Source organism: Pinus tabuliformis, chromosome J (genome assembly GCF_031772625.1).
Source record: "Pinus tabuliformis cultivar Carrire ecotype Pingquan chromosome J, CPIR1, whole genome shotgun sequence".
NCBI lineage: Eukaryota > Viridiplantae > Streptophyta > Pinopsida > Pinales > Pinaceae > Pinus > Pinus tabuliformis.
Window position 1 is genome coordinate 1,280,765,577 of NC_142295.1, and position 144,179 is coordinate 1,280,909,755.

Below are 144,179 nucleotides of genomic sequence, written 5' to 3' on the forward strand. Positions count from 1 at the left end.
GCTATGCCAACTATTTGGAAGACTGAGGAGAGCAAGACTCACCATGTCATCATCGGCAGTTGTTATTCCTACACTACCAAGATCATCTCTGCAGGTGGTGATCTTGTTCAGATATGTAGAAATAGTGTCGCCCTTTTCACACTTGATTTTCTGAAGCTTGTCCTTGAGCGCCAGTTTCCTCTGGTTGCTAATGTTCTAATATAAGTCCTTCAATGTATTCCACATTGAATACGAAGTCTCCTTCCCATGGAGACTCCAAACAATATGGTCTCAAACTCCCTCTAGAAGAATCTTCCTTGCCTTCACCACACACTTCTTCCATTCAGCCAATTCCTAGGCATTAGCTGTTGTTGGCTTGGGGATTTCTTGATCAATGAAATCCTTCAAACCATCGTCTTCTAATACCGCTTCCATGCAATCCTTCCATGTTATGTAATTCAAGTTGCCATCCAGAGCATACTCGAGTCTCAAACCATTGAACGCCATTTGTGAACTTTGAGGTGTGATAAGAATTCAATTTTGTACCTGCAATCAAGAACTTCAAACTTCGAATTTTCCCTTCACAATATATTGTTCACTGCTTTGATCACCTTTGCTATGATACCATGTAGAAATTCTCACCGTAGATCAAACTGATAATGCAATGTAACTAAAGAAAAATACATGATCTACTTCTAAAATCAAACTTTGCGGAAGCTTAATCAATTTGAGCAAGATCAATCGGAACACATATAACAAAGAAGAAGAAATCATACACATGAAACACAGAAGAATACTTTAGGGAAAGCCTCAGCTAAAAACCCCGTTATCTGTGTTATCATACAAGTGGAAATATCTCAGGATTACACACAACTTTAGCTCTCACAGCTATCCAGTTCTCAGTACAATCCCTCATTGCTGCTCAAAGACATAATAGACAACTCATATGCCTTTCCTTTGCCCTCCAAGCCTCCTATTTCCTTGTGCAGTTTTCCCTGGGTGCTCCAACTGTAACCTTGTGTGACATTGGTCTGACATACTGCTCCAACATATTGTAAAACTGCACAAATCTCAAGGAATGAATTCCATCTGCATGCAAGAGATTTTCTTATAGGAAAATTCTTGCAACTGATAGTACATTGTCCCTACCTTTAATCTCAATCGGGTCTTTGTCTGTACTGACATGCATGAGCTATTTATGAGAGAATATTCAGTTATCTGGAGTACACTAGTTTCATGCATGCATGCATTAACTAACTGAACTCACAATCAGTTCCACAAACTGTTTGGAACTAATCTAACTGGACTTAACTCAGTTAACTGAGCTAACTAATTACAACTCATACTTATCTCCTTAATTAAGGGATAACTTCTTCAATCAAAGGGATAACTGTTGCATGACTTCACAAAGACTTCATGTTTGAATTTCTCCAGCTAATTAACTCAAGATGAATTAATTAATTATTTTTCAAACAGCTGGTGAGACTAAATTCGAATTTTAATTCAAGGACAAATTAAAATTGGACTATTCTTGTTGCCACATTTCAACACGTGGAATGAGATTTCACCCTCGGGATACAATGTTCGCAGATAACGACAGCTGCTAGGTTTATAGACGTCGGAACACGTCTCTAGTTTAGACCTCTAAATGTTTGTGTTAAGTTCCAAATACTCCTTAGGTTAATTGAGTAGATTTTAACATTTATCTTGAATTATGTTTCAATTTTGGGCTCAAAACGATGTCACCTAAATCTCTAAGATGCAACTATATGAGAAAAGTAAAACTTTTCACTTCGATGAAAGCTAAACTAATCAAGGGAAGAAATTTCAATCAATAATGCATCAAACAACATGCCTTCCACTAACTTTCACTTTCGCTTTCCAAATGCAATGCTCAAATGTAAAAAAAAAAAAAAAAAAACTCTTCACTTTTCAGTATCCTAAATGCAACGTTTCGAAGGCAAAATGATTTTCACTTTTACTAAGATGAACTTATATAAATGATGTTTTTTCTTTGATTTTTGAATACTCTAATGCAACTAAAGCAAAATGAAAATTTGATTCAAATGCTCTAATGCAACTAATGCATCAACCAAAGCAACACCAAATCCAATTCAAAAGCACCTAAATGAAAATAACTTTCATTTTTTCCTTTTGAACAAATAAACGATGCACTCCTTTCAGCTTGAAAATCAAACAATGTAATCTATGCTTGATAAAAAAAATGATGATTTCCAAATGCAAATGACCTAATGTAACTTGAAAAGAAACTTTATGAAAGACAAACTAAAACAAATTCAAACTGATGTTTTCGATGATCTCCACAGAAAACAAGACTCAATCAATCAACAAATCAGTATCTCAGCGACACAATAAGCAACAAGTGATGGATAATTGACCTAGAAACCTTAGAACTCAATCAAATTCTCACTTCAAGCACTTCAAAGTCAAAGAGACTAATTCGGAAATTAAACAAGACAATCAGACAAAAAGACTGGCAAATCTAGACCCAAAGGACAGGAAAATATCTTCAGAGGCCAGGACACATTAGATCCTAGGGTAGAAACCCTATTTTTTCTTAAATTTTTGAGATCGGCATGGCTATCATAGCCAAAAACATGTTGAAAGTGGCTTCAACGTGACTGTTTCAAGTAAAAACGCACTAGCAACACGACTATTAAGGTCAAAAACACGTTGGGCGATAAAGTTGGGAAAAAATAAAAAGAATTTCAACAAAGAGTCCAGACCTAACACTCTAAAGCAATGATCATTCAATGTGCAGACCTATACAAACCCAGACTAACTGATAATTTAATGGTCGGTCAAAGTGATCAAAAGACCAAATCAAGAAAAGAGATTGAAGAGGTTATAACTTCCCTAGTGGAGTCACCATTTTGTTGTGAAGATAAATCCCCTTTGCAGACAGAGGCAGTCTCTCTAGCCCAATGAGTGGATCTAGCAACAAACTGAACAAACTAATGCATACTTTCCTAGCTTATGTTTAAAAATGCAAAGAGAGAGAAAAACCTACCTCGCTCTGATGCTAATCGCTCAATCCTTTGATGATGACTTTAATCCCTTAGCTTCCAGGCTCACTCCTTGCTTGTTTTTTTACGTCTAAGTACTTGCATGAAAGATCAAAGGAAAATATAAGATACAAGAGCATACATAGTATATATCAAACATAAACTAATTGATAGATCAAGGAGTATCAAGCTAAATGCATAAATATTTAGACATTTATGGAAAGTGAACATCAGATGTATATATTAATGAATCAAAAAGGGAAGCATACAACCATTTCCTTGATGTTGGAGACCTCCTTTTGGTGGATGTCCAAGTCCAAGCCAAGACTCTTCAAGCACTCCTTCTCCAAGTTAGATGGGCAACATTTAGGCATAATCTCAGCATAGGAATGTAGGCAATCAATGACCAACCATTTGGGGATGGAGGAGATTTGATTTATAGGAAGGGAGAGGGAGTTAGGGATCCACAAAAGAGGCAGGAAGGTACACATCTCAAGGGGAAGGCCCTTAAAATTAGGATCAAGAGCGATAAATGGGAGAACTCAACCATATCTCTATCCAACAACATCTAACTCATTATTTCTCGAAGTTTCCAGTATACAAAGCTTCTCCTCCATTTTGAGAAAACATGCTAGAAGAGGTTCAGCATGGGTTTTCATATCAAAACTCGCTTTGGCAACGCTAGGTCAAAGAACTACATCTTGCCATCAGCATGAGCAAGTAGTGGAGCAAAGAGCATGGTCTTGAAATGTAGGGTTTCAGTCAACCTTCTCTAGAATTGACTCAAGGTCGTTTTTCTTCCATTCTTTGGGGACTTTTCAGTATGTGTTTCATGATGAATACACTTTACAATTGTCAACATTTTGGCACTTTGGGATGTGGACCAGGAAGTGAAAAGGAGGTGCAAACCTGAAAGTATAAACATATAGGACATGGCCTATTTTTACAGTGCCTTAATGAATATGGGGCAACAAAGTGGAGGTGGTTTGTCCTTTTTTCTCTTTATAGCTCACTGTTATTAGGCTAAATTTGGTTTAGGCTGAGGGACCTACGATTAGGCAAAACTCTTAACCTGCAATTATTTATTGGTGTTTTCCTTAGAGAAGGGATGCACCCAGATTCAAGTTTTTGGTGAATCCATGCTCACTATTAACTAGTTGAATAAAACTCAAGCTTGAAGGAATATTATTCTAATGCCTATTCTAGAGGAAATCATGTGAACTATTGACGTCTTCTCCTTTTTCTCTTGAAATCATATTTACAAGGAAAGGAATATGATAATAAACAACCTCTCAAAAGAAGGCCTAAATGTGGACAAAGTCTTGTGGGGTATTATAGAATAGATAGGTGGACAAGTCTGTGAGTTTTTTCACCGGCCATACATGGATCTTCCTCTTGGATCAACAATAAATTAAACGTTCAAACATCCAAATAGTTTCTGGTTTTTTTGAGTGTGTTTTCTACTATCACATCCTACTAATTGCACTCTTTTTTTTCTTTTTCTTTTGACATATTTCATACGTTGTAACCATTAGTCTCAGTTTCATGGTTCCCAACATAAAAGTGTTGTTTACATTGTAAAGGGGCACTTATTCATAGGAGCTCTTTCTCCTCCCATGAGCTCTCGCTGCTATTTTAGGTTTTTATTTTTATTATTTATTATTTGGTTTTTTCTTGTTGTTGTTGTTTTTGTTTTTGTTTTATTTTTGTTTTTGTTTTTTTTTCTTTTGTTTTTTTTTGCATAAAAGGAATACAAATAGGATGAGTATATGAAGAATGCAATTTTCAATTATTTCTATGAATGCAATTATGGTTTTTTTTCCCGACGAAATAAATTGCTATAAATATTGGTAGAACTTTGATATTTACATTATTCCATGCCAAAAAACACTTTACATGAATGCCCTAGGGCATACAATTATGGTGAGTCTTGTATGGTACTAAGGGTTGTGTCTATAAACTTTATGATTTGATGAATCCTTGCTATGTTATTACAATTATTTTGTAAAGGTTAATTTATGTTCAAAGATCAAGAAAATTTGATAAAATAAGAGAATGTTCAATCTGGTTTGTCGTTAGGAAACCAGACTATGTACAAAATTGAAGCTTAGATATAAACCAATCACTAACAGTAAGCAAACTGACTAGAAGACTAACAACTAATTACATGCCATTGAGGCCAAAAACATATTGCAAAATTGGAGATTGAGGACAGAAAAGCATAACAATAAACATACAAAGAACGATCATTTGGACTTAGCAGAGTTTATAGTTTCAACTACAACATGTTTGTTGTTGATTCTAGGAGAGAAGCCAGAGTCAGGGGTTTCCAAGGTGAGCTTCCACATAGATGAGGCTTCAATCAAAGGGTTGTAAATCTGCATCTCATCCAACACCAAGAGAACGTCCTCTTTGGCTTTATTTCTATCCAATAGAACTTTTCTCAATAATAGTTTAAGTTGCCAATAAATGTTCACAATATGCATATACTAGATGTACTTGCCACGAGTGTGGCCTATGTTAAGTACATAGTCACCCACATCTATTAAAATAATGCTCAAATGAAATCGACATTCTCTAGTTTTTCTTATTCAGCTTGTTGGATTTCAGCTTGAAGGGGAAAGGAGGTGTACTCTCTATAGTGTTGGGTGGAGTTTGCAGCTTGAGATTGGGCTTGCGAACTCTCCTCTGAATGTTGAGAGGAAGTCCCCTTGTTACCTTTGTTTATTAGCAAGGAATAAATGATGAGAGGACGAAACAAGCTGCATGGGGAAGCAGAGCCTGAGAATAGATTGTGGAGAGGAGCAGAGTTGGAAAACGAAGGCAAGAGGGCTAGCACAGATGAGAGGGGGGTGACAGATAGAAAAATAATGGGGATGAGAAACCATAAAGGATGGTGCATAGGAGGAGATAGTTACAAGAAAAGGTCGAAAAGCATTGAAAGACTACCAAAAGCAGCCAAGAAAAAATGGAGTAGAAGATGAAGGAGCTAGGAAAGGCCATATACAATGAAGGGAAAAATGATAAAGGACCTTTAATGAAAGTAATTGAACACAGCAAGATTGTGGAAATTTGAACTGGGATTTTTATTATATGGATGCAGATATTACATAAGAGAAATCTCCTTACAGAGATTGACTGTCTACGCGTTTACCGGACTTTATACCGTCCCCAAGGAACAAGTGTCACCGGAGGCTACCTGGCAATAGACAAACTCTGCCTCAGAGATTACAGACAAACTCTCAGACTTTCCTATTGGTTCAACCACTTTAGGTTCTCACCAGTGCCAAGCACACTGGTGCGCAGGCTTCCAAACCAGACTCTAAGACTTATCAAACTCTTCGTGATGCAAGCAGATCAGACACAAATGTCCGCAGATGCAAAGCAGGAAAAGTTTTTGACTCTAAACTCTCTCGACCCGAATGAGTCTTACTTCGCAGCTAGCTCTTATTTATAAGCTGGAAGGGAACAAACATTCATGAGTGCGCTATGTACAGACTGATGACTCAAAAACACAAGTACTCAGACAGATCTGAGTGGATCGCTCAAAGCAAGATTCGGGCATAGGACAATATCGTCCTATGTTATCTCGTCCCTACTCTTTATCAGAGAGCCCGAGGCATGTGGGGACCGAATCTTAGTACCAACAGACTATTTACACAGAGGAAATTCATAAGTGAACCCTCGAAAGACTAAAATGACATAAATATGAGATTTGCAAATCTTATGGTTTGTACAAAGTGGAGATTCCAGAGCGAGGGAATCCACGAAAGCTCGTCCGGCACCATAGTCGGCCAGAAAGACGTCACTCAATCCATAGTATAGTATTCTATCTAAGGATGTGTATAATGTTGATATCTGAATCTTTCGATCAGAGAATTATTAAAGTATTACACTCTTATTTCTTTCTCTGATTCCCACATTTGTGAAATATTTTGGTTGGGTGGTTCCAAAAAGTTGATAGGTTGGAAAGGATTTGATGTGATATCAACCTGATGGTGGAAATCTTCATAATTAGTACTATGGGATATCATCCTTGCCTTGTACTGATTTGTTACAAACCATCTGATATGACCACAGCGTCGGATTGCTTGTAGAAAAGATATATCACTGATGTCGGCAACATTTTCAACATCTTTGTAAACAATTCCATTCATATGGGAAAATGGTTCACTGAAACCAGGGATTTTAAGCATATGGAGTGTATACGGCTTGATGATTAGAGCTGAAAGGCCATATATCTGCCACCACTCAATGAACCATTCTAGTGTAGGATCTTCTTGTTCCAAGGCTTCTGCTGTCATGCCTTCAAATAAAAATGACGACTGTATAGAATAAAATAAATGGGCTGAGCAATTTTGGAGATTCATAGCTGTATAGAAACATTCTTTTTTCCTGTCAGGGTCATAGTTTTCTCTATGAAGAGGGTTATCAAACCTTCTCAGTGTGATGTGGCAGCTTGTCATCCGATCATCATCCTCATCATCTCTCTCAAGAGTATAGTGTATGCTGTCAATATATTCCAAATATTCCAGAGCATCCACTGCTTCTTGATTCATTTCATCTTGCATTGTTTCTATCCATAGATAAGGAATATCTTCTCAATGTCTAATTTCTTTGATTGGGTACCAATCTACATCATGGATAAGTACTGGAGTTTCAAGCATATAACTTACCCATCCATTTGGTGTTTCTATTTCAACAGTACTTTCCCTTCTCCTGATATAATTGCAATGTAGACTTAAAATTGAATGTTCTGACAGAAATTCTCTACTCAGCATATCTGCAAAATTGTTCTTATCACCTTTAACAAATTCAACATCAAAATTGTACTGGCTTAACTGCATGATCCACCTGACCATAGCAGCATCCTCAAAATCACATTTATGAATTGCAAATTTCAATGCCTGGCAGTCTGTCTTAACAGTAAATTTGGTGTAGATAACAAAATCCCTGAATTTTTCTATTCCTAAGCAAACTGCTCTGAGTTCTTTCTTCAAACTCGACCAATTCAATTGATTTTTTGCCCATAATCCAGATGCATATTGGCAGATTTCAATCTCACTTTTGCTGCTGGGATTCTTCTGACATAAAACTGCTCCCCATCCTTCATAACTGGCATCTGTCATAATGATTTTCTCCCATTCTTCTCTGATAGGGGAGAGTGGCTGAATATTTCTGACTTTTTCTTTTATCGCCTTGACTGCTCGTGTGCAATCATTATTCCATGGAATTGGATCCTTTTGAAGCCTTTTGTTCAATAATTTCCTCTCTTGTGCACAATGCTTCAGAAACTTAGAAATGTAATTCAAACTTCCCAAAAACCTTTGCAGTTGAGTTTTATCCTTGATTTCATCAGGAAAGTGATCAACAAAATTTAAACTTCTTTGGATTACAGTATAGGATCCGTATTGTATATTGTAACCCAAAAAGTCTATCATTGGCCGGAATAGTTTCATCTTGGATTCTGATAATACTATACCCATTTCTTTGACCCTGCTAAGAAAGATTTTCAAATGTTTAACATGGTCAGCAATATTATCAGAATGAATCAATAAATCATCAATATATTTTTTCAGGAATTCTTCCATTCCTTCAAAAGTTTCATCCATTATTCTCTGAAAAGCCGAAGGAGCATTGATCAAACCAAATGGCATGATATTCCACTCATAATGCCCCCCAGGTACAGAGAATGCAGTCTTCCATTTGTCTTCTTCCTTGATCCCTACTTGCCAAAAACCAGATTTGAGATCAAATTTAGAGAATATCTTGGATCTTGATATCTGGGCGAGTATGGAGGATGGTTTTGGCAAAGGATATGCATCATAATCCATAATATTATTCAGAGGTTTATAATTTACAACCAACCTTGGTTTTCCTCTGGCTATTTCAGCATGTTTATTAACATAGAATGCAAAAAATGCTATGGGGCTCTTACTCTTCCTGATAAGCTCTTTCTTCAAAAGATCTTTAATTTCTTCTCTGCAGAGTTTCATCTGTTCTTCATTCATTGCCACTGCTTTAGACCTTCTTAATTTTCCACTGAAGTCTTTCTTGAGAGGAAGTTCTACCTCTTGTTTCTTAATATGCCAAAAGGCATTTGGATCATCTGAACAACATTCTTTGAACTGGGAAGTGAGCTTTGCTATCTCAGAAGCATACTTTCCGTTATCCAGATGTTCTTCTGTTTTCAATACTTCCCTTTTTACTTCCATCTTTGCCAAAAGATTTTCCATCCTTTCAATTCTCTTGATCCTCATTGGAGAATTAGAATTGATAAATGGGAAAAAGACTTCCTTATTATCAAAATTAATAAAATATCCATACCTCTGGGATTTTTCATCAAATTTTGCTCCATGCATGCTAAAATTCTGAAAGAATGGTGTCCCGAGGTACATTGCACAATCCAGTCCTGGAACAACAGGACAAACTAGATGAACTCCAATTTTTTCTGTAAGCAGAACATCAATTTCTGCTTCATGCTTTGTAGGGATGTCACCACTTGCAGTGATTACCCTTGGACATGTTGTTGGTCTTCTATGATGCATGCCAACCACTGTATCACTTACAATATTTAGCCTGGAACCAGTATCCATAAGAACTTTCCAGAACTCATACTGGTGTCCAATCTTTACCTTCATTTTGACACAATACATGACATCTCTATTCATGCTATTGCATCCAAAATCTGTTCTTGCTACCTCTTCTTCTTCTTCTTCTTCTTTGTTATACTGCTGTTGAACTGGCCCTGTATGATAGGTCCAGTTTTCTGTCTTCCCTGAAATAGGATCTTGTGATGAAGAAGCAAAAGGATCTTGTGCATTTAACATCTTTAGGCTTAACTCATTGTGCCTTTCAACACACAATTTTCTATTCTCTTTGATTGTTTTTCTTAATTATTTTATTGCCTAATGCACTGCAGGTAAAGTCTGTGGCAAGTCTTCTCCAAAATCTTCATTCTTAAACTGTCTGGTTAAGGCTTCAACAGAAAAAAGAGTAGCAGGAGGCACATACCCTTTATTTGAATAATTCTTTGAAGTAGAGGGTGCTTTCTTCAAATGTTCTGTCAGCAAAGATCTGTACATTTCTTTCATTTGCGGATCTGTAGCAGCCATCATTTGTGCAAAAATATTCTTACTGATTTCATCATAATCAGTCTTCATCATCCTGATTGCATTGCATGTACAAATATCAGGATCATCACAATCACAGTATTTACATTCTATACAATGGGGATCATTACATAATTCTTCATCACATGATTCATCTGAATCAACAAAATTAAATTCATTTTCAGATTCTGAATCAGAAGATACCAATTCATCACAACTACTAGGAAGATAGAATGAATTTATCTTTCCTTTCTTATTTCTATAATGGACTTTCTTTTTAGAAGAGTCTTTCTTTTTATTTGGACAATTTGGAGCTGTGTGACCTTTTTTGTTACAGTTGTAACAAATTATTTCTCTATCCTTAGAAAACATCTTTGTATGCTTGTAAGGTTTTGCTTTGTAATGTTTTCTTTTTGGCTTATCTTGGGAGATCTGGGAATTCTTCTTGAAATGTCTCTTTCTCCTCTTATTCCCCTCAGAATTTCCAGCTTTACCAAGATGCCATTGTTTGCAGAGCTGTTGATATCCATGTGGCTTTTTAGGGTTGGTTGCTGCTCTTGCAATTTTCATTTGTGAGCACAATTCTACAATGATTGCTTTTACAGCTTGTCTGATTATGCCAAATTTATAGTCCCCAACCTTCCCTGGTAATTTATTGACAATAGCTGAAGAGACCCATTGGGGAAGGGATGCAACAAAAATTTCTTTCCATTTTGGCTCAAGAATGAGATCTGGAGTCAATGTACGTAGTCTGTGAAGGAATTCATTAAAATATTCATCAAAATGTTGCATATTATGCAACTTCATGGCCAGCAAAGTAATGGTTGTAATATCATTGGTTATCTGAGGAAAACCAATGAAATTGACTGTAATAGCATAAAGAAGCTTTCCTATCATATTGCTGACAGGCAAACTAGTGACAGGATCTATGTGAGTAGATCCATCTTCATTTTGGACGACTGCTTGTTCCCATCCTGCAAGGAGACTAGGATCTTTTAATGTCTCAGCTTTTAGCCAAGAATCCAATGTTCCTTCAAATCCTCCTATTATCCTCCTTGTTGCATTAATAGGTCCAATATCATCAGCAAGATAAGTCCTATAACATACAAGCATGGAATGTAAAACAGACATAATTTCAGCCTCTGTGCAATTATCAATATTCCATGAGTAGGTAGAATTTGCAGACCAATCCTTATGGTATTCAGATTTCATAAGATCTCTTCTATCAGGAGCAGGGTTCCAAGTAGTAGCATTGACTTGATCCTCATTATCAGGTTGCTCCTGGTCTTGATCTGTCAAAGATAAGTTATTGATACATGTTTCAAGCTCTTCAATTTGAGGTTCTGCTTCTATCTTGTGAAGAGTCATATCCCTGAAAGATGTTTCTGTCTTATGGAAACTTGTATCAAAACTTTCTTCTTCTTCTCTAGTGTAAGAATCTTCAGACATGAAATTAGAAGATTCCGGTTTGTTGGATCCTTCAGTTTCTTTGGATTGCTTTATGGCAGGATGTGGACTAAAGAAACTGGGATTTGCAAACAGAGAATATGGATGAGAGGAAGTCGGCGGTGGAAAGGTTATAGAGCTGGGTGTTCTAATAAGGCTTTCCACAGAAGGAGTAATAGAATATGGAACAGAAGTCTTGGGTTCTGAAAATATAGTTGCAGATTTATAGGCCTCAACCCTAGGCTTCTTTTTCAAGGATTCTATTCCTTGAGTTACTTCCCATACTTGCTTTTTTACAATATCCAAAGAATTGCTAATCTTTACAATTTCTTTTCTATGAGCAGTGGTAGCATCATGGGTTTTCTTATCTATTTGTCCTGTTTGTAAAGATAGTCTGTCAAGACTCTTGGCTAGAGCCTTATCATTTTCTGCTAAAGTTGTAACACTGCTGTTCAAACATACTGTATTGTAATCTCGTTTTCTAAGAATACTTTCCAGCATGGTCTTCATCTCAGAATTAGCAGTTTCAATATTTTCAAATTTAGAGCTGACAAATTTCTCAAGGTTGGATAAAGCTAAATTTGTCCAATTAGTAGCAGCCACAACATCTATTGCTACTAGGTTAGAATCATCAACATGAGATGGAAGTAACTTGTACAATTTTCCATCTTGGTTTCTTATCACAAAATTTTTCCAAGGAGGAAACTCTGTGTCTGTTTCTAAAAGGCTCCCATCAAGGAGTTCCCACTTGTGCTTATTTGGGGTCCCAGTCCTCATCATGTTTACTTGGAACTGAGAACAAATCTTTCTTAGTAGTTTTTCTCCTTCAATTTGAACAGCAATCAGAGATCTGGGAATATTTGGCTTATTTAGCATACTCTGAATTTTTGGCTGGAAAACATGTGCTTTCAAGGGAGGAGGAATTACTACTGGATTTTCTTTCATCTTTTCTTCTACAAATTTTTCTGGATCCTTGATTCTTTTCTGTTTAGCCTGGTTCCTGAATTGTTTCATCAAGGAATGTTCTATTATATTTGCAGAAGGATAATACCATTCATAGAATGATATCCATTGATTTTCTGCCTTCATCCATTCTTTCCATTTCCCAACATTTTGTCTATTGAAGACAGGACGATCATCTTTTGGAAGAAGCATTACTTCTTCAAAATACAAATGTTCTTTTTCATGTGTAAACATATCCCAATTGAACATTTTCTTTTTCCATTGATCATCAGGATCATATGGACTGATTCCTTTAAAAATCTTTAGAAAGGCAATTATCTCTGAATCAGAAGGAATTTCTACATGTCTTGGAATCTTATCAATGGGATTTCTTTTGTATTCAGGAATAGGTGAAGAATCAACATAACCTAAACCATAGGTAGAAGAACTGGATACAGTATGTACAAGTAGTTCTTCTTGTGGATTAAAAAATATAACCTTTTTGTAATTTTCTTCAGATGAGTCAGATGAAGGAGTGAATCTGATCATGTTTATTCTATGACGGTCTGATGACTCCCCATGTGGAGTTGGTGGTTCTAAGGAAAATTGACAGAAGGTCTTGGAGCAGTGTGGATGGTCACAGACTGAGCTAAAAGGCTGAGATGAGCTTGGCTGTGAAAACATTCTTCTGATAGAATCATACACTGCTTGGTCTATTACAAACTGTGGGGGTGCAGGAGACTGTCCAGGATGTAATTGACTGATTGTAGTAGGAATTGCAGAAACAAAAGTAGAGGTTCCTTCATTCTGAAATGTGTTAACTCTGGGAAATCTTGTGGTAACCTTTCCATCTATCTCTGTTATTATTGATTGTGCAGCAGCAACAGGTTTCTTCGTGGGTTTTCCCCAATTAGTTACCCAATCATCAGGCGGACATAAGTCATTTCTGGAGACATAGACCGGTGCTACTGGGTTACAAGATGAATCATACTGGATAAGAGTGACTCGGCCTTCATCTTTATCAGGGGTATGCAAAACAGCAGGGATTGTTGTATTATAAAATCTAACACAGGTAATATAAAAAATGGCCAAATTTTTTGATTTTGCTTTGAAGTTTTGATACCCGGCAGTCTGGATACCTAAGGTTAGGCATTGCAGGACATTTGGGTCGTCGAGTGCAACAGAGAAATCTGGAAAAACATCATACTGAACAGGGCCTTCAGCAAGGCTTGTTTCAATGCCACCTATCATGGTCTGGGTGAATGTGGTCCATCGATTATCAAATAGGGCTGAAAACACATAAGCTTTTTGTCCTTTTCTATGTAATGCATTCAGTCCTATCCTCACCATCCCCAGATGGACATACTGGTAACCAGCTTTGAGAGCGGATTTGATATGTTTGGCTTCCAGGAGAGATATAGTTAACATAGCATTCAAAGTTAAATCTGCTTTGATGGATTTTTCTTTGATTTTGATCTGACTAAGGGCACGGAAATTAAAAGAGGATAAATTTCTGTATACATCATGTGGAGACACTGTTGGAAGTTTTCAATTAACAGAGGGATCTGTTTCTTCTTGTTCTATGATAGCAGAATTACCAGAAGTGGATTCAGATCTACATAGCCCTTCTAATGCAGATTTTGATTTTTCTTCATCTTTCATAGTTCTAAAGTGCTTAGTTCCAAAAATAGAGTTAGAAGATCCGGCTGAAGAATGTCTAGGAGCATCCATTTTAGAATAGATAAATACCCGATCAAAAGCCTTGCAGAAAATGATGAGAAGAATTGTGGTCTTCTTCTGAAGGAGAAATTGCGGCAAATTCTCGTCCAACGTCTTCAACGCTCTCCAACGCCAACACCGGCAACAACGAGCTCGAACGATATTCAGGACTCAAGCGAATTTTTTCACTCAAACAATATCTCACAGCAAAATATCAACTCAAACAATACTTGGCTCCGATACCATCTCAATGGTGTCCCGAGGTACATTGCACAATCCAGTCCTGGAACAACAGGACAAACTAGATGAACTCCAATTTTTTCTGTAAGCAGAACATCAATTTCTGCTTCATGCTTTGTAGGGATGTCACCACTTGCAGTGATTACCCTTGGACATTTGAGCTAAAAGGCTGAGATGAGCTTGGCTGTGAAAACATTCTTCTGATAGAATCATACACTGCTTGGTCTATTACAAACTGTGGGGGTGCAGGAGACTGTCCAGGATGTAATTGACTGATTGTAGTAGGAATTGCAGAGACAGAAGTAGAGGTTCCTTCATTCTGAAATGTGTTAACTCTAGGAAATCTTGTGGTAACCTTTCCATCTATCTCTGTTATTATTGATTGTGCAGCAGCAACAGGTTTCTTCGTGGGTTTAGACTGTTGTATAACCCCCATGTTGAACTAGAATAAAAGAGAATGAAAAGCTTATGAGAAAGCAAACTATATAGAAAATAGGAGCGGATACCTCTCAGGATACATTATTTCCAGAGAGTTGTTATGCCATGAAGAGCCATAATGTCATCAAAAGGGTAGCATTTATTACGAGAAGATTGTAGCCTGTGTGCCAGTTGATACCATAAAACAAGTTAATTACCATTTTCCACATGAAATGACATTCCTTCATTCTCTGTGCACCTAGGACAAGGACATCCAATGGCTATGGATCATTGATAGATCTCCACTTGAACTAAATGTTTACATTATAATGTGAAATGAAATGACCATCTGAAAACTCTAATGACTATTCATTGTTAAGGGTGGTGAGGTGTTAATGTTTCTTGGGGGTGGGGAGGTGCATAATTCCATGTCCCATCCATTAATGCATGGTGGGGTAGTGGCAATACACACCCCCACCTCCCTAACTTGTCTACTAACAAGCACCCAACCTAGGGATGCCATCATTATTATGATCTCTTCATGTATTTTGATTTGTTTAAAGTATAATAAAATTTCTTGACACATACATTAAGAGTATTTTCTTTGCAATTTATTTAAACTTATATATATATATATATAATTTGTTTATATTTTTTAAATTTTATGTAGAAATTTTACACCTATCAATATAATCAAATTGATTTCTCTAGTCATTTCAAAGAGAGAGAATTGACATGCTTCTTACATTTTTATCACCATATTTTTGACACTGAAATAAATGTATATAAAAGAGGAAAGGCTAAGAGAAGCAAATTTTTTTAACCAAAGAAGCAAAATAAAACTCTAAGGATTTCTAGAAGTGTTAAGGAGCACAACTTATTAAAGCATTTGGTTTGAATTCGGTCAATTTCATAAATATAGAGTTGCGATGCAAAGATGGATTTAGACATAATGGATCTTGTTTTGTGTGATGATGATATAGAACGTCTCCCCATTCCATATTGTAGCATTTGGGGATAGAATTAGTATCACACGAATCCTCATAGGGTGAGTCTAGAAAAGGAAGTAGATGACTCAAAACCCAAAACATTGAGAAAGGTCCCAAGCTCTCCATTTGAGGTAGTAACATTGATAACGGTTCATTCATGCCAAAAGTGTAGCCCTCATATGAATGTTATTATGATTAGAAACCTCTAATGGGGATGAAGAGGCTACATGAATAATACAACTTAGACCTATGTAGACTAACAATGATTTCAATTTTATCGAAAGAATCTCGTTGATTAGTTTTATCAAAGCCTCCACCAATGTCCATCCATTCAATTGACCATAAATACATTTGAGATAAATAAGGAAAAACAAGTAATCCCATATTTATGCGGGTCCCTATATAAATAAGACAACCATAAAAAAAAAAACACATCTCTAAAAACAAAAATATAAATAATCACAATTGTATTAGTCGACGTGTTTCAAACCAACCAGTGTGGTTCATCGCCGGGACAAGTTGAATGAATCAACTTGTCTTGACAATGAACCACACTGGTTGGTTCGAAACGCGTCGACTAAGCATCCAGATGTGATTTTCGCCAAAGAATCTTCTCTTAAACTTGATATGGATCACAGAAACCTAAATTCAATAATCACAATTATAATTATAAAAATAAAATAATTAAAAAAATAAAAAATAAACCTAATATCTTATATTTAAAAGTGAAAAAAAGACAAAAAAAAAAAAAAATATATATATATATATATATTATTTCATTATAAATAAATATTAATTACATCCAACCGACATTTAAATATCCACTTAAATAAAATTAATAAAATAATTTAGTTGTGTAATCTTAAATAAGGTTTGAGACCATACTTTTTGGTCAAGGTTGGTCCATAACCCAATAAGATTCCCAAATATGATAAATCCTGTAAGAGAAACCCTTATCCATGAAAGGAACAAGCCTTTTTATGCTTTATGTCTATTCATTAGCTAAGTAAAATAGAAAGAGACATTTGTTTTATGTTACAACTTATTAACTAAGAATAAAGTTTATTTAAAATATAAGAAGATGATAATGACATTTTTGGCTAAAATTTAAGATTATGGTAATTTTGGAAAAATGTTTATTTATATAAATTATTAGTGATAATTTTCAAACATATTCAAATTTTTGTCATAGAGTGTATTTAAAAAAATAGAACCTAAATGGAGAGAAAATTAAATGTGTTGGGTACCAATCAAACTATTATCCATTAACATATAACAATAACTCTTAACTAATAATTATTAATAATAATTAACTCTAATATTAATTATTAACCCTAATAATAATTATTAATTTTATTATTAATAATATCAAGTATTAAGTTGAGCTAACACAATACATAAGATAAAATGATCTAATTTATTAATTTTTCTATTAATTATTTACTTTAGAAATTAATTTTTAAGGTTGGTTGGTTAACTCTATCTCATTTCATGTCTTTCTATTTCATATTTATTTTCATAATTCTCACTTTTTCTATAGACTTGTCTTGAAAATGAGTCTTGTTATAGACTCGAAACATAAAGACACAAAAATAACTAATATAAAAATAATTCTAGATACTCAAACTATTGAATAATAAATAATAAAGAAAATAATCCATCGCAAACTAATAATTTCACATTACAATACAAAACAAAACAAAACAAAACAAAACATTCTCCAAATATCTTAATTTATTCACCTATTAATTTATTCCTTTATCCCATTAACTACTAACTCCTTGTAACTTCATTATTAAATTTAACCAATATAAATTTTCATCATAAATGAACTAAATTAAAAAAAAAAAACATAAATGAACTAAATTAAAAAAATAAATATTATAGTTAATTAGATCAATTTAACCAAAAAAATAATCCAAACTTTTATATTTAATCATTAGAAAATACTGTCACAACGTCACCACTTTAATATCCACGCTCTACTTTTTATGTTAGGACAAACTTTAAGAACAAGATATAGCTATCAAAGATATTAGAGAAAACTCGATAATTTTTTATTGAAAAACAAATTACATTAAAGTTTTGGGACAAATATCAAGATTCTAGAAAGCTGTGTATTTGTAAACTTTTATCAAGTTTTCTTTTAAAAGGCTGTCTTTAAATTAAGAAGGCTAAAGCATATATATATTTTTATAGTTAAATTGACGCGTAGAATAAGTATCTAGTTTCACAAATAAATAAATAGTTTTATTAAAATTAAATTATTTAATATAAATGATTATTTATCTATTTAAAAAACGATATAAATAAATTATTAATTTGTTTGTAAGATAAACAAGCTAATTTTATAATTAAACAAATTATACAAAATCTGCAATATTACTAGTGAAGAAACCTAATCAATAATATTGGAATAAGTTATAATATTGGAAAAAGTCATTTGTTCATAGAGTCTAAATTAAATTTTGTATTATAGAAAAATTGAAAAATTTTCTTGTAAATGGAAATGTGTAAGAGACGATAAAACTAAGATACCTATGTAAAATAAATAAAGTATCTAACAGCTTAGTTATGCAAAGATTAGTTTAAGGTTTCAAAATCAACATTAGACATTGATATGTGGTGCTTTTGTTGAGTTACATTATGTTGATGAATAGGAACCTATCAAGTTGAAATTGGTAAACTTGAAATAACATTTTTGAGTTGTAGTTGGACTTCATCAAGTTGCAACAAAATCTCTTTCTTGGTTTCATCACAATTCTTCTGAATATTCCCGACAACCATTTTTAAAAGCCAATAAAGATCCACTATTTTCCAATATTTTGTATCACTAGCCCTTGAGCTTATAGTGTTTGGGATCCAATTTACTAACTCTGCATCAATATCCAAATCCAAAATAGTATCCCTCCTCTATCAAATTTTGTACTCCAAATTCTCAAGTTTCTCATGGATGTGAAGTATAGTATGTTTCCAATGTTTGTTTGTAGTGGCTTGAGCTTGTTGTGAACCTCAGTGCTAGAGATACTAGCCTGAGCACCAAGGGAGTGAGACGGGCTAGGCCAGTCCCTTTGGCCACGATGAGAAGCTCTAATGTGAGTCATATCGAATATCACAATATCATAGCTTAACAGTAAAGTTTTACAACAAATTTCAGATAGGAAGGAGCATGAGCTATAAAGACTAAATAAATACTTACACTTTATAGAGTCTAACCTCTTATAATATGGATAACTCATGGCATTGTTGAGAACCCATGAAGAAAAAATATGTAATTTCCACAAGTCACTCATGTAGTGCCATGAAGTTGAGAACTTGTGCAGGGAACCCACATATTTGCTCCATGCAAGCAAATGATTGTGGCAACCATTGTAAGAAGAAGGCACTACACCAATCCAATATGAAGATGGATATGACAAGTTGCTATAGTAGTTGGATACTAAGTGTGATTTGCCCAAAAACATACATCAAAACTTGTCATGGAGACGACATTCGAGAGAGAGATTCCCTTTGTCCAATCATAATCACAATAAAAAGGAGATGGCAATCACTGATGATGGTTATGACTAGGGATATGCACTCCTTCTCACCTCAACTGGAAAATAGTAAGGATTATTGTTATTAGTGATTATTTATGAATATGGGTTGCTTCATCACTATTATTTAATAGAAATCATAAATTTTAAAATGATTTCGGAATGATTGTATTGGATTGAACTTTTATTTTTACAATTTTTTAATTTTAAAATATTGATTTATTTCGTTAAAACTTACAAAAAGATATATATATATATATATAAACAAAATAAAAAATTCAAATCCCACTCACTCCAAAATTATAAGGCAATTTAAACCTTTATCATATATAAGAAAATCAATATTCCTTTTAGTCATTGCAAAAATTACTTTAAACAATGTCGCAAATTTTTCATTAACAAAAATTAGCTTAAACAATATCATATACTTTTCCTTCACATTAATAAAAAAAAATTGTCAATCAAAGGCTTCTATTAAGTTGTTAAAAGATTACAGAGTGCTTGTCCCAAAATTAGTGTTCTTCCGACCTCACTATGGTTAAATTTGTTGGCCAAAAGAACAACACAAAAATTGTTTCCAAAATGCCAAAACCTTCTTAAAAATGAGAACCAAAAAGACCAACGTGCCTAAAAAATCCTTAAGATATACACATAACACACAAATATCATTGAAAAGGAAGAGGACCCAGATCATTACCCAAAGGATCCTGGACACCCGACTTACCCATGGACTTGAAACTCTACAAGTGCCAGGCACCCTCAAGTTGTTCCATGTGCTCAGCTAGTCCTCTTTGGCCTCTTCAAAGTGACACTAGTTGATCCTACATATTCCATTGACTATGTTGAAGATTTTAAGTATGGGGGATTTACGCAGTGCATTATATTAGATATCATTTTTGGGATTCAACTGCGTTAAGTAAGTCATTCAAACGTATGACCATTTCCATGAGAGGTAGTCGTAACTGACTAATTTCTCATGATTTTTGAATAGTTCACTTAGCACTCATTGCATCGGGTGATGCTCACAGGGGTGAAGAAGTGGGATTGAAACTAGTGAAATGTGGAGAACGAATCACATAGCATCAATCATCACTTCCGGGGCTTGCACCCGGTAACCAGGACTTCCCAGGAGGTCACCCATCCCAGAACTCCTCTGGCTCAAGCGCGCTTAACTGTGGAGTTTTTCCCCACAATCAAGCCCACTTAGCTTGCTACCCCATTTGCAAAACCTTAGCAAGTATTGTGCCTCATGAACCATTCAAGTAGAGATCCCTTGACTCTTTTTGAATTTAAGTATGGGGAATTTGTTCATGAAATTAATTATTTAATTATGATCCCCATGTTTGTCTTGATTCGATTGCTCCAGGAGTGCAATCACTTGTCGCAATTATGCTTCCAAGGTGTTGAGAGAGGCAAGAAGGACAAAGTGACTGATCAAGATTATGGGCCACCACCTCATTAAGCTTTACATCTTGGATATCTCGTCCCTCCACTACCGCAACTTCTCTTCTATGCTTCACCCCCTGCCGTTGCAGTCTTGTCCCTCTCCTTGCTATGCCCCTTTGCCTAATCATCTTCACTGCGCCTCCAGTCCATTGTTACTAACCACAAGCTTCCTTTGCTGTACCACGAGCCTAAGAGTTCACCAACACCCAATGACCAACTACAACATTCCAAGGCTTTGAGAGCCACTCTGCTTTAGTAGGTGACCATCTCCAACAAGGGTTGTCTCCAATAGCCCCAACAAGTTGGCTCCTAAACCAAAGACGTGGTTCGTGGAACCCTTGAGACACCTCATGGGTCAATTTGCCATGACCAAAATGGAAGACCTTATATGCCAGCCTAATTTTGTGCGAATCCTCTCCCACAAGCAACCCTTGAACAAAGATGCTCCACCAGAAGGAATTTGGGAGCACCACACCAACTATCTCGCCCCTCGCTATCACTTGATTGAACTAAATGATCTTGGAAACCCAAGCTAACCTCCCACATGAAAGTCACTGACCCTGAATTCCAAACAAATGCAACTAACCCACAAACTTCATGACAATAGGCTTAGTATGCTCAAAAGCCCGAGCTTTGTTTAGCTAGAAATTATAAGTCCCACAGGTCAGCTCGACTATTAATCACCCTCTTTCAAAGACAATGTACAATCACACTATAGAGATCGAGAAATCCATTTTGTGGACTTACTTGGGTGACTAGAGCCAAGCATTAGAACAATATCTCCGCTCTCATAAACCAATTATATGAGCTCCTCGCATTCTTCTCGCTAACCCTACCACAACAGAGTTTCCAACTACAATCCTCTCCATGGTCCCAGATCAAATGTTAATAACCTTGAGCAGAGCTCCAAGAACAATCTTGCTCACAAATATCCACTTGTATCCTTGAAAGACATAATTAAAAAAGTTTGCATAAATTAACAACCTACACACACGTTTCATTCCCTCTACTCGCTAACAATTTCTCTCCACCTACCCTCATACATATAAATTTTACGCTAATCATAACAAAAACATCCACACTATCCACAATGTGGTCACATGCATCACATAAAACATCCACACTGTGGTCACATGCCATTTTTACCTTGATTGAGTTCTTGAGAAAAAGATGAAACGTGCCTTCATGCCCCTCATAATGCTCATTCACAATAATATTATACACTTTTCATTAACATTTTAATTTCATGTAAAAAACCAAATGCCAGTTTAATCACAATTAATATCATATACTTTTCTTTAACCAAATACCACTGTAATTACAATTTAACGTACCATTCAAACACAAACACCAAATTTACTTTACTTGCAATCTACGTATATTTATAGATTTCCTTATTTAGAATTTATTTATATTTGTTTCTTTTCCGGCGGAAAGGCACCTGCCAATACAACTAAAACAGTTTTTCAAGTCTTCACGAAGAGAAAGGATTGGCCTGCCTTTGACATTTTTTTTACCATATCCAAGGCAGATTCTCGCCGGCAGAAATTCACAGAGAGGAAGAAGGGCCAACAGAATCAAAATCCGCTAAGGAGGGAAGCCAAATAAAATTCCACGGATTTCCAGAAGCGTGAGGGGGCCGCGGGAGTGTTTGGTTTGAATTCGGCTGATTTCTGTAAATCCAGAGCTCTGATGCGTAGATCGGTTCAGCCATAATGAATCGTATGTCGTGTGCCGAGGATGGAGACACTCTCCCCATTCTACAGATTAGCAGTTGGGGTCAGGCGCCTCTGGAACTTTCGGAGTTTAAAGAGGCTTCAATTTCCCCCGCGAGGGACATTTTGCTTTTAATTTCGCACCAGCGTCAGGCCCTGCTCCTTCCTCTTGCGGCTGATTCTACAGAACAGGTAATCCCTGATACGTATTTTCCTCCATCGCAGCCTGCTTCTCCTAATGACAATATACAGTATGCATTTGAGCAAAAATTCTTCACACCTTTAGCCTCCAGACAAAAGATTCCTTCAATCCCGCGTTCTGCATCAAAGTCTGCTTATAATGGCGCAGATAGTCCGCCAGACACGCCATTTTATACTCCTTTCTCGACACCTTTAAGGAATTCCAGTCCGTTATACGAAACTCCGTCGTATGAATCTCCGTCCGGGAATGGCGAGGGTTCTTTTTGTTTTCCTGCCATTCCTGATGCGAGGTCTTTGGCCTGGGGATGTTTTGGGGATGAATGCGGATATGCTAAAGATGCCGGAGTTTTTAAACAGCTGCTATTTGTGTCAGGCGAGCGTGGGGTCACTGTTCATGCTTTCTGTAGGAAACAGATGACGGATGTAAGGCAGGACGCCCCTAGCGAAGCGGATGGAGGGAAGCATCCTAAGACGAGGAACGAAGTGGGAAGATTCGTGAATTGGGGACCTGACGGGGTCTCATTGGAGGGTTGCTTTGCAGATGTTGCCCATGCCGTCGCAGGTAGCTTTCGCGAAGAAGTCGGTTCGACAGGCGGAGTTGGAGAAAGAGATGATGGATTTTATGGGGGAAGGGTGGGTAGCACAGTTCCAAATATGAGCTCCACGTCGCAGAAATGGCTGCGCTCTTTTTTGGTAGATATTGAGTTGGAAGAATCTGGAGGCAACCTTATTGCTATGTTTCCAGCAAAGTCTTCTATCCCTTCTTCGGCTGAGGTGGTGTCTTTTTGTTTTTCTTGCAATTCCCCAGCATTTCTGCGTTTTATTCGCTCCAAAGGACAAGTGACTTCTCATGACAAGGATGATTCTAAGGTCACCTCGGCATCAATCAGGCAGGATAAGTTATTGGCCACTGAGTCAGTCCAACCTGATTCTTGTCTTGGTTCGGAGAATTTTTTATTACCTAACCAACTTGAACAGGATAGCTGTAATGGTGTGAAATCACCTTATGAATGCTCCAAGCTCTTCTCCAGTCCCTCACATAGATTGGTTGGCATGGTTCTCACAAGACAGTTTTGCGTCTCCGAGGCAGCTGAAGAAGAGCTTTCCAAAAGTGAACTTGAACTTTTTGTGGTGGTTGCAGTGTTGCATGTCTCAGGAATAAGTTGGGTAAGCACTGTGGATCTTCAAAATTTGGCTTCCAGTCGATTGCCAAGGGATGCCTGGGTAGAATTTCAGTTAGCTGATGAAGTTCTTTTTGGTCTGAAAGAATCTGGTATTATCTTCACGTGGGCTGCATTGACTGGAAAATTAATGGGATGCATTGATGTCTTGTATCACTGTGGATTGGAGTTGGACCTGCATACTTTTGAGGAAGAACGGATTGAGCAACCAAAAAGAGTGCAAGAGGATGAAATGGAATACACTGTAACCAGTGGAGTAAAAAGAGAATCGACTTCTGAAGGGGTTGGGAAATTGCAGAATGTGCAAATGAGTAGGAAGACTTCACCTGTACATGGCTTCAGAGGATTGCTGGTGACGGCAAATGCATTATTGATTGCTGTCACTGACAAGCATGGATCTGTGCATGTAATCTCTACAGATGAATATTTTGCAGGCTTTCAAAGTTTACGTGAAAAGTCTGCATCACTTTCAGAATGTTTTAATTGTTCTGATCTTAACATATTATCAAGCTGGGAGGTAGCAGGTTCTGACATTGCGGGCCAAAAGCCCAGTAGTGACATTCCAAACCGTCACTGGTTCAAGTCTTTTGCTGATGAAAAGGAATTACTAGGTGGTGGTAATATTGAAGAGAGGACTTTGAATAATAATCAAGTTGTAAAGACTATGCCTGGTGCTACTCGAGGATCTTCCAATTCCAGTGGTTTTGTGAGCAGTTCATGCAGAAGGGATGGAATATCCGAGGTAAAAAGGGTACAGCCCATGCGCAGGGTTTTCCTTCCATCAGAACGATATGAATCAGGGGCTATTATTTCTTTGAGTCCATATGGAATCACAAAGCTTGTTCGTCCAGTTAATTTAATGTCAGCTCTGAAGGAGTTCAAAATTGTTCAGACTCCATTACATCTACCTGACATCATTCTTGAGGACAGAGGTTTGGATTCCAGTCATAAGTTCACATGGCGTGGATATACACAAAAGGAAAAAAAAATTGTAGGAGAAGTTATTGGTTTTTGTGATCAAGGTTTTCTCTATTTGGTTTCGAAATTGGCACTTCATGTTGTCCTACCTCCACTTTCACTTTCTTCAAGTACGACGTGGTCTGAATCTCAAGGACGATGGTGGTTTACTTCCACTTATGCGACGGATGTTTTTGCGCAGTATGAAAGTGTACCTTCTATAGATAGAAAGGAAGCACAATGTCAACAATGGCAAATTGAAGTACTGGACAGGGCTCTTGTCTATGATGGTCTCAAAGAAGCTGAGCACCTATCTTCAGAGAACGGTGAGTGTGATTTTGGAAATTACTACTTAAACAAGCTACAATCTGATGATTCTTTTTTCTTTTTAATACCTAGTTTTAGAAGTTGTAGTATCTTTTCATTTGGTGTATATAAACATCATCAGTTCTAACATATGTTGTAAATTCATGTAGCTTGTTTCTTGAGTTACATTTCGTTATAAGACAGGAAATACCCTCTAGGCAGGAGCATGATAGCCTTGCTGCCCTGTATCTTAACGTGTTGATTTAACTATTTGGCTATTACATCTGTTGATGGCCAAATTTCCATAAAATGACAGATGAGAGCTGATTTTGTTGAAAATAGTAGCGAGAAATGAATTCCTTGATTTGTGTCTTAATTCAAGGAGTCAAATCGAGTTTCTTTTTTGGCATGTTCTATTTCCTAAAGAATAGGAGATTTCCTAAAAATTAGGACGAGCTATGTAGTAGTTAACTAATGTGTTAAAGTGGAAGGCCAAAATCACTGTCTTCTAGTGTGAGATAATTGGGGGAAATAACTAGTGTTTGAGTCTCAAGTTTTAGAACTGAGATAGGACGAGTTGCATGGGTAGTTAACTCCGTTAACTCAATCAATCACAAAAGCAACTTACCTCAATTAGAAATTTGCTAGCTTTAGCCATTCGAATTGCTTTAAAAGGAGGAATGAAGGCACTCATTGTATCATAATTGAGCACGGGTTTGTGTGAGCTTGTGAGAGAAAGGTGCCAAGAGTTCTTGTGCGAATTGTTGGAGAAGAAAGCAATTCCTTGAAGAAGTGCGCGTAGAAATAGGAGGATTTCCTATTTAATAGGGGCTACTAGTGCGCATGAAAATTGGAGGCAGGATCAGGGATCAAGCAGGTGTTTCAAGCCTAGTCTAAGGTAGTGAGAACCATTGTATTCTCTAGTGAAACAAAGATTGTTTGTAAGAGATATATTTCTCATTCTTCTTCAATAATACTCTCAATCAAGCAGAGGGTTTTCCTAGTTGGACTCCCTAGAAAATTTGTGTTCAAATCTGTGAAGTGTGTATTTATTTCTGTTCCTATTCCACTGCAATTTGGTAGAGAAATTCTATGTCTATATGAAAAGAAACTTGTTTTCAGATTGTTCATATTAGCAGTTGCAAAATTTCGTGGATTTTCTACAGAGTTGAGAAGGTCTTCAATATAGTCAGCTAGAAGATATTGTTTTAAGGACTATAATTGGAGTTTCTTTTGGCTGGAAGATTCTATTTTCCTTGGATATTGGGTGGTGTAAGAGGGAACTCCTTGTTGAAATATGTAACTAGGTTCGGTCTTCATAATGACATATGTAATCATGATTTTATGTATTTAACATAAAGAGAAAAATAAAATTATTATTGTTATTCTTGAGGCATGGGTTTCATGCTCAAGGTTATTTGATTTATAGGTCAAGCACCCATTGAGAGCTTCTAGGGCTTGTATTTGAGTCAACAAGTCATAAGAGTCATTGTCATGTATGGAAGACCCTTTTGGGCATGTTACATATTGTAAAGAAAATTTATTTGAGTCAAAATTAGAGTCAAAGACCCTCCAAAACCTTGTCAATGGGAAAACAAGTCGGCCTACATGGAAGAAGATCAAGTCGGCCTCATGGAGGAAATTCGTACCCCTAGAAAGCCTATATATAGGAAGGAACTCGACCTCATTTGTACACTCAACAAGCAAGTTTGATCTACTCAAGGAAGAAGTTGGAAAAAAGGACGAAACTCAAGGATAAGAGGAAGAAGAGCAAGATCAAAGTTTTGGACCTCTCTCTCTCTTATGTTAGGGTTTCTATAGTTACTGGGCAAGATGAACTTCTGAAGCTGCATTGAAGTTGCTAGGTCGAAATTCTGAAGCTGCATCGAAGCTGTGAAGCTACTTCTAGGTCGAAGCTGTGACGCTACTTCTAGGTCGACGCTGTGAAGCTGCTTTTAGGTCGAAGCTGTGAAGCCACTTGTAGCTCGAAACTGCATCTAGGTCGAAGCTGTGAATTTGCTAGGTCGAAGTCACTGAAGCTACTAGGTCGAAGTTACAAAAACTGTTGCTGGGGGTCGAAGTTGTTGAAGGAGTTGCTGGAAGGTCGAAGTTTGTTGTTAGAAGCTGTGTAAGGAAAGCTCATCAAGAAGGTTGACTTGGTCTTGGAGGAGTCTTGGTCAAGGGTCATAGGTCTTGGAATTCGTCAATTGAAGTTCTATAAGAAGAGAAGAGTTCTTGCTGGTTTTTCCTCTCAAAAGGAGAGGTTTTGGCTCTAACTGATAGCCTATATCTTTTGTCCTCTTGTCTCATTGTTCTTTATTGTTTGGTAGCTGTTTGATGATAAAAACACAATAATAATCAAGTTGAAGAAGAAGCTAATCAAGATACGTAAAAGGATATCACACGCAGTTATCAATTTAAGAGAAATCACTTAATCTAGCTGCCCTTAGATTTCTCAACACTCCTAAATTAGATTGCTATTGCATTGATGAGAATAGACTTGTATAACATACAAGAGCGACGTTTGGTTTCATCTTCCAAGGTTGGTTCCTATTCTAACTATTCATATTTCTTTTTATTTACATATTTACAACATATTCACCCAATCCTTGAGGATTAGGTCTAACATCCACCCCTCCAATCCGAAGGGGTGTTTGTGAGTCCAAGCATCTTTTGAAGTTTTCAAACTTTTATCTTCCAAGTGCTTTGGTGAAGATGTCTGCAATTTGCTCATTTGTGGAATAATGTCTTAGATGAATAGTATTGGCCTTTACATGATATTGAATCAAATGATACTTTGTGTTGATATTTTTGGTTCGATCATGGAATTTGGGATTCTTGGCCAACTTAATTGCAGAAGTATTGTCAATCAGAAAGGGAGTAGAGTTCATTTGTTTCTCTTGCAAGTCTTCATTTTTTTTTTTGAGTCACACAATCACCTTTGTTGCTTCTGCAATTGCTACATATTCTGCCTTTGTCGTGGAATTTGTTGGAAATGACTATTTGTGTGACCTCCAAGAGACAACTCTTGATCCAAGACTCATAAGATAGTCTAAAGTAGACACTCCATTTTCCTTATCTTTGTCAAAGTATGAATTAGAATATCCAATCAAGCTGAAGTCATCCACCTGTGAATATTTGAGTCCAAAGTCTTGAGTTCCTTTCAAGTACTTTAGAACTCTTTTTGCAACAAACCAATGTCCTTCACAAGGCTTTTGCATAAATATGAAAGAATTGTAACAACAAATGAATTATATGGTGAGGTAGATAAAACTTCCCACAATATTTCGATGCTTAGTTGCATCATCAAGTTCATTCCCTTCTTTAGATGTGAGCTTTAGATTTTGTTCCATCGGAGTAGACAAAGGATTGCATTCAACTATTCCAAACTTGTTCAACAATTCTCCAATGTACTTTTGAGAAAGGAATATATATATCTTGGATGTTGGGCTACTTCAATGCTCAAGTGGTAGTGAAGGTGTCCCAAATTTGTCATCTCAAATCCTTTTTTCAACTATTTCTTTATGGATGCAGTTCTCATTGTTCCCTGTTATCAACAAATCATCTACATATACCACAATATAGAGTCCAAATGGTGGTCTATTTTGCCGTGGGGGCAAAGATATTTTCATAATCGACACTTTCTTTCTATGCAAATCCTTTTGCCATGAGCCTTGAAATGGACTTCAGTTGATCATTAGCTTGCAGGGATTCAAGATAATTAGAGTATGTAGATAGATGGCCTTGACAAAATCTGTGGGAGGAATGTCCATTTTAATTCCAATGGCATCTACATCATGCATGATGGCTCTAATCTCTTAGGCTATGGCCAAAGGGTCATCGTCCTTCAACTTAAGGTTGAAGAATTTGACCATTACTTGAATAACTTCTAGTTCTAAGTGTGAGTCATATAAATCCTTCAACTTTTTCAGTGCGCAATAAGAACTTGTAATTGAAACTATATGATGATTCACCTCTTCACTTACAAAAGTAGCAATCAAGGCATAAGATTTGTTGTCCTCGTGCTCCCAAATAGCTAGCTCTTTGTTTGATGTGGGCTTGGTAGGTGCAGTGTCCTTCTCTCTTCACAGATGGCTTTCCACAAGTTGTTAAAAATGAGGGTGTGCGTGATCTTTCAGGACCATTCTAAGTAGTTCTCTTTTCTAGTTAGCACCATGCCTACAATAGAGATAAGTGAGTGCATTCTCGCAATACCTTTCTATTGCTCTGTATTGATAGTTTTCTTAGTATGCTAGAGCAGCGCAACCCTTAATGGCCTCCAGTCTTTATGGATGTTAGCTTGGCTAAGTTAAGTGACGATAACTGACTTTTGATTGTTGGCTTATAGTGACAGAAGACTTGCGAGAAATAAACGTATTAGTATAATGCTAGGCAAGGCAAATTTACATTTTCATTATCGTTCAAGAAACTATAAAAAACTATATGTTAAATTTCCAATATCAACCGAAATATATTTAATATTTATACCTCAACAATTATTTGTTCCAAAAAAATTGTTTGATTACTTCAAATAAAATTATGATTTGTTAGAAAATAATATCATTGGTATTTAACTTTTGAAAAAATAATTTGCAGTAGAAAAAATAAGAATAGAGAATCAATCACATCACAATAATAAGTATACACCCATAACAATTTTCTTTCATTAAAATTCTCGAGAAAATCTGGGCCAAGTCCCATAGAAAAAATGCATTGTTGGAATGTGTAACTTGGCCCCACTAGGAAAATCAACCCACCAAAATATCGACCTCTCAAAGAATTCAACCCACTAGAAAATCAACTTCTTGAAGAATTTGACCTATAGAATCTCGACCTTTGACACCAACAAATCAACCCTCTCATTTCCTCCTCGTGTGACCCATGCGCACTCAAGGAAATCAACCCATTGGATAAATCTGCCTTTGTGCTTCAACTACTTCGCCTCTTGATTTCTTGAACTCGACCTCCTAGACTTACTTTGGAAATTTCCCTACACTCTTCCTCCCTTCTCTTCAGTGTAGCTAAGCCTCTCGCTTTGGAGAAAATCACCCCCCCAAATGAGAAAATTTCTCTCCTAATGCTGTATAGCCATGTTATGTCTTCACCTCTCGATTAGGCTTCTTTTATAACTTCATTAAGCCAAATCCCTAACCGTAATCTCCTAAGTGATTGATTGTCGAGGTTAGATCTGCCCTCACTTGAGATCAATGGTTGATATCATACCTAAGTTACTTAAATAACTAAATTATTTATCCTTAGTACTTTGGCTTAATAGTTCACATAATTAATTGACTTTAATTATTGTACTTTTCCTAAGTTAGACTTAGGAAAGAAGTCATAAATCATCTACTCCCCCAAGCAAGCACCTAATGAGGCAATCACCCATCTTCTACATGTTAAGACACTAAGCTCATGTAGAAGACCTTTTGAAGCTACCAAGAACTTCAACACTCCCTCCTAGCAAGGAAGAGATTCTTCACCACCCCCAACTTGTCCCTGTAAAACATGAACTTCCCTTTCACTAGAGGCTTGGTGAGAATATCTGCTACCTACTTCTCTGTGAAAATGTACTGCAATCTCATAACACCTCTTTGGACACTGTATTTGATGAAGTGATATATGATCTCTATATGTTTGGATCTGTCATGAAACACAAGATTTCTAGAGAGCTTAATGCAACTTTGATCATCATAGTGAATCATCACGAGCCCTAACTCAAGACCAAATAACTTTGTGAGCATCTTGCAAATCCATATGGCCTCACAATTTGCAATGTTCATTGCCATGTACTCTGTCTCTCCTGATCAAAGTATTGCTGCTTTTTGCTACACCATGAGATCATGGCTGATCCCATGTTGCAACAACACCCAGACGTGGATTTTCTGTCCACAATATTCCTTGCCCGATCAGAGTTTGCGTACCCTTGCAATACCAACTCGAACATATCTTAGTCTAAAGTCCACTGTACCTCGCAATTATCTCAACACATGCTTTGCTCCCACCCAATGAACCTGTCTTGACTCCACCATGAATTGGTTAAGTGTGTTTTACCCACCAAAATGGGTAACCCTGTAGGAGAAATTTTTTCTCCTATCCTCTACAACCGGTTGGTCAATCACATAGTCAACAACCATTGGCAACTACCACTAGCTGATGATATGCTATTATATCTCCACCACTTGCATCAACCATATACTTCTCATTTGTTCGACATGAGCACATGGTCGAAGGTGGGCTTCCTCTCAAAAGGTATTTAATCATTTTGCAATCGAGTGCTTATGCTTGTTTGTTTTTGGGCATTTGATATGGACTATGGTGTGATTTGGAAGAAGGATGGGTTTTGATCGTGGTCTAGTTCTCTCACCTTAAATGGGGGGTTAGTCTTCGATCCTAGTCTAGTGGGACCTCCCCTAATTGTCCGATGGGTATAGGAAGGACACTACTTGGGAACCCTGATTGAGATAACGTAGTTCCATCTATCCCTATGTCATACTTAACACTTCCCATCACACATTACAAGCACTTATCTCACCTCCATTCTTCGGGTTCAACTGACTCTTGGTTATTTGGGATTTCACACCCATATCTCCACTAACTTGTGTAGGGCCCAAAAACTTTGCTTTGGGAGGTTGATGCAGCTAAATGAAACATGAAAAAGCATATCATGGCCACAACAAAACTAAAATAAAGAATATCATAATGCAAACTATGGCCAAGGACATACAAATTAGCCTGTCGGCAAAAGCCTAGCATGAACTCTACCTCCCTCATTATGGCCATCACCTGGTTCTTGACCACATGTTGCTCCTTTACATCATAAGAAAGAACCCTTACATGTCCCAAATCTGATGAGCAATAAGTTGACTCATCATTAAGGGGTAACCCAACTGCTATATTCAAAGCAAGCTCTAATCCTTGAGCTATCAGCAATAATACAAAGAAAAATCAAGAAAAAGTAAAAGGTGCACGAGAGCGGTGGAAAGGCTGAGTTGGTAACGCATGCATCCACGATGTAATAGTCTAGGGTAATTTTACCCTAGGGTTTGCTGTTCCCTTTTCTAGTATAACTGATTGAGTTAATACAATTGCTAAACGCGTTTCCTTACATTACGGTAATTTGGCAGTCCAACACAATACGAATAATCTTGACAAGGAAAAATATATTTCAGTCATGTATTGATTTCATTAAATTAATAATGAATTGTCCACAGTAACCATGCAAATGTAATTCAACAACCTTTGATGAAACCATTATAAACTATTGATCACATGTTCGAACTTGGCAAGTGAAATTACCCTAACTAGCGACTATGACTGCAAACGTCTACTCAAGTTCTGACAAATTAAAACCTTTGGACCTGTATCATAATATAGCTCAATCACTATGCCAGTTTCAGTCTTCCGTCTGTACAGGAGGTCACACTCTCGTTTTTCCTTTGGATATAGGGACACGCTTTAGGAGGACAACTTCAACTCGTAATCTATTTTAGGATCCCAACTGCAAAGGGGATTAGGCAGATGCTTCCCACAATGGTTTTAGGGCTTCGACCCTCATTCCAAATCTTTCTAAACAGATGCAAATTGTAGAGGAGATATGGTGTGTGCAAAGATAGTACTCCTCAAGTCTGAACTTGGGTGGCCCAAAAAATCACAGTAACAAGAATATTAAATCCCATAACAGAATCACCATTTGTTGGCAGGGGCATCTGAAACCCACAATATGATCTGATTCCTCAGAAAGTCGACTTCCAATTACAAGATTCCTTGTGATGGTTTCTCTATGCACTAAATTCGTTCCAAACTGGGAGGAATATCCATCGAGATCCTATACCAACCTCCAAAGTTTAAACTGAAATTGTGATAGAGCCCTCACGAATTTCACTGTCTTTATTGGGTGACTTATTGTAGCTAGAACGAAGATTAAACAAGGAAATCACTGTCTGAAGTTGAGCGTTCCTACGGCCATTTGAGACCAAACAAGGAAACTTTGCTGTCTTTCAGAGATCATCTTGTGCTCAAACAAGAATCCAAATCAACAAGAATTTCACTATTTTCCCAAGATGTTTTTCCTGTGCCAGAATAGAGTGAAGAAAGATAGAAGGTGTCAACTAGGGTGGAATCTTTGACCACCGAAATTGACAAGAGGAAAGGTGTCTTAAACCCTCAAAGCTAATGCTCAAGAAACGAAGGAAATGATCCACACTTGATGCTCCAAAATGAATTCAACCCTCTTAGGTTTAGAGATTTCCCAGAGGGGTCTCTTCTTAATTAATTAGGTAAATTTTAGTCCAAATCCCAATTTTGGGCTTCTTTGCTCAACTGCCCCAAAACTCGCTCGTAAAACTCGCTCGTAATTGGATATTTTGGGGTTTTCCCCTTTTCAGAGGACTGTCACCTATGGGGATTGATAGGCTGTTTAGTCCTTTATTCATCCTCAATTTGTAGAGGACATTACACACGAATGCTTCCTTCTCACATCTATACATTCAGGATGTGAATCCCCCCATTAGCTGGTCCCTTTAACCATGGCACTTGGCTTTGAAGCCCGATCCCTGTTGTACAATCATTATTATTCACTAACACCTATCAAATGAAGGGTGGACTGAGGAAATGTTACTTCCCCTTAGGGGTTGGAAACACCTAATATGGTTGTCCTTTAGCCTCTCCAACCTAGGGAGAAAACACCATTGTGAGTTCAAGACCCTGGTCTTGGAAGGGGATCCTTGTATGAAGTATTAAATAGCCTATAACACTCGAGCTTGGTTCACTTACATGTAATAATGATTTTTGTCCCTAATGACTGGTTGCTTTCACTAGAATCTATGTTGTGATTGTCAGGTGGTTCAATAACCCATGTCTTGGGCACCTTTCCACAGGTACCTAGACCATTAGAGAAGCATATTGGCACAAAAAGTTGAAGCGTTGAGACTCTTGGGCCTCCTAGCAACAAACATTTGACACAAGTACCTGGGCACCTCTTGCACCCAGGACATTGTACCACTTTGAATTGGGTTTGATGATTCTTCAGGCTATAATACACTTGGACCCAACATACCCCTAGGCCGACCTTAGCATCAATTGATGGGTGGCAGTTGATCCAGGGCTCAGATGAGGATGCTCTCACCGTCAGAAGCTAGGGAGGTCTAGTTGCACCTGGAAAGCCCTCAACTCTGGAGCAAAGATGGACAATTTGTGTTGTTGATCCATGGAGACTGCTTTGTGGTGCCCCAGCTAGATCTTGGGACCACAGAGAGCCACTGAGGTGAATTTGAGGGACAACCCTCAAATCTTGATTTTTACATGCTTCTACATCACATTGGACCAATGTTGCATAAAGCGGGGACGTTTTTTTCGAAGTGAAGTATAAAAAACGTCATGTTCCAAAAATACTTGGAAGCGAAGCATCCTGGAAGCATATATATATCATTGCATTTATATTAAAAAAACATCCAAAGTGCCAAATTAGTTGCAAAATATATCAAAGAATGCATATTGTACACAAATCAAAATAGAAATGGCATCCATAGTACATTAATGATTAATTATTGAAGCATCAATGATCTAGAATCTAGATTCCTCTCCTCTTTTCTAACCTTTGCCTCTGCTTCGATTCTCTAGGGATATTAGTCAACATTGCCCAATTTTGATCAAACTGCCTAATCTAAGCCTTATAATATGGTAGAAAAAGCTTAATATGCATGATCAATGATTTTGACCCGAGTGAACGGAACATTTTTGCTAAGTCCATGACAAAGGAGTTTAAGAATCAACACCACCAACACTAGGGTACATATAGGGCTTGTTGCTCTTGATTGAACGCTGATCACATACTCTTGTACATGATATAATCTAATGAAATTCCACAATCCCATTGATCCTAAAATCTTGAAAACTGTTAAGTCTATTGAATTTTGAATGAGATACAAAATTCTATTTTATCCATATGTAGTCCAATGAGGTTGGAACCACTCGCAAACATCTTGAGTCATTTCATGGTAATGTTAAAAATTACGTAAAAGGATGAAAACGAAAGATAAAGGAGAATGCCACTTTTACTTTAAGAATTTAACATTACCATTAGGGAGCATTTAGGACGTGTTTAGGGAGCATCAAGGAAGCACCTTGAGAGTGTTTGGGAAGCATGGTTCCTCACATAGTGGTTCGAAAATTCTTTAAAAAAAAATGCCCCTTGGAACCGTGCGAGTGGTTTTCGGAACCGTGGTAGAACCGCGATTTAGAATTGTCATAGTTCCGAATGTCCAGGAAGCACGAATTTCAGGTGGAATCGAGGTTTCGCCTGCGGTTCGGCTGCGGATCCGCACGAGACACGAATCTACCTTCATTACTGGGGGGAACAATTCCTGCAACATTGCATTGGGCACCTTATACCACTTGGACATGGAATTTGGAGGCTATTTATGTATGATGTTAGCCCTAGAAGCCTAGCGGCTCACACATGTACTCTGGTTATAAGGCATCCCATCTTCCCTTATCCTGCTTTGCTCCACTAGAAGACCCCTTCTTGATCTTCTTTGTCCTCTTGCCCTTTGCTGCAAGAGCAACATTCTCCTCATCATCTCCCCCACCACTCTTGCTGCCACTGCACATGCTTCACCTGATCTCTTCTTGAAGGAAATCATCCCACATCCTCCTCCATCCAGGAAAATGCTCTCTAGCCACCAAGCTGTGGATAAAGCTATCCCAGTTCTTGGTGAACCCCTCTAAAGCAATGCAAACCAACTGTTCCTCTGGAATTGTCTCTCCAATAGCAGTCAACTCATCTTTCACTTGTGAGACTCTAGTGAGGAAAGATGTAACATTATCAGTCCTAGTCATCTTGGTGTTGCGTAATTTTTGTCTCAACACCATTTTCCTGTTCTCATTAGAACTCTGGTGCAAAGAGAATAAGGACTCCCACATTTGATATGCATATGTCATTCCTGAAAATGTCTACAATCTTAATTATAACAAGCTTAGATTAATATTTCACTGGTAATAAATTGAGAATGTTAGGTTTTTTTATTATGTTAAATTATATATTTTTTATAGAGGGAAACAACCCGATGCACTGAAACCTGGAAAATGATGATCTTGCTTTAGCATTTTTGTTAGTGAAGGTAACGTTGTTGGTACTAAGCTAGCACAAATTACAAATTAATTTTCGGCAAGGTACATCAATGAATAGCATAGAATCCAAGATGATGCCTGTTTCAGCTACATCTTATAAGGCATGTTTCAAAACAAATCCATCCAAGCTACAAAATACAACTGGTAGACCACATGAAGGGGAGGAGCATGCTAGCTAGGATTTGAACTTGCGTTTCTATGTAGCAATTGCTCCAAGTTGCCGCTAGAGCACAGTCCAATGTACTTCTAAAGGAGAAATATGGGGGTGGGCTGTGATCCACCTACGTCTGCACGAGTCAACAAAACCATTTAATATAATCTCTTTGGGTGCAACTACACATTCCAACAATTCCTCAACGTGGCCCCATGGGTCTTAGGAAAAAGTGTCACAGTGATTGAACCTTACCCTATGGTTTGATTTTTTTCTAACCAAGACCTTGTGGGGAAACCCAATGGATGCTTCCCCACATTCATGGACACACACACACACACACTGCTGCACCAGTTATTCTAAATATTGATCTTGTGATGCACATTTTGAGTACTCCAGCAATGTCAACCATGTGGCTCGTAGATCTCTGTGACCCATGCCTTAACAAGAGACTCGAGAGAAGCTCGTCCCACAAAATATTCAAGGGTCTTTTGAAAGGAAGATGAGTATCAGATTTGTCTTTTTACTTGTAGTTGTAAACACAAAATAATCAATCAATTTCTTTATAAATTCACACATGGATTTTTGAATTTAGTTCCAAGGTGAAGAATAATTTGATACTTGTGTTGGGTACATTACATGCTCTGAATGCAGGTTGATCTTATAGTTTGAAGCTAAATCTGTAAAGACATTATTTATAACCAACACTATCATTCCAAGAGTAATTTCGATCACACTTTGTTGCCATCAAGGGTATATTACTAAAAATGGTGTTATTGAAACTTCTCTTCTTTTGGAGGTTAGCTAGTTTAAAAGGATAACATGCGATAGATGGTCTACTTCTGAATCTTGTTTCCTCTGTAGTCTTAGAGGGAATGCTTTAATCTCCTTCTACATGCTACAGATCTTAAAATACAACTTCGTTGCTTGTTGAGACTTATAGTTCTGCACCTAAGTCAAAAGACACGTCCCTCAAGGTCTCGTGTCCCGTATTTCACGCGTCAGACACAAAACATGCCCTAAAACGTGTCAAAAACGTTTTATTTCGTGTCCTCCAATTGAGACACGTGTTTTAGACGTGGTGAAAATGTGCCCCAACGTTTTTGGCTCTTATGACACGTGTCCCACGAAAAGTGACATTTAAAACCTGCGACATTGTTCATTTTTGGGTTTTTTTGTCATTGTTCGCCGCCTAAGTCGAGTTTGCTCGCCGCCTAAGTCGAGTTTGCTCGCCGCCAAAATCGAATTTGTTGTGCAGTGTGAGGAATTCCGCTGGATTTGAGCGCAGTGCTCACAACTTCACATTGAGAGTGTAGTTCACAAGCTCTTCTAAATCTCTAGTTTTATTTTATCAATCATGATATTTCTAAATTTCTAGTTTGTAGTTTTTTATGTGCTTGTACAATTGTTAATAACATGAACAATGAACATCATTGATGTAGTAAATTAATAAACTAACTAGTAAATTACGAAATAGTAAATACTAAATAGTTATCATCATGATTCATATATGTAGATGTTCTAATTTCTATATTTCAATATTTTTTTAATATATATATATATATATATAAAACATGTCCCTCGTGTCATGTTTTCGAGGTCGTTGCATCTCATGTCGAATACTCGTATTTACGTGTTCTCCATGTCTCGTGTCCTCGTGTCATGTGACTTAGTTCTATACAAGTCTAATAGCCGAGGACCATGTTTTTGTCAGATATACGTGGCTCACAATAAGAGAGTTTAGGTGATTGTGCTTAGTCAATTATATGTTAGCATGTTAAACTGTTGTTCATTGTTCAAATTGAATTTGATGCATGCCTCGTCTTTTCAAATTGAATTGTAGGAAATTAATGATCTACACCCAAACCTCAGTTTACAATTTTGCAAGTGTTTATTTCACCCAACCCACATGTTTTGTCATGTTGATATAATTTTCAGTGTGTGTTCATTGTAAACATTTAATGAGTGCTTCTACTATTTAACACATTCCCTATCAGCGGAAATTAAAGCTAAATTTAGGCAAGCATTTCATGAGAGACTTATTTTTGGTCAAGGTGACCCAAGAAAAACACCACAACCTTTTGGGGAAAATCGGTCTTCAAAGGATGATTTTATTACTTGAGAAAATTAGTCTAAGTACATAAAATTAATCACAGTACTTATCTCCTTCAGCTGAAGCATTTAATTCAATTTCTGGAAATTTGTGCCCAGAAATGTTGCCTTGATATCAGTGCCAAATCTGCTTGGAAAACAATGCAAACTCAACCTTGAAATTTGTGTTGTAAATGCCGCGAATTTTGTGGCTGAAGGTGCCTCGATTTCTGTGCTGGAGGTGACTGTTGTTCCTCGATTTTCGTGCCAAGAAGCTACCTTGAAATTAGTGCTGCTTGTAGCAGCAAACTCGAGATTTTTGCCTCGAAATTTGGGCCCAAAAAATGGAGGAACAGTCCTTGAATTTTGTGCACAACAACATTGAAACTTGTGCCTCTACCCTCGATTTCTGTGCTTGCCTCCTCCTAGAAATATGTGCTTCCTTTCTCTCACTGCAACCGCTCCTTGAAGATCTCCTTTTCTCCTCTCCTCTAGCTCTCTCAATAATCTCATGAGTGAATAATGAAGAATGAGCTCTCCCTTTTCCTTTTATCTCTTAGAAAAAATTGAATCCCTAAACCTATGATTCAATGGTTGAGATTTAATCTCCAAATTTCAAGATGTGTGGTTGAGATCACTTTTCCCAAATGACCCCCCTCATACATTGGCCCCATTACTTAAAAGACTCCTAGTACCTTTTTCAAGTTGTATACCTTTTTTTAATTTTCTCATAAAGTGATTTTCCCAACTCACTTTAATATTAGAAAAGTGAACTTGGTACTTTACACATTAAGTCACTCTATAAAGTGCAGGTGACTTTACTATTAGAAAAATATACTTAGTACTTTATACATAAAGTCACTTTATAAAGTGCAAGTGACTTTAATATTAGAAAAATACACTTAGTACTTTACACATAAATTCACTTTATAAAGTGCAAGTGACTTTAATATTAGAAAAGTACACTATACACCACTTTTAAGTATATTTTCCATCCATGACATTAATATAACTCATAAATGTAACCAAGATAAAAGTCATTAATGTGTCTACTAGGCTAAAAGGGATAAATGCCTAGTAAGACCTCTCCTTAGTATTATTTTTCAACATCCCTCTTACCGAGGAAGGTGTTGCTCACCTCTCCCATCCTGTCTCTAAAAAAGACATGCTTGCCTCTTCGCAAAGACTTGGTGAGAATGTCTGCTACCTGCTTATCAGTAGATATATACTCAAGATTCACAGCCCCTCGCTGAATACAATCTCTGATGAAGTGGTATCTGATTTCAATATGCTTTGACGGATTGTAAAATACTGGATTCTCAGAGAGTTTAATACAACTCTGATTGTCACAGTCAATCGTAGTTGGTCTCAACATCTGACCAAATAGTCCATGAAGCATCTTGCGAAGCCATAATGCCTCACATCCTTCCTGACTAGCTGCCATGTACTCTGCCTCTGTGCTGCTCAACGCCACTGATTTCTGTTTCCTACTGAACCAAGACACATCTGCTGAGCCTAATGAGAAACAACATTTGGAAGTGCTCTTTTGGTCATTGACACTGCCAACCCAATCTGAGTCTGTGCAACCAATCAATCTGACCCCATCACATCTGACATAGTCCAACCCATAATCCATTGTACCCTGCAAGTATCTCAACACATGTTTTGCAGCCACCCAGTGTACTCTCCTAGGCTCCATCATATACTGACTCAATGTATTGACTGCAAAACAAATATTCAGTCTAGTGTTGACCAGATACATCAATGAACCGATCAACTGATGATACAAGGTGGGATCCACCAACTCGGAATCAACATCATGCAACTTCTTCCAGTTGGTGATCATAGGAGTAGCCATAGGCCTGCAACCATCCATATGGAATCTCCTCAAGATATCTCCTGCATACCTGCCCTGACCCACAAAGATGTGCCCATCCTCTTGCCAAACCTCCATCCCCAAGTAGTAATGCATCAACCCCATATCAGTCATATCAAACTCTGAAGCAAGATCTCTCTTGCAATGCTGGATGAGACTGTCCTCCCCTGTAATAAACAAGTCATCCACATACAATACCAGAATGAGTGGATCGTCACCTACCAAAATAAAGTATAGGTTTGGATTTGCATCACTCTTCTGGAAACCCAGCTGCTGCAAGTAGGCATCTATCCTCTCGTACCATGCCCTCAGTGCCTGCTTCAATCCATACAAGGCTTTCTTTAGCCTACATACATGAGAATCACTCCCATGCAACTCAAAGCCCTCAGGTTGCTCAATGTACACCTCCTCTTGTATAACACCATTGAGAAAGGCGGTCTTCACATCCATCTGGTGAATCCGCCATCCCATCTCAATTGCTATAGATATAACTGCTCTAATGGAAGTATAACGAGCAACCGGTGCAAAGGTCTCCTCATAGTCAACTCCCTCTACTCGTGAGAACCCCTGCGCCACAAACCGAGCTTTGAACTTCTCAACGTTGCCATCTACAACATGCTTGATCTTGTAGAGCCACCTGGAAGTCACAATTGACTTCCCATCAGGATGTGGCACTACCTCCCAGACATCATTCTTCATGATAGAAGAATATTCCTCCATCATGGCATCCCTCTAGATCTGTTGTCTAGCGGCCTCCTCAAAACAAACTGGCTTTGTCTACAACATCTGCCATGAAGCCACCCAACCTCTCTGGTGGTCTTCTCTCCCTCACTGACACTTTGGGTCTCCCCACTGCCTCCTGAGCCTCCTTCAAGTTCTCTCGAAGCCATATTGGCTTCCTCTTCCTTGTAGTAGTCTCATGTGGAGGTATGGGAAAAACCTCATCTAGTGCCTCTCCTTCTGGTGAGGAAGGTTGTGTACTAACCAAAGGAGATCCTGAAATCTGAGATACTGTGCCTGATGAACCTGCACCAAGTGATCCGGTACCTGACAAAGCTATGCTCTGTGAACTTGTCACCCTTGAAGAAGGTGAACCTCTTGAGCCTGGTGTACCACTTTATGCTCTTGAAACCTGTGGTGTGGCCCCATGCTGAGGAGCCTGTCGCTCTACCTGATCAATCTCTGTAAAGTTTTGTAGATGTTCTATGCTAAGAGCAATTTCACTTTTCTCACAGCAATCATACAAGTAGATAAGCAAAATGCAGATAGAACATATAAGCAGATCTTACAGAAGACAAATCAGAAACAAGAAAAATGTATGTGTTCGTTTCGGCGGTCAACAGGATGCTTCAACCAGCAAAGTCTCCTTTGGTCAGCCAGCCCAGCATGTGTCACAACAACCCTCCAACCAATAGATGAGTCAACCCAAGTTGACCAAAGTCAACGATGGTCAAACTTCTGCGAAACCCTAGCAGCAGAAACCCTAGTAGCAGAAAAATCCTCTTCGTCCTTCCCACGTGTGGCTGAAATTCGTCCTCCAGGTAGCTCGTACTTTTGGGATGAGAGAGGAAGATGTGAGTTGTGTTGTTTTTAAATTCTCTCCAACTTTTCCTGTATATATATCCATCAATGAGGGTGTGTGACACATCTGTTGGGCATGTGAGCCTACATTACAAAACTGGCTGACCTTGCACATATAATTTATTAAGAATAATAAATTCAAAATATAAGTTCTGCTCATTGGATTAAGACTATTTTTATATGGATTTTACACCTCTCAGAAAGAGGAATCCAACAAAAATATTAGCCTCTTAATCTGAGCATCAGAACATGGAGTTTGGACCTAGTTGTCCAAATTTAACACTCCCTCTCAACTAGGGAGAACTCCATCTATTAGTGCAATTAACATCGTGAGTCATCCCGCTGAAACTTGCTTTGCTGGCTTCTTTATTTCAGAACAGAAGTGGGTCAGTCACAAAGACATCATTCCCTGACTGACATAATCAGTCCAGAGGTCCCAGACCTCACAAATCTTGATCCCAGATCAAGTGGTTGGACCATGCCATCCTAGATAAAGAGTACGGCAATCTCTGATGCGTCCATCAGTCTTTGCTAATAGTCTCTAGCTTTTCCACACCTCATTGGCCAAATGAGAGGTACTTCCCATGAGCCCTGAACTCAATGGGTAGGATGCATACGGGGCACAGATTAAATGAGTGGCGAACCAGCTCAATAATCACAAGGGTGGGGCAGAAGCATTATGAGTGCTTATAGCTCCGAGAAGCTATCCCCAAAGCCCCCCAGAGCTCCCAGAGCTCATCGTCCAACAGGACCCACATCATAGGGTCTTTCCACGACACCAAGACTCTCACGGAAGGTTAGGAACTTGACCTTCCCCAGGGGCTTAGTGAGAATATCCGCGACCTGCTCATCAGTTCCTATATGATCGAGCCTTACGGCGCCTCGCTGTACCATATCTCGGATAAAGTGGTACCTGATATCAATATGCTTGGATCGGTCGTGGAACACAGGATTCTCAGTCATACGAATCCCACTCTGATTATCACAGAGTATTACAGTGGTATCTAGCACATGTTGGAACAGCTCACTAAAGAGCTTCCTCAACCAAACTGCTTCACAACAGGCCATACTAGCAGCAATGTATTCGGCCTCCGCGGTGCTCAAAGCCACCGACTTCTGCTTCCTGCTCATCCATGAGATCGAAGCAGAACCAAGATTGAAACAACATCCAGATGTGCTCTTACGATCCACCACACTGCCAGCCCAATCGGCATCAGTATATCCCCGGAGTATCACACTCCCGGCAGTGTATCTCAGCCCATGGTTTATCGTGCCCCGAAGATATCTCAAAAGATTCTTGGCACCAACCCAGTGAAAATGATGAGGCTCAACCATCTGTTGACTCAAAGTATTCACTGCAAAACATATGTCCGGACGGGTGTTCACTAAGAACATCAAAGCTCCTATGAGTTGACGATACTCAGTAGGATTGGCCAAGATAGGCCCTGCAGCGCTGCCACTCAACTTCTTAAAGTTGAGTTCCATTGGTGTCGACACGGACTTACAGTCCACCATCCCAAATCTTTCCAGAAGCTTCACAATATACTTTCCTTGAGAAAGGAAAATCTCTCCAGGTCTCTGCCAGACCTCCAGGCCTAGGAAATAGTGCATTAGTCCTAGGTCTTTCATCTCGAACTCAGCAGCAAGCTCCCTCTTACATTGATGAATGAGAGGGTCATCACCTGTCAGGAAGAGGTCGTCCACATACAGCACTAGAATGAGAGGCTTTCCTTCCTCAACCTTAAAGTAAAGGTTTGGATCAGCATTGCTTCGAGTGAAGCCCAGCTTCATCAAGTAACTATCCATCCTCTCATACCAAGCTCTGGGTGCTTGCTTTAACCCATAGAGGGCTTTCTTCAACCTGCAGACATAAGTGTCTTGATCTTGAACTTCAAATCCCAGAGGTTGTTCTACATACACCTCTTCCTTTATTGCACCATGCAGAAAAGCGGTCTTGACATCCATCTGATGAAGACTCCATCCTTGCGTAGCAGCAAGGGCTATGATGGATCGGATGGTGGTATATCGAGCCACAGGTGCAAATATATCGTCATAGTCAATTCCTTTCTTTTGAGAGAAGCCACGGGCAACAAATCTTGCCTTAAACTTTTCAGCACTCCCATCAGATCCATGTTTAATCTTATAGAGCCATTTAGCGGTGACAACAGATTTGTCCTTCGGTCTCGGGACCACATCCCAGACATCATTCTTCATAATAGCCTCATATTCTTCATGCATAGCATCCTTCCAGACTTGATGCTTGATGGCTTCCTCAAAAGATCCAGGTTCAGATTGTATAATAGTACTCATGGCAGCTAGATACCCTTGGTTTCTACACGGCTTCTTGCTTTCTCGGAATGTTCCCCTTGGGGCAGCATGACCCTCAGCATCTTCGAGGGTGTCCCTGAGCCATGATGGCCTCTTTCCTAGAGAGAGAGAGAGAGATAGTACAATTACAACAGAAGTCAAGACTTTAACTTGTCTAGATCTAAGCATAGATCATCTTCTATAACAATGAGATCAGTTGAAGACATTCTGCTTCAACTGATTCTCTAAGGTGACTCATTCACCTATCATCATGCTGCATCTGGTTCTCTTGCTGTACCACTCATACTGCACCATACTTCACTAATCACATTGCTCATGTCCATGATCTTATCCATCATCATGCTGCCCTTCATTTCCATGATCTCATGTTGCCCATGTCCATGATCTCATCATGCTTCATGCTGCCCATGCCTGCATTCATCATGATGCTGACCATGGTTCATGCAACATTGTGCTGTCCATGATGCAAATATCATTTACCTTTGACAACTGTCTTTATGTCTGCGTATATCATGTATAGTATCCATGCTTCTGAAGCTTATATCAGTACGTTACACATACATCATGTATAGATAATTTGCTTATGACAGAGTATATGTTAGACAGCGTATATATTATGCATACATTCCATGACTGTGATATGACATCGTTACCCTTACTGCGGCTTTGACAACCTGACTGTGGCTTCACTATCTTGCATGCAGCTTCATTCCCTTGGCTGATTATTATAGTGGACGGACATTCATCCAATAACTGCTCTCCAAACAAATCAGGAGTATCCGAGACTGTGTCGCTTCATTTCCAGATATGTCGAGACTGCGTCCTCTTGTCATGCATATGTTAAACCTGCGGCTCTATACCTATGCGATATACATTCAAAGATCGGTCCTTTATGTGCCAATACTTTCTCCATAGGTGTCTATTTCTAGAACCGATGGTTGCTTACATCTAAATATCGAACTTTCCTATATGATCATCCATGAACTTGATGCGCATCATTGCCTAAGATCAAATCATAGTTGTATCATATGGATTCTTTCATGTGCTCCATGTGCTATCAGATTGGTCGGCTCTCCATGTTTTATATGAATGCCATTCGATGGCCATGGTCATAGAGCCGTTGGCTGATATATCTCAGAACCAATGTCGCTGATATCTCAATAAGGCTAAAGCAATCTTTTAACCACTCCTGTCAGTTCCAATCTCTGAAATATTTGGATCTGAACTTGACGTGAGACCAAATCTCGACGTCCACCCAAATCGTGGAGACCATTTTGCTGGACTCACATCAGCTCCTCAGGCCCCGCGTCGAACCCGAGATACCTTCATAACTAGATCAAGTCTATGCTCAGAACAATTCCTTCAGTCGTATTATTACGGTCACGCCTTATTATGTTCAATCCTTCACAGTACAGGCAGAACATTAACTCAGACATCGTTGTCTTACGGCTGCTTAAAACAACGAATCAGTTCATGACTGTGTTGTGTATATACCAGACTGTTCAGCGTTGACTGCCCAGCGTATGACTGCTCAACGCATGACTGCCCAGCGTATATTCTCCTTGATGAACGGCGTATGTGATCCTCTATGTACGACAATATAAAGGCATCCATTGACTTTGATTAGGGCGGCTTAGAACCGCATATTAGTTCATGACTGCGTTCTCCATGAATGCACATAGGGTCTTACTGTGGCTTCATTAACTGTGTATAAAGGTTTCCATGGACAACGTAATGCTGTGCGTATTGCCTTCATTATAGTGTATGGACAGTGTAATGTTGTGCGTATATATAAATGAGGATTTCGGAGAGCGTATTATATGTCTACGTGCTACAGCATAAACCACGCTGCCAGATCTAGGGCTTGCGTGATATATATGTGTCTACGCATCTTTGCCTCCATCCTGACTGCGTTCCAATAAATATCTTCATTCCCCGTATTATATGATGACAGCGTTCCAAGTGCGTGGTCTCCACATGTTTCTTCAGAACGTATTTCAGCGTATATGAATATATATATGTGACATGACCTGTGCATTAGAGTTGTGACCGGCATATTAGCTTCAGCGTATACGTGACCTTCATTGACTGCGTGTAATTCTTTTTAGTTGTTCTATATACCAGACTGCGGCTGGGCTTCATATACGTTGGATCTCTTCGGCCCACTGATCTATGACTCTACTGCGGCTGTTCTTTGTTCCTATGAGACTGCGGCTTACTGCAGTTGTTCTTTGTTCCTTTGAGATCTAATAACATCTTCCAGGCATGGAAGTCATCACTTCCAGTCAGCTTGTCATTCTCCCTGAATTCAAGCTTAGAGGAATCCATTTCCTTCGATGATGATTGCTATAGATAGAGTTTGTCTTCACCTCAGCTCGGATACCATGTAAAGTTTTGTAGATGTTCTATGCTAAGAGCAATTTCACTTTTCTCACAGCAATCATACAAGTAGATAAGCAAAATGCAGATAGAACATATAAGCAGATCTTACAGAAGACAAATCAGAAACAAGAAAAATGTATGTGTTCGTTTCGGCGGTCAACAGGATGCTTCAACCAGCAAAGTCTCCTTTGGTCAGCCAGCCCAGCATGTGTCACAACAACCCTCCAACCAGTAGATGAGTCAACCCAAGTTGACCAAAGTCAACGCTGGTCAAACTTCTGCGAAACCCTAGCAGCAGAAACCCTAGCAGCAGAAAAATCCTCTTCGTCCTTCCCATGTGTGGCTGAAATTCGTCCTCCAGGTAGCTCGTACTTTTGGGATGAGAGAGGAAGATGTGAGTTGTGTTGTTTTTAAATTCTCTCCAACTTTTCCTGTATATATATCCATCAATGAGGGTGTGTGACACATCTGTTGGGCATGTGAGCCTACATTACAAAACTGGCTGACCTTGCACATATAATTTATTAAGAATAATAAATTCAAAATATAAGTTCTGCTCATTGGATTAAGACTATTTTTATATGGATTTTACACCTCTCAGAAAGAGGAATCCAACAAAAATATTAGCCTCTTAATCTGAGCATCAGAACATGGAGTTTGGACCTAGTTGTCCAAATTTAACAATCTCCTAAGACCTCCTCAAAGCTCTCTCCTCCTCAAGTCTCACATCTCGCCTTAAGACAATCTTCCTCTGTGCAGGAAGGTATATGCGGTAGGCTTTGTTGGTCTCGCTGTAACCCATCAGTATACCTCTCTCTGTTGTGGGTTCCAGCTTCGTCCTCTTCTCCTCAGGGACGTGTGAATATGTAAGGCACCCAAAAATCCTCATGTGCCAAACTTTCGGCTTCTTGTCGGTATATATCTCCTCAGGAGTCTTGTTCCCCAAGACTATATGTGGGCTCCGGTTCTACAAATAAACAACAGTGTTAATGACCTCGACCCACAAGAAGAAAGGTAAACTTTGATCATGTAGCATCGCTCTAGCTGCACCCACAATGGTCTCGTTCTTCCTCTCTGCTACCCCATTCTGCTGAGGGTTATAAGGCACCCCATCTTCCCTTATCCTGCTTTGCTCCACTAGAAGACCCCTTCTTGATCTTCTTTGTCCTCTTGCCCTTTGCCGCAAGAGAAACATTCTCCTCTTCACCTCCCCCACCACTCTTGCTGCCACTGCACATGCTTCTCCTGATCTCCTCCTGAAGGAAATCATCCCACATCCTCCTCCATCCAGGAAAATGCTCTCTAGCCACCAAGCTGTGGATAAAACTATCCCACTTCTCGGTGAACCCCTCTAAAGCAATGCGAACCAACTGTTCCTCTGGAATAGTCTCTCCAATAGCAATCAACTCATCTTTCACTTGTGAGACTCTGGTGAGGAAAGATGTAACATTATCAGTCTTGGTCATCTTGGTGTTGTGTAATTTTTGTCTCAACACCATCTTCTTGTTCTCATTAGAACTCTGGTGCAAAGAGACTAAGGACTCCCACATTTGATATGCATATGTCATTCCTGAAACATGAGGGAACAGATGATCCTTGATGGCATCTAGAAGGATCCTCTTTGCCTTCACATTTTTCTTAGTAAATTCTACCAATAGAGTTGGATCAGTGGGTGGTTGTACAACTGCTTGTACAATATCCCACACTTCCACCTCCTCCAGTAAAAGCATGATCCTCTCCTTCCATGGGCCAAAATTTTCAGCCCCCACCAATCTGTCCTCTACTCTCAACCTAGTAGCCATGACCCCACAACCAACCAAATGAAGCAAAACTGGAAGCTAGAACCACTCTCCCTCTGAACTGCTGAAATATTTGGGTTTCTGGCAAAGTTTCAAAGGTATGGTTCACTATTTGAAGACTTTGGTAGCTTGCTGCCCTCTTTATCAGCTGACTGAAAATGTAGATCTGAGCCTCAACTTGGCTCAACTAAGCTCTGATACCATGTAGAAAATTAATGATTTGCACCCCAACCCCAGTTTACAATTTTGCAAGTGTTTATTTGATCCAACCCACATGTTTTGTCATGCTGATATAATTTTCAGTATGCATTCATTGTAAACATTTAATGAGTGCTTCTACTATTTAACACATTTCCTATCAGCTGAAATTAAAGCTAAATTTAGGCAAGCATTTCAAGCATGAGAGACACTTATTTTTGGTAAAGGTGACCCCAGAAAAACCCCACAGCCTTTTGGAGAAAACGGTCTTCAAAGGATGATTTTATTGCTTGAGAAAATTAGTCTAAGTACATAAATTAATCACAGTACTTATCTCCTTCAGCTGAAGCATTTAATTCAATTTTTGGAAATTTGTGCCCACTGAAATATACAAATTTCATGCCCAGAAATGCTACCTTGATATCAGAGCCAAATCTGCCTCGAAAACATTGCAAACTCAGCTTTGAAATCTGTGCTGTAAATGCCTCGAAATTTGTGCCTGAAGGTGCCTTGGTTTCTATGCTAGAGGTGACTGCTGTCACTTGATTTTCGTGCCAAGAAACTGCCTTGAAATTTGGGCCCAAACAATGGAGGAACAGTCCTCGAATTCTGTGCACAGCAGCATTGAAATTTGTGCCTCTGCCCTTGATTTCTGTGCTGCTGCTTCCTCAAACTGCGTGCTGAGTGTCCCCTTGATTTCTGTGCTTTCCTCCTTGAAAATCATGCTTCTCAATGGCTGCTTCCTCCGAGAAATACGTCCTTCCTTTCTCTAGCTGCAAACCCTCCTTGATGAGCTCCTTTTCTCCTCTCCTCTTGCTCTCTCAGTAATCTCATGAGTGAATAATGAAGAATGAACTCTCCCTTTTCCTTTATTTCTTACAAAAGATTGAATCACTAAACTTAGGATTCAGTCGTTGAGATTTAATCTCGAAATCTCAAGATGTGTGGTTGAGATCACTTTTCCCAAATGACTCCCCTCATACATTGGCCCCATTACTTAAAAGCCTCCTAGTACCTTTTTCAAGTTGTATAGATTTTACTAATTTCTTTCTTTCTTTCATAAAGTCACTTTATAAAGTGCAAGTGACTTTAATATTAGAAAAATACATTTAGTACTTTACACATAAAGTCACTTTATAAAGTGCAAGTGACTTTAATATTAGAAAAGTACACTTAGGACTTTACACATAAAGTCACTTTATAAAGTGCAAGTGACTTTAATATTAGAAATGTACATGATACACCACTTTTAAGTATCTCTTCCATCCATGACATTAATATAACTCATAAATGTCACCAAGATAAAAGTCATTAATGTGTCTCCATCCATTACATTAATATAACTCATAAATGTCATGAAGATAAAAGTCATTAATGTGTCTACTAGGCTAAAAGGGACCTCTCCTTGGTATTATTTCTCAACATTTTTGTCAGATATACGTGGCTCACAATAAGAGAGTTTAGGTGATTGTGCTTAATCAATTATACGTTAGCATGTTAAACTACTGTTCATTGTTCAAATTGAATTTGATGCATGCTTTTTCTTTTCGAAAGAATTTTTTGAGGAATATTTATTTGCATAAGATTCATTTAAATGTAGACATAAACTATTGGAGGGATGCATATTACTTTTTCTAAAGTGAATATGTAGAAACAATGGTTGAGTAGGGTCACTGGTGTGGCCTCCATGGGCTAGGGGTATGAGTGTGACAGAAACAATTGAAGGTGTTGTAGAGGTCACAATGTGCAATACAGATCAGGTAAGGATAGTCGTGAAAGATATAACAAGATAGAGATCAATTCAATGGAAATTACAATGATGATTTAGGCATAAAAGTGTAATGCCAGTAGCAAGACAAGAATGCTTCCCAGGGTCAAGAACAAGAGTGATTCTCAATATTGTTTTATGTTGTTTTGGGTCTTTATACTGACCTTATTGTTATTTTATTTGAAAAATTGACTTGCCATGTGCACCTTTCCAGGATGGAGCATAAAGAGGACAAGGTTACGTTGGCTTCAATTGGCTTTGGATTATTTACGATTTGACGATGTTGAACAGTAAGTGTGTTTAGTTGTTTCCTTATTTCTAGTTGATTCATAATATGCAATATATTTTGCATTTACTATACATAAATTCAACTTAAGTATTCATATGAAATTTAACAATACTAAGAAATTTCTTTAGGAAACCAATATTAAAACACATGGATTGATTTGCCAAGCATGCTAGATGGCTAGATTTATGGTGGTTCTTTGCATTATTGTATATCTGGGATCTTTTTAATCTTTTCTGAGAAGGGTGTTTTACATTGTTATAATACACATGCTTATTTATTGTTATCTGTTATGTTGGAAAGCCAGTGATAGATTTTATGAGCTTCTTCATTTCGACTGACGCAACTTATAAACGCATTCATTTGTTCTCTTGAAATGGCGGATGAAATAAGAGAGCAGCAGGGGTGGGGTTCATGTTTAATGGGGCACACACGGTTAGATTCAGCTGGGCACAGTTAGATTTAGAATTTTTTTTTTTTTTTGGTTTGGTTTTATTATTGTCTTTTTTTTTTTCTTCTTTAAACTGTGGGTGAGGCCAAGGGATGGTCGAACTGTACCCTAATTGTTCCCTTTTTTTTGTGAGGGGCGGATTGGGAACAGAGTAGAAGTCCCTTCATACCCATTGACATCTCTGGAATTTTCCCAGGCCATTTCTATGTCCCCAGAACTCTGGATTGCAGGGAACAAGGTTTTTTATTTTGGGGATTGGTGGGGTGGGGCATAGATATTTACCCTTTGAAGACCATTCACAACACAAAACTCATTATATGACACTGCATTATCTCTGAAATCGGTCCAGTAGGGACCTGGAATATGCTGGAAGGAGAACTTCAGCTCTTTCTTTCAGAGCAACTAAAGTACAAGGTTCAATCTCCAATCCCTCCTCTGTGAAGGTGGCTACCTGCACATTCAATTCCTGTATACATGGGAGATTTTCTTTTTTGATGAAAATCTTTTCCAACTACTTTAGCTTGGTGGCACCACAAATTAATGAGCTGGGACCATGCGAGCTTCGGCTATATACGAATGGCAAAATGTCGCAGCTGCTGACAATGTGAGTTTTAGTTGCTTGTGGTCATACTGTATCTAATATCCAGTCTTGCTGCTGACCATGTGAGTTTTAGTTGCATGGGACGTTTGATGATAGTCATACTGTATCTGATTTCCAGTCTTTCTAGGTATTCAGTGGTAAAGGATGATTCCCTTCTTACCAGTAGAGTCTGAGTAGGATGGTTTTACATTGCATTGCCTTCCAACATCTCTTATTTTATCTATATATCCATCTTTATATCTTGAGAACAAATTGGTTGATTGGAGAGTCACCAGATGGACAATGTGTATGTGTGTGGATCTGATGATTGAAAGCTTGCTTAGAAGTAAATGACTATTAAGAACAGAAGAGAAAACAATTGTCCACTTACTTCCCCAGCTATCCCTGATTGTAACTTCAGAATGCTGTAAATTTGTAATGATTAATCATTTTATATAATAGTTGTGAAGAAAGAAAACCTGTAGGTGAGCTGAACTGCTGCAGACTGTCTCTCTTTCAGGAGAATTTGGTGTGTTACTAATTCTGTGAATTGATGAAATCCATTTTCCATTTACTTGTTTAATGCATGCTGTGGCTCCTATCAATTATTTTCTGTTTATAGTTATTTTCTGAATGTACAACCAATATGAATACAAAGTGGGAATGTCAACACAACTCCTAGAAAATACCGAAAATAGTACAAAGAAAGAAACCAACCATAACATTAGAACATATGTGTAAACCATGACAAAGGTACTGTGATACAAAACATCAAGTGAGTTTTTCTAAAACTGGAAAGGTCGACAACCCAACCCAAGAACCTGTCAAGAGAGAGAAAGTGAGAGAGGGAGATCAGACAATGAGGCTGATGATGTCAAGGTCTCCTGAGCCTGATGGGTGAGGGTGAGGGGGGCGAACTAGGCATTGACTTGTTGTTGGAGTCTTTTGGAACCATCGAGGAGCCCAGCTGCACGATCTATGGGATGGGGGGGATGTATGAGTGAGGGACACTCCTAACATCCAAGGTCAAAAGAAGGAAACTCTGGATGGATCTGTGGTTGCTCCTCTGGATTAGAGCTCACGAACTAGGCATTGAGTTGTTGTTGGAGTCTTTTGGAACCATCGAGGAGCCCAGCTGCAAGATCCATGGGATGGGGGGGGATGTATGAGTTAGGGATACTCCTAACATCCAAGGTCAAAAGAAGGAAACTCCAGATGGATCTGTGGTTGCTCCTCTGGATTAGAGCTCAGGATTATACCAAAATTGTTAGAATTTACCCGAACCCAACACCTGGTATTTAATTCCTAGCAATTAATTACTGAAGAAATACATGGTTAAGTTCCTAACACATAAAAATTCAGCGAAAGCAAAGTACGATTTGAATCACATAATCATCAATAGATTTGTGCCCAACAAATCAATTATTCATTAATTAAAATCAGAACTTACTTGGGCTCCTATATTGGGATAATGGGCTAACTGAGAAAATACAGATTACAAAACTCTGGGTTTGATCCAGTAGATCTGCTCACTCTTGCAGATCTGGATTTCTGACCCCTCTTCACTCTCTCAGAGACTCAGACCCATCACATGCTCACTGAGATACTTCTCTCAACCTTGTGCTGCTGTTATGTCTTTGCCCTAACCATTAGGCTCAGTTTTTAACTTTTCTAAGCTAAGATCAACTACCAAAATTAGCTTGTCAAGTTAATTGAAGATAAGTTAGCTAATTTTAGTTAACTTTCTTATCTTTAGCTTTCTTTACTTTAACTCAAGTATTAGTTATAAATTTAGCTTGCATTACATGCATGTCTATGCCAGTCACATTCTACTCATTCGCATGCATGCATGATTGCATTCAACATGCAAACATCGCATGTAGCATACAACTCACATGCATGGCTTGCATGTTGCATGAATGAACATGCAAAATCCGCATGTTGGATGCAAGCTCGTAAGAGGTAAAACAAGGCCCTTCTAGTCAAGACAAACGACTAGAAGTACTTGCTCGAGCTACAAAAATCAACACCTTCTCATAGCAATGGAGGTACTTTTGGAAGAATCTCCTCCACCTGGGTCTGTCTCCAACACCACATCATCCGCTGCTCTTTGCGAACTAGAAAAATTCTCTGCTACCTGCTTCAGAATATAAACTGAAGACCTTTTCATTGCAAACTTGTTCCTAGGATCTTTGTAACACCCCTATGTTCTACTTTTTAGACATTGACTATTTTTAGACTTTTGAACTGTTATTGGATTGAATGGCTATGGAGGCTAGAATGGGATTATGTGATGATGAAATATTTTATTATTAATAGAGATAATAAATAAATTGTTTGGAATATTCAGGAAAGAGCACTAGAGTTTTGAAGACTTCTTGCCAACTTATGACGAGTTGTTGGTGGTTAAAGTCCACATGTTGGACCTTCCCTAAAGTCTCCTAAAAATCCCTAGGAGAAAATAATCTAAAAATATTAACATAATGGGAAAGAAAGATTATGTTAATCACTTCGTTGGAGAGAAACCAAGTGGGTTAAAAGTGGAATAAAGCACAACGATATAGAAATGTGTGCTTTAACGAAAAAGAAAAACTATTTTCGAAAAAAAACTAAAACAAAAAGTCCTAGGCAAAAGGCTGGCAGACATTAAAGTAGGATGCTGTTAAAAATCTGTTGGAAAGAAATTTATAAAATAAACCATCTAGGAACCAAAGAGGTTGTTGATCCCTGAAGGCAAGCTCTTAGCTTGGGGGGAAGCATTGGAGATAGTTCACGGTTGGGTGGAACGTGCTCTGTTCCTGAATATTCCCCAAGCATTTGGTTTACAGCTAGATGAAATTCTGTTCCTACTCTATGGTTAATACTGAGTTATTTATTGTTGTGTATTGATAGAATAGAAATGAGTGGTTATTGTTATGATTTGATTGAATAGAAAAGACTTTTGCAACGTGCATGGAGAACCTTACTGTATATATCTATGCTATTGCATTATTATATTAATTGGCTGTGCAGATGCATAAGAATATTCTAATGATCTAATAAGTTTTGCAGATATAATGATTTGTTTATCTAGAAGTTGTGATTTCCATATGCAGTTATCATCTGTACAAATAATAGATGAAATTATTAACCAAGGAACCGTAGATAAATGGTGTGCAGATGGAATGATATAAGCAATACTTGCATGCAAGTCTTGACCCCTGAATATGCCAATTGAAGTTGTTAGTAATATATATATATATATATTGACCATTAATTTCAATTGCATGCATGTACATTGTATACGTGATGGCTTAATGAAATACTCTTAGATATAAACCAATTGAAATACTAGAGGTTAAGAAATAGACAAATTATCTGTATGAGAACACATTCCTTGATTATATTCTTTTATCTGATGTAACCAACAAGTATGATTTAACAAGACCGGAATTATATTCAAGATTTATGAGTAAGACGTGGATAGAGATAGAAACTAAGTCCTTGTCATTAGAGAACCGAGAGATATTAAGTGGTTTCTATCCATACATGAATTATAAACTTTTGTTTGTAAGTCTATCTAGGGGTTTGATTATCCACAAAATATTAGAACCAAAATGTTCTGTTCTGGTTATGAAGGTGGCTAAGGCGAATTAAATCAAAATCTAATCTTACTGTAATCCTGAATATCAAGTATCAACGTATGATATGTTTGCAAGATTAAAAGTGTGATAACCATGATTGTATAGGGAGAGCAATTTGAAGGTAAACTGTAAGTTAGTAATAAAGGAATATTAATATGAACAACAGGAGATAAATAAACACTTAGTGAAAGTGAGACATCCCTTAATGAATATAAAGTAAGGGAGAATCAATGATTACTAAAATAATAAAAGTATGTTTACAGATACTATGCTTGCCTATTATTATACTTGAACTCACATGAAGGAGCTCGTAGTTTCTGGAGAAACTGTGTATTTGTGTAATGAACATGTTAGGGTCCTATAATTATAGGAAATCTGATGATTCAGATATTATTTGTTGCTCTCATGATGAAGATTTTGGCTTGCTGACTCGCTGTGCTTCCTCTCCATTTTGCGTCATCCTTTACTTAGCTTCTTGCTTTATCACCCACTTTCCTTGTTAATTCCTCTGAATATTACCCCAACATAAGCCGAATACCTGCTTTCAAATCATTAAGAATAGGTTTGTGTGACAAAAAGGTTATATATTGCAGAGCTTCTGGTTTTAAAGCCTTGGATTTTATTGAAATTTACATAAAAAATAAGCTTGAAAGCTTAGCTCCCGCTCCATCTCCATGCGACCTGCATTCACAAGACCTAAGCCTAGCACACCTAACACCAAGCACAAGTGGGTAGCCTTGGGCTTATTTTGTCGAAACACAATGTAACTATGAGCTTATATAAATAGTCATGAAGAATGTTCCCTTGTGAATGTGGGATAAATCCCATAAAGTAAAATATATATATATATATATATATAATCCCTCTTTTTACCCCTTACTTCACAAAACCCTATTAATATAAAGTTTTGGACTTTATATTAATTTCTCCCCGCAAGACTATACTACCTCTTCCCCTTGCAAAGTCAACGAATGGCCCATCCCGCACTAACAATTAAACCCCCTTCATTTTTATTTTTCCTCGAGATTCGTAGAAATAAATGAATGGTTAAAATTATGTTTCGCATCCCAACTTATCCAACACTTAACACTCAAAAAGTATGCGAGATAAGTTGTTTTCCCTGCCCGCCTTTTTGCTATGTGGCAGCCCCACGTTATATCGCATCCTCCAAAATAATACCACATACTACTTGCCCCCCATGCGAAAACCATTAACTGTTTTGGTTTTGAATCTTATAAATGTTACGAGAATATAGGGTGGATTAATTTCAAGTGAAATACAGAGATATGAGAATGCGGTAATATTTCAGAGCTATGGGTGAAACCATACTTGAGGTAAAATTATATAGCTACAAGCAATATGAGACTAAGGTTGTGGAATGAGATTCAAAGGTAAAATTGTTTTACAACGACACATGAAATAAAATTCACGGATGCCATGAATTTATCAGAGAAAATAAAAGAGAAAATTTCACATGAAATTAATGTACAAGTGAGCAAAGATAGCATTCATGTAAATGCATTTCACGATAGAAGATTAAGGTGAAATCGATTTACAGGCATGGTGAAATCAATTTACAGGTGTTAAATCATGTTGCAGGTGAAAGTAAAAGAGTAAAGTGAATACTCTTTCAACCATACAAATCAACACATGGTTTTGCAAAACTATCCAGGTAATCTACAAGGGTAAAAGGAATTTACATACAGATAAAATGAATTTATAGAGGAAGGAGTAATAGAAACAAAACTACACATGGTTTTGTGAATTCATGGAAAGAGAAAACAAAACCACGCATTGGAAACAATACATGGTTTTGTAGAAATTTAATTATAAATTTCATTTAAAATATTTTGGAAATATTATTCAAATATATATATTATTATATATTTTCCAAAATATTTTGTGACACTAATGGATGATAAAATAGCAGGGCAGTCACAGGATCAGCCATCAGTGAGGGAAGTCTTAGATTATCAAGTCAGAGGATCAACAAGTAGTTGAGTGAATTACTAAGAAAAAGAGAAATACATCTGCATATTTTGTGACACTAATGGATAAAACAACAGGGCAGTCATAGGATCAGCGATCAGTGAGGGAAGTCTAAGATTATCAAGTCAAAGGATCAACAAGCAGTTGAATGAATTACTAAGAAAAAGAGAGATACATCTGCATATGCTAGTTCATCTGCCAGCACAACCACAAATTTGGGTCCACATCCTACCTGCTCCCACTTCCACAACAACAACATTTGCACAACACATTCCACCAAAACTATTAATCTGCAACAGTTAGAGCTTTTTAGTTCATCTATAGTCTAAAAATGTCTTGTCTGTTAGACACTAACATTTATTTTAAACAATTTGCAAATTTTGTATAAATACTTCTGCTTTTGAAGTATTAGAGGTGGATTGTTTGAGATTAGAAATATTAGTGATCTGTTGGAGCATTGCATTTTTTTTTAAAGCACTGGAGCATCAATAGTAAGCAGACCATTCATAGGATTCTTGTGGCTTAAATACTGGTGATGTTTTTCTCATGTTAAAGTGTTTCACTGTCACCTCTTCATTGTAATCATCTAAATTCCAATTGCAAAAAAGAAATGTGATGAATAGGATTTACTTTTGAGTACCTTATTCTGGCTACTTTTGCAATCTGTATGTTTTCTATTGAAGGCCACACTAAAGAATTCTTGACTGCTCTTTAGTTCTGCCTGATTGACTGAATGCCACACTAAAGAATTCTTAATTGCTCTTTAGTTCTGCTGAAGGTTTTCATTGTTTTGCCATCATCCACTTATTATTCTGAAAGATCCAGTAAATATTCCTAACTTGCCCCGAGTTTACTCTGTGAAAAATTGATGCAACCATCCAGTTTACCTTTTGACTCCATTGCCCAATAGATGCTAATTAAATTGAATACAACCAGTCTTCCAAAACCCAAATCAAAATCAAAAACCCAAGTACAATCATAACTAGTCTAAGAATTTCAAGCAACAAAAATAAATTTTACATAGAGAGCCCTCTCTGGGATTGGAAGGGCTAGATTCCCATCCCGAAGTTGGTTTGATGTTACATTCTTGTGATTTGTCCTACAACCTTCAAATTACAGGGTGCTAACATAGTGGCGACTCCACTGGGGAAAGAACGTTTTATCTTCCTCAGAAAAGTGCATCAAAGTTCAGATCTGATTGTTGATGGTGAACAACGATTAGACACCAGAAGGTTGTACCTTTCACCTGGTGACTCCATTGTTCAAGATCTAGAGCTTCAAAGTTCAGAGCGATTCCATAACCAAAGAATCCATATTCCAAAGCATTAATGGTGATACAGGATGACAGGGTTTGTGGCAAACCTTTCATTTCATGAAATTTTAAATGAATTCAGGGATGAGTTATCAGAATTTCAGCTTGATGAAGATTTTTTAAGAGCTGTGTTTCTTATTTTCAAATCAAGAAAATTTTCTCCTGAAGTTAAAATATGTGTTCTTGAGTTAGTTGCTGAAAAATATGAAAATGGAATTAAACTTTTGCATTCTCAAATTCAGTCATATAATTTTCGAGATCCTAAAGAATTCTTGGAAAATCTTCCTTCTCCAAAGCAAGAGGAAATTGTACTACCTTTTGACTGGAAGATTGAGGATGATTATGCTTTCAAGTACAAGATTGAAGAAGTAGTTTCAGGGTTTAATATTGAGGATACAACTGATTAATTAGTCATTGAAGGCCTAGAAGCAAATATCATACATTATGCTTTTGTTGATCCTATAGCAGATTACATGGAGGTTCTTTTCAACTCAAGTTTTCAAACATGTTTTCTCTACAAGGACCAAATACGTCAGCAGTTGCCATTATATATCACAACTTTGATTATGTGGATCAAATTATACCTCTGAGTTTATTGACAATCAGTCAAGCAACCCATTTGTTTTCGCAGTTGCTTGACTGGCTTCATTGGCATTTCTGTATTATTTAAGTCAGCGTGATTTTCAACAATATAGGGTAGGTAGTAGGGTGCAAATAAGCTCAGGACTCTGAGCCTTTTTTTAGTTTCAAATCCAATTTTCTTCTCAACTTTCAGTTCAGTGTGTAGTTCAATGTTCAGTATGCAGAGTGGTTTTGATTTCAGTTTGAGAGTTGGCAGAACAGGTTGCAAATTTGGGAACAACCTGTTAGAGTCGGTCTAGTAGCCTTCCATCAACGATCAAAGCTCTTTGCATTTGCATAAGTAGGTGTCTCATCAGTGTCTTGCATTCCATTAGGCATGCCATAACCCTGATGGAGGAGCGGGTGTCTTTATTCCCCTCTTGGCACTGCTGGATCAAGTTGTTTCAGTCATTAAACTTTTTCAAGGTTACTTGTTTTGTCTTGAGGTCAAAATTTCTAGGTCTAGGGTTTAGGTCAAATTTGTCTTCAAGGTCATGTCTCTGAAGGTCAATAAGTGCCCAGCAAGCCAGAGGGATGCTTTTCAAAGTCTTTCTTCGAAAGATTCTATCTTGTGCAGCTAATTTTCACCTTGGATTTAAAAACCTTGTTTTTAAAGCCAAGGTCCTTTCACAAAATTTTGTAAAACTTGTAAAAATTCAAAATGATTCAAAGGACAACATACAACCCTGGCTCCCTTGCCAAGACCCCTCAGAAGCTATCCCTGCAAAAATTATCAAGGAAAAACATCAAATCAATCAATTTCAGGACAAAAGGAAACCAAAAAGACAACAACATTCAAAGTTTAAAAAGTGTCATGGAAAAACATTAGAAAGTGGGTTGTGACATGAAATTTATTCAAAGCCAGGCTATAAAGGCTCTATTTCCCTCCATCAAGCTCCATTGTGCATCCAAGTGATAGAGAAATCAGTTGCAAGAGCGTTTGAGTGAATTCGGTGAGTTTGGGAGGCGCGCGACCCGTTGAGACTGGCGCGCGACCAGTTGAAGGCGCGTGACCCGTCAGGGCACCTCCAGCAGTGTAAAAATTACACAGGCGCGACCCGTTGAGGGCGCGCGACCCGTTGGGCAGTGCGCGCGACCCATCAGGGTTTCCTCTACAGAAAATTACCAGCAAGCTGCCAAGCGACCACAAATTGTTCAAGCTTGTCCGGGAGGCCTTCAATCATATAAATTATGGTTTGCTAAAACTTGAGAAAATCATGATAATATTTTAAAAGCCTTCATTTGCAAGTAAAGACTCCATGTGCTTTTGCTTGAAAATATCAAAGTTGCCCAAATGCCCATCTATGTCACTATCCAGCTGAGTCTATCATCATTCATAGGGTTTTCATTATCATCTCAGTGTCTAATGAGTCATTTTACACCTTGTTCATGCTTCAGTTGCACCTAGGCAAGGTCATTTCCCTCTCCTAGGGTTTTGAAAGCTAATTTCTCTTGGACGGTCAAATCATCGGCAAAACTTGTATCCTGATGTTCATACGCCTTCCCCTATCCTTAAAGTACCTTATCAAACACTTCACATACCTTAGATCCGCCAAATTCCTCATTTTTGCACAAACTCTAGTTTCTAGCTACAACTTGGCAATTTTCTAGGTTTGGCATGTGTTTTGCCCTTTTGGACCCCTTCCCCTCGCTCAATCTCTGCGATTCCACTTTCCCCTGCTTCCTAACATCCCTCCCCACTCCCAAAAATTTCCCCAAGAATTTAGAAGCCCCCTATCCCCTTCATTTCGCTTCATTTCCACGAAATTCCTTGCTTCACACATCGGGATCAGTCTCACTCAAAAGCCGTTTTAGAGCAATCAAAAATGAATTTTGGAAAACTGAGAGAGGTTTTTGTCCACAACAGGCCAAGGAAGAAAAACCTCCTTCACTTTTTGCACAGGTGTCATGGTTTTAGAGAAATGTCAAAATTACAATCGCTAGATCCAAGGAGGTTGGCCAGGGCACTAAAACGACGGAAAAGGCCCGATCCACTCCAAATTTTGGCCAAAGCCTCTTTGACTGAGCATGGCACTAAATAGCTCAGCCACAACACAAATACCAAGAAATTTTGAACATTTTGGGTCAATTTTGGTTTTTTTCAGGCAATTTACAGGTTTTGTCCATTAACGGGTCTCACCCCCCGTGCGACCCTTCATCTTGGCAACTCCATTTTGCAAAAGCTCAGCATTTCCAGATTTGTCATGAGAAGTTACATATGCTCATCCATGGCCAAGAGATTTTATGAAGTTTTGGGCCTCCAGAAAGTCAAAAAACAAGCAAAAAATGACTTTCTGCCACATTTTTGAGACACAGAAAGCAGTCTTGGGAGATTGCAATTTTGGAGGGGCAAATGACCACCAAATTCAGAAATTCCAGTTGGGTTGGAAAGTAGACTCACAGACCTTTCCAACAAGCCTACTCTTGCTCAATTTGGCCACCTGGAAGTGCCCCAAAAGTGCCCTCAAAGGCGCGCGACCCGTCAGGCAGAGGCGCGCGACCTATCAGACAATTTTCTCAAAATTTCATTGTACAGCTCAGAAAAACGCAGATTTGACCATGTTTGACTTTTTGGAGTGGATTGTTATCCTCCTTGATGTAAATAATGTAATTTCTTGATACTTTTACACTTATGTATCTCTTCTAGAAGATTCATTCATGAAATAGGTGAAAATTAAATGAATGAATTGGTTTCCTAGCTTATAGAGGCAAGTTGTTTTGACTGCCTAGTTTTCAGTGCTTAGTTTAGAAGTGGTTGAAACAGCTCCTAGGATAGTGAGCTCGACCCCTAGAGGCAGGGAAAGATGTTAGATGATCTATATTATGTACTTTCTTGCTCATTTTCATGGTTGGACTCTTGAGGGAGAAACTATCATTGTATTATTCACTGTATCTCTGCAATTTTTGGCTAAGGAAAACCAGGGTTTTGCAGTCCTTTTTGGGATTCTTGTGGTTACATGTATTGATGGTGTGTTTCTCAATGTACTTGTAAGTGTGATATGTGAATCATTTCCTTTCTTTTCCTTCTGCACATTAAGCAAACGAAGTGTTAAAGTAAGAATTCATGACTGTCATGCTCTGCTTTTAAGTTTGTTTAATTTCAATGTTTTCTACTGTTTAAGGAGATTTCAAAGTTATTGTTTGCTCTCCTTAGCTCCTCACCTGTCATTCCTGACCATTCACCTCAATCAAAGGCATCAACAGTGTCTCCTACCTCGCCCCAAAGAACCCCCTGCAGAAACTGTGTCCAATCCCCGCACCCAAAATTGCCATCCCCTCAATTTGCCACCGAAAACCCTAAAAAACCCAAATCAACCTTTTTGATCAGTTTACTAGCCTAAAATCAGTGTTACCCTATTGGTCATCTCATCCATTGAAGATCTCACCGAGATAGACCGGAGAGAGCCCTCTCCCGCCCCGTAGGGCTAGCTACGAGGTGAAGTGGTTTGATGTTGCCTTGAGGTTTACCTTTCTCAGCCTGAGGTGAAATTTCAAGCGCTAACACAACCCAATGGAGAAGGCACTGATCTATAAACTCAGAGCTCTGCGGTTCATGGCACCTCCAAGGAGACTGCCATCCCCAAGCTGGAGCCAATGTTAGGGTCCTATAATTATAGGAAATCTGATGATTCATATATTATTTGTTGCTCTCATGATGAACCTTTTGGCTTGCTGACTCGCCCTGCTTCCTCTCCATTTTGCATCATCCTTTACTCAGCTTCTTGCTTTATCACCCACTTTCCTTGTTAATTCATCTGAATATTACCCCAGCATAAGTCGAATACATGTGTTCAAATCATTAAGAATAGGTTTGTGTGACAAAAAGGCTATATATTGCAGAGCTTTTGGTTTTAAAGCCTTGGATTTTATTGAAATTTGCATAAAAAATAAGCCTGAAAGCTTAGCTCTCGCTCCATCTCCATGCGACCTGCATTCACAATACCTAAGCCTAGCACACCTAACACCAAGCACAAGTGGGTAGCCTTGGGCTTATTTTGTCGAAACACAATGTAACTATGGGCTTATATAAACCATCATGAAGAATGTTCCCTTGTGAATGTGGGATAAATCCCATAAAGTAAAATATATATATATAATCCCTCTTTTTACCCCTTACTTCACAAAACCCTATTAATATAAAGTTTTGGACTTTATATTAATTTCTCCCCGCAAGCCTATACTACCTCTCCCCCCTGCAAAGTCAACCAATGGCCCACCCCGCACTAACAATTAAACCCCCTTCATTTTTATTTGCCTCGAGATTCGTAGAAATAAATGAAAGGTTAAAATTCTGTTTCGCATCCCAGCTCATCCAACACTTGACACTCAAAAAGTATGCGAGATTCGCTGTTTTCCCCGCCCTCCTTTTTGCTACGCAGCCCCACGTTATATCGCATCCTCCAAAATAATACCACATACTACTTGCCTCCCATGCGAAAACCATAAACTGTTTTTTTTTGAATCTTATAAATGTTACGAGAATATAGGGTGGATTAATTTCTAGTGAAATACAAAGATATAAAAATGCGGTAATATTTAAGAGCTACAGGTGAAACCATACTTGAGGTAAAATTATATAACTACAAGCAATATGAGACTAAGGTTGTGGAATGAGATTCAAAGGTAAAATGGTTTTACAACGACACATGAAATAAAATTCACGGATGCCATGAATTTATCAGAGAAAATAAAAGGGAAAATTTCACATGAAATTAATGTACAGGTGAGCAAAGATAACATTCATGTAAATGCATTTCACGATAGAAGATTAAGGTGAAATCGATTACAGGCATGGTGAAATCAATTTACAAGTGTAAAATCATGTTGCAGGTGAAAGTAAAAGAGTAAAGTGAGAATACTCTTCCAACCATACAAATCAACACATGGTTTTGCAAAACCATCCAGGTATTCTACAAGGGTAAAAGGAATTTACATACAGATAAAATGAATTTACAGAGGAAGGAGTAATAGAAACAAAACTACACATGGTTTTGTGAATTCATGGAAAGAGAAAACAAAACCACGGATTGGAAACAACACATGGTTTTGTAGAAATTTAATTATAAATTTCATTTAAAATATTTTGGAAATATTATTCAAATATATATATTATTATATATTTTCCAAAATATTTTGTGACACTAATGGATGATAAAACAACAGGGTAGTCACAGGATCAACCATCAGTGAGGGAAGTCTCAAATTATCAAGTCAGAGGATCAGCAAGCAGTTGAGTGAATTACTAAGAAAAAGAGAGATACATCTGCATCTGCTAGTTCATCTGCGAGCATAGCCACAAATTTGGGTCCACATCCGACCTGTTCCCACTTCCATAGTAACAACATTTGCACAACACATTCCACAAGAACTATTAATTTGCAGCAGTTACAACTTTTCAGTTCATCTATAGTCTAAAAATGTCCTGTCTGTTAGAGACAACATTTATTGTAAACAATTTGTAAATTTTGTATAAATACTTTTGCTTTTGAAGTACTTGAGGTGGATTGTTTGAGATCAGAAATATTAGTGATCCGTTGGAGCATTGTAAGCTTTTTTTAAAGCACTAGAGCATCAATACTAAACAAACCATTCATAGGATTCTTGTGGCTTAAATACTGGTGATGTTTTTCTTATGTTAAAGTGTTTCACTATCATCTCTTCACTGTAATCATCTAAATTCCAATTGCAAAACATAAATGTGATGAATAGGATTTACTTTTGAGTACCTTATTCTGGCTGCTTTTGCAATTTGTATGTTTTCTACTGAAGGCCACACTAAAGAATTCTTGACTGCTCTTTAGTTCTGCCTGATTGACTGAATGCCACACTAAAGAATTCTTAATTGCTCTTTAGTTCTGCTGAAGGTTTTCATTGTTCTGCCATCATCCACTTATTATTCTAAAAGATCCAGTAAATATTCCTAACTTGCCCTGAGTTTACTCTGTGAAAAATTGATGCAACCATCCAGTTTACCTTTTGACTCCATTGCCCAATAGATGCTAATTAAATTGAATACAATCAGTCTTCCAAAACCCAAATCAAAACCCAAAACCCAAGTACAATCATAACTAGTCTAAGATTTTCAAGCAACAAAAATAAATTTTACAGAGAGAGCCCTCTCTGGGATTGGAAGGGCTAGATTCCCATCCCAAAGTTGGTTTGATGTTACATTCTTGTGATTTGTCCTACAGTTTTCAAATTACAGGGTGCTAACCAAACATACAACAATGATATTGCTAATTGAGTACATTGATATATGTTAGGAGAACTTGTGTAGAAATAATACATATAAATAATCGAATACCAAATCAAGGAACTAAACAAGTCGACATGCTGGTAAGGCTTATTAGCCGTCGACTTTCCGAATAGTTATAGAGCAGAATGCAACTCTAAAGACAATCCCACTATAAAAGCGACAACTCATTCATAACAAATTTATATATGATTTCTGTTGAAATAAGAATGTACAGGAGGCACATACAATATGTCTTTATAACTATTGTTTAATGGTAACCATAAGTATTGCAAAACATAATAATCAGTCCCTTTATGAGACAATCCAAAAGAGTATATACACAAGAAGCATACATAGCGATAGTAAAAGGATACTCATATATAGCGATAGTAAAAGGGTACTCGTACATAGCGAAAATGAAATGAAATACACATTATGTATATATAAATTCAAATCCAACTGAAAGTTTATTCCAATATAAATGAGACCCAGGCCGTAACTTGAATAATAATGGAAAAATATTGGAGTCGTAACTAGCAGTACAACCCTCGTAGGCTAAGTACAGTAAGACTAATTAAATTTAAAGAAGCCTTGGGTAGGGTTTGAGAAATATAATTTGAAAATTCGCTAAGCCTTAGCTTAGGCATCCATAGGATGGAATTGGTAGAAAGTCGACCTATAGCACAACGAAGCAAAAGTCAAAGTGTTGAAAGAGAAAAAATTCTTACTCTAGTGAAAATTTTATCCTTTGCGCCTAGAACCATACCTGTAATCACAAGTATTGATTGAGTTAGAAATCCCCAGTGGTAAAGAAAGAAAGGGAAAATTACAGTATGCATATGAAGGAAGGAAATTATATGATACCTGCCATAAGCCAAGTTCGGCCGTCGCTCCAACCCTGTGTGCATCAGAGCGCATAAGGGTTAGTGTAGTTGTTATATGCATGTATTTGGAAAACAAGTTAAAGAGATTGGGCTGGGGTTTTAGTTAAAACCCCAAGTGCCAACTTAAAATCCAAAACACCAGAGAAGAATGAAAACTATCTCAACAGAGCGATCATAGCCATATGGGTGTTAACCCTTAATGAAAATCAAGAATCAAAGAGAATTCTAAGCTCTCCATCATATCATGTTTAAATGTATAGGATCCGTGGCTAACTAAAAGGGAAATCTTACAAAAACCCTCTCTTTACTCTCTACAGATTGAGTGAGTTGACAAAAGAAGATGAGTTACGAAGCAAGAAATTACTTGTGCTCTCACTGAAGCCAACATTTCGAGATAGCGTTCACTAAAATCTAGAATGAGACAAGGGTTTGTGAGAACCCAAATTAAAGTTACAATTGAAGATACAAAATGAAAATTTTTAACTAGCCTGGTACAAAGGTGAAATTTGTTGATTTGTGGTAGCATCGGATGTGCTCTAGCCATGAAAATTGGTGGAGAGGCTAAAGCATGTGAGATCTCCAAGACCCAGAAATGGTTTGGGTAAATTCCACCCGGTTAGAGAGATATTAAAATAATTAATATTTTTAATGGGGTTCCTAAGTCTAAACTTAGGAAAATTAAAATATTAATGGGTATTAATATAAAACTGGGTGAGAATGTTCTAAATGACATGGATCAAGCCAAATCTAATCTTAGCCGTTTATTAGAGACTTAATCTCGACTATTGAAGACTCAACAAGAAAAGTATAAGAAGAGGCTTGAGGGTCAGTTGGAGATACACCAAAATTGATCAGTCAGTTCGATTTTCTGGAGTGGAGTTTGCTGAGAAAATTCGAATAAGTGTTCTGAGTTGCAGCGAGGGGCAATGAGTACATAGCAGAGAGGCAGAGATAGTGCCAGAGGGCTAGCACAGTGACTGAGGAGGCTACGCAGAGGCAGCTAGAGATTGCGCAGAGGTTGAGGGGCCTGCGTGGGTGACACAGAGAGGTAGAGGGTTGACGTAGGGGGTTCCAGAGCTACGCAGAGGCTAGCAATGCTGACACAGAGCCTTGGAGAAGCGCCGAAAGGATTTTCGTGGGGCAGACTAGTGCTGAGAAGTTGAATATCTGCTTTCGAGAAGAGGTTTTACTGCAGTGTATAAATCTCTGTTGGGTGAGCCTGTTTGGCACCCTAGTTGTACTCAAGGAATCTACATAATAATAAAACCCTCAGAACTGCTGCACCAGTTTTCTCGCATTGGGTTTTTCTGGGGACGATTGTCCAAAATAAACGATGTCCCTTATGTGTTTGTCTATTATTTCAGTTGATGATCTGTATATGAGTTGAAGCCACATTTGTGTTTATTTTCAGTATTTATATGAATAAATAACTTGTTAAGGAATAAACAAGTAGGTAAAATAAACCAGATAATGCAGTAGGAATTTTTAACATGTCAAACTTAGAAATTTCAACAAAATTACCTCTATGGCATTATGCGAAACAAAAAAGCCAAACTCGAATTCAAAACCCTTCGTTTGCCAGGAACTTGCATCTCTTATCCGAAATCTACCATGGAAACACTAATGTTGCTAAGAACCTGCAAGCCATACAAATTAGTTAAGCACAGTTGTAGATTAGAAGCAGAAAGGGTAAGAAATACATAACATTTACCAAAAAATACCAGACATTATACCAATGCGTGTGAAAATTTCAAAACTGAAATCTTATTGCAGCAATTGGTATTATTTCTTCTAACTGATAAATTAATTATTCAATTTATTGCTACGACAACATTGAAATAAACACAATGCAACCTTCACAAATAAAATTGCGGAAAATAATTGTGTTGGAAACTGAGAAAATAGTAGCACACAATAAATTTGACACCGTTATTTTTGGACAAATGTCCCTGGAAAAACCTAGCTCGGGAATATCGGTGCAGTAGTGAGGGTTTTATTTATTATGCAGCAGTAAAAATCTGAGTACAATCTGGATGCACAAACTGGCAATCCACTAAAGGAGAAACAGGGCACAAAAATTAGTGAGACAAATTTTGTCTCACTCGATATTGGTCTAGCTCCGAAATTGACTTTGAATGGGCTCCACGAAACCCCTGCGTCACCCTTTGCATCAACCCTATGCAATCACTGGTACACTGCCTGGAACTGTGACTAATCAAGCCGTCTGCCCAATCCAACCTCTGAGAATGACTTGCTGGCCCCTTCCGGAAATATTTCAGCCTCCAGCAACTGAATCGACCCTCTATCTAGCCAAATCGAACTCTGCCTTTGAATCTCTTGCGTTGCCTCTGTGCAGCCTCACTGAGGAAACTTGACTCTCTTGTCGCTGACTCTTTGGATTTGGAAAATCTCCTATGGAATTACTGTCCCTGCCCCTCACTCACTACTTTGATCTCTGGCTATCCGACCACTGACTGTTGCCACTCTGGAAATCAATCTGCCAAGGAAATTGAACTTCGGGTGTTCTAGCGTGTCTTCTCCCAGTGCCCATTGACGACTTCTTATTATCCTTTGTTGGGACTCCAACGACCAAGATTAAATCTTAATCAAGGGCTAGGATCATCTTGAAGTTTATCCGTGTGAGTTTTTAGGCTAGTCTTCCCGTGACTTAAATAATTCAGATTAATTAACCATACTCCTTAAGTTTAGACTTAAGAAATATTTAAAAAATAGGTTAATAATCTAATTAAGTCATTTCTAGGTGGAATTTCCAGAAACGATTTATGGATCTTGGAGATCCCATGTATTCTAGCCTCTCCACCAAATTTCGTGGCTAGAACACATCCGATGCTACAAAAACTAACACTCCCTCTTAGCGAGGACTGTGTTCTCTCTAGTGCTGCACATTCTGCTGCAACACCCTGTCTCTGTATCACCTCCTATCACGCTGCTGATGTTTGGCCACCGTGACTGCCTACCACTGCCCACCAATCACTGCGCAACTCTGATGCTGCATTTGTGCTATTGCTGACCCTGCTGTACTACTGCCAACACTGCATCTGCACTGCAACTCCCTCTCATCTGTTGTTGCTGCAACTGAGAAACATCCAAAATATTGAATCAACTGTGTTCAGTATGATGCATCTGTAACTCGAGCCTCTGACAGCTACTAGCCTCTGCACTATCACTGAACAATCTGCGCTATTGCTGACTCTACATTGCGCTCTCGAGCATCTGACTGCAACTAGTCTGCAACTGTCATTTCAGAATCTCCTGACACTAATCCATCCTTCGGGCCCCTGTAGCCAGGTAATGATCCTTGAGGTGGACTCCTTAGTGGATCTTGCCCAAAATTGTAGCTCTCTGGGTCTACAACTCCAAAACACCCCCACCTCACTCCTGGAGGTATGGCTGCCATCATCGCGAAGTCTTCCTCCAACTTGGAGGACAACTTGTCGATCTCAGCTGACGCTGCTTGCTGGTCCTACTTCTCCGACTTGTCCTTCTTCCTATGAGGACATTGTGTGCTGTAGTGACTAACCTCGCCACATTTGAAGCACTTGACCTTTGACAGGTCCTTCTTCTTCCTTTGCTTCCCCCATCCCTGACTCAGACCCTTTGATGTGAGGGCCACATTCTCCTCCTCATTCACCACCTTCGATCCGTTGCTATCGCTGCCAATGATGGAGCTCTTTAACAGAGCTCGCCTCAACTCCTGCTGCTGCAGGTCAGTCCACATTCTGTCCCATCCTGGTAGCGTGTCTCTGCCCAATATACTCAGGAGGAAGAGTTGCCAATCCTCTGAGACACTGTTTAGTGCCAACTGTACTAGCTCTGATGGTTGAGGCACTTCCCTAACAGATGCAAGCTGGTCTCAAACCTCTTGAATCCTGGTGGGTGAGGGGTCTATACCTTCCCCCTTCTGCATCCTTATGCATCTCAACTTCTCCTCCAGGAACATCTTCCCCTGCTAGGGATTACCCTGGTATAACGTGGAGAGAGCATCCCACATCTCTTTGGCCGTTCCCTTGGCCGCTATATGTGAGATTGTATGGCCCTAGACTCCATCCAGGATCAATCGCTTCGCCTTCGCCATTTCCTTCCTGTATTCTTTCTGCTGATCTTCATCCTGGGGAATTGCCACTACATTATCTATGTAGGCTTTCAGGCCATATTCATTTAGAAGGAAGGATGTCTTGGCCTTCCAGATGACATAGTTGGATGATCCATCCAACCTATCCTGATCTCTAAGCCCTGTAGTGGCCATCTTGAAAATTGTCGAAAATTCCCCCTTTCCTTCTACTTGGTTGTTGCTCTGCTACTCGCACTCCCTTCTGGAGTGAGAATATCTGCTCACAACTACTGCCAATCTGCAAGGAAAAATCAAACTTCTGAGACTTGAAGTTCCTTGAGAGAAATTTTCCCTCTGCTGTGTGTGCTTTTCTCTTCCACCCGACGCTGGTTTTGCTGTTGCAAAACCCTCTACATCCAACCAAGGAATCTGCTTAGTGAAACTCTGAGCTGCAGTTGCTCCCTTTGACTGCTGGAATCACTAACTCGGGGAACTCGAATTTTCTGCAACCCTGCAACTGAAAATCGAATTGCCGCCCTAGCAACTCGGCCTGTCGGCCAAGGAACTGCGCTGCCTCAAGAATTTTGACCTGTTGCTCCCTTTGAGTAGCGAAATTCTCTATTCGCTTCTGAGCTTCCCAATTGATCACTTACGCTCTGATACCATGTGAAAATTTCAAAACTGAAATCCTATTGCAACAACTGGTATTATTTCTTCTAACTAATAAATTAATTATACAGTTTATTGCTATGACAACATCGAAATGAACACACTGCAACCTTCACAAATAATACTACGGAAAATAATTGCGTTGGAAACTGAGAAAATACTAGCACACACAATAAATTTGACACCGCTATTTTTGGACAAATGTCCTCGAAAAAACCCAACTCGAGAAAATCAGTGCAACAGTGAGGGTTTTATTTATTATGCAGCAGTGAAAATCTGAGTACAATCTGGATGCACAAATTGACAATCTACTATAGGAGAAACTGGCCACTAAAATTAGTGATACAAATTTTGTCTCACCCGATACTGATCCAGCTCCGAAACTGGCTCTAAATGGGCTCCACGAAACCTCTGCGTCAACCCTGTGCAATCACTGGTACGCTCTGCCTGGAAATGCAACTGATCAAGTTGTTTGCCCAATCCAGCCTCTGAGAATGACTGACTAGCTCCTTCTAGAAATCTTCCGGCCTCCAGCAACTGAATCGACCCTCTATCTATCCAAATCGAACTCTGCCTCTGAAGCTCCTGTGCTGCCTCTGCACAACCTCAATGAGGGAACTTGACCCTCCTGTAGCTGACTCTTCAGATCTGGAAAATCTCCTCCAGACTTACTGTCCTTGCCCCTCACTCATTGCTTTGATCTCTGTCTCTTTGACAACTGACAACTGTTTGGAAATCAATCTGCTAAGGAAATCGAACCTCTGGTGTTCTAGTGTGTGTTCTCCAAGTGCCCATCAACTTCTTCTTATAATCCTCTGTTGAGATTCCAACAACCAAGATTAAATCTTAATCAAGTGCTAGGATCATCTTAAAATCGATCCTTGTGAGTTTCTAGACTATTCTCACCTCGACTTAAATAATTCTGATTATTTAACCATATTCCCGAACTTTAGACCTGGGAAATATTTAAAAAATAGGTTAATAATCTAATTAAGTCATTTCTAGGTGGAATTTCCATAAATGATTTCCGGGTCTTGGAGATCTCATGTATTCTATCCTCTCCACGAAATTTGTTGGCTTGAACACTTGCTACAAAAACTAACAGTGTGAACTTGCCAAGTTCCTCCTAGAGATGACGGGCATCGTGGTAAGGAAGTTACAGGTGTAAGGAGGGCCAAGTGGCGATATAATTCAAGTGAAAACATTGATACCCTGAAACCCTCAAAGCAACACTCTGTTGAAACCAAATGAAAGTCGAATGAACAATGGGGGGTTAGGGTATATGGTTGTGCTTTCTCCAAAAGAATCTCGACCCTTTGATGCAACAAAGTCGATCTCCATTGTTGAAATCACTAGGTACAAATGTCACATGGTAATCACATGTGTAGGGGACGCATGGGCCATACTTGGATTGTCAAGTGTCGCATGCCAACAACAAACCAAGGGCTGGTCCAATTATCCCACACGAGCACCATAATCCAAGAGTTTAGGATATAAAGGAACCATGAATAACCAAAGGGATACAAGTTCAAATGCACATGAGAGCTAGACCATAGTGGTTATATGATATGAACCTTGAGACCTTGGTATAGTGTTAGTTCATGTGTAATATGGGTTATCAATTTTCTTTTGATAGGGACATTTTGATTAACAAGATCTATTTGTATACCAAGCTTGATGCAATGAGATGGAAGCATTAAATGTGGATAATGTGACGTTGAGAATAGAAACCGATTTTAAACTAATGAAGTACGTACATTTCAATGTTGCGATCCATTATAGTCAAATATGGAAGGCATATGCAAACTTAAATAGAACTATTAAGATTAGCAATGCCACTAATCAGCTAATTATAGTAAGAATACTTTTTTTTGGGTGTGGAAATTAGGTATGTTACAATCCCGCTCCTGAGCATCCATCAATGTTAGCTCATATCAACTGGGCCTAACAGATCTGAAAGGGGCCGCTTGCCCATTTTCCATATTAGAATGCTGAGTCCTCGGTATCAACTCAGTATTTAGAGCCTCCTGCTCAATGTCTGTCACTAACATTGATCTTGTGCTAAGCTCTTCTAGCACTGCTATGGGTCTGACTCGGTTCTTTTGAGACACCCACGAACTTTGCTACCAATCCCTTGACTAGTACAGTCTCCCTCTCCCTTTGCGTGCTAACCTCCGCCAATCATGCCGGCTGATGGCTGCTGGTACTGTCCTTCATACCTGTTGTTGGCCCATGCCTGTTGCGGCAGATCCCCTGCGCAACGAATCCTTGCTGCCTATTGCATCCGGTAGTTACATGATCATGCTTAACGTGGCACTCTGCCCGTGACATGATCCTCCTTATTGCTCTGATACCATGTTAGAATTTACCCGAACCCAAGAGCCGATATTTAATTCCCAACAATTAATTACTGAACAAATACAGGGCTATGTTCCTAACACATAAAAATTTAGTGGAAGCAAATTACGATCTAAATCAAATTATCATCAACAGATTTGTGCCAACAAATCAATTCTTCATTAACTAAAATTGAAACTTACTTGGCCTCCTGTCTTGGGATAATGGCCCAACTAAGAAAATACATATTACAAAACTCTGGATATGATCCTAGTAGATTTGCTCTCTCTCATAGATCTGGATCTCCAGTCCCTTTGCACTCTCTCGGACCTAGCACACTCTCACAAAGATAGGTTCAATTTATAACTTTGCTAAGCTAAGATCGATGACCAAAATTAGCTCGTCAAGTTAACTAAAGATAAGTTACTTAACTTTAGTTAACTTTCTTATCTTTAGCTTTCTTTACTTTAACTCAAGTACCAATCATAAACTTAGCTTGCATTACATGCATGTCTCATGCATGTCACATGCAACTCATCCGCATGCATGCAATCAACATGCAAACACTGCATGTTGCATGCAAGCTCCTAAAGAGGTGAAACAAGGTCCTTCTATCCAAGACACAAGACCAGAAGTACTTGCCCGAGCTACAAAAATCAACATTGGATCTTTGGTTGCTCCTCTGGATTAGAGCTTAGGATTATACCAAAATAGTTTGTAGCGGCCTTTTCTTTTCAATCTTGTTCTATTATAGTATTAGCTGTGCATATAAAAAACTAGCCTAAAACTAAAATTTTGAGAATTTGTGATACTGAACACTATAATTCTGAAACAGCAGTTTATATCTTTGGACGGTAGTTGATTTTACTTGTGTATTAAAGTTATAAATATTATGATTGGTGTGTCTTACTTGGGCTTAATGTGGGTTGCTGATGCCAAGTACTCAAACCAAACCCTTGTGTTTATACTGTCTTTTCGCCATTAGTTTTTCTAAGAAAACTGAGTCCTATATTACAGACAAAACTTAAAACATGGTGTACTAGCTAATATTGTTCTATTTTAAAACATATTATGTGTTTATTTTTGCTATTGCTAAGAAATACTTGTTTTATTTTCTTGATACAGGGCTTTGGAAGAACTTGTTGCTGTAAATGCTGCTGAAGAAGGTGTCCTGCGGGTGCTCTTTAGTGCTCTTGAACAGATGATTAGTCCATTTTGTAGTGATAATGAGCTTGCTCAGGCATCACGGTCAGCTTTTTCCCTTACAATGTGTCTTCCAATGTTTTTGAGTGCTTAGTTTGCAAGGAAATCTGGTGTTTGGGAACTTCTATAGTCAGTGAGGTAGTTTATGTTGGAGATGCATTTCTATTGAAATTTATATCTCAAGAATAACATTAACATATCATAAGACAATTTTATAAATGTTGGACAAATAACCACTAAAGTAGGTCAATGGGACTGCTGGGTACAATGATGTCCATCCAAAGTGGGAAGGCAAAGATGGTGTTTTATAAAAAGAGAGGGAGTGCAAAGATGGTATTTTATAAAAAGAGAGACGTGGAAAGTAATGTACTGATCTAACCCACTGTCTGAAAAACAAACTCTGAAAGCAGAAAGAGTTTTTGTTCACATTTAACAAGAATATGTTTCAATGTTTGTCATGATACTACATATTATATGCACATAATAATAAAAAGACGCCACTTCAAAGAATAGCAGATTATGTTATAAGTATTTCTCTTTTCTGGAGAAATATAGTCCCTCTCTACCCACATATTAGGGGATCCAAGTGAGGATGCTGATTCCTTACCAGCCTCCAGGAGAGTTCACCGTCCCCTCCTCCCTGGTTGTCAAGATGGAGGACAGTAGTAACTGCCAACCAAAATATTGGCTGGTAACCCCAAGGGACTCAATGAGATCTGATGCTGTGACCTCCGACTTTTGCAGAAGACCATCTATCAATTGAGCCAATTGTGCTAACCGCTGGGGCCTTTGTACTATTAGTACTATGCCTGATGATTACCATGGATAAATGTATAATCCTTGGCTTATTTAATTTCACATTTTTGCATATGTTATTACTAAGATATTAAGTTGGGTCCTAATATTATCATGCACTCACATTATTTTTGTATTTTGCGTGGAATTGTTAATTTCTAAGTTACCAGGTTCAGATTTAAGTTTCCTACAACTAATTTATCCCTAGATATTACTTAAAATCAACAAATAATTTTTCCTCTGTTAAATAAAATTTGAAAACTGTAAAACATAAATACTCTGGTACTTTTAGCTCAGAAAATTAAGAGCGGAAATTTGCAGAAAAACAGCCACAAAAAACAGCCACAAAAAACACATTGAAATTACCTTGAACAAATTCTTTGGCTTTTTCCAATGAATGCTCCCCCTGTTTGCTTTCTCTTCATACTTCTTGTTATCTGCTCCCCCTGTCTACATTCTTTCTCCTTTTGACATCAATAGCAAAAGGTGCTCCACTTGAGTTTGTGCTTCCTTTATTGAGATAAAAGAGAGACCATTCCCAACTTCTGCCTGAGATATTCAAAAGATTCTCTAGGTAGAGGTTTGGTAAAGATGTCAACAATCTATTCTTTGGTGCCAATATATTCCATCTTGACATTATGCTCAACGACTTTTCTCTGAGAAAATGATACTTGATTGGAATATGCTTTATTTTTGAGTGCATGATAGGATTTTTTGAGATATTGATTACACTAGAGTTATCGCAAAAAAATTACAATGGGCTGATCATATTCCACTTTGATGTCCTGTAAAGTTTGTTTCATCCAGAGAGCTTGAGTACAACTGTCTGTTGCTGCTATGTATTCAACTTCGGCTGTAGAAAGAGAAATTGATGATTGCTCGCTGCATGACCAAGATATAAGGCAATCTCCCAAGAAAAATGTACTCCCACTGGCTCTTTATCTGTCATCAATGCTACTTGCCCAATCAACATATGTGTATGATGTTAATGTGAAATATGTACTATTGGGATACCAAATCCCAAAATCGAGTGTGCCCTTTAAGATAAGTCGCCAAGTTCGGCGAATTTAATCCTTCAGGTTCGAAATTCGCCGAATCTCAAAGCAATTCGAACAAATTCGTTTTTGTTTGCCGAACTTCAAGCCGAACACGAACCTGTGACGAATTTGAAAAAAATTCGATAAAATTCGCCAGAAATTCAATGGAGTTCGATTTCGAGTTTTTTGGTTCGGTGTTTTCCAGGGTTTACAATTAAAAAAATTAAAATTGGTAAAAAGTTGGCGGGCGCGAAACTCCCACGCTCGCATACGACCATCGACTCTTGTCACTACTTCTTGCACACTCATCCCTTGACCCTTAATGCTCACTCGATCCGTCACGTGTCGATACTCTCACTCTCGGCTCTCGAGTCTACATCTTGCAGCCGCAGGCTGTGTTTTATTTTATATGCCGGTGACTGTTCAATGTTAGCAATAGTCACTCTCGGCTCTTGAGTCTCCATCCCGCAGTTGCTGGCCGAGTTTTATTTTATATGCTGGTGATTGTTCAATGTTAGCAATAGTCGGTGTTAATGAGAGTGGACATAAATAGAAGAGAGCACGTGAGAATTTTCATTGTCATTAGTGTTTCATGTTAATAATTCTCAACATAAACACTCCATTAAAATTTCACAAATCCAATAATGGTAATTGACAAGACTGGTGGATGTGGACATTTCTAGGATTTGTCATCTATGTGTTAATTTATGGAACATAAATGTGGCTCACGTTATGATGAATGATTTCTCATAATTTTTTTTGTAATATTCCTCACAAATTTAAAGAGCATTGTAATTTGTGACAAGCATATGGTGTATGGTTAAAAACTTAAATGCAACACTGACACACCAAGTATGAGCACTAGAATTCAATGTCATCTTCACTAAACATAATTATTATCATATTTTTGGAGCATGGGTTTCATGCTCAAGGTCTTTTATTTTATAGGTCAAGTACCCACTGAGTGCTTCTAGGGTTTGTCTTAGGTCAAGAAGTCAAATGAGTCTGGAATGAACAAAGTTCGTTCTTTAGGTTAAATACTCTAGAACATAGTTTTAAAACTCGGACTCAGACTCCGACTCGGCCAAGGATCGACTCCGACTCCAACTCCGAAATGGTAATGACTCGGCCGGCTTGATTTCAGTGACTCGGTCGTTGTAAAAAAATACATTAAATATTTATTCATTTTTATAAGAAAAACATAATTTTAAAGGTTTTCATCCATGTTTCCAAACACGCAGCATTATAATATAGATGGAAGACAACATATGATCAAAGTAGGCTCATGAACCAATCCATTATATCAAAATGGTACCCAATGGCAATACATAGTCAACTGTCATACATGATCAAAGACTCAAATCAAAAACACATAACCAAGGAGGCTAGAAATGGCCTCTACAACAAAAGTAAACTGTGACCAGACTCCAATACTAGTACTACAGCTATTGGCTAGTAGCTACTGCCAGAGGAGCCAAGATCATGTCGATCAATCTCTGGATCATCATCTGAGTCAAACAGGGGGCCCCATGGCTCCTCCTCCTCATCATCATCTCCAACTGCAGCTGTAGAAGTGGTATCACTAGCAGGCTGTGCAACTGCAACAGATGCAAGCTGAGATAGAGTAGATATGCGGCTGCGCTTTTGTCGTGGCTGAGCAGAGGAAGCACCTACAATTGGAGTCCTTGTTGGCTGTGAGACTGAGGCTGGTGGATTGGGATCTGCATTCAACTGGAAGCATGTTCAAGTTCAACTGATGTCTCGATATCTAAATCTAAATCAAGATCCTCATCAGGATCAAACTCTGCTGGACGACTCTCCACTACTCAATCTGATGTTGGATCAATGTCTTCCAACACAATGGGATCTGAATCAGGTCTTTTTTTCAGCAAATGGTTTCGTCTGAGCCGGAGGTTGTATTGGACATAAACTAGATCATTTAACCGTTTTTGATCCAAACGGTTTCTCTTCTTTGTGTTACTTGGGAGCAGGAGCGAAAACGGGAGCGGGAGCAACATTTTCAGAAGCTCCTGGTTTGGGAGCAAATCCCAGAGGAGTTCGACAACCAATGTCACTAACATCAAGGTACATAGAGGGATTGGTGCTCTTGATTAAATACGAGTTCCATACCCTAATACATGACAAAATTCAATGGAAACATTACAATCCTCCAATCTTGAAATCTTGAAAAACTGATAAGCCTGCTGAATTTTGAATGAAATCTAAAATTCTACTTTCTCCATATGAAATCCAATGAGGCCGAAACCACTCTCAAACATCCCGAGTCATTTCATGGTAATGTTAAAAATTTAAGTAAAAGGATTAAAATGAAGATTAAAGAGAATGTCACTTTTACTTTAAGAATTTAACATTACCATGAAATTTGAATAGCATATCAATAGTAGAGAGCATTTGAGTGTGTTAAATAGGGTTTGGGAGGGGGAAATGGACCCCAAATAACATTTAGCTAATTCATAAAACACCTTGAAGTCCAAACCAATCAACAAACCCCTTAACATTTCATTAAAATAATGTTAAATTGCTGTTTTAGTGGGTTACGGGCCGCTGTTTGTGACTCGGCCGAGTCATGGCTGACTCAGCCAACCGAGCCGTTTTTTGTACCGAGTCACTCCGGAGGGCAATGGAACGGACCAACTCGGCCGTTTCCGTTTCAAAACGGCCGTTTTTTAAAACTATGCTCTAGAAGACTTGGAATATGAAGATATCCATTGAGGATACAAGATTATATATTAAATGTATGAATAAGAACGATGTTACAATTGGGAGTGAGGGCCCTGTATATATAGCCAGGAACTACCCTTTCACAAAGTGTCATGTCTGTAGAGACATGCTTCTTTGCTTAACTAATTATTTAATTACATATTATTATGATTATTATTTATTATCTATACTTATTACTTTTATTTTATATAAATTATGTTCATAACATTGCCTTCCCTTTCAAAAAGCTTTGTCCTCAAAGCTTGTTGATGAAATGACTTTATCTCTTTTTCTGCTACGAATGTCTTCTTGTCTCGAGACGTCATCTTTGTCAATACAAGTTGATATGATCCTTGGAGTGATACATAAAATTGTCGCACAGAGGAAGGATCTGACCATCCTAAATTAATCTTTTGTGAAATTTTTTGATTATTGGAAATTTGTGATGAACTGTTATCACTGGACTGAGTTGTACACACTTCAATATTCTTCGAAACATAAGTTTTATGTCTAAGTGATACAGATTTGTAGATTGATCAAAATCTCTGTTCTTGTGATTCAGATGTAGATAAGGATTTCTTTTAGTTTCCTTTATCATGGGTGTGGCAAGATTCTTATTTACTTCAGGTTCTAATGTCGTCGAGTTGGTTACAAAATCATTGGAATTTCCTTTGTTTGAACTTGCAATATCTGAATATGTTTTATCTTCTATTGGTTTCTCATCTTCTTGAGTTGTGATATTGACTGAATCGGTATTCGTTCCTCTTTCTTCCACTTGGATTGAAGACTTCGACACTTCTTTCGTGATAAATTCTTGTAATTTGTTTTTCAATGATGTCTTATCATCCTTAAGTTTCTTAATTTGAGTGAGTAGACTTTGTTTATGGCTTTTGAGAAGTAAAAGTTCCTCATTTCTTGAGTCAAATTTATTTTAGTATTCAAGCCTCTTATCCTTTAAACAATTGATTTGTTCTAATAACCTTTGGTTAAGGTTTTTTAAAAATAAACTTTCCTCTTCTTTTCTTGATGAACTTTCGTTGAGTTTCTTTTCAGAAATTTCTTTTTCTTATTCTAATTGGTGTTTATTAGCTTTACATTTTTTCACTTGTGTAAGTAGTTTTTGATTATGCTCCTTCAAACATGAATTCTCTTCATTTTTTTTGGATATGACTTCTTCAATTTCTTTCTGCTTCCTTGATACTGTTTATGGATTCTCTTGAAATATTAGCTTCAAAATATCCTTGAGATCTTTTGATGAAGGCATTATCAATTTTGATTTCGTTGTCATGTCTTGAAACATGACCATCTTCCTCTTGTAAGGTAACATCAAGATTTTTTTTGTTTTGTTTTTTTGTGTGTGTTTAAAATGAACGTACCTAATTCTTTGAACCAAGGTCTACCGAGAATTATGTCAACCTCTCCGTCAAGCATAGTTATGACACGAAATTGAGATATGTACTCATAACGATCAATTGTCACTTGTAAATCATTAATTTCATATTATTTTTTGCAAAAAATATTTGTTCTTTCTCCTATGTTTGACTTTGGAATTAATAGTTGATTTTCCACATTAACATTTATGTAATTTTCTTCGCGACTTGTGCTGATAGTGATATTAATCTCTTTCCTTTGGGTATTCCCTTTTAATGTAATTAATCTACAACCTGCAATTGGAATACCTTTATAAGGAAATTGACCTTCCTACATTATTTTCGAATTAGCCTCCATTTTGCGCCTTTGTTGATAATTTCATCAAATAATATATAAACTCAATTCCTCCCCTCTTTTTGTTAAATAATATCTTAATAAAATCCCCAAAAAATAACTTTTCCTCTCACTCCTCTTTCTTCAAATTATTTTGTTTATAATATTTAATTTACTTCAAATATGATCCAAATATTTCCAGTTTGCATTTTTCACTATTTTTTGAATTTTAAATCTTAATTATTTTTAGTATATATTGGCTATTATTATTATATTTTTAATAATATATATATATTATAATTATATAATATAGTTTTATTTAATAAATTTATCAATTATATTGTTATGAATTGTATTAACCAATCGAAATTCTTTGACTTACGTGTAATGGTTATGAAGTTGTATGTAAAACATCACGACTTTTGGATGCTCGAGGATATGTGAAAACGACGGAAGATAATACGGTGCAGTTGAAAGACGAGTATTTGACGTGCGTGGGACGTTTACGTATGTTGTCGGGAGATGGTGTCACAGTGGAGCGAAGGTTATGACATGGAGAGCATGTGAAAAATGGCGGGGGATGGTGGAGAACAGAGGATGCAGCGGGTATAATGGTGGACGCATAGAGGGTAGGACTAATGCGCGGATAGGGTCCGATGACAGAGCGTGTTCGGTCAAAGGAAAATGACATTGAGTCGAATGGAGTGTGATGACGGAGGGAGCCACAACTACAACGATTGTCTGCTGTGGTCGCACAGAGGTGTCGGTGGAATCGAGGGAGGTGGGGTTGATTGGGGGCAAGGTTTAAGCAGAAGATGATGACGGGTGGTGATCAATGTGTGATGAAGTGTGGGAAATACCGCGCAACAAGGAAGAATGGGGTGGAACAACGTGGTATATGGATAGGGAGTCGAACAGGGTCAGATGGGTGAATGAACAATGAGCCTTCTCCTTTCACAGTGAATCCGACAAAATGGAGAAACTCCCAAATTGAGTAGCAAATGCTTTAGTTGCGATGACAACAAGTTGTTGATTTTGGGTAGCATCGGATGTGCTCTAGCCATGAAAATTGGTAGAGAGACTAAAGCACATGAGATCTCCAAGACCCGTAAATCGTTTTGGAAAATTCCTTTCGGATGAAAAGTTATTAAAATAATTAGTATTTTTAATGAGGTCCTAAGTCTAAACTTAGGAAAAATAAAAATATTAATGGGTATTAATAAAGATAAGGATGAGAAGTTTCTAAGAGACGAAGATCAAGTCTATTTTAATCTTAGCCGTTGATTAGGGACTTAATCTCGACCGTTGATTAGGGACTTGATCTCGACCGTTGATTCATCAACAGGAAAAGTATAAGAGAAGGCTTGAGGGTCAGTTGGAGATATACTTAGGGAGACCAGTTAGTTCGATTTTTGGAGCGGGTTTGCTGAGAAATTCGAACTAGAGGTCTGGAGTGCAGCAAGAGGTAGTGAGTACAGAGCAGAGAGGTAGGGAAATAGGTCGGAGTATCAGCGCAGAGATCAGAAAGGCAGACGTAGAGCCACTCAGGAAGATGCAGAGGCAGCAGGACTGCGTAGTCACTGGAGGGCCTGCGTGGGTGACGCAGAGAGGCCCAATGCTGACGCCGAGAGGCAGTGTAAGGCCTTCGAGTTGCGGGTGCGACGGGCGCCGGTGAGTCATCGTGCACGAGGGCACGGGCGGGCGGGCGCGCAGGCGAGCACGAAACGACGATGCGACGGGCTGCGGACATAATGCGACAATTTGTGCGACAAAAGGGCGAGACACTTATGCGACTAAGTGTTGGGACGACATAATATATATATGCGATGGATAAGATTTGAGGCCGACTTGTGTACAAGTCTTATGGGCGCATGGTTAGTGGTTTTGGGGGTCGGCCAAGGGGCTGCACACCCCATGTAAAACCCACGCTAAGATCGATATAAGTAAGTGGAGCCTGAGGCTCATTTCACAATCGAACTCTCATCACTCTCTACGCATAAGAGGAAGGGGTAAAAGAAGAATTGCGCAGATTTAGATAGGAGCTGCGCATAGCTCATGCGCACTATCTAAGGTGCAGTTTGGACTTGTCTTGTGTCGGTTGAGGTGTGGGCAAGTGTGCCCGGGATTCGGTGTATGTGCAGATTTGTGCAGGACTTGGTGAAGAGGATTTAAGTGGCTCGGGTGAGCACTACTCTTTGTGCAAGGGTGCACATGTATTGTAAAAGGCAGGGTTGCCTCTCTGTTGTAATATTTGGCTAAGTGTAGACTTGGTTTGGCAAGGCACACTTGTACATTGTAAAACTGATATTCTTAATATATTGTCGGGCAGACTCACATTACGGGGAGTTGCCCCTCCCCTTTATACTTGTTGCAATTGTTGTTGTTCTTGGTATAATTGCATGATGATAATGAATGAGTATGGGCTTCATTAAGTATAAAGGATAATTGTATGTTTACTTGGTTGCGAAACACAAGCTAAGTAATGTTAATGTGAAAGTAGGCGTAGTCCACGAATGTTAGTATTGGTGAAAAGAAAGCGTTCAGTGGTGCCGCGCCTTGCTACAAGCGGTTGGAAGACTACCGCAGGTGTAGGGGCGTGACAGGCAGAGTGCTGATGCAGAAGGTCTGGGAGTTGCGTAGAGGCTAGCTGGTCTGACGCTGAGCCTAGGAGAGGTGCCGGAGAATTTATCTCTGTTTGGTGAGCCAGTTTGGCACCCAGTGTACTCAGAAAAGTTGCTTAATAATAAAAATCCTCTATTGCTGCACCGAGTTTCCCGCATTGGGTTTTTCTGGGGACAATTGTCCAAAAATATGTGTTGATGTGTTTGATTCTTGTGCATATATTTGTTTCTGTATTATGTTGTGATATCTGCAGTATAATTTATTTTAATATTTACTGAAGGGTTTTTGTAAATAACTTATTGGAAAATAAGTAGGTAAAATAAATCAGTGGCTGTAGTGATAGAATTTTCACTTGGTATCAGAGCAAGTAGTCAGAGATAGGAAGGGAAAACCAATTTTGGGTCGAGATCATGATGCAAAGACATCTTCCGCAGGGGACTCGCACAGATTTTCATAAAATTGCACAAGAGACAATAATTTCGATTTCTCTATGTTGGCTTCCAGATTGGAAGAAGTTGCTTGTGTGACAAGCTTTGCATCATCAGAGGTATGGTATATAGATAGTGGAGCCTCCTGGCATATGACAGGAATCCGGGAATGTTTCTCAGGTTATTAGGAGGAAAGGATGAATTTTCAGAGCATCATGGGGAATATGGCAAAGTGTACTCTAGTAGGGAAGGGTACCATAGTTTTTCAAACAGAAACGGGAGAGCGGTTCCGTGCTACCAATGTGCTGCATGTACCAGGACTGGGGATGAACTTACTTTCCGTATCGCAACTTCAAGGCAAGGGCTATGACGTTTTCTTCATCAAGGAGAAAGTATACGTCAAACACCTGAGCTGGAAAAAGAAAGTGCAGATCAGAATCAGAAGTAACAGGTTGTACAGGTTATAGCTAGAATCACCAATGGCACTGATAGGCAGTAATGGAGACAAGGATTTGAATGAACTATGGCATAGAAGAATGGGACATTTGCACCATGGGGCTCTGAGAATTCTCAGAAAAACTGTAACAGGAGTTCTAGATCTTAGTACAGAACGAGATGATGTATGCAGAGGATGTGCTCTGGGCAAGTATGCCAAAGCAACATTTCCTAGAAGTAAAAACAGGGCCAAGAGTGTACTAGGATTGATACACTCAGATATCTGCGGACCTATGTCCACTAAAGCTCTTAGTGGTGCTGAATACTTTGTCACCTTCATTGATGATCACTCAAGGAAAACTTGGATTTATTTCCTGAAAACCAAGGACGAGGTTTTCTGTTAATTCAAAGAGTTCAAGGCTCTACTGGAGAACTTGACAGGGAAGAAAATAGAAGTTTTGCGCTCAGATAATGGTGGAGAATATGTCGATAAGGACTTCACTGATTTTTGCGTTAAGGAGGGCATCAGAAGAGAGTGGACAACTCCTTACAATCTAGAGCAAAATGGAGTAGCAGAAAGGAAGAACAGGACTATCGTGGAAGCAGCTAGGGCCATGATGTATGATCAGGATATGCCAAAATTCCTGTGGGCAGAAGCATGCAACACGATAGTCTATGTCCAAAATAGAACTCCTCATAGGGCATTGGGCAAGATTACTCCAGAGAAAGTCTTCACCGGAAAGACTCCTGAAGTCAGCCATTTCAGGATATTTGGGAGTTTAGCATATTGCTGTATACCCGAGGAGAAAAGGAAGAAGTTAGATCAAACTGCAGAGAAAGGATATCTAGTGGGATATAGCGAGAACGCTAAGGCATATAGAATCTATCTTCCAGGGAGCAGGAAGGTAGTAGTTCGACGAGATGTGAAGTTCATGGAAGATAGGGCCTTTAGAAAATCTCGAGAAATGCCTTTCGAGGAGTAGTCAAAAGGTGAGCAGTGCGTCAAACCACTTCAACCAACGGAAGCCAAGAATTCTTCCTTAGAATAGTGAAAATCACAAGAGGAGGAGAAGCTAATAGAAGCACCTGCTACCAGAGGAAGAACGAGCAGGGAACTTCGACAGATTCTGTGAGATGTAGAAGATTTCATCAGTGCACTAAGAAACAATAAAATGGAGCGAAAACAACCAGATAGATATCAAACATTAGTAGCTCAGGATGGGGAGCCTTCCAGTTTTCAGGAGGCCGCTCAACATCAGGTTTGGTTGGATGCAATGGTAGAGGAATACAACTCTATAATGGTGAACGATGTTTGGGTGGTAGTGCCTAGGGCTTAAGACAGATTGGTGGTAGGTTCGAGATGGATCTAGAAGATTAAATACGTTGCAGACAACAGTGTGAAAAAGTAAAAAGTTATGTTTGTGGCTAAGGGGTATGCTTAGAAGGAAGGAATTAACTACGTAGAGACCTTCGCCCCAGTAGCTAGGTATACATCTATTAGAACTGTGATATCTCTTGCAGCACAGATGGGATGGGAGATTCATCAGATGGATGTCAAAACGACATTCTTGAATGGGGTAATAGAAGAGGAAGTATACATTGAACAACCAGAAGGCTTTGAGACACATGAGAAGAAGTCTCATGTATGCAGATTGAAGAAAGCCTTGTATGGGCTGAAACAGGCACCTAGAGCGTGGTATGGTCGAATTGATGGCTACTTGCAGAAGATGGGGTTCGTCAAGAGTGACGTAGATCCAAATCTCTACTATCTGGTTGTAGAGAATGAGCCTCTAATCCTAGTATTATATGTGGATGATCTCTTCCTGACAGGATCATCCAGGCTCATCGAGGACTGCAAGAAGAATCTAGCCACAGAATTCGACATGAAGGATTTGGGACAGATGCATTATTTCCTGGGGTTGGAAGTTTGGCAGCAAAAGGGGGAGATCTTCCTTGGACAAGGGAGATATGCTATAGAAATTCTGAATAGATTTAGGATGCAGGACTGTAGACCCATGGCTACTCCAATGATCACGACCTAGAAGAAAATTGATGCATTAGAAGACAAGGATGTTGATCCCACCTTATACAGGCAGCTCATAGGGTCCCTGATGTATCTGGTCAATACTAGGCTAGACATTTGTTATGCTGTCAACACCCTCAGTCAGTTCATGGTGGAACCAAAGAGGGCGCACTGGGCAGCAGCCAAACATGTTCTCAGATATATACAGGGAATAGTCGATTATGGACTCTTGTACACCAGGAGTAAGGATATCAGATTGAGTGGATTTACTGATGCAGATTGGGCTGGAAGTTCAGTGGATCGGAAAAGTACCTCTGGGTACTATTTCAACATTGGATCGGGAATGACCTCCTAGTGCAGTAGGAAACAAAAATCTGTAGCTCTGAGCTCAGCTGAAGCAGAATATATGGCCGCAAGCATAGCTTCATGCGAAGCCATATGGCTTAGAAAACTGCTTGTGAACCTATTTAGAAGAAAGATGGAAGCGACCAGGATCATGTGTGATAATCAGAGTTGCATCAAGCTCTCTGAGAATCCAGTGTTTCACAATCGGTCAAAGCACATTGATATTTGGTGTCACTATGTCAGAAACTGTGTCCAACGAGGCGCTGTATAGTTGAGCTACACTCCTACAGGAGAATAGGTAGTAGACATCCTTACCAAGGCCCTTGGAAAAACAAAGTTTGATTATTTCAGGGAGAAGATGGGATGATAAAAAATCCATTTCAGTAGCAGAAATGGGTATGATGTTGCAGTGTTGGGAAGAAAGATCAGCAGCAACACGGATGCAGAGGGAGTTACAGTGCCGATGCAGTGTTGGGAAGAAGGACTAGCAACAACACAGATGTAGAAGGAGTTGCAGTACAAATGTGGCAGTGGCAGTGGTGGAGCCATGAGCAGCAGTACAGGATGCAGTAGTGCAGAGGATGTTGGGCAAGAAGCCCAAACATTAGCACAGGTATTGGTGCCAGATGATCAGGGTGATGCTCAGTTATGAAGTATTACTAGAGCACATTCCTCACTAAGAGGGAGTGTTGATTTGGGGTAGCATCGGATGTGCTCTAGCCATGAAAATTGGTAGAGAGACTAAAGCACATGAGATCTCCAAGACCCATAAATTGTTTTGGAAAATTCCTTCTGGATGAAAAGTTATTAAAATAATTAATATTTTTAATGAGGTCCTAAGTCTAAACTTAGGAAAATAAAAATATTAATGGGTATTAATAAAGATAAGGATGAGAAGCTTCTAAGAGACGAAGATCAAGTCTATTTTAATCTTAGTCATTGATTAGGGACTTAATCTCGGCCGTTGATTCATCAACAGGAAAAGTATAAGAGAAGGCTTGAGGGTCAGTTGGAGATATACTGAGGGAGACCAGTCAGTTCGATTTTTGGAGCGGGGTTTGCTGAGAAATTTGAACTAGAGGTCTGGAGTGTAGCAAGAGGTAGTGAGTACGGAGCAGAGAGGCAGGGACACAGGTCGGAGGATCGACGCAAAGATAAAAAAGGCAGACGCAGAGCCACTCAGGAAGACGCAGAGGTAGCAAGACTGCGCAGTCACTGGAGGGCCTGCGTGGGTGACGCAGAGAGGCCCAGTGCTGATGCAAAGAGGCAAAGTGCTGACGTAGAATGTCTGGGAGCTGCGCAGAAGCTAGGTGATCTGACGCTGAGCCTAGGAGAGGTGCCAAAGAATTTATCTCTGTCGTGTGAGCCAGTTTGGCACCTAGTGTACTTAGAAAAGTTGCTTAATAATAAAAATATGCCTCTACTGCATTGGTTTTCCCGCATTGGGTTTTTCCGGGGACAATTGTCCAAAAGTATCTGTGTTGATGTGTTTGATTCTTGTGCATGTATTTGTTTTTGTATTATGGTGTGATATCTGTAGTAGAATTTATTTTAATATTTACTTATTGGAAAATAAGTAGGTAAAATAAATCAGCTGTTGCAGTGATAGAATTTTCACACAAGGTTGACGAAGGCTTGATGGTGAACGATCGGATCAGATGTGGCTCTCATACCAATGGAACGAACAAAGTTAGTTCTTCAAGTTAAATACTTTAGAAGACTTGGAATATGAAGATATCCATTTAAGATGCAAGATTATATACTAAATGTATGAATAAGAATGATGTTACAATTGGGAGTGAGGGCCCTGTATATATAGCCAGGAACTACCCTTTCATAAAGAGTCATGTCAGTAGAGACATTCCTCTTTGTTTAACTACTTATTATTTAATTACATATTATTATGATTATTATTTATTATCTATGCTTATTACTTTTACATAAATTATGTTCATAACAGAGTCATTGTTATAAGTTGAAGACCCCATCAGGCACATTGTAACTTGTAAAGAAAATTATTTTCGTCCTTAAAAGTGTCAAAATACCCTTCAAGACCTAGTCGGCTTGGCAGTCGGCAAGTTGGCCTAATTTGAGGAGCTTCGTCCACCTTGTGAAGCCTATATAAAGGAGGAAACTCGACCTCCTTGGAACACATTCGTCACTCACTCATTCAAGCGAAGGAGGAAGAAGAAGAAGGCAACAAAGAAGGAAGAGGACGAAGGGAGCAAGGAAGGAAGAGGATGAAGGAAACTTGTCTTTGGGCTATTTCTTTCTCACACGTGCGAAGGAAGGTTAGGGTTTTTGCAACTAGTCTAGGGTTTTTCTTCTGCAGGTTCAATCTTGAAGAAGAAAGGGAAAGAAGGTCAGCGAAGGTCACAATAATTCATTCTCAAGCTCTAGAAAGAAGAGAAAAGCTAAGCGTAGGTCTCAGGAAGCCTCAGGAGGCCAAAAGAAGCTCACGTGTGGCAACAGTTACTGCAGGAGGGCCAAAAATCCCAGACCTGTAGTAGAGGCTGAAATTCTACCGCTGGAGGTCGAAGTTGTGCTACTGGAAGAGATTTGATTGGGTTTGACTTGGACAAAGGAAGCACATCATTTAGAAGGGTTAGACTTGGTCTTGGAGGGTATTGATCTTGGTCTAGAGGTCTTGGAATTCGTCAATTGAAGAATCTATAAGAAGAGAAGAGATTTGCGGGTTTTCCTCTCAAGTGGAGAGGTTTTGGCCCTGGCTTGCAACCTATATTCTGTGTTCTTGTTCTTCTTGTTTTGGTAGCTGTTTGATGATACACAAACATAATAATAAGTAAAGAAGCTAAATAAGTAAGAAAAGTAAAAAGACATCACAAGCCCTAATAGATTTCTCAACAGGGAAGGTTGATTAAGTGTGTGCATCTGCTGTTGCTACCAATGATCTTCATGCTACAACTTGTTCAGATTTTGGTGAACTTACTCATTCTCTTGATCTCTCATTGTACTTTGTATCTCTGCTAAACAATTGATTTCTAATAGAAGAAGAATTTGGTTGGGTTTTCCCCTTGTGGGTTTTTCCCTGGTCATTGGACCTAAATTCTCTGTGTCTCATTGTATTTTTGGTTGTCTTCTATTGTGTATTTGATTTATGTTCTATCTACAATTGCTTATCTAATATTGCAACATAAATAAGTTTTGTAATAAGTGATTGTTATAGCATAAAACATCAAAATTTCAACATCTTGAATGTTATTATTGGTCCCTGTGCTTCCAATACACCTTTTTCTAACTACATATGGGTGGGCCGCATTTCCTAAAGTGTCCTTGCATTGGGATAGATTGTTCGTGCTTCTGCCACAAGCGTTTTGATACTTCCGAGTTTCACTGAATTGGCTTGGAGTAACACTGAGATGGTTTGATCTTTAGATTAAATTCACCCAGAGCCTCTGCGCTAGACCCCCCTCAGGTAGCTTGTTATCGCAGAAGTTTTTCAGTACTCTTTGCTGTAACAGAACACCAAAAACCATTGTTGGCACTTTTGGGAATTCGACTGTAATGGAACACAAAAAAACCACAGATTCCCCCTCGATTTAATCCCTTACGAAATTCGATGTTCCAGATGGCTTCGTCCCTGCTTCAGACATTGATCAAAGTTTGATTTCTTCAGAAATATTCTCCCGCTATACCAGAATAGAGTGAGAAAGGAAGAATGAAATTGAGTCAACTAGGGTGGAATATTTCATCACCGAAATTCACAGAGGAGAAGCGGTTTTAATACCGTTAGAGGTATGCTCAAGAAAACTGATGAAATGATCCACATCGATGCCTGCTTTGATCTCAACCCTCTTTTATTTATAGATTTTCCATGGGCTCCAACAATGTAAGGATTTATGTGTGCAACCCCTAATTTAGCCCCAACCGACCCAAATTTTGCCCAATGTTGCCCCAACATAGGAAAAATTGGGTGTTTTACCCCTTTAACAAGACTATACCCTACGAGGTCGGATAGGCTATTACGTCCTCCATAAGCCTTCATTTGGAGAGAACATTGCACGGGGGTATTGGGTCACCAAAATTTTACATCTCAGAATTCCAGTAGCTAGCCGTCATGGTGACAGACATCTCGAAGTAGAGGTTGGTCATGCTCTTTGTAGAAGGTCTAGTTGTACCACTACATCAATGGGTCAAGGTTTTCAGACCCATTACATTGTAGCAAGCCATCATCAAGACTCGAGATATGGGAGGTGCAACACCAAAGATTTTGTTTTTGTGGCATTAGATGTGTTCTAGCCTTGAAATTTTGTGGAGAGGCTAGAATACATGAGATCTCCGAAACTCAGAAATCGTTTTTGGAAATTCCGCCTAGAAATGACTTAATTTGATTATTAACTAGTTTTTAAATATTTCCTAAATCGAAACTTATGGAATATGGTTAATTAATCAATATTAATTAGGTCAAGGAGAGAATCATCTAGAAACTCACACGGATCGCTGTAGAGATGAACTTAGCCATCGATTATGTTTTAATATTGGCTGTTGGTGCTCCAACGGAGGATTATAAGAGGAGGTTGTTGTGGTGATGGAGAAGACACTTAAGCAATTCGATTTCTTGGAAGATCGATTTTCAGAGTAGCAGTAGTTAGTTGTCGGAGAGAGAGCTAGAGATCGAAGCAGTGAGAGGGGCGGAGACAGTGAGGCTGGAGGAGGCATTCCAGATCTAGTGAGTGCATTTGCAGAGAAGCAGAAGAGCCACAGAGAGGCTGACGCTGGGGCAACGCAACAACCTGTAGAGGCAAGATCGATTTGCTGAGAGGGAGAGACGCCTTCAGTTCCAGAGGCTGGGAAGGAGTCCCAAAGAGCCGGAGAAGCATCTTTCCAGTTAGCAGAAGGCAAAACGACTTCATCAGAGACCAGTGTGAGGCAAGACGTCCAGCAAGTTGCACACTGCAGCGCAAAGGTTGACGCAGAGGGTCAGAGGGCCAAATTTCTGAAGGCAAGTTGTGCCGGGAGTTTGCATGTGGGGTGAGGAATTTTCCTCATTAGATTTTTGCCGGTATTTTTCTTTGGAGGATTGCCATATTTCGGCATCCAATTGTACTCAAAATTTCTCACTGTTGCATAATAATAAAACCCTCAGCTTTTGCACCAGTTTTCCCAAGTTGGGGTTTTTCGAGGGACTTTTGTCCAATAATAATTGTGTTATTTTTATGTGTGCCAGCATTTCTCAGTTTCCAACGCATTGTTTTTCCATAGTATTTTATTTTTGAAGGTTGCAGTCTATTTATTTCGATATTTGCCGTAGTAGATAAATTTTTAATTAATCAATTAGGAGAAATAATATCAGTTGTTGCAATAGGATTCTGGTTTTTAGAATTTTCACACAAAGGTGAAGTCTCCATCCGCACCACAAATCCCTCCAAGGGACAAGTGTTGAATTTCCACGACCTTGGGTCTAGGATAGAGTCTTAAAATTACTGACGCTACCAAACCAAGAATCTCAACCATAAACTACTTTGCATAGCGGAATAAGATAGCAGTAAATCACACATGCACAAAATATAGACAACTTTTTACAGTTTTCAACCCAACTTCATTATATTAATCCAACTGATATAATACAACAGTCTAGGGCTCCTGTACCAGGGATAATGGCCCTCATACATCCACTAGTACAAGATACAAAACTGGGGCTTGGTGTCAATCCATCGACAACCAATCTGCCCTCAACAAGATACTCTGACCATTTGGCTGATGAAGTCGACTCTCTCAGCTCCTCTCGGTCATACCCTGTACCTGCCCGGTCCTTCGGCTCCCGATTTGCAGCTCCTGCCTCTATCAATGCTCCAAGTCCATCTGGCCACTGAATCTCAACTATCCAATCTGCTCTCTAGTTGTGCCTTAGTCCATCAAGGCCACAACACATCGAGACTCTTGTCGAGTTGTTCACAGCTCCACTTGTGAACAACTCTCGATTTGCCCACTACTGCTCCTCAGCTACTCAGGGACTTTAGCTCACTATGGTCTTCCTGTGCTGCTTCGATGAAGACCAACATAGGGCACAGAGGGCTGCCACCTATCACTGCAAGATGTCCATCTCCCACAATGAACACGGGCTAGGAGGATTGCCCATCTTTTGCTGTAGAATTCCTTCTCCACACACAAGTATCGGGCTCCACAAACTGCTCCTGGTTGATCAGACCCTTGATCTCATCAACTACCTCTCTCGCAACTATCTTTGTCCATCAAGGTGTTTCTCACCGAGCTCCAACTTGGACACTAACATGCTGTCCTCCAGCAGACCATAAATGCCCAATCTCGTCCACACTTGGTCTTCTCTCACGTTGCCCTCCAACAGTCCAGGAGAGACCAAGTCCACGCTATAGCATCTGCTATTAGTTAGGGTGTCCCCACACTTAGGAGACCCTTACACATGGCTGCCCACAGTCTCCACCAATCTGCCCTTTGCTCTGCAATAAAGGAGTTATTGCACAAATCTGGGCATCAACAGTATGTCCTTCACCTAGGACATCATCAACTCATCATCAAGGGAACATCTGCAACACTCCTTGATGTTGTCCTCTTGCCTTCCAATCTGATGTGCATGCTGTCACCTTGGCTGCTTAGTAGGCTTCCCAACCGTCCACTTGGGATCATCCAAAGTACTTCTAAGGCCGCCTACAAGCTGTCCATCAACTGACCCAAGCACTAGTCAAAGTCCTTGACCAAACACACCTCTGATGTTGCTCCAAATCTTCTTGTCACTTTGTTGTTCTTGAATGTTCTGGTTAGGGCACTTTGGCATACTGTTGCAACCCTAAACTCCTCTCAACAGTCCTTGAACAACCCTCCAAAAATTGCAGTCTAGGCAAGGAGAGATACTCCTCCTCCACGCTGAAGGTAAGGGCACAAAACAACCCTCAAAACTGCCCACGCTAGCCTTGCTGTAGTGGTATGGCCTGCGGCCTACCACACAACACTACTACTGCTCACGACACCCTTCAAACAATGTAACAACCCATTCGTTAGCCTCCAAACAGACCTGCGTTCAGCCCTTAAAGCCTCGACCTACCTGCAAGCATACTCAGCCTCCTACAACAACCTTCAGACCCTTGTTCAACCCTTGAAACAGACCTCCAACCCTCACTGCCCTAGCCTCTCTTGCTGCGACCTCAAAACAAAGATATCCCTCTCGTCCACGGGTTGTTCTCAAGATATGCGTTGCACTTTTGGATGATCCAGTGACTTGCCTTCACATTTTATTTATACCAAACAAAGGGCTCCATGAATTAATGAAGGGACACATCTATTGGACAGATTTTACTTAAAGCCTACATGACTTGAAAACCAATAATTACTGGTCAACTTCAAAAATTCATTTCCCCACTTCTACAACTCGAAATTCGACAATTCTTGAAGCGTTGGATTCTCCTTTCCGCCCTCCATTGTCTCATGCCATCACATGTAGAAATGTGCTTTCGAAATTGCCCCAAACACGATTGGGTGCAAAATGTTGATTTGTGGTAGCATCGGATGTGCTCTAGCCATGAAAATTGGGGGAGAGGCTAAAGCACATGAGATCTCCAAGACCCAGAAATGGTTTACAGAAATTCCACCCGGTTGGAGAGATATTAAAATAATTAATATTTTTAATGGGGTTCCTAAGTCTAAACTTAGGAAAATTAAAATATTAATGGGTATTAATATAAAATTGGGTGAGAATGTTCTAAATGACATGGATCAAGCCAAATCTAATCTTAGTCGTTGATTAGGGACTTAATCTTGGTCGTTGAAGACTCAACAGGAAAAGTATAAGAAGAGGCTTGAGGGTTAGTTGGAGACACCAAATTGATCAGCTAGTTCGATTTTTTGGAGCGGGGTTTGCTAAGAGAATCGAACTAGAGATCTGTTGCAGCGAGGGGCAGTTCAACAGAAGGTTGAGAGTACATAGCAGAGAGACAACGCAAATCTTGGGAAGGCTGATGCAGAGGCAATTGAGACTTACGCAAACGCTGTGGAGGCGAGCATAGGTGACGCAGAGGGCCAAAAGGCTGATACAAAGAGCCAAGAGGCTGACGCAGACGCATAAGTAGCTGCACAGAGGATAGCAGAGCTGACGTAGGGCCAAGAGGCAACGTTGGAAGATTTTCGTGGGGCAGATTGGAGCTGAGAGGCAGACACAGAGCCGTAGAGGGTGACACAGTCTCTGGAGAGTGACGTAGAGCAGTGGAGAAGCTTGGAGCAACTTTCGCTGTCCAGTTGAGGAACTGTCGTAGTTGCTGTGGGATCAATCATCCGGTTGCTGATTAACCGAAATATCTGTCTCCGAGGAGAGGTACTACTGCCAAGGAAAATCTCTGTTGGGTGAGCCATTTCTGGCACCCTAGTTGTACTCAAAAACTGCATAATAATAAAACCCTCATATCTGCTGCACCAATTTTCCCGCATTGGGTTTTTCCGGGGATGATTGTCCAAAAATAACGATGTCCCTTGTGTGATTGTCTCAGTTATTTCAGTTGTTGATCTGTATATGAGTTAAGGCTGCATTTGTGTTTATTTTCAGTATTTATATTTATAAATAACTTGTTAATGAAAAGAACAAGTAGTAGAAAATAAACCAGATGATGCAGTAGGGATTTCTAACGTGTCAGACTTTCAAATTTCAACATGGTATTAGAGCATTGCAGATCACAGGAAAACTGAAGATACTGGTAGAAATCTGAAATTTGCAGCAGTAGCAGCTGTCCAGAGAGACATCGTTGTTCCAGAGCAGAAGCAGCCAGAGAAGAAGTGACGCAGAGCCTGCGTCATCATTTCGAGCCAAGAGGAGGGTCAACACAGAGGCAGAAAGGGGCAGGTCAGACCTACGTAGTGCCCGGTCATCTTTCTCAGCCAGGAAGGATCGGCGCTGTGGCAGGAGGTGCAGATTTAGTCGTTGCTGGGATTGTGCAAAGCCTGAAGGGCTCAGTTTCCTCAGTTGTCGGGTCTTGGGGAGATGTAGATTGATTTAAGGAGCTGGTGGGACGTTGTTTCTGTCGAAGCAAAACAATGTCTAAGGAGACGGGACCATGGTAGAGGGAATCACTACCTCCATAGATTTCTAGCCAAGAAATCTAGATTCGAGTTGGAGCGGCAAAGGAGTATTGGAGAGGAGTGGTTCAACATTTGGTCGGAGGATTTCCGTGAAGGAAATCAGGACTCAGAGGGAGTCTAGAGGAGCTTGTTCCTTAGAGGGTTTCTTGCGCCAAAGAAATCTAGATCCGAGTTTTGTTGGGGCAGCAACGAAAGAGGGAGAAGGGAACCAGTTTGACATTTTGGCAGAGATGGAAGCCACATCTCTAAGAGGGAGGTGGGGTGATCTAGAGTTGTAGTTCGAAAGGACTACAAAATGGGGCAGGATCCTTGACGTGCCCAAACTCTTGGATCACATACGGCTATGGGAGCCCTTAACGATAGTAGCAGGATGACAAGGGTCAGGTGGAGCAAAGTGTAGTAGAGTAGCAAGGCAGTGCTTGGGTGCAAAAATCTAAGGCAACGCAGTGGAGGGTGCAACAGTGTGAGAGACACAGTGTTGTATGCAGCAACACAGTGGCAGTAGAGGGAGCATAGGATAGTAGCAAAGGCAACTTCAGTTTCACGTGGCTTCCAGACTGATTGGGATGTCAGTGTTTGGGAGAAGTTAGTTACCTACTTCTCGGTAACTGAGTTGCAGTGCAGCAGTTAGCAGTGGTAGTGCTAGGGGCAGCATGGGAAACATATTGAGAGGGAGCTGCAATATAGATGTAGCAGCGGCAGTCGCAGTGTCATGGCAACAGTGCAGGAAGCAACAGTGCAGATGATGTGAGGCAGCAGGCCAAGCATCAACACAGGTACCGGTGCGGAGGATTAGTGTGATGTTTCCATGGTGAAGCATTACTAGAGCACATTCCTCGCTAAGATGGAGTGTTGATTTGTGGTAGCATCGGATGTGCTCTTGCCATGAAAATTGGGGGAGAGGCCAAAGCACATGGGATCTCCAAGACCCAAAAATGGTTTGGGGAAATTCAACCCGGTTGGAGAGATATTAAAATAATTAATATTTTTAATGGGGTTCCTAAGTCTAAACTTAGGAAAATTAAAATATTAATGGGTATTAATATAAAACTGGGTGAGAATGTTCTAAATGACATGGATCAAGCCAAATATAATCTTAGCCATTGATTAGGGACTTAATCTCGGCCGTTGAAGACTGAACAAGAAAAGTATAAGAGGAGGCTTGAGGGTTAGTTGGAGACACACCAAATTGATCAATCAGTTCGATTTTCTAGAGCGGGGTTTGTTGAGAGAATCGAACCAGTGATCTGTTGCAGTGAGGGGCAGTTTGACAGAAGGTCGAGAGTACATAGCAGAGAGGCAGGGATAATGCTAGAGAGACAATGTAGAGCCTGGGAAGGTTGATGTAGAGGCAACTGGGACTTACGCAGAGGTTGTGGAGGCCAATGTAGGTGACGCAGAGGGCCAGAAGGCTGATGCAGAAAGCCAAGAGGCTAATGCAGAGGCATCAGTAGCTGCTTAGAGGCTAGCAGAGCTGACGCAAGGCCAAGAGGCAGTGCTGGAAGATTTTCGTGGGGCAGACTGGAGCTGAGAGGCAGACACAGAGCCGTAGAGGGTGACGCAATCTCTGGAGAGTGACGTAGAGCAGTGGAGAAGCTTGGAGTAGCTTTTGTTGTCCAGCTGAGGAATTGTCGTAGTTTCCATGGGATCAATCATCTTGTTGTTGATAAATCGAAATATCTGTCTCTGAGGAGAGGTACTACTGCCAAGGAAAATCTCTGTTGGGTGAGCCATTTCTGGCACCCTAGTTGTACTCAGAAACTGCGTAATAATAAAACCCTCATATCTGATGCACCGATTTTCCCGCATTAGGTTTTTCTAGGGATGATTGTCCAAAAATAACGGTGTCCCTTGTGTGATTGTCTTAGTTATTTCAGTTGTTGATCTGTATATGAGTTAAGGTTGCATTTGTGTTTATTTTCAGTATTTATATTTATAAATAACTTGTTAATGAAAATAACAAGTAGGAGAAAACAAACCAGATGATGTAGTAGGGATCTTTAACGTGTCAGACTTAGAAATTTCAACACAAAACCCCAGGCTTGGGTTCTAAGACCACAAGCCTACTTGTGGCACTTTGACCTCCAACCCTCGAACACTAGGGCTTGGAGTACCTCCCAAGCTACACAAAAATCAACAACAAGGAAAAGAAGTCATCTCAAATAGATGGAACTAAGAAGAATCGGTTGGATGAAGAGACTCGAAACAAGTTAAGAATAAAGAAACTCTGTTTCACTTTGAAGGAGCCATGGGAACCTGGTCAACAATGTTTGGGAAGGGGAAAGATTCACTACATTGAAGTATTGGCCAATGGCACAATGAAAATGACACGACATCGACACCAAGCTAGGAGCCTAGCATTTCCGAAGTAGTATTGCCCCTAGAAGAGGCTAAGACAAGAAGCCAAATCCAAAAATTGAAGGAGGTACTATTGCCACCTTTCTAGGAGCCCTTAAATATCACACCTTCAAAATCAAGGGTGTCATACGAGGACAATGAATCATAGCATTGATTGATGGTGGAGCAATGTACAACTTCATTGATGCAGCCGTGGTGGTAAGGAGAGGCATCCCTACCCAGGAATTTGAAGGTTTCAAAGTGATGGCAGTTGATGGGTATAATATGACATGCACATAGATAGTTTCACGTTTAAGCATAATTTATTGATTATTTTTATGTGATTGAATTGGTAGATACTAATGTGGTGTTGGGAGCACAATGGTTGTAATTGGGAAGACTCGTAATGAACTACCAAGTGATGGAAATGGAATTTCGAGACCCAAATGGCAGTAGGGTAGTATTAAGAGACATGACCAATGGTGGCCCTTGAGTTGTGAAAACCAAGCAAACAAAGGTTGCACCTAAGCAGGACAAAGTAATTTGCATGAAAACTCGACCCAGATCGTCAAATAGCAACCGACAATCTTATGAGTTGGAATGCAAGAAGAATGTTGGACCTGGCATATTCACCCCCATGAGAGATTGGAGAGCCCACATCTTAGTAGCGTACTCCAAAAATAAGTTTGCTTGCGAATTGTTGGATGGTCTCATCCATGATGATAGGTACAAGGTAGAAGATGAGATCATTTTCTATGAAGACCATATATATTTTGCCCCCAAATCTACACTCGGGAAAAGGCACCTTATAAACTACACATGACAGACCAACTGAAGTCATATTGGAGTCTTACCCTCAAACTTGCGATTGCACAAATATGGAACAGACATTTGGAAAAAGCATGTCAAAGAATGATGACAGGGACCACAAAGAAAATTTGATTGCAACAACAAATTCTCATGAAGTTTATGGCAATCTTATAGAAGGGGGGGGGAGCATAAGACATACTAGCTATAAGAAGCACTGTAAAAAGCACGAAAAAAGGTATGTGGCAACATAAATGGTATTTAACATTGTCATAAATGTGGAAAATGCAAAGTTTTATTTGCACAAATTTCCTATTTTGTGTAAGAGTAGTTGCTTATAGAGTTTGGTAGCAAAAGCTGCTAAAGCACAAGATTATGAAGCTGACCTTCCTTATTTTCCAAAATGGCCTCAGGCCTTTGAGCTAAGTACCAAATTCTGTTATGAAATTGTTGCTGCTCCCAATACCCAAAATGTTGTTACATTTGTTGTGCTGCAAAATATCTTGGGGTGACAGAAGTTATGGATAGAGGAAATCTGGCCTATTCGATGGAGGTGTTTGTCAGCGCAAGTTTAGTTCGAAGCTAGAAAAAAATCTATTATTGTGTTACAAGCTGCTAAATCATTTTTGCCTTGGTCAGAATATCTCAAGGCTAGAGGAAGATGTATTGACTCAATGGCTTCGAAGACTACAGTTGAGCCTTCAAACGTTGATTGGTCTTTCACTTACACAAGGGTGAAGTTATTAAATGACCAAGCTCGTGTAGCAAACAATACTTCAAAAAGGGAAAACGGGTCACTTTCAAATGGTGTAGACGCAACAACAAAACATAAACATCTTGCGGAAACTATGGAGAGCTTATTGACATCAGAAAAAGGATCAATTTCCTACAACTTTTTTGCTAAAACTATTGAAGATTGCTACTACGCTGATAGGAGAAACTTTGTCTGAAATAGAACTTACTTCAACAATAGCACATAGCTGTGCTTTTTATCCAGAATTCACGTATGATTTGGTAAGTGTAAGCAACAACTATTCAACCAGCAATATAGTTATTGGGCTACAAGAAGAAAAAGGGGGTGCTGTATGGCAACTGTAAGGATTGAAGGAAGCCGTTTATTCTTAAAAATTGAAGAAACAATTATGCAACCCCAAGACTTGCAATTGCTTGAGGACAAGCAATGTTGGCAAGGGGGAGACTATAATGTCATTGATGAATTAATTGCCCAAGAGAGGTTGAAGTAGCCTATCGAACCCCATAGGCTATAGTGATTGATAATGGGGGAAACCCATTATACAGTGTTTTGGGGCAACATTGGGTAAATTTTGGGGTAGCTGGGGCAAAAAGCCCAAATTGCTGGTTGCACTTGTAACCCCTCACATTAATTTAAGTGTAAGAACCCCCACAGGGAAATCTAGACATATGAGAGAGTTAGAATCATTTTATCAACATCGAATTGAATTAAATTATCCCTGTTTTCTTTGAGGCTGAGGATTTGAGGGCTTTAAGACCCCTTTTCTTCATCTAGCTTCGGTGGAGGTGATCCTACCCTATCTGGATTTCTTTTTATGTTCTGTTACAACGTAATCTCTTGAAGAAGCTTGGTTCAGTCTTGGCCAGCAAGGAAGAAGTCTTTTGTATTAATCTGATCAACATAATCTCTCTAAATTGTTCTGGAAAGCAATGGACTTTTCTTGGGATTAGGGTACTCTCTGATAACTTATCTAGCCAAGCCATCTAAGGATCTGGGACGACGATTTCTCGCTGATTATCAGAGGACAAAACCCCTTTTGCAATAACCTACGAAGGTTGGTCATGCAGCCTGAGGCCAGCCTCGACTTGCGGCCTCCCTAAAGAATTCATCTGAGGCACAACGAGTGGACTCTGTGATAGGAAGGGCACATTTGAGGCACGGAATCTTATATGAGAAACCCCTCCCAAGTCATTTTCAGGTACAAGGGATAGATCTGAGGCAACAAGACACATATAGGGCACGAGTTGCATAGAAAAGAATCCTCCCGAGCCACTGTGGTTAGAGGCTGGTTTGTTATCCTGAGGCTGCTTAGAGACTGTTAATGACAACAAAAGGCAACTCTAGGGTCTGCTTATTGCCCCTGAAGACAACGACCCTCTTCTAAAGTCATGATCACCTATAGCTGGACAAAACAAACCATACTAAGGACAAAACAAGGCATAACCTGTCTGCGGCCAACACTAATTCTGGTTAATGTGGCAACAAATCACTTATGTAGATACATTGTGAATTGTGAACGAATGAACATGGAATTTGAATCTTTTTCGCAGTAATCAGACCTTACTAGAACAACACATAACATCACAACTAGCGAAGGGACATTAGACAGTGAGTTGTCAATAGTGTTTAGTTTGCTGCTAGAGATTAGGTAGTGAGTTGTAATTAGTATAACAACAGTAGAACTAGATAGTGTTAGTATTGCAGTTGGCGTACTAGTTCACTAATCAATTGCAATCAAAATTATACTGTTGATTATTGATTGGAGGAATCTATTGTTCATTGGGCTTATTAAAATTTTGTTGAAGGATTGTGTTACTGTTGAAGATCTTTTATATTCATGCATTACATAGATAAATACCCACTGTTATATGAATGAATGAATGTGTTTTGTTGTTGATTTATTGCAAACCGTAGAAAAACATAGAATCCTAAGGGCTAAAATCCCCTTGGGACATTACAATCTGTAATAGACAACCAAACTTCAGCACCAAGAGACATCAAGTGCATTCTCTTTTTTTTTTCCAGAAGACAAAATTTGTTCCATCAAAGATAGGAATTTTGATTGATGGTTCTTGACTGGCCATGGCCCCCTGTAAGATCTTCTTCCTGTTGTTATTCTGTTCTTGAAGAAGCCTGCTCTAATACCAATTGTTGGAAATATTGAAAGTGCGTGTGAATCGATATTTTGTTACTTCTGACAAATTTTCACTTAGTTAATCTTGAAACCCAATTCACATCACATAATCAATCATCCACGATGTATGAACACAAAGATTAAGGTGCACATCAAAATTTGAAGAATAAATACTTGAAAACAATGTTTAATTTATTACAATTTCTTTTGGGGACACGAATCCTCTATAAGCACCAATTTACAAAAATTGCTGACTCCAACCTGTCAAGAAGATGAGGACACCAAGTGTCATAAAGCACAAACTTAAGTAATTGCGGGCTTCTACCTGTGCTCAACCTTTAATATAGTAGAACTTGAACTTCAAATCAGGCTTGAGGACACTAGGACTTGGCCTTCAAACTGGGCCTAGGCTAGATCTTCAAATAGCAGAACTCAACCTTCAAACAATATAACTCGTCCCTTGAAACTCAACCTTCAAATAACAATGCTTAGCCCTGAGACTCAGCCTTCACAAGGACATAACTCGGTCCTAAGATCAGAACTGCAACTCGTCCTTAAGACAAGGTCAAAACTCAGCATCTATAGGGATAGAATTCAGCCCTCAAGACAGGCTTGAAGCTCAGCCTTCTCCTCACCAAAACTCGACCTGCTCAGCCTCTAAAGACACCCGTACTTGATCCGCAAAAGCAGACCTCAAACAAACTAGAAAACCTTCCCATGAATAATGCCAAAAACCCTTCAAAAGATGTGCCAAAATCCTTCCACAAAAAGCTGCTTCAACTTGGCTTCACTTCACTTCTTCTTGGTTCATGAGGTATGAACTTCAGACCTGCTCCTTCGCTCTCCTAAACACATAACTGAATGCTTGAGTTGAGTGGTTAGAAATGCTCCTTTCCATGCCTATTAATAGTGTGTTTCTACGCTAGGTTAGGGCTGACTTGTCTGCTGGATGGGCCGATTGGTTCAACTGGCAGAATGTGTAATTAATGTGCAAAAATTCATTTCTCCTCAACCATGAGGAGTTAGAAGGTGTGTCATATATCATTGGAAAGGTCTCAGAATAAGCTTTCCAACCATATATCTTATGCTCCCATTTGAGCTAGGTAATTGGAGTAAAAATGCCTTCAAAGATAGGGTATCCAAATGGGGCCTGCTTGTACTTTGGTTGGGTCATCTTGACAAAATATTTCATATCTCCTCATTCCTATGGAATTAGAGGGAGTTCCATATATCGTTGGAAAGGTCTCAGAATATGCTATTTGACTATGTATTTTCTTCTTTCATTTGGACAACCTTTGACATCAATAACAACCATTTTCAACAAGAAGTTTGCCCTCAGGAAAATAGAAATTACAACAGGAATAAACCTGAAAATATTAAAAAAATTATAGCAGCAACAATCTCCTTCTCCCACACATGCCAGTTCCTACAAACTTCATGGCTCCTTCCCACGTGACAAAACAACTAACTGGGTCTGACAAATTCAGCACCTAAAAAATGTTCTTTAGTCCCTATTATTGGAAATACTGAGAGGGGGGGTGAATCAATATTTCTTATTCAATAGTATTTTTACTTTTCAGAGTATTAAACATTATTAACATTAGTTAAACATAAACAATCATTAACACCATTCAACAATGCACAAAATCAAAGACAATAGACACCAAAGATTTTTAGGTGGAACCGTGGAAACCCTTCTAGGAGAAAAACCACCGAACGCTTCTTAATATCCGTCTTTAATAGGAGGCTCCAACTTCCATCATTTTCAGTGACAACTAAGGGAGGCTCCAACCCCCTGGTTAATAGGCTACAACCTAACGGATGCTCCAATACCTAGTTTACCAACTACTATTGGAAGGAAACTCCAGTGCCTAGGTTTATAAGCCCCGACCTGAAGGAAACTCCAACACTCTGTTTACTAGCTGCTACTGTATGAATGCTCTAACGCCCTGCACAGGGTCCAAACTGCCCTAGCACCACCCTGCCTCCTTGAAGTGTTCTTAGTCCTCTACCCGAAGGAGACTCCACTCTCCTACCTTGGACCACTCCGCCATCCTGATCTGCTGATGGACCACGTTTCACAATTTTCAGATTGGATCCACCTGTGCGCAACTTCTATTCAACAATCAAATACCAAAACTCTACTCAACAAGTAATCTATAATACAAAATCTCCTCAAGCTGAATCTACTTACGCTCAATGTCTTCATCAACCCCTAACATCTTAAACATCAGACTGTGTCAATCAACATCCTTGTAATAAGTAATCAACCTGATCTTTGCAAAAATTGTGAAACCCTAGTACTGCTCAATAATCAAGTTTGCTTGGCACATCAAGATGAAACCCTTAGGCAACATAAACATGCTCATTGCTCAATGTCTAACAAACACTGTCCCAATAGATCAACTGCTCTTCTTCTCATAATGATTATCAACTGCAAACCCTTGCAGCTTCACTGCTCATTTTTACAATACATATAGCCAAGTACCCTGTCCTCTATACATGCTTTAGTTTGTGCATAAAATGTCTGCTGCAAGGCAATCTGGAAGTTTGTCCTCAATGCATATCTTGGACTACGAACAAACAAATATTCTCTACTGCAAAACCTAGTTGCGAGATACTCAATATCAGCAAAGGCAATTCTATTTAGCAGTATAGGAGTAACATATCAAGCCTCAAAGCAATCATCCATACACCCATTATCAACAAACATAGTGTAATAAACTATGGTAATTTTGCCCTAGGTTTCTTCAAATGTTAGGGTTTTACCAAATTACATTTTTTTTTCTTTCATTTACTTCCATCGAGGTAATCTTTATTTGATATTAGATTTTTCCCAATAATACAATAAATAATAAAAATTTGCATATAATCACAATATAACCAAAGTATTCAACCAAACATGAAATAAATCCAATTCTCCAAACAACGGTCCCACTATATATATATATATATATATATAAAAACCAAAATACAACCATGCGTTAATTCAACCAAACATAAATTTCTGTCAAGCCCAATAAACAACCGCCCCACGCTAGCTGCGAATATCTATAATGGTGGTCTAACGTTAATTTGTCACAGGAATGTCTAGACAACTGACCATATTCTAACAATTGACCATAATTAGGGATTCCTCTACGATATCGACTCTTGCCGGTTCTTGTCATCTCAAAACAATATGTGACATGGTTACTAACTTTAAGGAAAATTCGTGAGACAGAAAATCCTCTCGTGAGTGCTCTAGACTTCCACAACAAACTTTTTAATCCACTGAAGGGTGTCGTCCACAATGCTACAGATGTTCCTAGCAAATGACCCCGAATTGAGTTTGCACAGAACTGAGGCCTTCAATTATGGAACCCCAAATTGCTAGTATGTATGATGGCCTCCAAAATTATTCCATTAGCCTTCCTATAGATTTCACAGGTTAGGGTTGCTTTAGAATATGCTTCGATTTCCTGTCTTGGTTGTCCATAAGATCCTGTAATAATTCTCTTGGATTCCAACCTAACAATTCCTGCTTCGCACCCTGTTGCAAGACAAAATGTTCCTTTTGAGAATGGCTGAATAGACTTCACTAATCTCTGAGCCTATATTGGAATATAGAATCCCCATGCCAGCTGCCACAATTCCTTCGTTGCCTTAATCAAAGAAAACAAAAGTCAAAAATAAGAGCAGACAGGCCCTCACTGCCCAACCAAATCCTTATTCCTAATGAAGAAAATCAACCCAGAAAAATAGAGACACCAATCCAGAATTTGGTTCCTTCCTTAAGATATTCCTGTGCCAAAACAAAGAGAGAGAATGGAGTGTTGAGAAATGTAACTAGTTTCGGTCTTCATAATTGTTGTATTCATTTCAATATCTATCTTATTGATGGTCTTTTAGGTAAAAACATGTTCTTCGTGCTTCTAGGGTTTGTTAGGGCTTAGGATTTGTTGTCACGAGTCAAAGGAGTCAACATCATGTTTATAAGACCCTTCCAAGCAATTTGTAATTGTAAAAAGAATTATTTTTTTGAGTCTAGAAAATCTTGGAATTTCCAAGAGTTCAAGTTGGCCCTGAGATCCTCAAGTCGGCCTAAAGGAGGGAATTCGACCCCTTGAAAAGGCTATAAAAGGATGCAGTTCGACCTCATTTGGAATCATTCACTCACAAGTTCAATCTATTAAAGAAAAAGTTCGATCTATAGCTGGGAAGGAATAGAAAAGGAGAGCGAAGATCTAGAAGAAGCTGGGAGGTCGAAATATCTTGTCTTTGGGCTCTATCTCTCTCACTTGTGTGAAATTTTGGAGTTGCTGGGCTACATTAAAAGGCCGAAATTTTAGGATCGAGTTGTTGGAGGACGAAGTGCAAAATCTATAGCTGGAAGAGGGAAACCCCTTGTTTTGGCCTCGTTGACCTTGGGAGAGCTGTCTTGCTCTAAGTAGGTCTCAAGAGGAGGTTGTATTAGTGTTTCCAAGAAGCTGCAAGGATGAAGTAGCTAGGCCGAAATTGCGAGTCGAGTAGTTGTGTTGAAGCTGGCAGGTCGAAGTTGCAGTAAGTAGCAGTTTGGTGCAAGTTCAAGAAGGACTTGAGGAAAGCATTGACTTGGTACTGGGAGAAGGACTTGGTCTAGGGATTGGGTCTTTGTATCTCATTTGACGCAGATTCTAAGAAGAGAAGAGTTTTTGAGTTTTCCCCTTGGAGGGGTTTTGCCCTGGCTGAGAGCCTATATCCGTGACGTCTTTTGTTGTTGTTGTTTCTTGATATTGTTTGATGAAAAGATCTAACTAAGAACATAAAGAAGATTAAGATTCACAAGCAAGTATCAAGGTTAGAGAAAATAAGTTTAATAAGTTGCCACTTTATCATTCTCTAACACCATTTTTGTTGTTTATGCATATCCAACAACCCTAACTGTTTTCCTTAGTTCAACACTAGTCTATATTTGAAGCCCTTACTCTTTTCTTGTTGAAGATCATTTGGAGGGATTTTTGTAGGCTGCTATATGCCATTGCATGCCCTATTAATAAAGATCATTCAAACCCTAAATTATAACATCCCATTTATTGGTTTAGATTTTAGGGGCTTGAACCCTATGGTCATCCTTTGCCTTTCCAATCCCTATATCCACCTCTAGACATTCAAAAACTAATCACCTTGAGCCCTAGTATTAGAATACCCTTATAGGTGATTTAAGGAAGCCTCCCTTGTGGTTGAAATCCCACTAAAGAGCAAGAGGAAGGTTGCTGAGGTGAAAATAGAAACCCTTCCTAATTGTTGCCGTAAGGTTTGGCCCCTCGCCCAGTGTTGCTTTGCACTGGGCCTACTAGAGTTTGCGGCAACAATACCTAAGTACTCTCTTGGCTACATTCCAATGTGTTTCCTCGGGACAGATCAAAAACCTTGATAACATTTTGAATTTCAAAAGTTATGTTTGTTCTAGTTGTGGTATGATAGATCAATTCTTCTACAAGTCGATGATAAAACAATTCATTAACTACCTCACATTCATCATCTTTTGAAAGCTTTATGTTTATTTCCATTGGTGTTTTATTGGGATTACAATCTTCTATATGAACTTGTTGAATAATTTCAAGGCATACTTGCTTGAGGATAAAAATCTTGTTTGGTTGTTGCCAAACTTGAATGTCGAAATAATATTGTAATAATTCCATGTCAGTCATATCAAATGATTTTCAATGACTCTTTTTCTCCTCAGATAAAGTCAACACTACTATTAGTTATTATTAAGTCATCAACATATACAACCATAATGATAATTTCTTCTCCTTTTTCTTTGATATACAAGTTAGGATTAGAATCATTTTTCTTGAAACCTCTTTATTTATGATATTTATTAATCTTTTCGTACCATGCACGAGGGCTTGTTTTAATCCATACAAGTTTTTCACCAACTTTCTCACTAATATTGTTTTCTTTGAGCTACAAATCCATTAGGCTGCTCCATATATACTTCTCGCAAATCCCGATTTAGGAATGCTCTCTTAATCTCCATTCAATGTACTTGCTATACAAACTGTGTTTGAAGGGCTAACACCATTCTAATTGTGATTAATTTTGCTGTTGGAGCATATGTTTCCTCATAATCTATTCCTTCTTTTGGTGCATATGTTTTTTCCATTAACCTGGCTTTATATTTATCACTAGAACCATTTGATTTGAAATTTGTGCATATTGGTTGCTTGGTTAGGGACAATTTAACTAACTTGCATGTGTTGTTTTATATGAAAGCATCATATTCTAGTTTCATTTTATCTCTTTGTTCTTGTTTTTGATTTGTTTCAATATAAAAAATTGGATCATAAGAATGTACAACTTCACTTTTTATTAATGTGGTTCATGGACACTGAATGGCCACTATATCCATGGGAAAATCCAGGTAGATCAGCCTGAAGGGATGTTGGGTCCCTATAATACTAGTGATTACCCCATCACTATTGTAGTTATACCCCTTATTTATATTGTTGTGCCCCTATTACCCACATATTGTTATTTTTGTGCCCCATAGAATCCCTCTATTATTATTTTTGTGGCTTTATATTATTATTGTTAGGTCGGCTCGATTATATTGTGACTCCTTAGACTCCTATATATAGAAAGGAGTTTTGTCATTTGTATCATCCAAGAATTGTTCATTTATGTAATGTAAAGGAGGTTGCTCCCTCGAAGAGGCTGAATTCTAAGGCGTTGAACTTTCTTTTCTATCTTTTCTTGAGCTGGTTTCATAACATTTGGTATCAGAGCTTTGGATTCTAGGGTTTCGCTGCTCCAAACAGGTCATCGTGGCATTTTCGCTATAACTTTTTTTTTGTGACGTCTCAGAAGTCGCAAAAAAAACCCATTTGAGAAGAAATCGCGCTGAACCTTGGGTCCGAATTTCAGAGTTTTTCGCGTGATATTTTCGGAGATATGATCTGAGGAAGTTGGTCTTTTTGCAGACTCCTGAATTACACTCAAAACAGGTGACCTGGGGAAAATCGTCATAACTTTCTTTCTGAGCATCGGATTGAAATTCCGTAAGAAGGTACAGAAAGAGGACGGACCAGTGTTGCACGAAGCGCCCCCCCCCCCGGTTCCAAGCCCCGAAGCGTGTCCCGTACGGAAGCGCCTAGGAAGCTTGGCCGGAAGCGCGCTTCCGAAATTTTTAGACGCTTCCTGGAAATTTGGAAGCGTTGGCGCTTCCGAAGCGCCGAAGCGCGCTTCGTACGACGCTTCCCAGACGCTTCCCAGGCGCTTCCAGGACGCTTCCAGAAAAGCTTCCAGAAAAGCATTTAGAAAATCGTTTTTTTTTCAATTTTTTTTTAAATTTTAGGTGAGTTTGCTTGTTGGGGGTGGGTCCACCTTGGGTTAGGGTGACAAATGAAAGCAAAAAAAAATATAAATATAGCAGATGCTCCCTCATGGTAATGTTAAATTCTTAAAGTAAAAGTGACATTCTCCTTTATTTTTCATTTTCATCCTTTTACTTAAATTTTTAACATTACCATGAAATGACTCAGAATGTTTGAGAGTGGTTCCAGCCTCATTGGACTTCATATGGAGAAAATAGAATTTCATATCCTATTCAAAATTCAGCAGACTTAACAGTTTTCAGGTATTCAGGATCAATGGGATTGTGGCATTTCATTAGATTATATCAAGTATGAAGGTATGCGATTAGCATTTAATCAAGAGCACCAAGCCCTATATGTACCCTGGTGTTGGTGGTGTTAATTGTTGAACTCCTTTGTCACGCGGCACACCCTTAGCAAAAAATTACCTTTCAATCAAGTCAAAATCATCGATCAAACATGTTAAGCTTTTTCTACCATATTTTAAGTCTTGAATTAAGTAGTTTGATCAAAATTGGGCAATGTTGACTAATATCCCTAGACAATCGAGGTAGAGGCAAAGGCTAGACAAGAGGAGAAGAATCTAGATTCTAGATCATTAATGTACAATGGATGTTATATCTATCTTGATTTATGCAAAAATATGCATGTTTTCATGTCTTCTACAATTAATTTGGTATTTGGAATGTTTGTTTTGAGTATAAATGCAAAAAAATATATATATAGCAGACGCTTCCGCGGACGCTTCGCTTCCTAGATTTTTGGAAAATGATGCTTCCACGCTTCCGCTTCCGCTTCGCTCCCGCTTCGTGCAACATTGGGATGGACTGTATTTTTCTTTTATATATTTTTCAGAGTCAAAGGTTGAAACAGTGACACGTGGCACGTCCTACAAGTTCGCTCTACTGAACTAGTCTATAATCAAGTCACTGTGGGACATTTCGCATAACTCTTCCTTGGAGAATCCAATTTGGGTCAGACTTGTGGCATTGGAAAGAGGACACAGAGGGCTACTACAGGTCATAAATTCAGAACTAGATAATCAGAAAGTACAGAGATACATCGGAGGCAATATCGAGCTCCTACAAAGTGAAAAAAGGTGTGTAGATTTTCTTTAATTTTTGCTTAAGCTTGGTTTGAAAATTTATTTTGAAGGAATTCAAAGGGCATATTAGAGAATTATTATCGGTAACTGATGCCCCGAGGAAAGAAAATGCAAACACCTAGTAAGGAGCCTGAAAGCTCTAGCATGACTCATGAAGAAGAAGAAGAAATGCTATATGATATATCAAAATTACAAGAACAAGTGCAACGAGTGTCACTTGTACAAAAAGCAACAGAATCTAAAATGGATGGTTTAAGGAAAGATGTAGAAGCTAAGATGGATGGTTTAAAGAAAGGTGTAGAAGCTAAGATGGATGGCATGGAAGCTAAGGTGAATGGCATGAACGCTAAAATTGATGGCATGGATAATAAGATGGATAAGTTGCTACAAGAAATGGTCACTAAGGGTGAAGGAGTACTAAAGAAAACTCATGATGAGAACAAAAGAAATGTTAATCATGATTCCATAGACTCTAATGTTGGATCGAAGACTCACCATGTTCCAAAAATCGATATGAGGAAGTTTGATGGCAAGGATCCCGCCACATGGATATTACAGATGGAGCAATTCTTCGATCTCAATAATGTGCAAAACACACAAAAGGTACGTATGACAACTTTATATTTGGAACCAAATCAGTTTGTATGGTATCAATGGCTTTGTTCTCGTAAACAGTTTATCACTTGGGCAATTTTTACGGAAGAATTGATAGCACATTATGAGGATACAAAAAGCAACACTTTTTTTAGCCAATTGATAAGTCTCAAACAAAAGGGTTCAATAATGGAGCACATTGAGGAGTTCCAAAAATTGAACATAAGGGTAAAAGATATTCCAGAGGAGCATAGGATTGATGTGTTCATAGGGTCTTTAAAGGATAATATCCAACATGATGTGCGCCTTTGGGAACCTGATTCATTAGAGAAGGCATTCAGGTTAGCAAGAAAAATGGAAAGCAAAATTATGGCAACTAGGAAGCATACCATTCACAACTATAAAGACGGAAGTGTTGTTGCCCATAGTCTTCCACAACCTACAAGGTTGACACCACAACAATTGGAAGAAAAAAGAGCAAAAGGGCTTTGTTACAATTGTGATAGCAAATACACAAAAGGTCATAAGTGTGCTGAGAAGAAATTATTCTACATAGATTGTGAAGAGGAAGAAGAAAAGGAGCAAGAAAGGTCAAAAGAAGAGGATATATTCCAGGAACAAAGCCTAGATGAAGAACAAATAAATCCGACCATATCTTGTAATGCATTGGCGGGAATTACCACTCCTCAAACCATCAAGATAGAAGGACAAATCAAGAAGAAAAAGGTAATAGTGTTGATTGATTCAGGAAGCACCCACAATTTTATTCATTGTAGGGTAGCAAAAGAATTGAATTGCTTCCTATATCCAGCACCAGAGTGTCAAGTGATGATTGCAAATGGAGGAACAATAAATTGTTCTGGAAAGTGCCATAATATCAAGCTATCCATGGGAGAATATGTATTGACTAGCCCAATGCTTTCCATTCCAATGGGAGGTGCTGATGTTGTACTAGGAGTCCAATGGCTACAATCCTTGGGTACAATAGCTTTTAATTTTCAAGAACTTTTCATGAAATTTTCTGTGGAAGGAAAGGAAGTTGAATTAAGGGGTATTGCAGGGAAACCAGGAAAGATAATCAGCTCTAATGGCATGACAAAGCTTCTAAAAAAGGAGCAAAGAGGTGTAATTGCACAATTATGTTCGCTAGATGTTTCCACATTGGAATCATCTATTTCTCCAGATCTCCAAAAAGTCCTGGACAATCATTCCAAGGTATTTGAGACTCCCAAAGGTCTCCCACCTATGCGTGATCATGATCATGCTATTCATCTGATTCCAGGAAGTGTTCCTCCAAACATCAGGCCGTACAGATATCCATATGTCCAAAAAAGTGAAATTGAACGTATGGTTGCAGAAATGCTAGAGGCTGGTATAATTCAACCGAGTCAAAGTTCTTTCTCAGCTCCAGTAGTATTGGTGCACAAGAAGGATGGATCATGGCGCATGTGTCCAGATTATAGGGAGCTCAACAAGCTCACTATTAAAGATAAGTTCCCCATTCCTGTCATTGATGAATTACTGGATGAATTGCATGGATCAATTTACTTCACCAAGTTGGATCTTCGTTCGGGATATCATCAAATCAGAATGAAGATTGAAGACATTCCGAAAACGGCATTTAGAACTCATGAGGGTCATTATGAATTTTTGGTCATGCCTTTTGGCCTTACCAATGCACCTTCAACATTTCAAGGTTTGATGAATTCAATTTTCAAACCATTCCTTAGAAAATTTGTGTTAGTATTTTTTGATGATATACTAATCTACAGCAAGTCTTGGAAGGATCATGTTGAACATGTTGACAAGGTGCTACAACTATTGGAGGAGAAACAATTATATGCAAAAAGATCCAAATGTTTCTTTGGAGTCCAGGAGGTGGAATATTTGGGTCATATTGTATCTCATGAAGGAGTTAAGGTAGACCCTAGCAAAATTAAAGCCATTAAGGAATGGAAAATCCCCACATCCATAAAGCATCTGCGAGGATTTCTTGGGTTGACAGGGTATTATCGCAAGTTTGTTAAGAATTATGGGAGAATAGCAGCACCTCTAACAACATTATTGAAGAAAGATTCATTTTCATGGACTCCGGAAGCAACAAAGGCCTTTAAACATCTTAAAGAGGCAATGTGCCAAGCACCAGTCTTAGCTACACCAGACTTCACAAAAACCTTTATTGTGGAATGTGATGCTTCAGGAAATGGAATTGGTGCTGTTCTAATGCAAGATGAAAGACCCATTGCTTTTGAAAGTCGTCCAATCAAGGGAAAGTTTTTAAGCAAAGCTATTTATGAGAAGGAAATGTTGGCAATACTCCATGCACTTAAGAAATGGCGACCCTACCTAATGGGAAGACACTTCAAGGTAAAAACGGATCATGATAGCCTTAAATACTTTTTAGAACAAAGATTATCCTCTGAAGAGCAACAAAAGTGGGTCACAAAGATGTTGGGTTATGACTTTGAAATCATCTACAAAAAAGGGAAGCAAAATGTGGTGGCAGATGCACTCTCAAGAAAGGATGAGGATATGGAAGCATTGTTGTGTGCCATTTCTATTATCCAACCAGATTGGATAAATGAAGCAAAGGAGGAATGGAAGAATGACGAAGAAGTGTGGGCACTTATTCGAAAGCTACAACAAGATTCCAGTACTTCTGATACATTTAGCTGGCAAAATGATTCGTTATGGTACAAAGATCGCTTATACCTCTGTAAGAATTCCCAGCTAAAACAAAAGATTCTTATGGAATTGCACACTTCTCCCTTAGGAGGGCACTCAGGATTTTTAAAAACTTACCACAGGGTTAAGAAGGAATTTTTTTGGGATGGCCTTAAATCAGATATTCAAAAGTTTGTGGCGGAATGTTTGGTTTTCCAACAAAATAAAGTTGAAACAATTAAGACACCGGGTCTATTACAACCTTTATCCATTCCAAGCCAACGTTGGGAGGAGGTTTCAATGGATTTTATCACAGGTTTACCCAAGTCTGAGGGAAAGAGTGTCATCATGGTGGTAGTTGACAGACTTACCAAGTATGCACACTTTTGTGCATTATCACATCCATTTAAAGCCAGTACAGTTTCTACTGCATTTATGGAAACAGTTCAAAAGCTACATGGAAACCCAAAGATTATTGTAAGTGACAGAGATCCCATTTTCACTGGAAATTTTTGGACAGAATTATTTTCTTGTCTTGGTACTCAGTTAGCTCATAGCTCATCTTATCATCCTCAATCTGATGGGCAAACTGAGATAGTAAACAAATGTTTGGAAGGATATCTTCGTTGCTTTGTATCTGATAAACAGACACAATGGGTCAAATGGTTGCCTCTGGCTGAATGGTGGTATAACACTTCCTTCCATACAACAACAAAAATGACCCCATTTATGGCACTTTATGGGTATCAACCACCATCAATCACATCATATTTAAGAGAAAATTCTAAGGTTCAGGCAGTGGAACATCACATCGAACATCAACAACAAGTCCTCCAACTCTTAAAGGATAACCTCGTGTTGGCACAAAATAGAATGAAACAACAGGCAGATCAACATCGCAGTGAAAGAAGTTTTGATGTAGGTGATTGGGTATTCCTACGGCTACAACCATATAAGCAAATGTCCCTAAAGCAAGCTAAGAAGGATAATAAATTATCACCAAAGTATTATGGTTCGTACAAGGTGTTGGAAAAGATTGGTACTATGGCATACAAATTGGAGCTTCCTGCAGCTTCTCGATTGCACCCAGTTTTCCATGTTTCATGTTTAAAGAAGGTTATAGGCGACAAGCTCCCAGTTCAAACAATATTGCCAGAACTTGACGAGGAAGGAAAAATTATATTGGAACCCGAAGCAGTCACAGAAACAAGAACTCGACAGCTACGAAATCGATCAATTTCAGAGTATCTTATCAAGTGGAAGAACTTATCCGCTGAAGATTCCACATGGGAGGATGAGAATTTTATGCAGAAGTATCCAAAATTGCTCAAGCGTTGAGGACAACACTTTTTTGAAGGAGAGGGGCATGTTGGGTCCCTATAATACTAGTGATTACCCCATTACTATTGTAGTTATACCCCTTATTTATATTGTTGTGCCCCTATTACCCACATATTGTTATTTCTGTGCCCCATAGAATCCCTCTATTGTTATTTTTGTGGCTTTATATTATTATTGTTAGGTCGGCTGGATTATATTGTGACTCCTTAGACTCCTATATATAGAAAGGAGGTTTTGTCATTTGTATCATCCAAGAATTGTTCATTTATGTAATGTAAAGGAGGTTGCCCCCTCGAAGAGGCTGAATTCTAAGGCGTTGAACTTTCTTTTCTATCTTTTCTTGAGCTGGTTTCATAACAAGGGATCTATCCGCCGGCCAAACTAGCAAGGCCTAACCCATTGATCTATCCCTTGGTGCTGGATGTACAACTTCACTTATTAAAGCAAGTTTTACCTATTGTGATGATTTTGAACTTGTCTTTCTTTCACTTTTTTGTATCTCATTTGGTCTTGCATCTTGAAGAGTTTGATAGAAGCATTTTGGCATTTTCCAAGACTAATTACATCCTTTGGAGATTGACTGTCATTTTACCCTTCCAACTCCCATTTTGCTCCTTCTTTCTTCATTTCTTTGTCCACTTCTCCTCTACGCTTCCTATATGTGTAGGAGTTTTGAATCGAAGCTCTTTATTATCACCTTGCAAAACTTCACCTTTCCATTCTGATGTATGCACATGTGGGAGTCTCTCATAAAAATTACATCTCTACGTATAACAACTTTTTTATTTACATGGTCATATAACTTGTGTGCATTTGATTCAATGCTATACTCAATAAATATGCATTTCCTACTTTTAGCATCCAACTTATGTCTATCTATATTTGGAACATGTGCATATGCCAAATAATCAAAAGCTTTGAAATTGGTTACTTGTGATTTCCTTGTTGATGAAGCTTCATAAGGGGTCCTACCACAAACCACCTTTGTTGGACTGTGATTTAACAAAAATACTACTGTTTAAACTGCTTTAGCCCAAAACTAATCACGGAGATGACACTCTTTTAGCATGCATCTAGCCATTTTCATAATTGATCGTTTTTTCCTCTTTGTTACTCCATTTTGCTGTGGTGTTTTGGCAACATAAGTTTGTCTTTGAATACCATGATGATAGCAAAAATCACGAAATGTGTGTGAATTATACTCACCTTCTCTATCATTCTTGAACACTTGAATGCCCAGACCTCGCTTATTTTTAACCATAGCCTTGAATTGCTTAAAACTTACAGCAAAATCAGATTTGTTTTTCCAAATAGTATACCCATAACTTTCTTGAAAAATCATTGATGCAAGTTACAAAGTACTCAGCACTGCCAAAGGAACAGGTTCTCATTCAACCACAAGCATCACTATGAATTAATTCAAGTACTTGAGTTGCTCTGGTTTTGCTGTTATTGAATTTGAAATGATGTCGCTTCCTTGCTACACATGCTTCACATACACCTTTATCTTTCTCAATGTTAGGGAATCCATTCAGCAAATTATGTTTATGAAGCAAGTTCAAATAAAAGTCGTTTAGATGACCATAACTTTGATGCCATAATGGCTTTCAGAAGTAGAATATTGTTGCTTTGGAATACCATCAAACTTGTACATATCATTACACTACAATCCCTTGGCATTGATGTTGTTAGTCCAATCTTTAACGAAACACTGTTTCTTATCAACCCCAAAAATATAATTTCAATTAATATTTTTACTAACAGAAAACAAGTTTGTTTTTTAATCTAGGAGCATACAAGACATCATGGATATTTTTGATGTGATCTCCTGAAACTCTCATTGGTGCTTCACCTTGTCCTTTACCTCATCAATACTATCATTACGAGAATAATGATCTCATAGGGAGCGAGTTTTGAAAATACCAGTGATATGCTTGGTGGCTCCTGAATCAATGTACCAAACACATTGAGAAGTAGAGATGTTAGTATGAGAAGCCACAAGCAAATAATTAGTGGCACATTCTTGTGGAAGAACTGTACTACTTTCTACAAAATTACTTTGATGGATCCCTTCTCTACTTCTTCCTCTATGATGTCCTACAATTTTGGATGCCAACTATGCCTTTCTCCTTGACAACGTTTGTCATGATCTCTTCCTCTGTGCCTTCTTGTGAAAGCTTTATTTGGTTCTGCAAATTCAGTTTTGTTGAGTCACTACTCTTCTTGGAGTAGTAATCTTACATCTTCAAATGTGGGAGCTTGATATAGAGAAGATACATAGAATGATGTTACAAATTTCTCACACACATTTGGTTTAAGTTCTAGGGTTTGTATGGAAAACAATGTATGGGTCGACTGCATATGCTTAAGAAACAGTTTGACTTTTAGTCTGGTGACTGTTTTCGTGGTTTGGCTGTAAATCAAGGTTCTGCAAAATATGTTGTAATAATAAATATCTATAATGTATATGATTATCTTGCCACTGTTTATGTTATGGTCCTTTGTTGGGTATAAATAAAATTATTTATCTTATCTAAAAAGGTTGGATATGCTGCGGTGACAAAATTGGGAAGAATAGTTTCATGATTGTTTTCTTTCCTTGTGTCCTGACTATTCAACTGTTCATGCACTGTTTTGAATATTTCATTGTGTTCCAATATTTCCTACTTGGAAGCAAGATTGGAAAGGATATCTCAAGCTTCAAAACTTTAAGCAGTCTGGTCTTCCAAGGAATGACAATAGGTTAGATTGATGGGGAGAGTCTGGTCTTGCAAGGAATGACATAAGTTTAGATTGATAGGGAGAGCTCTCTCTCTCTCTCTCTCTCTCTCTACCAGAATTTTCTTCATTGGGAATATCTCTGGGCCACTTTAAAATTTGTTAGATGTTATGCTTTTCTAGAAACGTAGATGTAAAATAATTGAAACTGTTTTAGTAACAGACCATGTTGAAGTATGCAAGCAAGTAAAAGCACGTGAATGAAAGTTTGTTGTCTAGTTTCTCTGTTGTCTTGTACTTGTCATATTAAGGTGACTCTACGTTCTCAACAAATTTATACATTTAGCTTGCATATAGTTGATCTGTCCTAATGCGCCTCAAAGCTATAGAAATATTCAAATAAGACATTATAATTATTTGGTGAGTTAGGAAACTGAAAACTCTTGAATTATTCAGTCTTTGCAGCTTCTCAAGTCATATGCTTGGTTTTGGTACTTTAGAACTACATCTATGTTTGGTTTGTTCTGACTTTTCAAGTGCGAACCATATCACCCACCATTAAGGATTGGTAAATTAAATTATTTCTTCTCCATATTTTGCAGGCTTGTGGCTTTGGCTGCACGCTTTGCAACAAAAATGGTTCGTCACTATGGAAAATTGGAGTGGAAAAGACGCAATCACCTAATGCAAATTCTTAGTGCTCAAACTGAAAATTTTATGGAATCCATGCCTTTTTCAAATACTATGCCTCGTGTGCTAGACATTTCAGGCAAGCTCTGTGAAATGGCCCGCTTCCTGGAGGTTATCAGAAATCTACAAGATCGCATAAATAGAAAGCGCAAGAGACCAAACCAAGGAATGGTATGCCTTTGGTTTTTTGTATAATAATTCAGTATAAAACCAAGTGCTAGCATCAAATTTGTGTCATAGTAAAGTACGCTTTTTTTGAATCTTTTCACAGAGGGAAGCTGTAGATGAACATTGGATGGTACCATCTGATGGACTACAAAAAAGTGGGCAGATACCTGATTCTTATGAGGACATCCATAAAGGCAGAATATTAACAGAGGTAGAGCTTATGCTGGACAAAGATATTGTTGGCCAAGACCAGGCTGACCACAACTTGTTAACCTCAAATGGGTCCGACCAACTTTCTTTGTCACCATTAGATTCCTTAGTGCCTACAGCCAGCTACTTGGCATCAGGTAGTTTCAAGGAACTTTCTGTCAGGAGATTATCAGATGAAGGAAGGAGCAAGCAAATTCTACCGCTGGAAAATCCTGAAGATATGGTTAGACGGTGGGAGGTGGAACAATTAGACATAACTAGTGTTGTTAAGGATGCTTTGCGATCTGGACGGTTACCTCTAGCAGTTCTTCAGTTTCATCGGCTGCATTCTAAAGAGACAGCCAAGCAGAAGGAGCCCCGTGATGTGTTCAAGGAGGTCCAAGAGGTTGGAAAAACCATTGTTTACGAGTTATTCTGCAAGGTAAATTTAGTTCATCTATGTTATGACTCGAATCTTCATATTGATGCAACAAATTGAGTTATCATGTCTTATCTTTTGCCACTTTTGCCATCAGGGAAAAACGGCATTAGCTATAGCTGCACTGCAGAGACTTGGAGAAGACATTGAAATCAATCTTAGAGAGTTGGCATTTGGTACTGTAAGCCAATTTCTCCGCACTGAAGTTACCCAGGAACTCAAAAGATACAACCATTTCAGATCTTCCGATTTCAAGATTTTGGAGAGAGTATCACTTCTTGAGGTGCCTTTTATGACTTATTTTTATTTATCTTATATACTATGCTTGACTTTTCATACTTAGCAATATATTCATCAAATTTCTACTCCATTTAAATGACTTTATCATTTTTACGATAGGGAAGGTTGCTCTGCTTGAAACAATATAATCTTAATGCTCATTGTGCTGTTTGAAAGAGGTTGTACCCCAGCAGTAGCTTTTGGAGTACATATGGTGCACGTCAAAGACCGTTGCTGGTGAATAGCTCTGATGAAACATTATCCACGGAGTCTAAATTGAGGCTGATTTGCTCATCAGGACCATTTAGAGATCTTTCCATCCAATGTGGAGAGATTGATGGAGTTGTTATAGGTTCATGGAGCTCCATCAGCAGTAAAGAAGATTTTGTCATTATTCAGGCACAGGATAATCCTTCTGCAGGTTATTGGGCAGGTGCAGCTATTTGGTTAGAGGCCTGGGATCAGCGAACAATGGATCGTGTAAGTAATTTTTATTAGCTTTCTTGGTTTGGTTGGGAAATGTTATTTTTGACAAGTCAACATGATAATCTCCTCTCATGCTCTTCAACACATGAAATATTTTTCTGTAAATGTAAGATGTATTTGAAAGAAAAATCTCTTCTCATGCTCGCTGCTTTAGCTCATGGCCTTGGTTGTTCTTTTCCATCTTACAGATGGTGTTTAGCTGTCTTGACTCTCACGTTTATGATGTAGATCCATTATTTTTATAGGGATTTAGTAAGGCCTTATGCCCATCATAACGAGTGACCTGACTTATGATAAAGTTGACTACATGACCTGTATCTTTTAAATTATTACAGATAAAGCTGACTGCATGATCTGTATGCTATAAATTATGAGATAAAGCTGAGTGCAGGACATGTATCTTGTATGGTTGATACAGAACATGATGAATCACCATTTATCTGTCTATACATTGACTCGTTAGCTGTATTAGAGCCAATGTTTGCTGCAAACTTTGGTTCACCTACCACAGAGGTTGAAGCTGATTCGAACTTCAATTTCTTTTCTAGGCTGAGTAGCTTAGTGTGTTAATTCTGAACAACCAAGCCTTCATAGCCTGTCTTAACCTGCAAAGAGTCCTTACCCACAAGATCCCTCTTACCTGCAAAGTTTGCAAACTGCACCTCTCATAGCCGATTTTTACATGTTACACTTAATACATCCAAACTGGAAATCCACCAGCAAAATTTTATTGCCGTGGCTGGCACTAACCTGGATATGCCTGGATATGCCCAATTTTTCTATAGCAGCAATGGTCATTATTTCCAGTTATCTTTGCTGCCTTTTTTTATCAAGTCAAGATTCCAAAGAGTTTAAACTAGGAGAGAAACTAGCAGGTAAAAAACATGAAACCTGCTACACATCTTGTTTGCCTCCTCTACAAAATAGCAAAGAAACTGGAGAGTAGGAACTATCACACCTAGTTTACATCCAACATAGCAAATTTGCTCATTGGTGGCTCCTTGAACTATCTCGGACAAGTAAAAATATTGCCTCTTATTAACTAGATGGTACCATTCATTCCGCAAAAAGCTTTCACAAGAGCTTAGAGCAAAACAATCTCCAAAAGTTATGACCACTTTCAACAACCATTACAGATAAGGTTTAGTCTCAGCAAAATCTACAATAGAATAATAATGTCCTCTAAAAAACCCTAGGTGGGTCCTAGGAAAACATAAGCTATCAATGCCCTCCAACTAAATTGAGAGGACAAATTAAAAAAATAGTAAAATATTGTGAACTAATGACACATATACAATCTCCAAGTAAGGCAGCTCAATAATGTGGGATACCTCCTCAATCGAAGTGATGGACCAAGTCACAAATGAATAAAGTACTCTTAAGATGAGAAATCAAGTGGGTGAGTGAGTAAGCATGCTAAAAACGAAAGAAACATGTAGGGTTTGACCACTATAACACTTGTGTGAACAAGGCATGAAACTTGAGGGCCATCCCCTAGAACTCCTCCGATACACTTCCAAAGTCATGCCAATAAGTGAGAACAAGTGGCAAATGTGGCCACCATGGTAACAAACTCCTAAAATATAGTAAATATGCACAAGAAGACCGCTCAAAGTAGCACATGTTGCCTCCAAAGTGTACACTCTATCCCATGTGTAACCAACTCTTGAAAAATGGGAACCCAAAGATGGGTTTAGTAAAGGAGTCAACAATTCGTAAAATATCACAATGAGCTATGTGCTAGGTCAAAATTACCTTAACCACCTCCAAAATGAATAGGAATGACCCATCTCAAGTTTAAAATAATGATATATGAGGAAGAGCGCCTCAACATGTCTACACTAAATGTAGTTCTTGATAAAAAGGGTATGATTCACCTCCAAGTAATATATTTGCAATGTGAAAGTGCTTTAGCCATGGTGGCTCCTTGTGGTCAACAGGAAGTCAAACTGTCTCGAGCTGATCAATCAACATGAAATTGTGTATGAAGGGGAGCACTCCAGCCAAAACTATAGTATACACCTCTAATAATGAGAAATAATCATTACAATCATGCCATGAGCCAAGGAGCTTGCACTAGGAAGGTGTAATTATTAATATACTAATATCATCAAATCCATCAATAATATACTTCCAACCATAGTATAAATGGGTCAATAATCTAGATACCCTATGATAAATGATATAATCCCAAATTGTGTCGTCATCAAATGAAATACATCCTAATTCACTAGGATACATCATCACCTAGGAAAAATGTGTAATCAATCACGTCTAATGATGTCTCACAAAGGAATAATGAAATGAAATGCTCATATCACATATCAACTGTAGCTTCGTGCCATTGGAAATATGTCAGCATGTCATTGGTACATTGCACACCTGTGTTGGAAAATGGTTGTCATTGATGTCAATCCATGCAACAACCAGAAGAGCCCAGCATTTGATGAGGAAATCAAATGACAAGATCAGGAAATTTGCAGGCAAGACCATCATTATTGTGTAGTCCTCGTCATGCCAATTCCAATAGTAGGTGGCACGCCACAACTCCTCACGATTGAGGAGATATGTCCAGTCGAAGTTGGAGCCCCAAGTGTGTCCTCAAGGAACCCCAAATTGCATGCTAATAACAGCTTGATGATTGGTCAAAATTAGGTTTAAAGATGGCACTAATATTAAATTATTTTTGATAATTTTTATGGGCTTTGAGCTGCCCAAGTCAGCCCTTCTTTAGGTAAAAATATTCATTTTTAAGTTGGTCTTAACGGGTGATTGAGTTGGCTCCAAAATTTTTGAAATTGAAAATTCAAATATTCAAATTTGTTGACGTCGGCTCAGACTTTGAAGGGCTAGTCAACCCCTCTAGAAGCCCCCCCCTCTATAGTTAGAGCTTGGTTTCCTCCAAGAAGTGCATTAAATTCTTTCATGCATATCTATCTGTTGACCTGATCTTTGGAGGCCTTGATTTGTCATGCCAATCTGGAGTTTTTAGGCCAAATTTCCTGAGACATTCTGAGCTTGAATTGTGTCTTCTTCTTTGCTGGGCAGAGACAAAATTTTGCATTCTTATGTGGGCAGAAGACTGAGAGATTGGACATGTCTATTGTAATAGCTGAATCCAAGGTTATCTCCTGTTGAAGAAGCTTGGATCTGGTTACCGTGGCAGAGATAGAGTTTGCTATGTAGCGAAGGTTTCTAACCATGTGATGAGAAGCATTGCCCGTTAATTGATATACCATGATTGGGACCCGACCTGCTGAGGAGTTTCATTGCGGAAGTCGGTTGATTTGACATATGGTGATCAAATCACATCTTTTGTGATCAAATGTTTATGGTATGAAAAGTTAGAACTCCTGTCTATTTGATCTGTGACTGAAGGTGTATGGTGACCTTTTAGATGTTTTGGCCCATGTGACGTATAATTGAATATTTGGAAAGTAATTGTTACTCTGCTGTGAACGATTACATGACTGTAATTTTGTGTGATGAGGGTGTATCGTGCTCTCTTGTTTGGAACACAACGCGTATAATTTCAGCTCTGTTGGGTCACGAATGATGTTTGTGTTGGTCTTCATAATTCATATTTTAGCCCTTGATGCTTTTGTAATGATAAATATAAAGCATGTTCTTCATGCTATTGTCAAAATAATTTTTTTAAGGCATGTTCTTCATGTCCTTTACAAAAGAGAAAATTTGAATTTTTGGCTCCAAAAAAGCCAAGTCAGCCCTCCTAGTCAAGCCCGCCCCAGTCAGAAAGGCACCTATTTGGCCTCCAGAATCACTATATATGTGCTACAGAACTTCCTCCTATTGGGCAATTCATATCACAAGAAGAAGTCATATTATGGGTATCCAACAAAGAAGATATGGAGACAAGAAGAAGGATAAAGAAGGCTGAAGTTTTCCAGCTGATAATCAAGAACTTTCTCTCTCTCTCTCTGTTGAATTTGCATGTGTGGTATTCTTCTCTCTTTCTGACTTCGCATGTGTGACAGAAATTCTAGTTATCCTTGGGCATCAAGTCCGAGTTTTCTTTGGTGCAGGAGCAGGCTGAAATTTGGCACTAACAGATCATCCAGACGGGTTTAGTGAACAACTGCTTGATTTGATTAGGAGGCAGTTGGACCAGGTTTGACCAAGTCTACTTTGCTAGTCAGTTTGACCTTGTGATTGACTAGAAGATCTAGGTGTGCCTTTTGTTGAACTAAACAATTTCTCTAACGAAAAGGTTGTTGGGTTTTTTTCCCCATATGGGCTTTCCCAGAGTAAATGTTTGTGTTCTTGTTTGAATGCTTCTTTATAATCCTACTGGCATTTATTTTCTATTGTTGAGATCTTCTTTGTAATTGTTTGATGATGAATATGAATGCAAGAAAAGAGTAACTAAAGAAATCATAAGAAGTGATTATCAGTTTAGAAGATCCTTTAAAAAATCAAGAGTTTGTACAGGTCTGATATGCAAACTAAATTAAGTTGTGAGTTTAGTATTGGAACATAGCTCCACTGCGCTTGGGTTGAGTTTCGACAAGCCCATAAATTGTTATGAATTAAGACTATCGGTATGAGCTATAGATTGACACAATAGAACAAGTACTCAAGATTGTTTATGAACCACAAAGTGTTGATTTGGGAAGCATCGGATGTGCTCTAACCATGAAAATTGGTGGAGAGGCTAAAGCACATGAGATCTCCAAGCCCCAGAAATGGTTTGGGGAAATTCCACCCGGCTAGAGAGATATTAAAATAATTAATATTTTTAATGGGGTTCCTAATTCTAAACTTAGGAAAATTAAAATATTAATGGGTATTAATATAAAATTGGATGAGAATGTTTTAAATGACATGGATCAAGCCAAATCTAATTTTATCCGTTGATTAGAGACTTAATCTCGGCCGTTGAAGACTCAACAAGAAAAGTATAAGAGGAGGCTTGAGGGTCAGTTGAAGATACACCAAGATTGATCAGTCAGTTTGATTTTTGGAGCGGGGCTTGTTGAGAAAATTCGAACAAGTGATCTGTTGCAGTGAAGGGCAGTGAGTACATAGTAGAGAGGCAAAGATAGTGCCATAGGGTCAGCGCAGTGACTGAAGAGGCTGACGCAGAGGCAGCTAGAGACTGCACAGAGGCTGAGGGGCCTGCGTGGGTGACGCAAAAGGCCAAAGAGCTGACACAGAGAAGCAGAAGGCTGACACAAAGGGTTCAGGAGCTACGCTGAGGCTAGTAGGGCTGAAGCAGGGCCAAGAGGAAGTGCCAGAGGATTTTCGTGGGGTAGACTAGAGCTGAGAAACTGAATATCTCTCTCCGAGAAGAGGTATTACTGTCGTGTAACAATCTCTGTTGGGTGAGCCAGTTCGACACCCTAGTTGTACTCAAGAAATATGCATAATAATAAAACCCTCAGAATTGTTGCACCGATTTTCTCGCATTGGTTTTTTTCTGGGGACGATTGTCCAAAAATAATGGTGTCCCTTGTGTGTTTGTCTCAGTATTTTTCAGTTGATGATCTGTATATGAGTTAAGGCTGCATTTGTGTTTATTTCAATATTTATATGTATAAATAACTTGTTAATGGAGTAAACAAGTAGGAGAAATAAAACTAGATAATGCAGTAGGGATTTCTAATGTGTTAGACTTAGAAATTTCAACACAGAGCCACGTCTGTTGAATTTTCTAAGTCTATCCGTTAGGAAATTAATCTGTATTATGGTGGTTTATTTCTTCTACTTGTTTAAATTCGAACAATTTATTTAATACATTTAAATATCGAAATAAACAAAATACAGTCACAACATCTATAGATCATCAATTGAAAGAAAACAAGCACACAAGTGACACCATTATTTTTGGACAAATGTCCCCGGAAAAACCCAATGTGGGAAAACCGGTGCAGCTATTCAGAGGGTTATATTATTATGTAGTCTACCTAAGTACAACAGGGTGCTTAACCGGCTCGCCTGACAGAGAAAAATACACAACAACAATTCCTCTATATTCAGAAACAGGTATTCAGAAAACCTGTCCCACGAAACCCTCTTCGGCACAACTGAAGCTCAGTGCTGGCCCTTCTGGCCTCTGCGTCAGCCTCCTGCTGGGCTCTGCGTAGCCTGGACTGACTGCCGATCTCGCTCTCTCTGCTTCTGTGCTGGTCTCCTAGTATTGTCCCTGCCTCTCTGCCTTGTACTCACTGCCCCTCGCTGCTAATCACTGATTCAATTTTGCTTAGCAACCGCGCTCTAGCAAGATGAATGACGGATCACTTTGGTGTGTTCTCCATCTGACCCTCAAGCCTCTTCTTATACTTTTCTCGTTGGTCCTTCAATGGTCGAGATTAAATCTCTAATCAACGGCTAAGTTTAGATTTGGCTTGATCCATGACTTTTGTAACCTTCTAACCCAGTTTTATATTAATACCCATTAATATTTTATTTTTCCTAAGTTTAGACTTAAGAACTCCATTAAAAATATTAATTATTTTAATATCTCCCAAACCGGGTACAATCTCTCCAAACCATTTCTAAGTCTTGGAAATCTCATGTGCTTTAGCCTTTCCTGCAATTTTCATGGCTAGAGCACAGCGGATGCTACCCCAAATCAACACTCCCTCTTAGCGAGGACTGTGCTCTAGTAATACTCCACACTGAGCATCACCCGGATTATCCTGCATTAGTCCCTATGCTGATGTTAGGCCTCCCCACCCAACATCCTCTACACTGTTGCATCTTGTACTGCTGCCCATGGCCCTGCCACTGCCACTGTTGCATCCTGTACTGCTGCCCATGGCCCTGCCACTGCCACTGTTGCAATGTATGACAACTTCCTCTGCATTCGTGTTGCTGTTGGTCCATCCTCCCATCACTGCATCTGCACTGCATCCCCTCTCATCATGCTGCATCGTGCTACTGCACTGCGACTCAGTTACTGATAAGTAAGTAACTGATCCACCCAACTTCTGACATCCCTGTTAGGCTAGAAAAACTCCCGATGCTGAAGCTCCCTTTGCCGCTACCAAGTGCTCCCTCTACTGATCTCTGCGCTGCTGCAACAACTCCCTGCATCTCGCACCGTTGCACACCTCTCTGTGCCATCCTACATTGGTGAAACACTCTCGTGCCTCTCACACTGTTGCAGCTTGCTAGACTCGCGTTTCCTGGGGACTCCTGCACTATAGCACTCTCTATCGCTTCATCCGCATCCGTCTCTACCGACATCCGCCAGCCTTGCTACTTCTCTTCGGGGCTCCCATAGTGAGGTATAATCCAAGAGGTTGGGTACCTCGAGGATCCTGCCCCTCATCGCCTGTAGTCCTCCTGACTACAGCTCGATGTCTCCTCACTTCTTCTCAAGTGGCACATGAGTACCCATGGCACAATCATCATCCTCCTCGACTTCTTTCTCCGCCTTCGCTAGCGTTGCCTTCGAGTCAGAAGCCTCTCCCTTACTCTTCTTCCTCGGACATTGGTTTGCAAAATGACCCAGTGCCCTACAATGGAAGAACTTGACCTTGGTGAGGTCCTTCTTCTTCCTCTTCTCCTGCTTTCCCGCAGATGCTAGAGCCGCATCCCCTTCTTCGTCATTCTTGCTCCTGACCCCTTTGCCACTTCTCCTCGCCTCAGTCAGCGATCTAATATTTTCTTGACGAAGACCCGCCCACAATTCTTCCCAATCCAGAAGACTCGTCCTGCCCAGTATACTCTGGACAAATGCCTCCCGATTCTCGGAGACTGAGTTAAGTGCGGTCCTCACCATTAATTCCTCATCCGGTATTGCCCCTATGGAAGTTAGTTGGTCACGGATCTCCTTCAACCGACCGAGGAAGACATCTATCTGCTCTCCCTTCTGCATTTGGTATGCCCTTAGCTGATTCTCTAGGAGCATCTTCCTCTGCATGGAAGTGTGCTGGTACAATGTCTTCAAAGCGTCCCACATCTCCTTTGTTGTTTCCTTCTCGGCAATATGTCGTACCACATGATCCTTGACCCCATCAAGGATGATGCACTTTGCCTTAGCCATTGCCTCCTTGTACCTACCATTTGCTACTGGGTCAATTGGACTAGCTGTCGCTCTCAAGGCGAAGCCCTTGATGCGATGTTTGTCTAGAATGGACAAGATCCTGGCCTTCCAGACCACAAAGTTGGACGCTCTGTCCAACCTATCCTGATCTCTCAGCCCATTCACGACCATCTCGCTGCTCTTCTTTGACGACTCCTCCGAGTCTCTCTACTTCCCTCCTGGAAGTCCTTTGTTCGACTCCTGCTGAGTCTCTCTACTTCCCATCTGGAAGTTCTCTATTGGAATCCCTCTGAGTCTCGATTTCCCTCCTGGAAATCCTTTTGCCAACGTCAAGTTGCCCCACTCCGATCGTCTGTGCAACTACAACACTGATTTGGATTCCTTGGCTAGAAATCCACCTCGGCAGCAACTCCCTCTACCTTGGTCTTGCCCTGTTATGTACTGTTCTGACCACAGTACCCCACCAGGTTCGCTCCACAAATTACCCACAGCCTCCTATGCCCCAACAATTGAAGGATTGAGCCTGTTGGCTCTGTGCAATCTCGACACCAGCAAAACAACTCCCTCAGCTAACTGCGTAAGCCCTCCTAGCCTCTTCGTGGCTCTGCGTGAGCCTGTTTCTGCCTTCCTCAACCTCTGCACTGCCTCTCTTTGGCCCAGACTGAAGACGCAGTCCCTCTACGTCACTCCTTCCTTTGTCGCTTTCTGCAAGGATCATCTTTGTCACTCGGGACATCTGATTATGCTGCAAATGCTTTGCTACGCTGATGCCTTCAGTTTTCCTGTGATCTGCAACCACGCTCTGATACCATGTTGAATTTTCTAAGTCTATCCGTTAGAAAATTAATCTATATTCTGTTGGTTTATTTCTTCTACTTGTTTAAATTCAAACAAGTTATTTAATACATTTAAATATCGAAATAAACACAATACAGTCACAACATCTACAGATCATCAACTGAAAGAAAACAAGCACACAAGTGACACCGTTATTTTTGGACAAATGTCCCCGGAAAAACCCAATGTGGGAAAACCGGTGTAGCTATTTAGAGGGTTATATTATTATGCAGTCTATCTGAGTACAACTGGGTGCCTAACCAGCTCACCCGACAGAGAAAAATACACAGCAACAATACCTCTATATCCGGAAACAGGTATTCAGAAAACTTGTCCCACAAAACCCTCTCCGACACAACTGAAGCTCAGCGCTGGCCCTTTTGGCCTCTGCATCAACATCCTGATGGGCTCTGCATAGCTTGGACTGACTGCTGCTCTTGCTCTCTCTGCTTCTGTGCTGGTCTCCCAGTATTGTCCCTGCCTCTTTGCCTCGTACTCACTACCCCTAGCTGTTGATCACTGATTCAACTTTGCTTAGCAACCCTGCTCTAGCAAGATGAATGACTGATCACTTTGGTGTGTTCTCTAACTGACCCTCAAGCCTCTTTTTATACTTTTGTCGTTGGTCCTTCAATGACCGAGATTAAATCTCTAATCAACGGCTAAGATTAGATTTGGCTTGATCCATGACTTTTGTAACCTTCTAACCCAATTTTATATTAATACCCATTAATATTTTATTTTCCCAAAGTTTAGACTTAGGAACTCCATTAAAAATATTAATTATTTTAATATCTCCCAAACCGGGTACAATCTATCCAAACCATTTATGGGCCTTGGAAATCTCATGTGCTTTAGCCTCTCCACCAATTTTCATGGCTAGAGCACATCCGATGCTACCCCAAATCAACAACGCCATTTGCAGGAGGCTTATAGCTTCAATTGCGAACGAAGCCACAACAATTGCGATTAGTGCGTATGATTGATCGAATAAGATAAGTTTTGTTATGTAACCCCTTGAGCGTGGGTGACTTGGACGCATCATAAAAGGATTGGCGATATCGTAATGCATGACGAGCAACACAACTGATGAATAATGTACACTGTATATGTTTGGTTACAATTTCGTGGCCCCCACTCGGCAGTGAGATCAATTTTTTTTGGGCTCATTAAGATCATTCTGTTGTATATTTAGCAGTTAATGGTGGCAAGAGCTCTTTTGTAGAGCGTTTAATGTACAATATGGATTAGTTTGGTTATGTTGATTTTCCAAAGCCAATATTGATCTAAATTGAAAACTGGAAGAAGCTCTGAGATCAGAACTGAGAGACAAACCTTCTTGAAGTGATTACGAAGGTTTTGGTTTGGTAGGAGTGACAGTGGTTACAAAGTTTGCAGGTTGACAATATTGTGACAATGTCATGATAGTGTACCAATAAGAGTCTATTGGAGAGAATTAGAGGTAGTTCAGTGACATCTGCTCAGTGATCATAGTGTAGAGGCTGATCAACGTGACTAGAGGTGATCTTGCTGCTACTGAACAAAGTGAGGTTGTTGCTAGGGTTTGGCAGTGTTGGGTAGAGCGAGGGTTTGTGTTTGGCTTGATGATTTTGTTGAGCAAAATCAAGTTGATTGAAATTACACCATTGCATATCTGGGCATATATTAACAAAGACAACAGAAAGGTTGCCAGTACAGAGTGAATGTCATTGTTGGTCAAAGTTGTTAGGGTTTCGATGAATTGTCATGCAAATTTGTTTGTATACAGAGGACCCTTTGAATGATGTTGACCTTGATCTAAGTGGCTAATGCAGTTACGTGCACCAGGATTTAACACTTTGTTGTATTACATATGTCATCATTGTAAGGAAGTCTTCACATTGAATTATCTCTGATGATTGATATGGTTGAAGCAGTGGAGGAGGTTTTTCATTTGTATGTTGGTGGCATTAGGGTTTTGTGGAATGTATTGAAATATTGAGCCAAATCTTACATTGCAGAGAAATCGCTAGTTTGGTGTCTCATGATAAGATTATGATTGTACATGTAGGCATGAATTAGTAGTGACAACAATGGCATTTACCCGATATTGTGACATTGATATGACAAGAGTTGAGGCAATACAACAATGGTATTGATAGCAATGGCTGAGCAATGTATTTAGAGTAATCTATCTTATTCTTTTATGTTTTGTCTTTAGGGTGTAGGGTGGTGCAAGGCAGATTTTGGATTCTCTTTCAGGTTGGAGCCTGAGAACACTTCAGGGCAGCAGGGTGGTGCTAGGGCGAGTTGAAGCTTGCATGGTTTTGGAGCATCCTTTCAGTTGGAGCTAATAAAACTAGGGAGTTGGAGCCTCCTTCCAGTTGGAGCTAGTAGATCAGGCTGTTGGAGCATCCTTTCAGTGAGAGTTGATAAATAGGGGGCTAGAGCCTCCTTCCAATTGGAGCTAGTAAATTAGGGTGTTGGGGCATCCTGTCAGTTGGAGATGATAAATCAGGGGGTTGAAGCCTCTTTTCGGTTGTTGCTGGAGAATCTTGGAAGTTGGAGCTTCTTGTTGATGTAATCCTTAAAGACCTATATTAAAAAGTGTTTGATGGTTTTTCTCTCAGAAGGATTTCCACCTAAAAATCTCGTGTACTATTTGTGCATTGTTGAATGGTGTTATTAATTGTTCATGTGAGTGATGCTGATTTATGTTTTGATTTGATGCTAATGTTATTTAATGCTTTGAAGATTAAATTAACTAATTGAAGTGAAATGTTGATACACCCCCCTCAATGTTTCCAACAACCTAGCCGTTGAGCTCTTACTTAGTATAAAATACCCAAAGGCTATGCCAATGAAAGTGTATGCATCCATAAAATAGCCCCCAAATCTCTTAAATGACCATCAAGTATCATCAAAATATCTGTCTTGTGCAACTGGATGTGACTCACATGCAGTATAAGGATTAGCAACTAGCTCTAACATGGGGACATGTGCTTTGGAAGAGAGTGCATGAGAACTCTAGAATCTTCATCATAACTTGATACAACTCAACATGGAAAAAAATAATATTCTCATAAGTGTATGAGACTCTCACCCCGGTCCACCATAAAATATAATCAAAATAGTACAAAATGCATGAAAACTACATGATGTTAAAAACAACTCTAAAATAAGACAGGATCCAATATGTCAAAGAGTACATGAAAGGAAACAACTACTCTAAGCTATTTCTGACACAAGCTTATTTATTTCCTTCTTTTAGTAAGCTACTATGGAAATAATTCTCATCAAAATAATAATGCTTCAAATTATCTTTGTTTATGGGCAACTCCAACATTTCTCCATCTAGGTGGATGAGGTAGAAAGGGTTTGTGTTGGTCGCATCCCCAATCATGTAAGGTCCAAGCCACAACATGTCTAATTTGTTGTGTTGCCATAACTTTTATTTTCTTTTGTCCTACACAAGAGCTAGAATTCCTTTTTGAAAAACTCTTGGATGAGTGTGTTAGTTTTTGGTAGCATCAAATAGGTGTTCTAGTCTCGATTTATGTCAGAGAGGCTAAAGAACACAAGATCTCCAAAACCCAGAAAAGGTTTCAGGAGAAAACACCTAGAGACCACTCAATTAAGTTAATTGATCAATAATTAAAAAATGCCTAAGTTTAACTTAGGAAAATTGATTAATTAACAACAATTAATTGAGAAAGATCGAGAAAGCTCTAGAGACTCACATGGATCGAGTCTAAGATGATCTTAGCCATTGATAATGATTTAATCATGGCCATTGGTGCTCCAATGAGAGATTATAAGAGTAGATTGATGGGGATGGAGATAGATACATTGAGCAAGAGGGAGAGTGTGTTATCTTGGCAGATCGAGTTATCCAGTGTAGTGATTCAACAAGGAAGTGAGCTCGAGCCAAAGCAACAGTGATTAAGGGAGAAACAAGAGGATTCCAGAGCATTTCAATCAATTTCCAATGCAGGAAAGGGAGGCTGCATTATTTGTCAGTGAGGCTGCACAAAGCCTTCAGAGGGCCAGTTCGATTAAGCCAGAGAGGAGGCTGATTCAAGTGCTAGAGGTCAGAAAAATTTCTAGGAGGCCAAGCTAGTCATTTCCAGAGGCAAATTTAGGCAGAACGATAGATTCTGGGCAGATCCACAGGCAGTGCGATTAAGGCCTTTGCAAGCATTGCGCAGAGGTTGACGCATGGGCATTTCGAGTGGCCCAATTGAGTCAGTTTTGGAACTGGATCAATTGTGGAGCGAAACAATTTGTCTCACAATTATCTCCTGTGGATTGCTAGTTGAGCATCCAGATTATTGTACTTAGATTTTTACTGACGCATAATAATAAAATAAACCCTCATTTGCTGCATTGGTTTTTCCTTTGGGGTTTTTTCGGGGACTATTAGTCCAAAAATATTTGTGTTATTTTTATTGTGTGTGCATTATTTTCTTAGCTTCCAGTTTATTTTTCGCATCGTATTTTATTTTTAGTGAAGATTTCAATTGTGAGTTTATTGATATATTTTTAATAACAAATAAATTGCAAAACAATTAAGAGATAAATTTCTAGTTAATTGCAATCAAGAATTTTCACATGGTATCGGAGCATTGAAGATCAGATCAGAAGCGAGAAGAGAAAACTTTGCAGCTTCAGAGGGAGATTTGGGCACAATTTCTTCAGATCTGTGCAGGCTAGCAGGTGGTGCGAATTGTAGGGGCAGGGGGATCGATTTTCAGTTGCAGGTGCAGGAAAAATTTGAATAGCGTCAGGAGCAGAATTTGCAGGCAGTGGATTTGCTGGATAGAGGGTTCCAGTGAGCAGATGAGTCAGTTCGTTGAGCAGATCCGAGCACAAAAGTTATGTAGCAAGGGTTTCAGTTGTAGATATGTGCAAGGATAGGAAGAGAAAAGCACACTGAAGAGGACTCTCCAGAATTTCTCAGAGGGTTTCCAGATCCAATTTTCAGGAGGATACCCAATATTTGCAGTTGCAGTAGGCCGTAGTAGTTTTTCAGTCAGCCAGTGTGAGTTTCAGGAGTAGCAGATCGTGTGTCGGATTCTCGAGAATGACTTCCGGAAGGTTGAGTGAGTTGCCTAGTTCAGGCGTTGCAGGCAGTGTGAGGACCAGAGAAAGATTTTTGGAGGCAAACAATAGTAGATCTACATATTTCTAAGGGACTGCGAGTAGCAGAAGGAAGGCCGAGCAAGAAGGAGAAGGAGATTTCCAGTTTTAGTCTCCAGTTCTTTGAGTCTCGCAGAGATGGCCACAACAGGTCTGAAAATCGGGATATACTTGACAAAACCTCTAACTTTGGCGCATGGAAGGCTACAATGACATTCCTGTTGGATGAGCATGGACTGAAGGAGTTTGTGGAAAGTGTTATTGTCGTATGCGACAGATCCTCAACAACAGGCAACCTACAAGAAAGAAATGGCCAAGGCTAAGAGGATGATCCTAGATGGAGTTCGGGATCATATTGTCCCACATATTGCTGAGAAGGCAACAACAAAGGAAATGTGGGATGCCATCGTGAAGCTATACCAGGATTTGTTCGAGAATCGTAAAATGATTCTCAAGGAGAAGCTGAGGACCACAAAGATGATGAAGGGTGAAGGTGTGACTCCTTATCTCACCAGAATTCGAGACGTCCATGATGAGTTAGTAGCAGTAGGTGAGAAACTAGAGGACAATGAACTTGTGTGAATAACACTAAATGGGTTTACCAAAGAGTGGGCAACATTTGTTCAGGGAATCATTGGACAAGACAAAATGCCTGATTGGGAACGCCTATGGAGTGATTTCACACAAGAAGAGCTAAGGCTCAGTCTTGTCCAAGGCACTACTAGCAGCAGTAGCAAAGGGCTGAAGGTTGAGGAGGAGGAAAATGTAGCCCTTGCCAGTAAGGGAAAGGCGAAGAAAGGTCCCAATCAGGGACAAGGCTCAAAGGGAGGAGAGAAGAAGAAGAAGGATCTGTCAAAGATCAAATGCTTCAGGTGTGGTGAGTTTGGTCACTACAACACCCAATGTCCCAAGAAGAAGAAGGACAAGAAGGGGGGGCAACAGACAACAACTTCGACAGAGATAGATGAGTTAACCTCCAGGTTGGAGGAGTTTGCATTGATAGTAGCTATACCTCCAGATGGAGGAGGAGCGTGATAACTTCAGAGTTGCAGGGTTGGGCAGGGTTCCAGGATGATAACATCAAACATGTCTCCTCTTGGATCATTACCTTGGCTATGGGGGCCCACAATATTTAGTAGTAGGAGGATCAACGCCAGAGGGCATAGTCAGACCTTGAGAGACAGTGCAAAGACTAGTTGCAATCAGTTACTAAAGGGGCGCAGAGACATATGTGCACAAACAATTACTTAGTAGACAGTGCAAAAACTAATTGCAGTCAGAGATTCAGAAGACAGTAACAGAGCTAGTACAAGGACACAATAGATCCATAGACCAGTTCTCAATTGCAGTAGTTGCAGCAGCAACAACATGAATTCAGATGTATCGTAGGTAGTGTTGGTAACAATGCAGGATGGCACAATTCAGATGTATCGTAGGTAGTGTTCTCAATTGCATTGTGCCATCCTGCATTGTTACCAGCAACACAAATGCATAGTGGTTCAACTTCAGTGTTAGCAGATGAATTAAAGTATGCGCAATGTTGATGGATAGTGAGAGCTAGTTGCGTCATAGTTGTGAGACATTGACAACATGAGGTGGTCCAACTATAGACTTCAAGATAATCATCAGGTTGATGGGTACAGTGGTGGAGTAGAGAGGACATAACACCTTCCTCACAAAGAGGGAGTTTTAGTTTTTGGTAGCATCAGACAGGTGTTCTAGTCTCTATTTATGTTAGAGAGGCTAAAGAACACAAGATCTCCAAAACCCAGAAAAGGTTTCGGGAGAAAACACCTAGAGACGACTCAATTAAGATAATTGATCAATAATTAAAATTAGGAAAATTGATTAATTAACAATAGTTAATTGAGAAAGTTTGAGAAAGCTCTCGAGACTCACATGGATTAAGTCTAAAGCAATGTTGCACAACTTGTACTCGTATAAGACTCGTCTGACTTTTGACTTGGCAACTCGTCTGACTTTTGACTTTTGACTTTCCCTGCATTTTCCCTTTCCCTCCACATGATCTCCAAAAAAAATAAAAAAAAAGAATTTTGATGGTCTCCACGGGTCTTATGTGGGTCCTATGCGGGTCTTCACGGGTTCAATGCGGGTAGTTGGGTTTTATACAGGTTTTGGTGAGTACGGTAGAAACTGTGGGTTCTATGCGAGTGACTTGTCTCACTATAAAACCCATCAAGACCCGTGGGTCTTAGAAGAGTCATGCTGCACCGGTCTAAAGATGATCTTAGCCGTTGATAACGATTTAATCATGGCCGTTGGTGTTCCAATGAGCGGTTATAAGAGTAGATCGACTGGGGATGGAGATAGAGACATTGAGCAAGAGGGAGAGCGAGTTACCTTCGCAGATGAGGCTGTCTAGTGCAATGATTCAACAGGGAAGTGAGCTTGAGCTAGAGCAACAGTGATTGAGGGAGTAGCAGGAGGATTCCAGAGCATTCCTGTCAGTTTCCAGTGCAGGAAAGGGGGGCTACATTATTTTTGAGTGAGGTTGTGTAGAAGCTTCAGAGGGCCAGTTTGATTCAGCCAGAGAGGAGGTTGATTCAGGTGCTAGAGGCCAGAAAAATTTCCAGGAGGCAAAGCGAGTCATTTCCAAAGGTAGAGTCGGCAAAACGATAGATTCTGGGCAGATCCACAGGCAGTGCGAGTAAGGCCTGCGCAAGCATTACCCAGAGGATGATGCAAGGGCCTTTCGAGTAGCCCAATTGAGCCAATTTCTAGAGCTAGAATAGTTTTTGTAACCACCTCCTCCCACATTTACCCACTTTCACCGACTTGCCCGGGATAAACATGAGTTGAGGGTCACTATGATAAGACTCAACCTCCTAGGTGACCTTAAGGAAATGGAGTCGACAACTTAAGACCTTATTGACTTCCCTCAGGTGCCATAGGACCTCCAGGAGTAACCCAACCCCTCCAGGTGTCCAACCCTTGAGACAACTCACTTTTTCCTTGACCTAGAGCCCCAGTCGCTCCCTTGCCAAGGCCTCCATGCAACTATGGGTTCCCAGTCGCACTCATAAGCCTGCCTCCATGCGACTATGGACTTTTCTACTTAGTTCTATGCCAGCGACTTTGAATTTTGTGCCACTTTTTCAGGGCCAGGACTCAAGTCTCTGCCCAGAACTCAATGAAACTTCCAGAGAAGATAAATAACATAGAAACAATGCTTGTAAACCAAAAACTGAAACCAGGACTTGACTTGACTATCCCCAACCGAGACTGACATTTTGTCAAACACTTGATGAATACAAGTTTGAACATAAGGGACTAAAAACTTATTTGAGGTTTAACAAGAAGGGTCACTGCCTTCTCACATTAGCTGTCATAACACCAATTAGGTCTTGCATTCATTATTCATTCAGTGATAATTGAAAACATGAAAAGAACGATGAGTAAGAACTGTCATTATTTTCTCCTAATTTCCTTTATTTTCATAAATAATGTGCCAAAAATATCTTTTTGCCTTTCTAAAGCCTTAGCCATTGCCTTTTCCAATTTCCCTTAGCCTTAAACACAACAAGTGATGCCCACTAGGATATTTTTCCCAACATTCAGCTTGGAATAAGTGTCCCTTGCCCGTGGTCTTATTTTACCTTTATTAACTTTTATTACATGAACTTTTAACTAGGGGTTGTTACAGTTGTGGAGTGAGATAATTTGTCTCACAAACTATTTGGCCAGATTATCTCTTGTGGATTGTTAGTTGAGCATCTAGAGTATTGTACTAAAATTTTTGTTGTTGCATAATAATAAAATAAACCCTCATCTGCTGCACTGGTTTTCCCTTCGGGGTTTTTCCCTAGACTATTAGTCCAAAAATATTGGTGTCATTTTTATTGTGTGTGCGCATTATTTTCTCAGCTTCCAGTTTATTTCCGCAACGTATTTTATTTTTGGTGAAGATTGCAATTGTGAGTTTATCAATATTTGTCATAATAACAAATAAACTACAGAACAATTAGGAGATAAATTTCCAGTTAATTGCAATCAAGGAATATTCATAGAGTCTTCTTCTAAAATATATCTTTGACTTTGGATTCTTACTTTGAACAAGGTGATTGCATGCTTTCCTTCTATTATAGTCTAGTTCCACAAATTGGTCCACCCTCACTTGAATTGCCTCTTTGTTTGGAGTGAAATGTTGTAGCAATTAGTATATTGGGATCTTTAGATGAATTGGCAAAATAACTTCCATATCGTACACCAAATCAAATGGCCTTTTGCTTGTAGTTTGTTTCTTCATTTTTCTATCTATCCATAGAGCATATTTGATTTTGTTGTCTAACATAGTCTTCCTATTGATAGCCATTAAATTCTTGTTGCTTGACCCTACTAAACCATTCGCCCATGCGTAGTAGTTTGATGAATGGGACAATAAAATGCCATAGTCAAAACAATAACTTTGTATTATTGTTGAACTAAATCATAGGAATTATCAATTGTAATCTTAGTTGGAACATCTAACTTGGTAATAATATTGTCTTCTAGAAAATGCGTGACTAGATTGTTCATTGCCCTCTTTGTTAGTATTGTTTCAACCCACCTGGAGAAATAATGTATGGTAGTTAGGATGTGTTTGAATTTGTTCTAGAATTATTCTTAAACTCCGTAATGAAGTCCAAGCCGCCATAGTTGGAAGGGTGCCTTCAGGGGACTCCACTTCTTGTTCTTTATATGGGAGACATTTTGGTAGTCTTGCCTTGTATCGACAATATTATACTCAACAGTCCTGTTGACCTACTTTTGTGGTCATTTGTTGGACATTAATATAATTATCTTATCTTATCTACAACCACTAGTTGTAAAGGTAATGCTACCAAATGCTGCGTTCTTGCAAATACTTGACATGCTTTAACAAACTTGCAGACATCAACAAAAATGGTAGGCCAATAGTATACAACTTTTAAAATCGTATGTGTTGTTGTTTGTGCCACATGATGTCCTTCACATAGTCCTGTCATCAACATTTGAGCCTCCACATCATCAACACATCTCAAGATTAGACTTTTCAGGTTTATCCAACCCAAATGCCCTTTGACCATACAGTATTTTGATGTTTGAAGTCTTAGAGCTCTTCTTTTGTAATCAACAAGGTGATTCAAAGATGTTAAATTCTTCAAGTTCTAGATAATGATGGTATGCAACTCATGTTGCTCCATTTCATCCATAATGGTAGATATCATCTGAAAGGCTGTCCCCCATCAATGCTTAATGCTTGCTTGTTGACTTCTGTAACCATCTTTGCTAACCTTTTTCCCTTTACTAGTTTTGTTGATCTTCTCTCCATGTGGTACTCTTGAGTGTTGGATACCCACTTCCCTTAGATGCCCAAACAATCCTATTGAATCAAGATATATTTAGCAATTGCATAGGAAACATATTATATGATCCTTGAATATCCGACATAAGCCTGAAAGTGCTTTAAAGATTGTACGAGAGCATATGCCTATTTTTCTATTGTGGTGTATTTCGATTTTGAATCTTCAAGCGTTTTACTCATTGTGCCGAGAGGCGCTCTACAACCTAGTATAGGGGGAGATGTGTAGGCGTAAATGTTTGTAAAATTTAACATTTAACATAAAAAAATTTAATGTCGGCTCGATATTTGTAATAATCAAAACAATGTTGGCTCAATATACTTGCACCAAGAGGTGCTCTACAACCAGTATAGGGGGAGATGTGTAGGCTTAAATGTTTGTAAACATAAACATAAACATTTAATATGCAACATTTATATGTCGGCTTAGTCAAAAAATTAAAAAATATTATGTGTCTATCAATATCAATACAATGATTGTTTCAATCATCAAAATTTCTGAGAAAAATCAGAAGGTCAAAGAAGTGAAGAAAAATTAGAGGATTGAAGAAGTGAAATATAATGAAAGTTTCAAATTAATTTGTTTCTTGGCTTCTTCTTCAGAAGAGCAAAGAAACAACCACAACCATTTGGATATCATCATCATTATCACTCTCATGCCTCTGCCAAATAGGAAGAAGGGCACTTGAATCCCACTATTTATCAACTCTACAGAAACTTACATTTTTTTAACCTTAGTTGAGTTGTTTCGTTTCGTTCAAGCCTGGAATTCCACTTCACCCCAGATAATTTTTTTCTACTATCTTTCATTTTATTTAATGTCTTCTGCAAATTAATAATATATTTGAAACTTATTTTTTTTACCTTAGTTGAGTTGTTTTGTTTCATTCAAACTTGGAATTCCACTTCACCCAGATAAATTTTTTCTACTATCTTTCATTTTATTTAATGTCTTCCCCAAATTAATAATAATTATTTTTGTGAAATGTAGAACTCACAAAGCATCCAGGGTCAATATTCATTACTTCTAGAATTTTTAGTGATTTTTGAAAAACTTTCAACTTGTAAATTTACAACATTAAGTACCAAGTCAGAAAGGAAACTAATAGTCTATTTAAAGTACGTGAAAAGTTACCAAATTTCCAATAAAGACAAAAATTATAGAGTTGTTCCAATTTATGTACAACTTATGCAATTAATTAAGAATGGAAAGATGTATCATATATATACTAACATTATTTTAGTAAATGCTAATAATATATGTGGATAGGTATTGTTCTTTCAATGTGATTTGTTATTTATTTTATCATAATATTATTTGTTATTTGATAATTTATATGCTAATTTTGTAATTGTATTATGTAAATGTGAAAAGATAAATATAGATTTAGAGATGCAAGATATTAATATTTGAACCTCCATCTATTAATATAAAAAATAAAAACATATAACATATATAATGTAAATTTTAATTACTGTGGTATTATTGTTTTTTAACAAGGGCTTGGTTTTAATTTTGTCTAAAATTGGTTGTGTTAAGAGGTGTTTTACAATTTAGTATAAGGAGATGTTCATGTTAAATAATTAGACTTGAAATTAAACCAACTTAGATCCATCTTAACTCTGGATCTATCAAGCGCTTAGAGGGATCAAATCTCTTGAGTTGCAAACCCCTCCTCAAGTTTTGCACTCAAAAAAGAGGTTTGCACCTTGAAAGATTTGATCCCTCTTGGCGCTTGATAGATCTGGGATTAAGATGGATCTAGGCTGGTAAATGCTATGTGTTGTTCCATATTTTGATCATTTTTCTACAATAACACACTTGTTAGCGCTTGAGATTTCACCCTATGCTGAGGAAGGTAAACCTTCAAGGCAACATCAAACCATTTCACCTCGTAGCTAGCCCTACGGGGTATGAGAAGGCTCTCTCCGGTCAATCTCAGTAAAATATTCAATGGATAGAGATGACCAATACAGTGACACTGATATTAGGCTAGTAAACTGATAAGGAGGGTTGATTTAAAGTTTTTGGGGTTTTTGGTGGCAATTGGAGGGAGTGCAATTCAGGGTGTGGGGATTGAGCTCAGTTTTTTGCAGGTGGGTCTTTGGGGCAAGGTAGGAGTTTGTGCTGATGCCTTAAGCTGAGATGGATGATCAAGAAGAAAGAGAGGGAGCTAAAGAGGGCAAACAATGACTTTGAATCCTCTTTAGACAGTGGAAAACATAAATATTAAACAAAATTGAAAGCTGAGCATGGCATGCATGAATTCAAACTTTATCACTTCTTTTGTTTAATTAGCAGCAATAGAATAAGAGATGGAACACATAAACACACTTACAATGACAAGTAGGAAACACACCATCAACACAATAATCCACAAGAATCCACAATGATGTCTGCAAAACCCTGGCCTTCCTTTTCCTCAAATTGCAGAGATACAAGTAAAATATACAATAGAGCTTCTCCCTCAAGAGTCCAACCATGAAAATGAGCAAGAGAAGGCATAATATAGATGATCTAACTCCTTTCCCCACCTCTAGGGGTCGAGCTCAGCTTCCTAGGAGCTGTTTCAACTAATTCTAAACTGAGCACTAGATAATAGGCAGTCAAAACAACTTGCCTCTAAAACTTAGGAAACCTATCCATGCATTAAATATTCACTATTTACATCAAAGAAACTTCTAGAAGTGTCAAAGGAGAGTAAATGTATCCATGTGCCATGAAAATTACCCAACAATCCATCATTTACATACATCAAAAGTCAACCAAAGTAAAAACAGTGTTTTGCAGGCCGAAATAGTCAAAATGGTGAAATTTCCCTGAGTGGTCGCGCCCCTCCCTTGGAGTGGTCGCGCACATTGGCAGCTGTGTTTGAAGGCCTTCCTGGTGTCCAAATCAGGTGCAAGATAGCTTGTTGGAAAGGTCTATGAGTCTACTTTCCAACCCCACTGGAATTTCTGAATTTGGAGTTGATTTGACCCCTCAAAAGTTTTTCTCCCAAGGCAGCTTTCTGCAACTCAAAATAGGGGCAGAAAGTCAAAATTTGCATGTATTTTGAGCTTTTGGAAGCCCAAATCTCCATAAAATTTTAAGTCCATCCATAGGCAAGTGTATTTTTGCATGACAATTCCAAAAATGCAAAGTTTTCCCGTTCTGAGTTGTCCCCACGAGTGGTCGCGCGCGGGGTGAGACCACTCCAATGGCCAAAACCTGTAAAATTCTCAAAAATGCCAAAAATGCTTCAAAACTCTCAAAATTTCTTGGGTTTGCTGCTAGGAGGATGCTAATGAGTATCATGGTGAGTAAGAGAGGCCTCAGCCAAGATACGGAGCGGGTTGGCCTTTTTCTCCGTTTTAGTGCCTCGGTCAAACTCCTTGGATCCGACGATTGTAATTTTGGCATTTCTCTAAAACCATGACACCTGTGCAAAAAGTGAAGGAGGTTTTTCTTCTTTGGCATGTTATGGACAAAAACCTCTCTCAGTTTTCCAAAATTCATCTTTTATTTCTCTGAAACATCATTTGAGTGCAACTTGTCCCGATGTGTGAAACAAGGGATTTTGTCGAAATGGAGCGAAATGAAGGGGATAGGGGGCTTCTAAATTCTTGGGGAAATTTTTGGGAGTGGGGAGGGATGTTAGGAAGCAGGGGAAAGTGGAATCTCAGAGATTGAGTGAGGGGAAGGGGTCCAAAAGGGCAAAACACAGGCCAAACCTAGAAAATTGCCAGGTTGTAGCTAGAAACTAGGGTTTGTGCAAAAATGAGGAATTTGGCGGATCTAAGGGATGGGAAGTGTTTGATAAGGTACTTTAAGGATAGGGGAAGGTGTATGAACATCAGGATATGAGTTTTGCCGATTATTTAGCCGCCCAAGAGAAATTGGCTTCAAAACCCTAGGAGAGGGAAATGAGCTTGCCTAGGCACAACTGAAGCATGAACAAGATGTAAAATGACTCATTAGACACTGACATGACAATGAAAACCCTCTGAATGATGATAGGCTCAGCTGAATGATGACCTGGACTGACATTTGGGCAAACCCTAGACCTAAGACTTTGGACTTCAAGACAAAACAAAACAAGCGTGACACAAGTTCATTAACTGATATGACCTGATCCAGCAAAGCCAAGAAGGGAACAAGGACCAGCTCCTCCATCAGTTTTAGGGCATGCCTAATGGAATGCAAAACTGACATCGATGAGACACCTACTTATGCATATGCAAAGAGTTTTTTGATCACTGATGGAGGGCATCATGACCGACACCAACAACACCAACAACACCAACTATTGTGCCCTTTGAGGAAAATGAGAATAATTGGAAATCCTTCGCGTAATCCAGGCACACTTGGACTAGTGGTGATACAATGGCTTCCTTGATTGTTTTAAATGCCCTCTTACTATCATCCTTCTTCAACAAGTTGGATATAAAAATAGTAATTTATGCAAAATTAGGAATGAACCTTTGGATAAAGTTGGTCTTTCTGAGGACATTGCTTTCTTATTTTTGTTGATTTTGGGTAGCATCAGATGTTCTCTAGCTCCGAAGTTTTGTGGAGGGGCTAGAATACATAAGATTTACAAGACCCAAAAATCGTTTGGAGAAATTCCACCCGGATTGTGAGTTATTAAAGTAATTGATATTTTTAATGGGGTTCCTAAGCCTAAACTTAGGAAAATAAAAAATTAATGGGTATCAATAAAAATATGGGTGAGAAGCTTCTAAGAGACGAGGATCAAGTCTGTTTTATTCTTAGCTGTTGATTAAGGACTTAATCTCGGCCGTTGATTCATCAACAGGAAAAGTATAAGAGGAGGCTTGAGGGTTAGTTGGAGATACACCAAGTTGATCAGTCAGTTCGATTTTTCTGGGGTGTGGTTTG

General features: G+C 39.0%; 1 protein-coding gene across 1 annotated transcript; it reads left to right on the forward strand.

Moving 5' to 3' along the window:
- The first annotated feature begins 22,288 nt into the window (after positions 1 to 22,288).
- On the forward strand, positions 22,289 to 120,343 carry LOC149231924 (uncharacterized). Its single transcript, XM_089381789.1, has 8 exons — positions 22,289 to 25,232; positions 50,728 to 50,803; positions 74,698 to 74,820; positions 118,342 to 118,600; positions 118,701 to 119,228; positions 119,323 to 119,508; positions 119,682 to 119,984; positions 120,326 to 120,343. The coding sequence occupies exons 1-8, from the start codon at positions 22,568 to 22,570 to the stop codon at positions 120,341 to 120,343; spliced, it is 4,158 nt and encodes a 1,385-aa protein (XP_089237915.1). The 5' UTR covers positions 22,289 to 22,567.
- Positions 120,344 to 144,179: the final 23,836 nt, after the last annotated feature.

Bases quoted from the DNA above. Each gene is read 5' to 3' on its own strand.
- LOC149231924 (XM_089381789.1), top strand. From the start codon at position 22,568: ATGAATCGTATGTCGTGTGCCGAGGATGGAGACACTCTCCCCATTCTA. The intron at 74,821-118,341 runs GTCAGCTTTTTC...CATATTTTGCAG, and splicing joins GAGCTTGCTCAGGCATCACG to GCTTGTGGCTTTGGCTGCAC. The intron at 119,229-119,322 runs GTAAATTTAGTT...TTTTGCCATCAG, and splicing joins TTTACGAGTTATTCTGCAAG to GGAAAAACGGCATTAGCTAT.